Below are 110,145 nucleotides of genomic sequence, written 5' to 3'. Positions count from 1 at the left end.
ATGTCAGGGGTAAGTTTTTCACACAGAGTGTTCGGTGTGTGGAATGCACTGCCGGCAGCAGTAGTGGAAGCAGATCCAACAGGGTCTTTTAAGAGACTCTTAGATAGGTACATGGAGCTTAGAAAAATAGAGGGCAATAGAGGGTAATTCTAGGCATTTCCTAGAGTTGGTTACATGTAAGGCATAACACTATGGGCCAAAAGGTCTGTGATGTGCTGCAGATTTCTATGTTCTAAGTTTTAATACAGCTTGTCTTCTGCTAAATGAACACTGGTGGGCAGCACCAACTCCAACATGGATGCCACAATAAACTGCTTCTGACACTCTGGTGGAGAAACCAATTTCAAGTAATTTTCTTTCTATAACAATATGTTAACCTTTGAATTACAGGGAAATTATTTTTCTTAGTCCTGAAAGGAAGGACAACTGTAAGGCCAAACCTTGCTACAGCAAGGCAACTCATGGTATATGTTATGTGTTTCAGCTTTCTGAACTCTTTCTGAAATCCTTGTGGCAAAGCTGTTGGTGAGTTGAAGACAACAAAAAATTTGGGGTTAGTTAGAACCTTCAGATACTAAAAAAAGAGAAAAACTAGATTGAGAGAAATAGAGAAGGAAGTGTCAAAAAGGAAACTGCGTGAAAATGTTACACAAATTAGTGAACAATATTGCTTTGATGGAAAGCAATTGTCAAGGTAATTACTCTGTGCAGAACTGCTGGATAGGAGAAGAATGCAATGTTGACAATGAAACTCCACTATGTTGCTGTTGGCTCAGGTAAACTGATGATGTTTCAGTGATGTGAGAAAAAAGGATAACGGACTGAAACTACATATCATGCCAATGTGGTGTAACTGTTAAAAAGCCAAAAGATTCAGACTACCAGTAGATCAACAATGGCCTTGGTAATCATAGATCAATTCGATCTATTAAAAGCTAAGACTTCCCTAGTAGTTGGCTATATTGCCCTTCAGTTGGAGGAGCACACATTGCTTTTTAGAGTCAATTTAGCTCTCTAATTGAATTATGCTCATGATAGAAGCAGTAAAATCAGAACAAGTATAGACTGTGTGGCTAGGAATAGCTCAAATACCATCTATAAATTTGCTGATGATACAACCATTGTTGGTAGAATCTCAGATGGTGACGAGAGGGTGTACAGGAGTGAGATATGCCAACTAGTGGAGTGGTGCTGCAGCAACAACCTGGCACTCAATGTCAATAAGACAAAAGAGCTGATTGTGGACTTCAGGAAGGGTAAGATGAAGGAAAACATACCAATCCTCATAGAGAGATCAGAAGTGGAGAGAGTGAGCAGCTTCAAGCTCCTGGGTGTCAAGAGCTCTGAAGATCTAACCTGATCCCAACATACCTCTTCATTAGGAGTTTGAAGAGATTGGCATGTCAACAAATACACTCAAAAACTTCTATGGATGTATCATGGAGAGTATTTTGGGAGGCTGCACCACTGTCTAGTATGGAGGGGCTACTGCACAAGACCGGAAGAAGCTGCAGAAGGTTGTAAATTTAGTCGGCTCCATCTCGGGTACGAGCCTACAAAGTATCTAGGACATCTTCAAGGAGTGGTGTCTATTATTAAGGACCTCCAGCATGCAGGACATACCCTTTTCTCACTGTTACCATCAGGCAGGAGGTACAGAAGCCTGAAGGCACACACTCAGCGATTCAGGAACAGCTTCTTCCCCTCTGCAATCCAATTCCTAAATGGACATTTAACCCTTCAACACTACCTCACCTTTTTAATATATATTATTTCTGTATTTTTTGACTGTCAATACAGGAGCCCCTCAGGGCTGCATACTGAGTCCCCTCCTTTACTCCCTGTTTACCCATGACAGTATCGCCACCCACAACTCCAATCTGCTAATTAGATTTACCAACAACTCTGCATTGATTGGCATAATCTCAAACAATAACAAGGTGGCCTACAGGGAAGAAGTCATCTCTCTGACACAGTGGTATCAAGAAAACAACCTCTCCCTCAATGTCACAAAAACAAAGGCTGGTTGTGGACTATAGGAGGAATGGAGATAGCCTAACCCCTATTGACATTAATGAATCTGGGTTTGAGAAAGTAAACAGCTTCAAGTTCCACAGCATCCACTTCACCAAAGACCTCACGTGTTCTGTACACAACAGCTGTATGATGAAAAAGACACAATAGCACTTCTTTCACCTCAGACGGTTGAGGAAGTTTGTTATGGGCCCCCAGATCCTAAGGACTTTCTACAGGGGCACAAATGAGATCATCCTGACTGGCTGCATCACTGCCTGGTATGGGAACTGTACTTCCCTTAATCGCAGGACTCTGCAGAGAGTGGTGCGGACAGCTCAGTGAATCTGTAGTTGTGAACTTCTCATGATTCAGGAAATTTACAGGGACGGGTATGTAAAAAGGGCCTGTAGGATCATGGGGACCCAAGCCATCCCAACCACAATCTATTGCAGCTACTACCATCCAGGAAGCAGTACCGCAGCATAAAACCAGGACCAAAAGGCTCTGGGACAGCTTCTTCCACCAGGCCATCAGACTGATGAATTCATGCTGACTTGAGTGTACTCTATATTACATTGACTGTTCTATTAATTATAAATTACTATAAATTACTATGATTGCACATTGCACATTCAGATGGAGATATAACGTAAAGATTTTTATTGCTCATGTGTGTGAAGGTTGTAAGAAACAAAGTCAATTCAATTCAATGACAATATATGTATACTGTAATTGAGTTACTTATTTATTATTATTTTTTCTTCTCCTAAATTACGTATTGCATTGAACTGCAGATGCTAAGTTAACAAATTTCATGACACATGCCGGTGATAATAACCCTGATTCTGATTCCATTCAATCCTTTGATCCTATTTCTCCATTCAAAATGATGACAGCTGATCATTTCAAAGATCTTTTATACTCCTAAACACTCATGAGCCACATTCGGTCTCTCCTCATGTAACAGTCTTATTAGCTGAGGAATGAGTATGTTGAACCTTCTCTGCATTTGCTCTGTTTTTGTAAGGAGACCAAAGTTGTGCACATTGTTGTAGGTGAGATCTCCCTGTACAATTTAACAAATGACACTGACAAATATTCTTCTTCATTTGCCACATGAAACTAATCCTTTATTTTCAGTACATTAAACTTGTATATAAAAGGTGAGTATTTTCCTGGAAGCAAGAATACAATCTTGATGGCACCAAATGTCCATCATTTCACAATCCAACCAGCCTCACTTGGAACAATGTCAATAAGGTAAAGAGATCCTAGAATTATTGTAAAAAAAAAGAAAACAGTGAAATAATTGCTTTGCTATTTTCTGGATTATCGAACATTTATTGCATGACTAAGCAAGTACACACAACATTTACTGTGCATTGGCTGCAAGCTAATGCTAATACTTGGCAGAATAATCATGTTACACAGTGATACACTACAGCTCCAAATTAATATTGCTTTGAGCCAGAAAAAGGACTATCCATCCTAAGTGACAGAACTGAGAGTTAATCAGCTCAGAGGCAATGATTTTTTTTTGCATTTGGCACACCAATTGCGAAGGAGTAAGCCAAGATCTACTGCTGTTGTTGTCTTGGCACTTCTTGATTTCCCAAAAGAAAACTTGTCAGAGTATTCAGAATTAATATTGGTATCAGACTAGGCACAGCTTGCAGACTGCGTATCTTAAAAATTTTATTTAATAGTATCAATTTCTCAATTTATTTCCATGAACCATGATCCATTATCTTGCAAATGATACCTGGATTACCATCCTTATGAGCTTCCTGACGGAGGAACTAACTTTTAGTTGACACAGGAATGAACTTCTGTCAGTAGAGGAGGGCAAATGGTATGAATATCTTTTGAAATGAATTTGCTCTTTCATTTGGTCTCAGGTAAGAAAGAAGAACAGGGAATTAGAGGGTTATAGTGAATTAGAAGCTCTGCTGTGTGCAGGCAAACACTGACTGCTCTCCAAGAATCAATTTCGAAGTGCCTGATGATGGTGCTAGAGTGCCAACTATCCCTCCATGAATTATAATGATATTTGACAACAACAGAAAGCATTTTCTACATGTGATCTGAGCTCAGGTTAAAAGAAAAGTCAGCCATAGGAAATTGCAGAGATACAAGAAGTGATCAAACTATTGGGAAACTATCACTAGACATGTAGAAAGCCTCTTAATTAACTTTGAGACTACAGAGTGTTTTACAGGTTCCTTGAGAAATCTGTTATAATTGATGTCTTTATTGTTTGCCCCCTCCCTCCACACAGCTGTGACGTTGTGACATGTGGTTGTGGATGCTAATGCAGTGACATTCTGCCATGGTCTTGCTTGTCCCTTTGCTTCTGATGCTCGTTGAGCAGCACTGCATGGGACGGGCTCTGGGTCTGCATGAAGCTCTGCCTCAGGCTTCAGATTCTGATCTCCTGGAGCAGGGACTCCCAACCTTGGTCCACAGACTCGTTGGTTAATGGCAGATGTCCATGACATCAAAGAGTTTGGGAGCTGCTGTCCTAGTGCGTCATGCAGTCTCCACAGCTGGAGCATGTACTACAAGGCACTCTGCGACGATGCAGCCACCAGAACCTCATTCACATTCGAGGTTCAGTCTTAGTTAGCACATGCACATCAAAAACGTACAGAGAAATGCATCATTTGCATTAACATTCAACACGCCTGAGGCTGCGCTGGGGGTAGCGCAACAGTGTCGCCCTACATTTTGGTGCCAACATCACATGCCCACAGAACAACCCAGAACACAACAACAAGTGATAAAGCAATAGCAAAATAAGCCCCATTCCTCCCTACCACCCAACCATCCATTCACACACATACACAGTCCTTCAACCCCAGTACAGGCCACCTCCAGCCTTCAGCATCTACCGGACTCATGGATTCGCAGACATCCAGAAGTTGCAGGCTTACAGAAGTGAGCAGAGCTGGGGGCTCCGGCTATCTGGCCTTCTGATTGACATTCAGGTTTGATCATGACTCCTGACTGACCTTTCGGCTTTGATCTTCGGGGGTTGACTCAGGACTTGTTGATGATGATGAATGAAGACCTTGGAGGAGGACCTAAGCTCCAGACTCAATGATGATGAAAGCCCTTACACAAGCTGGTGCAGATCCGACATCCGACCATGTTCACATTGCTGGCCTTCAAACGCGGAGTGGAGGCTTAGACTCTGGCCTGTCCTCTAATTCCCCCTCATCTCTATCCCTCAAACCTAACTTGACCCTTAACTCCCCTCCCCATCTCCAAAACCCATGGCTTTTAATTCTGCTACTTGTGAGACTTCTGTTGCTTTGGCTGTGGTTGGTGGTCACATAGGCGTGAGCAGCACAGAAATGCAAGTCCTCTTTGCCCCTATGCCCAAAATTCATCCTTCTCGGTAGAGTGAGGACTACTGACCACAGAAAATAATTGGCATGAACTTCCTAAAGAATGAAAGCCTCATGTATGCTCCCTGGATAAATTCTTCTTTCAATTAACAATGATCGGCGTATAGAAATGTGGAAGTCTTTCCACTTACAAAAAGGTCTGGGATATTGACACCAGTCACCACAGGCACACAATGCCATCAAAGGCTGCCTGTGCATTCATGATAAGCAGGTTTCAGTATCTCAAATGTCATCCATTCTTCATCGAAATTAAAGCAAATGAAATCATTTTTCTATGAAAAGGCACCTGACCTCCCTAATTTTGTGGTGAACAGGAAACTGGGGGACATGGAGGGACCTGCTTGACCCACTTGTGGTGAGGCAGTTGAAATTCAATGTATCTTTCACCTCCATAGAGAGAGCAACTTAGGAACGAGACCCTCTTCCCTCAGTTACAATCTTGGAGGCACCTGAATCTGCAAATATATTTTGCTTCCGAACAGTTCATAGTTGACTCAGGAATCTCTCTGGGAGTAGCTCCCTTGCCAACTGACATATCTCTGCCTTCTGCCCCTGGTTATATTGCAGTCTAAATGGCTAGTCATTACCATAACATTACCTCAAGTAATAATATATTGCTTCTGAAGCAACCATTCCCTGAATATCTCAGTAGCTCAATGCTGGAGTAATCTCCCTGTTAGGTTAAGCGCGTTTGCAGCCTTCTGAATCTCTCTGAGTCAAAAGCAGGTTCTTTGGCCCCACTGGTCCATGCAGACAAAGATTCCTATCTGAGCTGGTCCCATTTGACTAATATCCCTGTAAACCTTCCCCATCCATGTACTGAACCCATCCAAGTACTTTTTAAATATTGCTAATGTACCTGGTTCAACCATTTCCTCCAGCATTTCACTCCATATACTGATTACTCTATGGGTAAAAATGTTGCCCAAATCTCTCCTCTCTCTCCGTAAATTGATGCCCTCTAGTTCTTGTTACCCCAGTCCTGGGAAAATGACCGTGTACATTCACCCTATCTATGCCCCTCATAATTCCTTACACCTCTATAAGATCACCCCTCTTTTTCATACCCTCCAGCCGTCGTTCCAACGTGCTTCAAGACCGCTACCATCGTCCCCGTGCTGAGGACGTTTTCAGTGTCCTGCCCCACTGACTACTGTCCCATTGCACTTACATCCATCATCATGAAGTGTTTCGAGAAGCTCGTCATGAGGCACATCAAGACTCTGCTGCCCCCCTCACTGGACCCCCTGCAAGTCATGTACTGTCCCAACCGTTCAACAGATGACGCCATCGCCATCACCCTCCACCTGGCCCTTACCCACCTGGACAAAAAAAACACGTACGTGCGAATGCCGCTCATGGACTTCAGTTCAGCATTCAACACAATCATTCCTCAGAAACTGATTGGAAAGCTGAGCCTACTGGGCCTGAACACCTCCCTCTGCAACTGGATCCTAGACTTCCTGACTGGGAGATCTCAGTCAGTCTGGATCAGGAGCAGCATCTCCAACACCACCACACTCAGCACGGGGGCCCCCAGGGCTGTGTGTTCAGGCTACGTCCACACTACATCAGATAAATCTGTAACCGAAGCTTTTTCTCTTCATTTTTACTCTCCGTCCACACTAAAACAGTGTTTTCCTCCCCAAAACCAGAGCTTTTCAGAAACACTCTCTAGGGTGTGTAATTTTGAAAATGCTGCTTGGCCAGAGCAGTGTGGACGGGGTAACCAGAGAAATCTAAAAACGCTGTCATGACGTGCCGGAACAGATGGTGCTGGCAGCGCGCCATTTCATTGTTTTCTTGAACATATCCTAAAAATTTCAGAACAGACGGCAACAAAACTGAAGCCAGAACAGTTAGAAATGTACTCACCAAATATTTTGACCCATAACTTACTGATTAATTAACTATACTCACATTGCCCTGCTTTCTGTCCTTGCTCATATGAAGGTGATTTACCTATTTATGCAAGTACTTCTCTGACAATAGATGTGTAACAGCCTAATGTAACGTTGTGTGGAAATACAAGATAACACTGATGCAGTCATGTTTTATACATTTAACAAGGTGCTTTATTAATGCAACGATGTTAGTCAGTTTTTCAATGTTCGACGTTAGCTGGGTCATACTGTCCATGAATTCCCTGTCTGTTGCCTCCATACGCTCCAGTGTTTGTTTTTTTTTAGTTTTAAGTCCTCCTGCACAAGAGCCAACAGCCGTCTGTCGTTTAAGTTTTTCTAGTCTGTAACTACACAAATGTGCACTTTCACGGAGATATTCAACACAAAACTTATTTTTGGTATTTTTGGTAGATGTGTCCTGCGCATGCACAGTAGGAGGAGATTCGCCGAAATATCCGTTTTAATGTGGATGGAGATACTTTTAAAAATGGCTAGTGTGGACACCTATCGTTTTTACACAAAATCAGCATTTTCAAAATTATCTGGTCTAGTGCAGACATAGCCTCAGTCCACTGCTGTTCACTCTGCTGACCCACGACTGTGCTGCAACACACAGCTCGAACCATATCATCAAGTTCGCCGATGACACGACCGTGGTGGGTCTCATCAGCAAGAACGACGAGTCAGCTTACAGAGAGGAGGTGCAGCGGCTAATGGACTGGTGCAGAGCCGACAACTTGTCTCTGAATGTAAACAAAACAAAAGAGATGGTTGTTGACTTCAGCAGGGCACGAAGTGACCACACCCCACTGAACACTGATGGCTCCTCGGTAAAGGTCATTAAGAGCACCAAATTTCTTGGTGTTCACTTGGCGGAGAATCTCACCTGGCCCCTGAACACTAGCTCCATAGCAAAGAAAGCCCAGCAGCATCTCTGCTTTCTGCGAAGGCTGAGTAAAGTCCATCTCCCACTCCTCATCCTCATCACATTCTACAGAGGTTTTATTGAGAGCTTCCCGACCAGCTGCATCATTGCCTGGTTCAGAAATTACACCATCTCGGATCGCAAGACCCTGCAGCGGATAGTGAGAGCAGCTGAGAAGATCATCAGGGTCTCTCTACTGGCCATTACAGACACGTACACCACATGCTGTATCTGCAAAGCATTGTGAAGGACCCCAGGGACCCCTCATACAAATTCTTCTCCCTCCTGCCATCTGGGAAAAGACACTGAAGCATTCGTGCTCTCACAACCAGACTTTGTAACACTTTCTTCCCCCAAACCATCAGACTCCTCAATACCCAGAGTCTGGGCTGACACCAACTTACTGCTCTCTACTGTGCCTATTGTCTTGTTTATTATTTATTGTAATGTCTGCACTGTTTTGTGCACTTTATGTAGTCCTGGGTAGGTCTGTAGTCTAGTGTAGTTTTTGTGTTGTTTTACGTAGTTCAGTGTAGTTTTGGTATTGTTTTATGTAGCATCATGGTCCTGAAAAACGTTGTCTCATTTTTATTGTGTACTGTACCAGCAGTTATGGTCGAAATGACAACAAAAAGTGACTTGACTTGACTTGAAAAATGTCTCAAACTGCTCAAATCTCTCCATAACTCAGTCCTTCAAATCCCAGCCAAATTGTCTTAAATTTTCTTTGCACTCCTACCAGTTAATGGCATCCTTCTTCTAGCAGAACAACCAAAACTGAACACAATATCCCAAATGCAGCTTCATCAATGTTATGTACAATTACAACAAAACATATCAAATTCTATACTCAGACTGATGAAGGCCAGCATCCAAACATCTTCTTTATCTGCCTGTTTACTTGTCACAACATTGTCAGGGAATGCATTTAAATAGCTTGTAGTCATTTCTGAAGCTGTCCAGTCAGTTCCACTGATGTATGATAATTGTGAATATAAATGGTGAAAAAAACTAACAAAATAGAGCCAAGTACTGTATTGATTCTCTGAGAATTCCAATTTACTGAAACTGGGTGTACTGGAATCTGAATGAAGTTCTGGTGATTGGTTCATTGTTGGGACAACATCAGATGTGCAAGCACAGATCACACATCTAATACTGTTCCTCGGGTGATCTGGAAATTAGTCCTATTGTGACCTGCTCCTGATACAGTATCTTTTCCTGTATTAGCCCACGGGGGGGGGGGGGGGGGCATGATGGTGTATAACGCATCACTTTACAGTCCTAGCTCTAAGATCTGGGTCCATTAGGCGTCGGGACGTTCTCTCCGTGACCTTGTGGATTTCCTCCAGGTGCTTTTGTCTCCTCCCACGTTCCAAAGACATATGGTTAGGGTTAGCAAATTGTGGGAATGCTAGGTTGGCGTCTGAAGTGCAGCAATACTTGCTGGCTGCCCATCACAACCCTCACTGATTTGGCTTGATGCAAATGATGCATTTCACTGTATGTTTTGATGTACATGTGACAAATACAGCTAATAAGACTAAGGCAGATCAAGTTTCAGTTGATCCAAAGCTGATGTTCAGCTGCTATAAAGTAATGATGCCATCTTGTGGACAGAAATTACATGGCTCCATTAAACAGCTGCTGTGTTGGAGACACACTCATAGAAGAATTCAGCACAGAAACTGGCTTGCCCTTTGGCCCATCATGACCAGACTGACCTTATATCCCATCTACAACAATCCCAATTGGTCACATATCCTTTTATATTTTCCCATTTAATTGTTTCTCTAACAGCCAAAGATTGTGAATCAGAACTGAGTATTGAATTTGACAACTATGAAAAAGTGCATGAGGATCATATAGTCTAATTAATGCAAATAGACATCATCATCTTCAGCTAACTGTGTTATTCCTTGGCTGAGTGCCATGGTGGAAGCCCGGCAAACAGAAAATAAATGTATTGTTCCACTAAAATACAACCATGTTTAAAGCAGAATGCTACTTATTAAAGGGGAGATAGTTTTTTTCCTGCAAGAAATAAGACTATAGCACCATAAGGCACAGGAAAGGAATTAAGCCATTCAGCCCATTGAAACTTCTCTAGCTTTCAATTATGGCTGATTTCCTTCTCCATCCTATTCTCCTTCATTCTCCCCATAACCTTTGACATCCTTACTAATCAAGAACCTTTAAACGTGCCCAATGACTTGGCCTCCACAGCTATCCGCAGCAATGAATTCCACAGATACACCAGAAATAACTTTGAATCTCAGTTGTAAAATAAGTCCTTCTATTCTGAGGCTGCTCCGCCTGGTCCTAAACTCTCCAACTATTGAAAGCATCCTCTGTTGGTCCAGTCTATCCAGGCCTTTCTATATTCGGTAGGTTTCAACAGATTACAGAACTTGCTGTCTCCTTGTGAACATCCTAGCAGTCTTGAAACCTGGCTTTTCATTATGCATAGCCTTATTCTTGAACAGAACTTATCTACTGACCAGGTGTATCTCCTATCCTGCTTACAGATCAGCTACTGGCAGTTCTCAAAACTTAAGAAGAAGGTTCATTCTTTAAGCTAACATCTAAATTATCCACAGTGGCTAGGATCATCAGAGACCTATTGAGTTTTCATCTTTAGTCCTTTCTTGCTACTTTAACATCATAAAGCCAGGTTGGCTATTTGAAAGGTGAAAAATCAGAAGTGGAAAGTTGTTGTCAGAGGAGGGCAAGGTAGGTGGTGGAGTAGTCAGGGTACATGTTTGCATCAGAATCAGAATAGCTATGGAAAGGTGGTGGATGGTCGTATGAGCAGCTGATGCCTATTACAAGTCCTGGTTATGCTACAGCTGACATCAGGCAGACAATCTCTGAAGAGTATTGATAATGGTTGGGGTCACTCGTCCTGTAAAGACACTGCCCAGAAGAAGGCAACGGCAAACCACTTCTGCAGAAGAATTTGCCAAAAACAATCTTGGTCATGGAAAGACCATGATCGGCCATGTCATATGACGTGACACATCACAAACGAATGATGGATAGGGAAAAGATATGACAAGGAGGATCTCTGCAAGAATACTCACAATTATTCTGGTTTAAGCATCTCCACTGCCCATGATTACAGTAATGACTCTCTAACTATAATCAACACTGTTTCCTCTGTAGGCTTAGGTACCACATTCAGGCCTGTTTCCTTTTGCTTTCTGCAACAATATGCCATCAGGCACTGCAGAAACAGACAGGTCATTTTGTGAATATTGCACATGTGAATGTGTCTTTCATCCTTCATTAGCTATCAAACCGATTCATGTATTTATGGACTGTGAACCATGACAGAGCATGAGGTACACAAAATAAATATTGGCTGTGAGCAGTGATTGTTAGAGATGGATGGTAGGTGAATAATGTACAGCGCCTGAGGCTGGTGATGTAACTTGTGATACATTCACTGACATCATCCCCTCATTGAGTCATTTGGTTTTGTACAGTGCTGTATCCAGCTCCTGGGAGTTTAAATCCTGGCGTTGAGTACTACTGCTGCATCCTCTGATTACAAGAAGAAGAATTCTATTTTTCTAATTGTCCCCAAGTTTCTAATACAGCATATGTGCATGGTAGGGTTGTCTCACTACTATGATATAATTGGCCATCTGTCACATCACTCACTCATATGGAATGCCTATATGATCTGACCACAGCCATCTCACTAATGGCCTTGGTGATACACTTCTGGTAACGAAGATGCTGTCTGAAGTCAGAGTTGACCATATTCCTCGTCCAAGATCACATGAAACCTCTGACATTCACAATAAGGTGATATGACAGGGGAAGCAACACGTACAGGCAAAGGCACATAAAAGACTGGCTTCAAGGAAATTCACAATGAGTAATTGAGATTGATAGGTTCTTTATCCTGCTTTGATTGTAAATATGGTTTTATTTTGTGCTGACATTTTATTTGTATTGTATCTGATGAATCAGGGTGTAGAATTGTTATTTTTCTTGAAGTTTAACTTCCTTGTACATGTAATTTTTCAGTGAATATTCCAACATTTATGCTACAGTTGCTTCTCTATTTTTCTGGAAGCTTCTTAAGTTTTCTGCAGATGTCATGCCACTTGAATCTGGCCTGTTTTATACATTTATTGTCATTACTGGATTTTTTTTGGTACTTCAAGTCTAGGTAGATGACCACAACTATCTTTCCTTTGTATTTTTCATGTTCTCTCAGCTCACTCACTCATTTTTTTGTTCTTGTACTGAAATGACCATAAGCAACAAATTTTGTGCTTCATTGTTGACTTCCAAAGAACCTTTGGATGACAAAGGCATTGAGCTCCAACATTCTAGGTAGAGACTACGATAGTCATTAACTGATACAAGTGAAATTGTTGGTGAATATGGAGTTCGAGTTATTTATTTATTTATTTTTCTTTTTGTATTTGGACATTGTGTTGTCTTTTGCACACTGGTTGTCCTGTTGGTGAGATCTTCAATTGATTCTACTATGATTATTGGATTTATTGAGTATACTTGCAAGAAAATGAATCTCAAGGTTGTATATTGTGACATATATGTACTTAGATAATAAATTTACTTTTAACTTTTAAGAGTTGTCCAAGGACAATATACCCATAAAAAATGTTTAGTCTAATTCCTCGTTCCACTTCCCAATAAGCTGTTGGATAAAATCTCTTATTTCCATATATGCAATAGAAGTAAAATGTTTACTTTCGTTACCAAAGACTGTGTAGGAATTTATCCTTCAGCTTTTGTGCTAAACGAAAAATATACAGCAATAGTTGAGCATTGGAGTTCACCTGTGAAATTCATGATCATCAATGCCCATCAGTTTCAGAGCTGCAGCTATATTGCACATTTACCCCAAGGGCAAATTTCTCTCTTTAGACACAAGATATTCTGCAGATGCTGCAAATCCACACTAACCAACACAAAATGCTGGAGGAACTCAAAGTCAGGCAGCATCACTGAAAAGGAATAAGGAGGCAACACTTAGAGCCAAGAGCCTTTATCAGGACTGGAAAGGAAGGGAGAAGGAGCCCAAATCAATCAGAACTGCATGTGTAGCCTAACCAACATTTTATAAGACATAGGAGCAGAATTAGGCCGCTTGACGCATCAGACCTGCTCCTCCATTCCTGATTTATTTTCCATTTCCACCCCATTCTCCGGTCTTCTCCATGGAACTACTGATGTCCTTAGTAATGAAGAACCTATCAACCTCTTGTTTAAATATAACCAATGACTTGGCTTCCATGGCCATCTGTGGCAATGAATTCAACAGATTCACCACCCACTGGCTTAAAAACCCTCCTTATCTCTATTCCAAAGGGTGTCGTATTCAGAGTCTGGGTTCTCTGGTTCTAAACTCTTCAACTACAGAAAACATCCTTTCCATGTCCACTCTATTTACACATTTCAATATTTGATTAGTCTCAATGAGAAACCCCTCAATCTTCTAAACTCCAACATGTACATCACCAGAGTTATAAACTGCTCCCCTTATGGTCACCTTTTCACTCTCAGCAACATTCTCATGAAAGTCCTCTGGACCTTCTTCAATACCGCAAAGTTTTATATGGCTCTGACAACCTGAAACATTAACTCTTTTCTCTTCCCACAGACACAATTTGATGTACTGAGTGTTCCTGGTATTTCATGTTTTTGTTTTAGAAATCCAAAATTTTTCAATTTTTCTTTGTTTTCTTGAAAATGTGCACTCCCGTGTGGGTGAGAGTATAACGGAATGAGCTTCAAGGTGAGGTTGGACAAATTTGAGTTGCTTCTTTCCAGAGGGGAAGACAAGATTGATATAAGTTTATATAATTATGACATTCTACACACACGCACTAGTTGTTCAAATATGTGGGAATCATTTAAAACAACAACAGACAGTTAAGTACTTTTCAAAAATGCCAAACCTGTTTACCATTCACCAGCAAGTTTGGGTTAAAATTGGTGAGTGAAGAAGAAATGGGTCTATCCCAAAATTGGGCATAACAACACTGAGGCAGTTGTTAAAATAATACTTTTATTTGCAATATTCAGCATACGCAGCAAAAATTGTTCAAAAATTAAACAGTTTACCAAGGCACACAGATTTCACCAGTTACAGTGTCATAACTTTTTCAGTTTCATCTATTAAACAAAACTGGATATTCTGTTCACAGCAGAATGTGGTCAGAGCTTATTTTGTTGCTATTATTATAACTTCATATTTTTTATGCAGACGTCACAAGCAGCAGTAAAACTCACTTACATTATATGACTAGTGGGAGCAGAATTCCACCATGATCCACACTGAGATTCCAGTAAACAAGCCCGTAGCTGGTCTATTTTCCCTGTGCCAATCTTCACAGATTTCCAATTCTCTGGCAGGTACAGCAGGCCTCATTAAAATGTACGGGAGAAATGGCTTAAGGGTAGGCAGACAGCTATCTCAGTAGACAGAAGATCTGCCCACTTTTTGTGGGGATCAGTGAAGTTCAAACAACCACAGCGCTTGTTCCATTCTCCTTGGTCAACTTTACTTAGGCCCTGACATGTTACTGACCTACAAGAGTTGTACGTTCTACAGGAAGACCCGTAGTCCACTGTGCAGGCCAGCTTGTCTCCAAGTTGTAAGGTAGAATTCAGTGACAAGTTGGAGAACATCCCACTTCTCAATCTTTCAATATAGTCATCTGGTCCCTCAGCTTTATGCCAGAGCAGCACACACAAGATGCTGGAGGAACTCAGCAAGTTAGGTAGTACCCATGGAAGGGAATAGCCAAAGTTTTGGGCGGAGACTCTTAAACAGAACTTAGGCTCTCAGCCCAAAATGCCCCTTTCAAAAATACTATTTTTGAAAAGTATCTAAATAATTAAAAAACATTCCTGATCAAAAGAGTTGCAAAAGCATTTCAAAGTAATGAACAGTAGAGTGCAGTCTGGAGGGAGGAGGCATTCTGTTCCCAGACTGTTCCACCTTTGGGATTACTACAGTTACAAGATTCTATGACAATCCTACAGGCAGAAAGCATACTATTAGAGGAATACAAAATGTATTAAATTCAGAAATGGGCCAGATAGAGTATGATCCAGTCTGGCCTACTGAATATCTTCTTTAATTTATTTTGGAGTTACAGCATTTACAGTATTATTCTGTTTTTTACTAATGTGGTCAAATAAAAACACATAATTATTTTCTTCTCTAAACCACAAATGCAATTAGCCTATTGACATTCACCATTTATGTGAAGCATTAGGATCAGGTGAAACTGCATCGAACAAAATACAGACAATGTACCTCCACAAGCTATTTTCATCAGTGCTCCTTTTGGACTTCCAACATTAGTCCTACATCTAATGTCTTGAGTGGCACAACACATTATTTCTCCCTTTCTAACCCAAAGAGTCACTGATTACCAGTGCAAATTTGTTCCCTTATTCTGATTTGTTGTACTTTATTAGCTAATTCTCCCTTCATGCAATATATTACTCTTTCTTAATAATGTACAATCATATCATTCACAGAAACAGATATGTGGCACCTTAATAATGCCTTTTCCTAAATAAACAACAGGGATGATTTCTTAGGTAACTTCATGTTCGGCACAGCTTTCTGGGCTGAAGGGCCTGTATTGTGTTGGTTTTCTATGATACCCGACTAAGCAAACATCTTTCTACAATAAAAAATAATAGTGGTACCCTTCAATAAATGTAAGGCAATTCAGCTTTTGAAAAACTAATTTTCTTACAGAATCAAGTGGTCAAAATTAAATCTTAAAGATCTGCTTTTCAAACAAAAGCCAAAGTATTGAGAGTGGTTTTGGGCCCTTATCTAAGATAAAATGAGCTGGCATTGGAGAGGGTTCAGAGAAGTTTCGTGAGAATGATTCTAGGAATGAAAGGGTTAATGTATGAGGAGCTTTTGATGGCTCTGAGCCTGTACTCACTGGAGTTTAGAAGAATGAGGATGGATCACATGAAACCTATAAAATATTAAAAGACCTAGATGGAATGGACATGGAGAGGATGTTTCCTTATAGTGAAAAAGTCTAGGCTTGGAGGCATAGCCTCAGATTTAAAGGACATTCCATTAGAACAGAGATGAGCAATTCCTTCAACCAGTTGAGCCTATGGAATTCATTGCCACTGATGTGGTTGACATAGGAAGTATGATTAGAAATTAAGTTTGATTGAGTCAGAATCACTCAGGCCTTGCTGTGGAAGATGAATCTGAGTTCAAATCAGTATAATGCAGTTTTGGTCCACTTCACCATATTGTTTGAGAACCCTGGATGGTTCTAGGGCTATGCCTAGCACGTTTGGAGAAATTCAGTTTCTCGGCATGAGTCCCAATAACACAGGGGCTCATGACCTATTTTGTGCCATGAACCAATGCCATTAAGCAAGGGGTCCATGAACCTCAGGTTGGGAAGCCCTGCTCTAATATAAAGGTTTTGCAATCAAAATGGTCAAGAACAGTTGTTTGGCCAGCGAGCTGCACCTTTTTGGTCTCGACTCTCTGGCTGCAGGTCTCGGAAGAAGTGACACAACAAATCTTTAATATTGTAAATCAGTGAGTTGTTTGTTACGTCCCCCATCTCGCTTTGAAACAGGACACCTCTTTTTCCCTTATTAGGGAGAGAGATCCTACGGTATGTTGAATTACTGGGTGAACGAGTAGTTTTTGGAGTACTGCAAGTCCGTGTCTTTATTGATGCTTTGCTGCACACTTGTGTGCTCGGTGGAGGGTGCTGATGCTTTTTTTTTTACAGGTGGGGTAGGGTCGCTGCCTTGCTGCCGTTTGTGCATGGGAGGGGGAGTTGTGGGGGGCTTTGGGGTTCTAACTGTCATTCATTCCTTGGGGCACTTCTGTGTTTTTGTGGATTTCTGCGAAGAAAAGGAATTTCACGATGTATATTATATACATTTCTCTAACATTAAATGTACTTATTGAAAAGATTGGCCTCCACCTTATTGAACCCATGTGAACTCTTCAGAACAGCACCCTGGTTAGGGATTTTGTTTTAAACTTTCGATCAGTAGGAACATTTTACAGAGCAGCTGAAAAATATCACAAATTCAACCCTTAGCTTTTGTTTGAAAACCAGAATATCTCCTCCCCCGCACCCCCCCCCCCCCCCAGATTTAATCTGGACTAGTTGATTCTTAGAGAGAATAATAGATATTCAAAAGTAAAATAACCCTCATAGTTATTGAAAAATGCAACAAATACAACAATCATATTTATTCAAAAATGTGTTCTTTGGTAAGATATGATATCCACTGTTTATTAAGGAATCCAGCAATTATTTGCAGAAATTGAAACTTAAATATTTATTAGAGGACACCATGGGCTAGTAAGGAAATAGAGTTGCCTCTTTGTTGCTAAGAGGCATGGCAACATTGTCATTACTGGAAGCCAGTCATGTGTTCATTATTGAACACAAGACCTAGTAATTACCTAGCGATAAAGGCTGTCGTAACCCAGTACTGAGTGAACAATATTTGCTTGCAGTATCAATGGGTATCAACAAAATCAAAGGATAAAATTACAGTTTAAAAAAAAAGGTATGACAAGATTGAGGTGCTGCATGGTTTGGTTATAAGATTGTAGAGGAACATCCTGGATACGATTATGGAGGAGAACCCAAGTATTATAGAGAATATACTATATGGTAACCATCTAAGGGAACTGCAGCCAAGGGATTATTTTGTAAGCCTTAAGGTAGATCTAAAAGCACCACAAAGATTAAGTAGCTCATGATGTCTCTGATGTTTCTGGACAGTTAAATTATGGCTTAAGATAAAATGAATGATTAATCTAGCTTGAGAAAAACAGTAAACCTATGAAGAAATATCAGATATTGCTTTTATAATACTTGTTAAAGTTAATTTGATTCTGCATGAGCAAGGCTCATGAACAAATGGTTATCTAGGCTAGCTAAAAGTTAGGGTCACTTCTGGTAACAATCCCGGATCAATACCAGCAGAAGCACAGATAATGTTTTTCCTTTGCTTGTCCTTCTGTTCCAGAACAATCACACTTAGGGACCGACCCCTATTCAGTATTCAAACGTTGGGTTAGCATTACAGACCATTACTGATTTTTGGCCAACAAACGCAAGATTACTTGAACGATTTATAGCCAAAAATTTGCACTGATCAAATACAAAGCAAAATACAATGCTGGAAATATCGCTGAGGTCATGCAATGTCTGTGGAAAGGGATAATGTTTCAAGTTGATTAATATTCATTGGCAATTATTGACCTGAAGTATTAATGTGTCTTACAATAGATCCTGTCTGATCTGTTGTGTACTTCCAGCAACTCCTGGTTTTAAAACAACAGTCCAATGTATTGGTGATGTGAACTGCAGTATTGCTACTTCCACATCAAGGTTTTTGATATGCTTTCATTTGACTTCCATCTAATACATTCACTGTCATTCTTTCAGACACCTGGCAGCTTCAAATTAAACTAAACAATTATCATACAGTAGGTAGAGAGGATGTTTAAGAATTGTATCATTACAGTTCTTATGAATGGATTCATAAGACTTATATGGATACGAGGTTTAACTTGGCAAAGGAATTCTCTTTCTAATAGGGATGAAGAGAATGCAACACAAATATTCCTCAAACATATTGATGCTTCTTTTGAGCCATAATGATGCATAGCAAAATAAAGATGCTCCCACACTTCCGGGCGTTCATATTTTCTGCAATAGAGAAAATAAAGAATATTAAATATTATTTCTAACTTGTAAGTGCCTAAATTGCATACACAGGAAATTACATATAGGAACAATATATACAGATCAATTGCAAATTTAAAATAAAAAATCAGTTGGTTACCAATATTGTAGGAGATCTGGTGATTTTCAGACGCTGGTATTAACTTTCACTATGCTTTTATTGAGTCAATGGGTCAGTGCTAAAAGCATTTAACAATTTAGAAGGGGATCAGTGAAAACAGGCAAACCTCACTGGCTACTCAGTCTTCTTAAATAATGGAACCAAGACCATCTACATGCATGACATATCCAGTGCAGAGCTGAAGTAAAAATAATAGCTCAGAAGTAATCGGTTAGGTCACACAGCTTCCATTTTAAAGCTTCAAAACAGATATCAAAATGACAAACTGCCAGGTCCTATTTGCTACATTCTTCACTTCTTCCCATTTTAGAGAGCTTTTCAAGGGTTTCAAAAGCACATGTCTAAAACAAGGTTAGATTCTTTCTAAATGCATTTTCTCAAGCATTTTCTGGTATGTCTTAAAGCATTTCTAAAGGTCAGGAATTAAAAGTCAACAATGGAAAGAAAACGTAGCTTTCTTTAGGAACTAATTTAGCAAACAAGCCACTAGTTAGGGAATTCAATAAATAGAGAACAAAATGGACTTTAGACCAGGCTGTTAGTACGTGCTATGTAGCTTTGAAATAGCCACATTTCTAATTTAGGCTATGTCCACACTAGAGCGGATAATTTTGAAAATGCTGGTTTTGCATAAAAATGATACATGTCCAAACTAGGTGTTTTAAAAAAATCTCTGTCCACATTAAAACAGATATTTCAGCGAATCTCCTCCTACTGTGCATGTGCAGAGCACATCTACTAAAAACAAACGACAAGATTGGGGTCGAATCTCGCCATGAAAGTGCACATTTGTGTAGTTACAGACTAGAAAAACTTAAACGACGGACAGCTGTTGGCTCTTGTGCAGGAGGACTTAAAACTAAAAAAAAACAAACACTGGAGCGTACGGAGGCAACAGACAGGGAATTCATGGACAGATTGACCCAGCTGACAATGAACATTGAAAAACTGACCAACTCTGTTGCATTAATAAAGCATCTTGTTAAATGTATAAAACATGTCTGCATCAGTGTTATCTTGTATTTCCATACAATATTACATTAGGCTGTTACACATCTATTGTCAGAGAAGTATTTGCAAAAATAGGTAAATCACCTTCATAAGAGCAAGGACAGAAAACAGGGCAAAGTGAGTAGTGTATACTTATTTATTCAGTAAGTTATGGGTCAAAGTATTTAGTGAGTACATCTGTAACTCTTCTGGTTTCAGTCTCATTGCCGTCTGTTCTGAAATTGTTACGTTACGTTCAAGAAAACAATGAAATGGCGTGCTGCCAGCACCATCTGTTCCGGCACGTCATGACAGCGTTTTTAGATTTCTCTGGTTACCCGGTCCACACTGCTCCAGTCAATCCGGCGTTTTCAAAATTACTCTGGAGAGCGTTTCTGAAAAGCTCCATTTTCAGGGGAGGAAAACGCCGTTTTAGTGTGGACTGAGGGTAAAAATGAAGAGAAAAAGCTTTGGTTACAGATTTTTCTGGTGTAGTGTGGACATAGCCTTAATCTCATCACACTTTGTTTGTAATGAGCCAGACTAATTCTTAATTGAAGTTTGATACATTTTTGACAAGAACAAGGAGTTTCACGGGGTTTCTTTCCAATGTTATTACCTTCATTCTCCAAGGTGAAAAAAGTTCAAGGGATATCCTCCACCTCTCACCACAAGTTTGGCAGAGCACTGGCTTTGCCTTGTACGATGTTTAAGCTCCTAATTTATATGAATCTTTTCACTCACTTGCAAGGAAATATGTTAAGTCTTTCTATGCCGGGCTCCATTTCCGGTGGATTCAAGCAGCTCTTCCATGGTGCTAGAAAGTATTGACAGTTAATTAGAACAGAAAGAATTTCAAATCCAACTTGGTAATGAAATTTCAGGAAGTAAAATGCTTACTGGTTGCTTGAAGGGTTTTTATCTTCTATATTGATATCCATTTGCCAGAAAGTTTACATGAAAGAGAAAATGATAAAATGGAGTTACATATTGCAAACATCCTTGTAAATGACCAGAGGCTCAATGCTTTTTCCTTATACAGCTACCCAAGTGCCACCACAATTTCATTGACTGGCTGAATAATCTCCATGAACAACTTTTCTTTTAAGTCCACTCAATTCCTCCAAATCAACGGTGTAGCCTTGGGAATCCACATGATTGATACACCTGACTTTTTACGGAATACAATCTTATTCTGGTCTCATCCCTCATTTCTTTGCCCAGGTGCATTAATGATTCCATTGGTGCTACTTGCAGTCCGTAAGAAAGCCAACAGAATGTGAAAATTCATTGAAAACAAAAGTAGGAAGCCATACCTCTGTCATACTGAGCCCTGCCACATCTAAAGGTCTGTGCACACCAACACCATCTCACTCTCATATTCACACGCTCTATCTTTATCTTTTCCCATCCCTTACTCGATCTCCAGATATAGGTTGGCAACCCATATGCACTATACACTCATAGCTGTATTGATTACACTTTCCCCTGACTTGCTTCTGATAAGAAATCCATTGCATTCTTTGATTTTCTCTATCTCTGAAATAGTTCTTATGGCAATCTTTTCCACATCATTGCTACAAAAAACAAAGCGCTCCTTTACCATATCAAGCAATTGTAAATCAAGGCAACTAGATTTGCTGTGTTGTCTAGAAGCTACTTTGCCTCTCATCCAAGCAGCTTCTTTAGTTCTGATTCATGGAGAGTAGTTTTCTGGCTTATAAACTCTGAGCCGTATAAAAGTATAGCAATCACATGAGGGTTGCTAAGAGTCGTAGAGGTAATGAGAGGGTCATTAGTTTTTGCATGAGATGCAATGTGCATATTTTGGAAAGGGAGGAGAGGTGGTTTGAACGAGGGGTTAAAGAAGCCATCTTTGTCAAACTGGAAAACCCACCCCTGAACAGAGGGATGGGGTTTGACACCAGCTACCGGCTACTTACAATGCAGCACAAACATCTCTACCCCACCATCTCCACAACAGTTCACACTTCTATTCATGCAACAATAAGACTAATGACCTTATCATTACCTCTATGACTCTTAATGACCCTCATTTGATTGCTTGTACCTTTAAACAACCCACAGAGCTTAGAAGCCCCAAAACAACGCACCATGGCTCAGAACTGAAGAAGCCTCTCAGATGAGTGGTGACATGTCTTCTGGACAACAGAACAAGTCAGTTGCCTTGATTTACTACTGTTTGATATACAATGACCTGGATGACTGAGAACCTTCACGGGTGTTCCTTTACCCCGAACTTATGGCGCTTTCTCAGCACCACAGTTCCACATGGCTCTCGATGTATCTGCTCCATGACTGCCTTCACATCCTCTCTTCCCACCTCGAGCCAGGACAATATCACCTGCAGCATTTTATTTCACAATTCCAACATCAGCAGTTCATTTTTTTGCTTTTTGCTAATCACACAGTTTTCGCTCAGTGTTCAGGGAATCATTTACCCACATTTTTATTTTTATTGAGAGGTTGACAGATCAGTAGATAGAGTTGAGAGTTTTCTTTCCCCTTGTGTAACAAGGTTGTGAGTTCAAATTCCACAGGAGAGACAAAATCCCAGCTGGCCAGACATGTCAGTGGGGCGGAGGGACTGGTGATATTTCTTCAGGTGGAATGTGAAACTGAGACCTCTTCTCTTTTCCCAGATAGATTCAATACCACCACGTAAAACACAAAGTACACTGCAGATGCTGGGGCCAAAGCAACACGTACACCGTGCTGGAGGAACTCAGCGGGTCGGGCAACATCCGTGGAAACAAGCAGTCAAGGTTTTGGGCTGAGTCCTGACGAAGGGTCTCGGCCCAAAATGTTGACTGCTCCTTTCCAGCGTGTTCCAGCGTGAGTTCCTCCAGCGTGTTGTACGTGTTCCTTCAATACGACCACTATTTTTAAGATCAGAAGAGTTATTTCCCAAGGTCCTGGCTAATATTTTCCCCAAGTCAATATCTCGCAAGGAAGCAGTTTATCCTGAAGTTATCACATTACAGTTTATGGGAGTTCGTTACTCGTAATTTGGTTATCGTGCTTACTACATTACAATAGTGAATACATTTAAATACTTTGGATGTTCTCAAAACATCATGAGAACTGATAAGTAAATGCAAGTCCTTCATATTTCACAGAATATAGAAATTACAACATTAAAAACTGAATGGTTCAGTTTTAAATAAAAGATAAAATGCTAAAAGCAAAAAGCTAAATTCTTACCAGCAGGTTCTTCTTCCTTCTTCTTCATCCTTCTTTCACAAGCAAGTATGACGATAACTAACACAATAACCTCAGCAACGATACACAGAAATGGGATAAGTGCAGCAGTGAGGTCGTGAACCTTCAGGTAGATCTTCAATGTACTGACCCCCACGGTGTAGACAGCTTCACAGTGGTAGTACGTAGAATTATCCACCATGACATTTTTTATTGCAAGTATTGATTTATTGCCATTACTGTGGATATCATATCCATCTGTCTCATTCATCAGCTTCTGCATAGATAGAAGATAAAACTGTTTTGAAACACTGCATGCATGCTGGAAAATTTACAGCAGACTGGCAAATGCACACGGAGTAATTCCTTGGTCACACTCTATTACAAGAAATGAACCTCTTATCAGTGAACCTTTTAATTCATATATATGATACAAGACCATAAGCCATAGGAGCAGAATTAGGTCACCAAGTCCGCTCTGCCATTGCATCATGGCTGATTTATTATCCCCCTCAACCCATTGTTTTTATTGTTGGCAAAGCTACAATTAAAAGCCACCTGATTGCCTTTAGAAAGGATGCTGTAGCACTTCATTGAATGGAGTGAGAGAAACTAAAGTACTGAATTGAACAAAATACTTCAATTATTTTCCGCATAAATTCTGTGAATAATTGATATGCTTGCCCAAAGAAAATAATAGTTTTACCAGTTCTTCTGCAGCATGTTGATCTTTAAATTAGTATCTCAGAAATAGTTATCTGTGTTCATAATTTCTCAACTTCCCTTTAGATTCAGCATTCCTCTCCTGAGGTGCTGGCTCTCATTGAAATACTGCATGACCACCGGTCTAACTATCATACCTTTCTGCAGGTTTATGTTCACAAAACTCAGCCAAACGCAATCCAGCTGTGACCTGTAATCTCAAGATTATAGGAGCAGAGACCAGACCATTCTCACAAGCCCGCACTCGCATTCAGAAGAGTGCTGAAGCCATCTGCACTGTCCTGCCCAACCTCAACTACTTATTTTACTTAGGTCGAAATGTCTATCAATCTCATTTTAAATGTAATCACATACTAAGCATCCACAGCTCTTTCCATCAATCTCCCTTAAAGCCAGGAAGAGGCTGTATCAATACAGATCTGATTCCAGTCAAGATATGTGTAATTTTGTTCTCTTAGACAATCACATCATTCTATCTTTGTCAGCTATATATTCTTATATATTCATTTCTGCCTCAGAAGACAAAACTCAAGATTGGTGCTGAAAAACGTACGAATAAATAAAAGTTACATTTCAAAATGAGACCTTGCAGAAGGATCAGAAAATAACCTGAAATATAATTGGGCTGTGGAAGGCAGTGGCTTACTCTGAACTTAAATAAATAATTCTCTTCATTTGTCACGGGTTTGGGGATCAAGCTTTGTGATTTAACACCGACTGCTGGATGCTGATTTTCAGATGTGGGTCTTCTGGGAATTACAGTAACAATGACAACCATTTAAATCAGTGACTGAGACAGGTGTGGACGAAGAACCTCATTTTCCACAATAGGACAACCCAGTGGCCTACATATGATGAAAGTCCTCATGTGTCATGGCCCAGTTCAGTAATGATGTACTGTGAGTCCTCTGCCACAGTTTTCAGAATCATAACTTCATGAAGAATACAAGAAACCAAAGACTAGTGGAGAGTGAGATGTTGGTAATGAGTAGAAGCGGGGTTGGGGGACAAGCAGGTTGACAGTCAGCAGCCTCAAATGTCTGGAAGCAAATCAATTTGACACCTTCACCTGGAGTTTCATTACTTAAACTTGCTTGTTCTAGGTGTCACAAATGCTAAGCATTTTTCAGAATGCCATGTACTATTTTTTCCATCCTATACTCTAAAGGGTGTGTTCTGTGTGGAAACGCATGTATTGATGTGCATCGAATGCATATATTGCAGAAGTATAAATTGTGACTGGCCAAATATCCAGAACAACAGAATTTAACTAGAAATGCTTCAAATTAGATAGATAGATAGATAGATAGATAGATACTTTATTCATCCCAAAGGAAACTTACAAATGCACAGGTATACAAATATTAGAAGTAAGAAAGAATAAAAATAAGTTATCTTAGAAATAAGATGTACAAAATTTACAAGTCAAAGATTGCGATCGCTTCCCCAGCTGTAGGTTGAGTCATTATAGAGCCTAATGGCCGAGGGTAGGAATAACCTTATATAGCCCTCTTTGGAGCAATACATTCCCTACATTATTACCTTTCATTCCAGAAAAATCACTGATTTTCAGACATGAAACACTTAGATTTTCCTTATTATGCTTGCTATGTGTACAAAAATGTCATTAAAAAACTTTGTGTATTATGCAGGCAGCTCATGCTATACAAACACTAATAAACAGCATAATCTGTCAAATATATCTACACTAAATGTGATGTAACATATATTCGATTCTACATGTTAAAATTCTGTAAAATTTTTAAATGATTCAGTAGAAATACCGAAAAAAAAATTTCAACGCTGTAACTTCAGTAATAGTTTGCAGAAAAGAAGGGTTTGTCTAACGTTGTGGTCATTTTACAAATTCAACAAGATAATACCCACACCTAATAAAGCCAGTGCCTCACAGCACCAGCACCACAGTTTCAATTCTGACTGCTTGTATGCGTGGACCATGCATACTCCCTCAAGACTGTGTTGTTTCCAATTTACTCCCACCGCCTGACAATAGTAGGTTGCCAGGTTAACTGACCACTAAAATATGTTCCTAGAGTGCAAGTGAGTGGGAGGAGTGAGAAACTTGATGATACCGTGAGGGTAATTTAAAACATGAGATTAACAAAGACGAACAGTTCATGGTCTCCAAGAGATTTTCTCGCAGTTTTAGAGGTAATGATCCCCGCCCTCAGATCTGGCCATTTTAGTATATTAATATCAATTAATAATCTATTAATAATCAATTGAGATCTTCCCTACCTGTGTGCCGTCCTGGATGCCCTTCCTCCAAATCCATCTGAGTGGAGTATATTGACCACTTTCACAAGTTAAATTAACTGGATTGTGCTTTGACAAAGCCACACGTTCTGTTTTGGTCCAGATAGGGGGAACTGGGAATAAACAGATAAACAAGATTAATTTTGGTCCTAAACCAAAATTGAACAGAATTAATTGCTCTTTAGATGTTTTGCCATCAGTTGATTAGGTGTAAACTTCTGTAATTGAGCTTACCGTAACAGCAAGTGCATCAGCATCTCTGGGAGCAAATGGATACTCGGCATTTTGGGCTGAAACTTTGCCAGGGACTGGTGATGTCACCTGACCCACTGCGTTTCTCCAGCATTTTGTGTGTTGCTGCAGTCAACAAGTACTTTTGTTTTATTAAACACAATCACTGTGGTAATGTAGGTATTCCACATATAATCTGTGCTCAACAAACCATAAACAATCATGTGCTAAAGGGCAGATATTCTGTTTTCACTCATGTTGAGTGAGGGAAAGAATTTTGCCCAGAACACCAGAGCAAACTCTACTCTGGCATAAAAAAGGCATTTATGCAGAGTTCCCTTTGCCCTACTGAAATTAATGGAGTGGCATAAGAATACACTACATTCTGATTTAAATACAATTGAGCCACAACACATTGTCTGATAGGATAGCTGGACGGATAATTACCCAATAACACCTTGAACCATTTTTAAAACCAAACGTGTCAATAGTTTTTCAAACTAATCCCCTAACTAGACAGGTTTTAAATACTAGAGCTCAAATTTAATAGAATAAGGTCAGTATTTTTCAGAACACCTGGAAAACTTTATTTTCCCCAAACCCCATTATTCTTTCACATTTATTCCTGAACCAACAGGCCAGTTATCATGTTCCTTATCCCAAAGGATATATACCTTGATAGTCATTGTCCTATGGTCATGGGCTGGCCACTTGAAATTATCTTTCCTGCTCTACATGTTACTGAACTGCAGTCTTCCTTCATGCTGTAGTTTTCAAATATGACCAAGGCTTGAAATACCACTTGTGTAGCAAATAAATTGAATGGTAAATATTACTCCATTTTTTCATTATTAATTATTCCTAATAGCTCTCAGGTGTCCCATCAGCAGTATTGGACATCAGTAGCTCAGGAAAATCATCCCATTAAGTTTATTGTTGCTGACTTTTTACCACAAACTCTGCAACTCTCCACGCTGACTTGCATTATTTAAAATATATCACTGGTGTTGTGGCGGCCCACTTTCTGAGCAGGCGAACCGGCTCACAAATAGCCAGCACTTTGGTAATGCACCTCTGATGTCATTTCCGCCCAGAGAGGGCGGGTGCGAGGGATTAAATGCCAGCGCCGAAGTTTGAATAAACTAGTCTCGAAACGACTTACCGACTGTGTGTCGTTATTTCAGTGCTGTGTGTAGCACATCGCTACACTGGTGACCCCGACGGTCCAAAAGGGATTTGGACCAAAGATGACCGACTCTTCATCTGTTCACGCAGCTTCGCTAAAACTGCCGACTTTCTGGACGCTGCGACCACACGTGTGGTTTAGCCAAGCAGAAGCCCAGTTCCAGATTCGGCAGATATCCTCTGATTCCACGCGTTACTACCACGTGGTGAGTGCCCTTGACCAGGAGACGACCGCCCAGGTTGCGGATTTCATACAGTCGCCCCCGGAAGAAGGCAAATATGAAGCATTCAAAGGGCTGCTCATTGGGACCTTTAGCCTCTCACGGTGTGAGTGGGGTGCCCACCTGCTTCACCCGGACGGTTTGGGAGACAGACTGCCGTCAGCATTGATGAATGAGATGCTGGCCCTGGCTGACAGACACAAGCCCTGCCTCATGTTCGAGCAAGCGTTCCTAGAGCAGCTGCCCGAGGATATACATCTGCTGCTGGCAAACACAGATTTCAGTGACCCCCGGAAGGTGGCGGCCTGGGCAGACGTGCTGTGGAAAGCCAAGAGGGAGAGCGTGGTGTCCGTCAGTCAGGTTACCAGGCCACGCGCCCAACAGCGGACCAGACAAGGCCCAGCAGGGGGGCGCAGACAACACAGAGGCAGGAGTGAGGAGGCCAGTGACCAGTGGTGTTTCTACCACCAGCAGTGGGGCACAAAAGCCTGCCATTGTCGCCCGCCCTGCAAGGGCCAGAGCCAGGGCCAGCTGCCGCTAATGACTATGGTGACTGGCCACCAGGACAGCCTCTTGTACGTCTGGGACAAACAGTCAGGACGCCACTTCTTGGTCGACACCGGAGCAGAGATCAGCTTCTTGCCCCCGATGGGGTATGACACCCACAACAGGAAGCCAGGACCCACCCTGAGGGCTGCAAACAGCAGCACGATACAGACCTACGGCACCTGCACAGTGCAGCTGCAGTTTGGCACCAGCCGGTTCACGTGGGACTTCACACTGGCCGCGGTGGCCCAACCACTCTTGGGGGCAGACTTCTTGTGAGCTCACAGCCTGCTGGTCGACTTGCAAGGGAAAAGACTGGTACATGCTGAGACTTTCCAGACAATCTCCCTGGGTGAAGCCAAGTTGCTGGCCCCACACCTGGACTCCATCACACTGTCGGACAACGAATTCACCAGAATCCTGGCGGATTTTCCATTGATTCTGGCACCGCAGTTCGTGGCAGCCATGCCCAGACACAGGGTTCAGCACTACACCCCGACCCAGGGACCGCCCCTCCACGCCTGCGCACGAAGGCTCCCCCCGGAAAAGCTCCGCCTGGCGAAGGAGGAGTTCAAGAGGATGGAGGAATTGGGGATCGTACGGAGGTCTGACAGCCCATAGGCCTCCCCCCTGCACATGGTGCCCATCCCGAAAACAGCACTTATCACCCCGTTCGGCCTGTTCGAGTTCCTCCGAATGCCGTTTGGTTGGCCTGAGGAATGCCGCACAGATGTTCCAGCGGCTAATGGATGCGGTGGGACGCGACCTGGACTTTGCGTTTATCTATTTGGATGACATCCTTATAGCCAGCAGTAGTCACCAGGAGCATCTGTCCCACCTCTGCCAGCTCTACTCCCGCCTGAGTGATTTCGGCCTCACGATCAACCCGGCCAAATGCCAGTTCGGTCCCGATACCATCGACTTCCTGGGCCACAGGATTACCAAAGACGGGGCAACACCCCTGCCCGCCAAGGTAGACTCGATCCGTCACTTTGCCCGGCCTAACACTGTCAAAGGCCTACAGGAGTTCGTTGGTATGGTGAACTTCTACCACCGTTTCCTCCCCTCATGCCCGTATCATGCGCCCTTTGTACACCCTGATGGCGGGTAAAGGCAAGGACATTACTTGGGACGAGGAGGCCGCTGCCGCTTTCGTTAAAGCCAAGGAAGCCTTGGCAGATGCCGCGATGCTGGTGCACCCCAGAACGGACATTCCGACCGCACTCACAGTGGACGCATCTGACACAGTAGTCGGTGGGGTGCTGATGCAGCTCAACGAGGGGCGCTGGCAACCCCTGGCATGCTTCAGCAAGCATCTATGACCAAAGTACAGTGCTTTCGACCGGGAGCTGTTGGCTCTGTATCTGGCAATCCGGCATTTCAGGTACTTCTTAGAAGGCAGGCCGTTCACCGTGTTCACCGACCACAAACCATTGACCTTCGTGTTCACGAAGGTGTCCGATCCCTGGTCGGCCCGACAGCAGCGACATCTGTCCTACATCTCCAAGTACACGACGGACATCCAGCATGTTTCGGGAAAGGACAACGTCGTGGTGGACACACACTCCAGACCAGCGTTCAGGCCCTGTCCCTGGGGGTGGACTATGCAGCACTGGCGGAGGCGCAGCAGGCAGACAACGAGATGCCCAGCTACAGGACCGCAGTCTCGGGTTTGCAGCTGCAAGACTTTCTCGTAGGCCCAGGTGAGAGGACCCTCTTGTGTGACGTGGCTACCGGCCAAACTCGCCCCATCGTCCCGGCAGCCTGGAGGCGGCGAGTTTTCGACTCCATACACGGTTTGGCCCACCCATCTATCAGGACAACTGTCCGGCTGGTCTCCAGCAAGTTCATGTGGCATGGACTTCGCAAGCAGGTCAGTGAATGGGCCAGAACGTGCGCGCAGTGCCAAACAGCCAAGGTGCAGCGGCACACTAAAGCCCCGCCGCAGCAGTTCGAACCCACCCACCGGAGGTTTGACCACATTCATGTGGATATCGTGGGCCCCCTACCAGTGTCCCGAGGAGAGCGGTACCTCCTAAGTATGGTAGGTGGACTATGCAGCACTGGCGGAGGCGCAGCAGGCAGACGACGAGATGCCCAGCTACAGGACCGCAGTCTCGGGTTTGCAGCTGCAAGACTTTCTCGTAGACCCTCCTGTGCGACGTGGCTACCGGCCAACCTCACCTCATCGTCCCAGTAGGTTCACGGGGTGGCCAGAGGCAGTCCCGCTCACCGACACATCTGCCGATTCCTGTCCCCGAGCACTTATTGCAACCTGGGTAGCACGCTTTGGGGTACTGGCCCACATTACCTCCGACAGAGCCGCCCAGTTCACCTCCAGCTTGTGGTCGGCTGTGGCCAGCCTGTTGGGAACACAGCTACACCACACTACTGCCTACCACCCACAGTCGAACGGACTAGTGGAACGCTTCCACCGTCACTTGAAGTTGGCTCTCGTGGCCCACCTGAGAGGACCTAACTGGGTGGATGAGCTTCCCTGGGTCCAGCTTGTAACTCACACAGCGCCCACAGAGGATCTGCACGCCTCGTCGGCCGAGTTGGTGTATGGCGCACCCCTGGCCGTCCCGGGAGAGTTCATACCAGCCCCAAGGGGGCACGAGGAAGAACCCGCAGCAGTCCTGGACAGATTACGCAAGAGGCTTGGCAACCTGGCCCCCGTACAGACTTCACAGCACGGACGGACCCCGACCCATGTACCCAAAGACCTGCAGAACTGTAAGTTTGTGTTTGTACAAAGGGGCGAACACTGGGCGTCGCTACAGTGGCCGTACGAGGGGCCGTTCAAGGTGATTAACAACAACGGGTCGAAGTACGTTCTGGACATTGGGGGGAGAGAGGAGGTTTTCATGGTGGACCGACTCAAACCAGCCCATGTGGACTTGGCGCAGCCGGTTGAGGTTCAGGCACCGCGGCGCGGAGGCAGACCTCCCAAACAGAGGCTGATCCAGACAGTGGACATTGGGGGCTGTATTGCCAGTTCTGGGGGGGGGGGTTATGTGGCGACCCACTTTCTGCGCAGGTGAACCGGCTCACAAATATACAGCGCGTGGGGGGAGACTTTGGTAATGCACCTCTGACGTCATTTCCCCCCGGAGAGGGTGGGCACTAGGGATTAAATGCCAGTGCCACAAAGTTTGAATAAACTAGTCTCCAAACGACTTACCGACTGCATGTCATTATTTCAGCGCTGTGTGTAGCACATCGCTACATTGTGAGAATTTTAAAACCCATTATCTGGTTTTCAACTTATAACACATGGAAATTTATCAAAATATTCACTTATACCAAAAAAAATACACATGGATAGAGCCAGTAAATCAAAAGATTGGTTACCCAACCTAAGATATGACAGCAAGCATTGGTAAATACTGGGAAGCTTTCTGTTATCACAGAGAACAAACTCACTTTGTACTTCAAACCTGCCTTCCGAGTTGGGGTCTGTGTCAAAGATACAAGAATAGTTCCCAGCATCACTTTCATTCCAAAAATCAAACCTGCAATCACAAATCATGACAATTACTGATGTTAAAGCCCCTACTCATTTAATTATTCTTAAGCACATGACATTTCCCCTACTCTTAATTCATAATAAATAATGTATGAGCAAGGAAGGATTACAAGGATATGTTTGTGGTGTGAAATATAAGTAAATTGCAAAGAAGTTTTATGTGAGCGTAGGTTGTTGAGACAAATTATCTATTTCTATTCTATGCCATAATATATTTTAAAAGCCTTGAAGGTAAGTGTACAATTTATTAACAGATATCCAGTTTGGATACTATTAACTGTATAGAACATTGAACATAAAAAATACAGCACAATACAGGCCCTTCAGCCCACAATGCTGTGCCAACTCTTAAACTTTGCCTCCCAAGTAACCCTCCACCTTAAATTCCTCCATATACCTGTCTAGTAGTCTCTTAAATTTTACTAGAGTATCTGCCTCCACCACTGACTCAGGCACCAACCATTCTCTGAGTAAAAAACCTTCCTCTAATATCCCCCTTGAACTTCCCTCCCCTTACCTTAAAGCCATGTCCTCTTGCATTGAGCAGTGGTGCCCTGGGGAAGAGGTGCTGGCTGTCCACTCTGTCTATTCCTCTTAATATCTTGTATACCTCTATCATTTCTCCTCTCATCCTCCTTCTCTCCAAAGAGTAAAGTCCTAGCTCCCTTAATCTCTGATCATAATGCATACTCTCTAAACCAGGCAGCATCCTGGTAAATCTCCTCTGTACCCTTTCCAATGCTTCCACATCCTTCCTATAGTGAGGCGACCAGAACTGGACACAGTACTCCAAGTGTGGCCTAACTAGAGTTTTATAGAGCTGCATCATTACATCGCGTCTCTTAAACTCTATCCTTCGACTTATGAAAGCTAACACCCCATAAAGTTTCTTAACTACCATATCTACCTGTGAGGCAACTTTCAGGGATCTGTGGACACGTACCCCTAGATCCCTCTGCTCCTCCACACTACCAAGTATCCCGCCATTTACTTTGTACTCTGCCTTGGAGTTTGTCCTTCCAAAGTGTACCACCTCACACTTCTCCGGGTTGAACTCCACCTGCCACTTCTCAGCCCACTTCTGTATCCTATCAATGTCTTTCTGCAATCTTTGACAATCCTCTACACTATCTACAACACTACCAAACCTTTGTGTCGTCTGCAAACTTGCCATCCCACCCTTCTACCCCCACATCTAGGTCGTTAATAAAAATCACGAAAAGTAGAGGTCCTAGAACCGATCCTTGTGGGACACCACTAGTCACAACCCTCCAATCTGAAAATACTCCCTCCACCACGACCCTCTGCTTTCCGCAGGCAAGCCAATTCTGAATCCACCTGGCCAAACTTCCTTGGATCCCATGCCTTCTGACTTTCTAAATAAGCCTATCATGTGGAACCTTGTCAAATGCCTTACTAAAATCCATGTAGATCACATCCACTGCACTATCATCATCTATACGCCTGGTCACCTTCTCAAAGAAATCTACTAGGCTTGTTAGACACGATCTGCCCTTCACAAAGCCATGCTGACTGTCCCTGATCAGATCATGATTCTCAAAATGCCCATAGATTCTGTCTCTAAGAATCTTTTCCAACAGCTTTCCCATCACAGACGTAAGGCTCACTGGTCTATAATTACCCGGAATATCCCTACTACCTTTTTTGAGCAAGGGAACAACATTCACCTCCCTCCAATCCTCCAGTACCACTCCCGTGGACAACGAGGACATAAAGATCCTAGCCAGAGGCTCAGCAATCTCTTCCCTCGCCTCGTGGAGCAACCAGGGGAATATTCTGTCAGGCCCTGGGGACTTATCTGTCCTAATGTATTTTAACAACTCCAACACCTCTTCTGCCTTAATATCAACATGCTCACTCATATTGTCCTCACCGTCATCGAGTTCCCTCTCAGTGGTGAATACTGAAGAGAAGTATTCTTTGAGGACCTCATTCACTTCCACAGCCTCCAGGCACATCTTCCCACTTTTATCTCTAATCGGTCCTATCTTCAATCCTGTCATCCTTTTGTTCTTCACATAATTGAAGATTGCCTTGGGGTTTTCCTTTACCCTACTCGCCAAGGCCTTCTCATGCCCCCTTCTTGCTCTCCTCAGCCCCTTCCTAAGCTCCTTTCTTGCTACCCTATATTACTCAATAGACGTATCTGATCCTTGCTCCCTAAACCTCGCGTATGCTGCCTTCTTCCATCTGACTAGGTTCTCCACCTCACTTGTTACCCATGGTTCCTTCATCCTACCCTCACTGGGACAAATCTATCCCTAACATCCTGCAAGACATCCCTAAAAATCGACCACATGTCCATAGTACATTTCCCTGCAAAAACGTCATCCCAATTCATACCAGCAAGTTGTAGCCTTATAGCCTCATAATTTGACCTTCCCCAATTAAAAATTTTCCTGTCCTCTCTGATTTTATCCTTTTCCATGATAATGTTAAAGGCCAGGGAGCGGTGGTCACTGTCCCCCAGACGCTCACCCACTGAGAGATCTGTGACCTGAACCAGTTTGTTACCTAATACTAGATCTAGTATGGCGTTCCCCCAGTCAGCCTGTCAACATACTGTGACAGGAATCCATCCTAGACACACTTAACAAACTCTGCCCCGTCTAAACCATTGGAACTAATCAGGTGCCAATCAATATCAGGGAAGTTAAAGTCACCCATGATAACAACCCTATTATTTTAGCACCTTTCCAAAATCTGCCTCCCAATCTGCTCCTCGGTATCTCTGCTGCTACCAGGGGGCCTATAGAATACTCCCAATAGAGTAACTGCTCCCTTCCTGTTCCTGACTTCTACCCATACTGACTCAAAAGACGATCCTGCTACATTACCCACCCTTTCCTAGTTGTAATAGTATCCCTGACCAGTAACACCAACCCTCCTCCCCTTCCCCCCCCCACCCTATTCCTTTTAAAGCACTGAACTCTATGAATATTGAGAATCCATTCCTGCCCTAGTGCCAGCCAAATGGTGGACAATTATTCACTTTTGGATAAATATTGCCTTTTTTGCATCAATTGATTATATTTTTATATAAAAAAATAATTTCCAAACTGCATATTAATCCTTATTTGCTTTCTGTCATTAAATCAGATTATTTAAAATATGAACATTCTAAATCTATGAACAATTTTAACTTCAAAAGTGAAGCCCTTTTCAGTTCTTAAGCTGTCCCACATGGCCAAGGACATGGGCTTTAAAGGTTTTGCCACAAGTAGAGCAGGAGGTGCTTGATGGGTTGATGGTAGCTGCAATATTGCACAAAGTAATATGTCAAAAATATATACAAATGAATCTTAAATTAACAACATCAAGCAAAATAGGGCTGATATCTTTTTTTTACAATACTGTGGCATTACATGGTCAAATAAGTCCATTGAAACTTTTTTGTTCACACTTCGAGCACTCCTCAAGTATAACAAAGTTGCTAGTGCCAGCTAGTTTTATTGGTGTCTTCAGGGCTAAAGATTTTAAAATAATATTATCAAATCCTAATGATATTATGATCCTGCTGTTAATGGGTTATAACTTATTGGTACTTAGAGCTAATTGTGCAATGCAGAACAATTAAGATTTCACTCTGATTGATTATTATCAATGAATTAGCCAAAGGATATGAGTTGGGAAAATTGGTCTAAGCATGGTATCAAGGACCTCTGGTAAAACTTAAGAACAAAGATTGGTATCATCACTTTTATAAAGTGATTATAAAACCCTAAACACAACACTTCACACGAAAATGGACTTTTTCTTAGTCTGTGTTAGCTCTTACAAAAAAAAAACTGTTAATGTGCATTTATTTATTTAGATTTACAGCATGGAACAGGCCCTTTCACTGTCCATAGACCCACCTACTTAGCACTGGCCTAATCAGAGGACAATTTACAATGACCAATTAACCCACTAACAGGTGCATCTTTGGGCTGTGGGAGGAAACTGGAGCACCCGGAGGAAATCAATGCCAACACAGGGAGAATCTAAAAACTCATTACAGACTGCTCTGGAATTGGACTCTGACGCGCTGAGATATAGCTTCGCATTAACCTCTACGCTACTCATTAATTTAGGTTTTTCTTGTAAATGCTGTTTATGTAACACTAAGTGCCTGTGACACTACTGCAAGTAAGTTTTTTTTTCATTGCACTTGAGCATACATGTAGTTTTGCAAATTACAGTAATTTTGACTTTGGATAGTGTTAGCTATGAAAGAAATAACTGCATGTGAAGTGCATGCAATAGCGCCACCATGTGGATCAGGTAGGAAAAGATAATTAAAGGAAATTATTTGTCTTGGGCAGTTGTATAATGAATGGTAAGTTGAAAATAATAGACTGATTTTGCAAAATATAAGAAGCTTCAGCTGTTTCCACATCGAGTTATTTTCAGTCACCAAATTTGAACAGCTTTGTGCTTGTAAAAGGTTCCAATATACTTTACAGTTGATTTTTCTATGACTGAAGTTTAAACAATTTTTCATATTCTGCATCAATGCTAAGTTTTGGTCTTTTGTCTGGAGTGTGTGCCTTCCTAAAATCTAGAAAAAAATGAAGGTGGAAAATTGCAAAAGATTTTATGAATATTACACATTCTTAAACCACTTAGCTATCTCAAACCAGAACAGTTCTTGCCAATTTTAAACAGAAATGCAGTTTAAAGCTCTTGAACAACATTTAGAAACAATCTCAGGAAATTCTATTTCACATTATATACTCCTTGATAAAGCAATGAAATCTTAGGAACTACAAGGAGTGTTGAGATGTTAATTGAAAAAGATTTCAGAAATGACAAAGACAGATCACTTCAAGGCAGATGAATCAAGAATAATGACCATCATATGTATACTGATCCTCTATTCTTAGATAGAATAAAATAAATAACACATGTGGCAATTATGTTTTCCTTTACAGATACATTGAGATCAATTTCATGGGTGCAGGAGCATGAATGTTTGACTTCCAATCAATTATTCAAAGGCCCATAATTCATTGAGATTGTTCAAATAACACCTCCTAAGCTGGATATGTTTAAATTCAATTTATCAAATAAATCTGGAATTAAAAAGCAATTATCATAATTACTGACCATGAAATTACTAACTTGTCACTATAAAAACGTTTACTTCACAAATGTCCTTCAGGAAGGAAATCTGCTAATATACACTGATTCTAAGTCCAACATAAATTCAAAGTTCAAAGCAAACTTATTATCAAAGTACATATATGTCACCATATACAACCCTCAGAATTATTTTCTGGCAGACATACTCAATAAATCTCATAACCATAACAGAATCAATGAAAGACTGCACCAACTCGGGCATTCAACCAGTGTGCAAAAGAAAAGGTGCAAATACAAAAAGAAAGACATAATAATACTAAATAAATATGCAATAAATATCAAGAACATGAAATGAAGAGTTCTTGAAAGTGAGCCCATGGAACACTTCAGTGATGGGGCAAGTGAAGTTCAGGGAAGCTATCTGCTTTGGTTCAAGAGTCTGATGGTTGATACCTATACCTGAACCCGGTGATGTGAGCCCTCAGGCTCCTGTACCAGTGGGAAGAGAGCATATTCTGATTGAGGAGAGCGGCAGTCCCTGATGATGGATGCTGCTTTCCTGAGACAACGCATTGTGTGGATGTGCTCAGTGGTGGGGAGGGCTTTAACCATGGTGGACTGGACTGCACTTGTGAGTTTTTGTAGGACTTGCCATTCAAGGGCATTGGTGTTTCTATACCAGGCGATGAAACAGCCAGTCAATATACTCTCCATTACACATCTAAAGAGGTTTGTCAAAGTTTTACATATTAGATAATTTTAGAATCTACACTAACTCCTCAGGAAGTAGAGGGACTGCCTTACCCAGGACACCATGGAATTTAAAGTTGCTGACCCTGTTTACCTCAGATCCTCCAAGGAGGACTGGCTCATGAATCCCTGGTGTTCTCCTCCTGAAGTCAATAGTTTGCTCCTTGAGCAGACTACTGACATTGAGTGAGAGGTTATTGCTGTGGCACTACTCAGCCAGGTTTTCATTCCCCCTCCCATCTGCTGAATCATCACCACTTTTGATTCAGCCTATGACAGTGATGTTGTCAGTAAACTTATGTGTGGCATTAGAGCTGTGCTTAGCCTCACAGTCATAAGTGTAGACTGTGGGCTAGGCACAATCTTGGGTTGCACCTTTGCTGACAGAGATTGTGAAGGAGATGTTGATGCCAATCCGAACTGACCAGGGTCTGCAAGTGAAGAAATGGAGGAACCAACTGCATAAGGAGGTATTGAAGCCAAGGTCTTGAAGCTTATTGATTAGTGTTGAGGGGATGATAGTATTGAATGCTTAGCCATAGTTGATAAAAAGCATTCTGATGTATGCATCTTTGTTGTCTAGATGTTCCAAGGTTGAGTGAAAAGCCAACAAGATGGCATCTGCTGTAGACCTGTTGCATATTGGAGAAAACCCAAGTCATTTCTCAGACAGGAGTTGATGTGTTTCATCACCAACCTTTCAGAACACTTCATCACTGTGGATGTAAGTGCTACTGGATGATAGTCATTGAGGCTGATTACCTGGGCACCAGTATAATTGAAGCCTGATTGAAGCAGGTGGGTACCTCAGACTGCCAAACCTAGAGGTTAAAGATCTCAGTGAATACGCCAGCCAGTTGGTCAACACAGGTCTTTAGCGCCTGGCCATGCACCCCATCTGGTCTGGATGCTTTATGTGGGTTCACCCTTCTGAAGGCTGCTCTGATGTCAGTCACCCTCAAAGACTGAAACCACATGATCACCGGGGACTGTTGGAGTTCACGACGCATGCTTCATGTTTTGATCGATAAAGCAAATACGGAAGGCATTGAGCACATCTGGAAGCAAAGCCCTGATGTCACTTGATTTACTTTCTCAGGTGATAGCATTCAAGCCCTGTCACGACTGTCGAGCATCCTTCGTTGATTCAATTTAGCCCTGAATTGCTATTTCGTCGATGAGATGGCCTTCTCGAGATTGTACCTGGACTTCTTGTAACTTCCTTGGTCACCAGACTTGAACACCTCTGATTTGCTCTTCAGCAGGTTGCAGATCTCATGGTTCATCCAGGGCTTCTGGTTGGGGAAGACTCTGAATGATTCTGTGGGGACACACTCGTCTACAACTGTTTTAATATTATGACAACCATGGAGTATTCATTCAGATCCACAGATGAGTCCTTGAACACGGCCCAGTCCACCATCTTGAAGCAAACCCATAGCAGCTCATCTGCTCTTGCAACCACCTCTGTGTTGTCCTAATCTCTGGAGCTTTGGTCTTTAGCCTCTGTCTGTACGCAGGTATAGGACAAGGGCAACCAAGTGATCATAATTACCAAGATGAGGTCTGGGCATGTTAGGCATTCCTGATCTTAGTATAACAGTGGTCTAGTGTGTTGGGTGCACTGGTGATACAGGTTGTATGCTGATTATAATTGGGAAGGGTTTTCTTAAAACAAGCCTAGTGAAATCCTTGACTCCGATTTGAAACGCTTCAGGATGGACTGTTTCTTGTTTGGAGATGGCACCATGCAATATCTCAAACACTTGGTTACAGTCGGTGGCTGGTGTTATGTAAACTGGGGTTAGCTGTTCAAGATCTGGTGAATATGAGTTCAACAGAACATCAGAGCACCACCTATCATGAAACACAAGTCTCCACCTTTTGCCTTTTCTACACCTTTGTAAATCATTAGTTCAGTCCATCCTGTGAATCTAGAAGCCCATGGGTCTGATTGTCATATCTGGCTGTGCTGGGAGTAAGCCATGTATCACTCAAACATAGGACACAACAATCTCTCATTATCCCCGGAAACAGCAATTTTTGTCCTCAGCTCCTCAGTTTTCTTCTCCATCGATTGTACATCTGCTAACAACATGCTGGAGGTCTCATCCCTTTGTATTTTACCCTGGCTTAGAGATGCCCCCCACCTCCTCCCTTGCCATACTGGCTTTGACAGATGAGTCCTTCAGAAAATCATAAAATCTAGTTGGTTCCCAACTGCTCTCTGAACTAACCCTGAATACCCCTCAAATCATGGGGCAGCTACAGAGAGAAATAGATGGGGGACTTGGGAGTGCATGTACATAGTTCATTGAAGATGTCACAGGTAGTCAGGCTGATGAATAAGGTGCTGGAATGCTTGCATTTGTCAGTCACCCTGCTATAGGAAGGGTATCATTAAACTGAAGAGGGTGCACAAAAGGTTCACTAGGATTTTACTGGCAGAGGAGGCTTGAGTTACAAGGAGATGATAGATAGTTTAGGACTCTCTTTCCCTCGACTATAGGAAACTAAAGGGTAAATTAATAAATTAAATTGGTAAATTGGTCTATTATTGTCACAGGTGCCAAGTTGCAGTGAGAAATATACAGATCAGTTCATTGGAATATGCAAGGGGAACAGAAGGCCAAATAAAGTGTTATAGTTACAGTAGAAGTGCAATACAGGCAGGCAGAGGTTTATTAAATGACAGTCACAGAGCAGTATAGCACAGAAATAGGCCCTTCAGCTAATCTAGTCAATGCCGAGCTGTTATTCTGCCTTGAGCCATTGGACTTAACCTGGACCACAGCCCTCCACACCCACTCCATCTATGTACTTATGGAAACTTCTCTTAAATATTGCAATCAAACCTAAATCCACTACTTCCGCTGACAGCTTGTTCCACATTCACACTACCTTCTGAGTAAAGAAACTTCCCCTTAAATATTTTGTCTGTCAACTTTAACTAAGACCTCTGCATCTTAGTCTCACCCGACCTAAGTGGAAAAAGCCTGCTTGCCTTAGCCCTATCTATACCCCACATAATTTTGATGACCCCTATAAATGTCCCCTCATTCTCCTACTCTCCAGGGAATAAAGCCTTAATCTGATCTGATCTGATCAACCTTCCCCTGTAATTCGGGTACTCAAGTCCAAACAACATCCTTGTAAATTTTCTCTGTACTTTTTTTTTGTAATTTATTTTTTTTATTGAAGTTCCTCATCAAACAAACATTTCCATAAGATGTATTTCAGACATTGTACATAATGCTTTCCTGTTGGTAGATTTCCAGAACTGCATGCAGTGCTTCAAATTAGGCTTCACCAATATCCTATACATACAACTTTACCACAACATCCCAACTTCTGCACTCAATACTTTGATTTATGAAGGACAATGTGTCAAAATCTTTCTTAATGACTGTTTCTACTTGTGACACCACTTTCAAGATATTTCAGATCCCTTTGTTCTACCATACTCCTCAGTGCCCTATGTACACTGTGTATATCCTATGCTTGTTTGTCCTCACTGAGTGCAACACCTCACACTTGTCTCCATTGAATTCCATCTGCCATCTTTCTGCCTATTTTTCCAACTGGTCCAAATCCTGCTCATAGCCTTCCTTGTTGCCTCCAATCTTGCTATCATCCACACATCTGCTGATCCAAGTCATTAACGTAGATGACAAACAATAACAGACCCAGCATCAAGGGGCTTAGATAAGATGAATAGCCAAAGATTTTTCCCAGAGGGTAAGGGAATCCAAAACTTGAGAGCAGAGGTTTGAAGTGCGAGGGGAAAGATTCCAGTCCTTGTACACCTCCATCCCCCATCACGAAGGCCTCAAAGCCCTCCACGTCTTTCTCGACAGCAGACTCAACCAGTTCTCCTTCACCACCATTCTCCCCTGTCTAGCAGAACGGACCTTTAGTCTCACTAATTTCTACTTTGGCTCCTCCCACTTCCTTCAAACCAAAGGTGTAGCCATTGGCACTCACATGGGTCCCAGCTATGACTGCCTTTTTCTCGGCTATGTGGAACAGTCTATGTTCCAAGTCTACACCGGCATCACTCCCCAGCTTTTCCTTCGCTACATCAACAACTGCAATGGCGCTCCTTCTTGCACCCGGCGACCTCATCAACTTTGCTTCTAACTTCCAGCCTGTCCTCAAATTTACCCGATCCATTTCCAAAATCTCCCGCCCCTTTCTTAATCAAACTGTCTCTATCTCTTGAGACGGTTTATCCACTGATATCTTTTACAAACCAGTTGATTCTCACAGCTCCCTGGACTATATCCCTTCCCACGCTGCTACTTGTAAGAATGCCACCTCCTTCTCTCAATTTCTCCGTCTTCGCCACATCTGCTCTAAGGTTGATGCTTTTCATCCAGAACCTCCTTCTTCAAAAAAGGGGCTTCCCTTCCACCAGCATCAATGCCACCCTCACCTGCATCCCTTCCATTTAATGCACATCTGCCCTCACCCCATCCACCCACCACCCCACCAAGGATAGGGTTCCTCTTGTCCTCAACTACCACCCCACTGTCTCCATAACTTCTGCCACCTCCAGTGGGATCCCACTACCAAGCACATATTTACCTCCCCTCCCACTTCCCACAGGGATAGCTTCCTACGTGTATCCTCTGTCCCTTCATCCCTCCCTATTCATCGCCCTCCTTGTATTTATTTTTGCAAGCAGAACAAGAGCCACACCCATCCCTCACCACCATCCAGGGCCCCAGTCTTTCCAGGTGAGACGGCACTTCACCTGTGAGTCCTTTGGGGGTCATCTACTATATTCAGTGCTCTCAGTGTGGTCTCCTGTACATTAGTGAGACCCAATGTATACTGAGAGACCGCTTCGCCAAACACTTAGGCTCTCTTTGCCAGAGGAAGTGGGATTTCCCAGTGGCCATTTCAATTCAACCTTCCGTTCCCATTCCGACGTGTCAGTCCATGGCCTACTCTAATGCCACGATGAAGCCACGCTCAGGAAGGTGGTGAAGCACCTTATATTCTATTTGGATAGCCTCCAGACTGATGGTATGAACATCGATTTCTCAAACTTCCGGTAATTGAACCCCCTTTCTCCTTCACCATTCCCCATTCACATTTCCCTCTCTCACCTTACCTCCTTACCTGCCCATCACCTCCCTCTGGTGCTCCTTCCCTTTCTTACATGGTCTTCTGTCCTCTCCTATCAGATTCCCCCTTCTCCAACTCTTTATCTCTTTCATCTATCAGCTTCTCAGCTCTTTACTTCACCCCTCCCCCTCCCAGTTTCACCTATCACCTACCACCTTGTACTTCTTCCTCTTCTTCCCTCACCTTCTTACTCTGACTCCTCATCTCTCTTATCCAGTTCTGATGAAGGGTCTCGGGCCAAAATGGTGACTGTTTTACTCTTCTCCATAGATGCTGCCTGGCCTGCCGAGTTCCTCCAGAATTTTGCGCATGTTACTTTGATTTCCAGTATCGGCAGATTTTCTCCTTTGGGGTAAGATTCATTGTTTTCCCATGTACTACCTCAACACACTGTTGTAATGAATTGATCCGCAGGAACAGTATGCAGTACAAGTTTTCCACTGTACTTCAGTACATGTGACAATAACAAACTCATCTACCAGTTTTAAAGTTATCTGAGGGGCAACTCCTTCATACAGAGCAGGTAGAGCATATGGGATGAATTGCCAGTGGAAATGGTAGCAGCAGGTATCATAACATACAACATTTAAAATGCACTTGGACAGGCTCATAGTTAGGAAAGGTTCAGAAAGAAATGGACTAAGTGCAGGCAATTGGGATGAGCCCTGCTAGGTAGCTTTTCACTGGGCCAATGAGCTAAATGCTGCCCTTGCCAGTGATATCTACATCCAATGAATGAATAAATTACAAAAGAAATTCACTGGAGAAAAGCACAATAAGAATTTGCAGAAAAGTTTAGTGCAACACAGATTGGCATCCTACAAGTGTATATAACTGGATGGCCACATCTGCGCCAGGTTTGTCGAGCTGCAGCTCCTTCGGGACCGTGTTAGGGAACTGGAGATGCAGCTCGATGACCTTCGTCTGGTCAGGGAGAGAGGGGTTGATAGAGAGGAGTTATAGGCAAGTAGTCACACCAGGGCCTCGGAAGACAGATAAGTGGGTAACAGTCAGGAGAGGAAAGGGCAAGAGTCAGATACTAGAGAGTACCCCTGTGGCTGTACCCCTTAACAATAAGTACTCCTGTTTGAGTACTGTTAGGGGCAATGACCTACCTGGGGGAAGTAACAGTGGCTGCACCTCTGGCACAGAGGCTCGGAAGGGTAGGGAAAGAAAGAAGGCAGCAGTAGTAGGAGAGTCTATAGTTAGGGGGTCAGGCAGTTCTGTGGACGCAGGAAAGAAACACGGATGGTAGTTTGCCTCCCAGGTGTCAGTGTGCGAGATGTTTCTGATTGCATCCAGGATATCCTGTAGTGGGAAGGTGAACAGCCAAAGGTTGTGGTACATATTGGTACCAACAACATAGGTAGGAAAACAGACTACAGGGAGTTAGGAAGGAAGATGAGAAGCAAGTCCTCAAAGGTAGTGATCTCAGGATTACTGCCTGTGCTATGCAACAGTGAGTATAGGAATAGAGTGAGATAAAGGATAAATGTGTGGCTGAGGGAATGGAGCAGGGGGCAGGGAATCAGATTTCTGGATCATTGGGACCTCTTTTGGGGCAGGAGTGATCTGTATAAAAAGTATAGTTTGTACTTAAGTCCTAGGGGGACCAATATCCTGGCTGGGAAGCTTGCTAAGGCTATTGGGGAGAGCTTAAACTAGAATTGCTGGGGGTGGGAACTGAACGGAAGAGATGGAGGAAGGGGCGGTTAGCTCACAAATAGTGAAAGCTTGTAGACAGTGCCAGAGGGAGGACAGGGAGGATAGAGAAGGGATGTGCTTAGACTGAAGGTTTGAGATGTGTCTAATTTAATGCAAGAAGCATCATGAACAAAGCAGATGAGCTTAGAGCGTGGATCAGCACTTGGAGCTATGATGTTGTGGCCATTACAGACACATGGATGGCTCAGGAGCAGGAATGGCTACATAGAATGACAGGCATTAGATGTTTCAGAATGGACAGGGAGGGAGGCAAAAGAGGTGGGGGCGTGGTACTCTTGATTAGAAATAGTGCCATGGCTGCAGGAAAGCAGGAAGTCATGAAGGGATTGTCTACTGAGTCTCTGTGGGTGGAAGTTAGAAACGGGAAGGGGTCAATAACTCTACTGGCGGTTTTTTTATAGACCACTCAATAGTGACAGGGACATTGAGGAGCAGATAGGGAGACAGATTCTGGAAAGGTGTAATGATGGAAGAATTTAACTTCCCCAATATTGATTGACATCACCCTAGAGCAAGGGGTTTAGATGGGGTAGAGTTTGTTAGGTGTGTTCAGGAAGATTTCCTGAAACAATATGCAGATAAGAGGAGAAGCTGTACTTGATCTGGCATTGGGAAATGAACCTGGTCAGGTGTCAGGACTCTCAGTGGGAGAACATTTTGGAGATTGTGATCGAAATTCTATCTCCTTTACCATAGCATTGGAGAGGGATAGGAACAGGTAAGTTAATAAAGTGTTTAATTGGAGTAAGGGGAAATATGAAGCTATCAGGCAGGAACTTGGAAGCAGAAATTGGGAACAGATGTTCTCAGGGAAATGTACTGCAGAAATGTGGCAAATGTTCAAGGGATATTTGCATAGGTACATTCCAGTGAGACGGGCAAAGGATGATAGGGTACAGAAACCATGGTGTACAAAGGCTGTTGAAAATCTAGTCAAGAAGAAAAGAAAAGCTTACGAAAGGTTCAAAAAACTAGGTAATGATAGAGATCAAGAAGATCGTAAGGCTAACAGGAAAGAGTTTAAGAATGAAATTAGGAGAGCCAGAAGAAGTCATGAGAATGCCTTGGCGAGCAGGATTAAGGAAAACCACAAGGCATTCTACAAGTATGTGGAGAGCAAGAGGATGATGAAAATTACATTATGGTTTTGGTAGTAGGCATTATTATTCTTTTTTTATTTATATTTACAGTTTTGTGGGGATGGACACTCCGATTAATTTGTTTTTACATATTATAATGGTTGGCCTGGAGTTTCATAGTGGGAGGGAGGGGAGGATACTAGCTTTATATGAGTTTATTCTGGGTGCTGTTTCCTTATTGTTATGAATTACATAATTGAAATGTTTATTTTGCACTGTATTAATCTTCACTTTGTTGTTGGGTTTTTTGTTTGTAGTTGGTTTGTAGAAATGCATTAAAAAATTAATAAAAAAGAGGAAGAGCAAGAGGATAAGTCTGAGAGAATAGGACCAATCAAGTGTGACAGTGGTAAAGTGTGTATGGAACTGGAGGAGATAGCAGAGATAGTAATGAATATTTTACTTCATTACTCACTACGGAAAAGGATCTTTGCGATTGTAGGGATGACTTACAGTAGATTGAAAAGCTTGAGCATATAGATATTAAGAAAGAGAATGTCCTGGAGCTTTTCGAAAGCATCAAGGACCGGATGAGATGAAACCCAGGCTACTGTGGGAAGCGAGGGAGGAGATTGCCGAGCCTCTGGCAATGATCTTTACATCATCAGTAGGGGCAGGAGTGGTTCCGGAGGATTGGAGGGTTGCAGATGTTGTTCCCTTTTTCAAGAAAGGGAGTGAAGATAGCCCAGGAAATTATAGACCAGTGAGTCTTACTTCAGTGGTTGGTAAGTTGATGGAAAAGATCCTGAGATGCAGGATATGTGAACATTTGGAGAGGCATAATATGATTAGGAATAGTCAGCATGGCTTTGTCAAAGGCAGATCCTGCCTTACAAGCCTGATTGAATTTTCTGAGGATGTGTCTGAACACATTGATGAAGGTAGAGCAGTAGATGTAGTGTATATGGATTTCAGCAAGGCCTTTGATAAGGTACCCCATGCAAGGCTTATTGAGAAATGAAGGAGGCACAGGATCCAAGGGGACATTGCTTTGTAGATCCAGAATTGACTTGCCCACAGAAGGCAAAGAGTGGTTGTAGACGGGTCATATTCTGCATAGAGGTCGGTCACCAGTGGTGTGCCTCAGGGATCTGCTCTGGAACCCCTTCTCTTCATGATTTTTATAAATGACCTGGATGAGGCAGCAGAGGGATGGGTTGGTAAATTAGCTGATGACAAAAAGTTTGGGGGTGTTGTGGATAATGTGGAGGGCTGTCAGAGGTTACAGCCGGACATCTATAGGATGCAAAACCGGGCTGAGAAATGGCAGATGGAGTTCAACCTAGATAAATGTGAGGTGGTTCATTTTGCTAGGTCAAATATGATGGCAGAATATTTTGGCAATATTAATGGCAAGACTCTTAGTAGTGTGGAGGATCAGAGGGATCTTGGGTTCCAAGTCCATAGGACACTTAAAGCTGCTGCACAGGTTGACTCTGTAGTTAAGAAGGCATACGGTGCATTGGCCTTCATCATCCGTGGGATTGAGTTTAAGAGCTGAGAGGTAATGTTAAAGATATATAGGACCCCGGTCAGACACCACGTGGAGTACTGTGCTCAGTTCTTGTCACCTCACTACAGGAAGGATGTGGAAACTATAGAAAGGTTACAGAGGAGATTTACAAGGGTGTTGCCTGGATTGGGAAGCATGCATTATGAGAATAGGTCGAGTGAACTCGGCCTTCTCTCCTTGGAGCAGCAGACAATAAGAGGTGACCTGATAGAGTGTATATGTTTAGAGGCATTGATAGTGTGGGTAGTCAGAGGCTTTTTCCTAGGGCTGAAATGGCTAACACAAGAGGGCACAGTTTTAAGGTGCTTGGAAGTAGGTACAAAGTAGATGTCAGGGGTAAATATTTTAAGCAGAGAGTGGTGAGTGCGTGGAATGGGCTGCCAGTGACGGTGGTGGAGGCGGATATGATAGGGTCTTTTAAAAGACTCCTGGATAGGTACATGGAGCTTAGAAAAATAGAGGACTATGGGTAACCAGAGGTAATTTCTAAAGTAAGTACATGTTCGGCACAGCATTGTGGGCCGAAGGGCCTCTACTGTGCTGTAGGTTTTCTATGTTTCTACAATTACTACTTATCAAGTCTTACTACCTTAAGGATTGCTTGTGATAAACGGTTCCATTAATGCTATGGAACAACTTGGAACTTCATTGCAGTATTTCAACTTGTATTTCTTTCATGTGTCTTTTAATGTTGTGTCATTCTGCAATTTTTGAAAGTAGTCATTCTAACACTAATATAACTGTCATTTAATTTTTTCAATAAACTGCAGTGGATGTATTCATGTGGAGCTGAAGGTAAAAACTAATGATATTGCTGCCAAAATACTTAACATGGCACCTCATGCCCCAGAGCTTCTGGCCTTAATGACAATAACATTTTCAAAATTTACTGTTTTCACTCTGCACCATGGAAGCACCATCACTTTTCCAGTGGTTTACATTGCAATATTTCCAAATATAATAAACATATAATAAATGATTAGATTTGGGCCAATGGAACATCAAAATTATTGCTCAAAAAACTTAATCACCCCCAGAAATATAGTTTTTTGGCTGTTGATCGTGACTCCTTTGAAAAATACTTTAAAACTGCCTGTATTTTTAAAATTGAAATATTTAATATTTACATTTGGTATATTTCAGCTTCTCCTTCAATCCTATTCATTTCTATTTTTTACTTTTTTTGTACAGTGAGTAAACTGAATTAAATTTCATGCTTTGCTCTCTACAAGAATTTCTCAGTCTGAAATGCATTTAATTTAGCTTTCAACTGCTATTTGTTGGGTGCCAATTATCCCCTATAAATGACAACAGTGAGAGTGGAAATCATTGCTCTGGAATATACAAAACTATTGTCCAGCAGATAAAACATCTCTTCAGGAGAAAGGCAACAGTTCAACTACTATCAACTGAGGTGTTAACCATTTAAAATACAAACTTTGTTATTAAACTGGTAGAATAACGTCAGTTGTTCTTCCCCTCTGGATAGAAAGAAAGATTTTAATTTAGTTAAAATGCTTGCTGGCATTTGCTTCATTTGTCTACTTACTCATGAGATATCGAAAAAGCTTTCTGGTCGGACTCAATTTCCTTTTTATTGATCTCATTGCCATCTTTTTTCCAATGGCCAGTTGTTGGAGATTTCTGTGCAGCTTGAACTGTCAAATTGCAGGTCAGCCTAATCTTTGTGGCCATTGTTATGTTCAACTTTTCAATGTTATTTTGTCCTGAATATGTAAAATAAAAAAAATAAATAAAATCTCCATTCGAAAACTTAAATATCCGACAACTATTTATCCATTTAATCAACAAGTAACCTTAAGAGTACTGAAGTACTAGGATTTGAAGACAAAGTTACTACTAATGAATATTAAAGTGTATACAAACCCAGAAATTAGCAGTAATGAATACATGAACCACCACAGAAATTTTTAAATTTTTATTCTTGTAACTCGGTTAAATGGTAGTTTATTGAAATACCATTAAAAATCTAAAGCTAGTGAAAATTCTGCTAATTTGCTCTGTTTTTAGGCCACAGAAAAATAACAGCAGGTTAACACACTGTGGCCACTTTATTTGGTATCCCCTGTACCTAATAAAGTGGCCACTAAGTGTATGTTTGTGGTCATCCATTTTAACATTTGACAATGTGGTGGGTTCAGAGATGCTCTTCTGCACAGGCTGGTGATTCTCCTCTGAACTCTTTCATTAGCAAGGCATTTCCGCCCCAAAGCACTGCTGCACATTGGATGCTTTTTATTGTTTATCTCACCGATCTCCGTAAACTCTAGATACTATCGTTTGTCAAAATCCCAACCACCAACAATCATTCCACGGTTCAAGTCACTTAGGTCACATTTCTTTCCCATTCTGATGACTGGTTAGAAAAACAACTGAACCTCTTGACCATATCTGCACACCTTTATACAATGAACTGCTGTCACCTGATTAGCTGATTAGATATTTGCATTTACAAGCAGATATACAGGTGTGGCTAATAAAGTGGCCACTGAGTGTATATACCTTCCAATCGACATAAGACTTAAATACTGATTTAAAAGAAGCACGGGTTTCCTGGCTTATTTTGCACTTTTTGAGCTGGGATACTAACAGATTAAATGTGCCCCTGATTCGATATCTAATCGATATCATGCCAACGCACTCAGTGGTTACTTTATTAGGTACAACTGGTTCTTCTGCTGATTAATGTGAGTATCTTGAAAAAAATGCAGACTAGTGACATTTGTCCACCATCTTGTTCATGCAAATAAACTCAGTGGCCACTTTATTAGGTACACCTGCTCGTCCATGTGAATAGCTAATCAGCCAATCACATGGTAGCAATTCAATGCATAATAAAAGTATGCAGACATGGTCAGGAGGTTCCGTTATTTAGACTAACATCAGAATGGAGATGAGATTTGATCTAAGTGACTTTGATTGTTTGTACCAGAGTAAATGCTTGAGTAAATGCTTGAGCTTTGTTTGAGTAAATGCTGTTCTCCCTGGTTTTTAGGGTTTGCAAAGTATGGTGAAAAAAGACTAAAGATATCAAATCAGCAACAGTTCTGAGGGCAAAAATGCCTTATTAATGAGAGATTAGAGAAAAATGGCTAGACTAATTCAAGCTGATAGGAAGGCAACCGTAACTCAAATAACCATGTGATAGAGCATTGGTGTGCAGAAGAGCTTCTCTGAATGCACAACACACCAAACCTTGAAGTCGATGGGCTACAACAGCATAAGACCCCAAATATACACACAGTGGCCTCTTTACTTGGTACAAGAAGTACTAATAAAATGGCCACTGAATGTAATTTGACAACAGTTGCTACATCTTACTATTAGTCCGTTTGGTTTCTGTCTCCACCTACTGCAGTAACCAGAAGATTAATAATTAAACCAGTTATAATCCAATACTAGATTAATAATTAAACTGGTTCTCGTCCAATACCAGATTAAGTAGTTCTGCACCGTGTGTGACAAAGGATGAATGTACACATCATTTAAAACAAATTGAATTGATTGACAATATTGGGAAACTAAATTAATATAAATGTACAAGGTTACTCCAATATATAACAAACAGCTTACTGGAGCTTTCAAATGTCGTTTGTTGATCTGTTCACTGAACCGTACCCTAAAGATGCACAATGAATGATGCCAAGCCTGACATCTTGTGGCCTAATAGCAGAATGCTATGTTGATCCATTGGGAGTTTAATTTGCAATGTTCAAACCCTGAAGTTCACTCAGTTGTTTGGTGTCTCAAAACAACGCTATGTTTAGAACTATCAGTTCATCTGTTTCCCCACAGAAGGTAATGAAAGTGGATGAAAGGACAGAATAAAATCATCAAGGTAGAAACACGGGGTAAACCAGGACCTAGACAGAAGCCGACAGGATCTCCCAATTAAACACATTTTCCAGCATTTTGCCACAGACAGATAACAGAAGGTCACCATTGGCTGCTACAAAGCATCTTCTGAGGGAAGATAGTTTGCAGGAGAGAGGGACAAGAGCTCCACATTTCACCCTGCACTATCCAGGACATTTATAATTCATGAGGGGAAACTGCACCAATATAAATGTTACTATTTAATTATTACAATAATTCATACAGAAACACAGACAGACAAATATATTCTACACACAATACCTATGCACATCACACAAAGATAATAATCCTGCAAAAATGGTATCCAACATCACAATCTGATCTCATCCCTTCACTGACATCTGACTCTCCATCACCACATAATTTACGACCTCAATGTCTTTCATTTTGACCAAAACCACAAGACCAGAGGAGTAGATTTAGGCCATTCTGCTTAAGTCTGCGCCGCCATTCAATAATAGCTGATTTATTATCTCTTTCAGCCCCATCCTCCTGTTGTCTCACATAACCTTTGCTACTGTTACTACCAGCAATAATAGACAAGCCATTCATACTGAAAATGATGCCCCTCAGATATACCAGCACAGAAATACAGTAGCTTTCCTCCAATGACTGAGGTGTAGAAGAGTCACTAGACTCCAAACCCCTCCATTGTAAATGCAATCTACAACTTCCAGCTCCATTCACTTACAAGTTTCATTCTGTCCTCTACATCGCTTTTGATTTGATCCTTCAATTTACTCTTCACAATCAGGAATGCTGGAAAATGCCTGAGATTCCACTTGTGGAAGAAGAACCACACATCTGGAGCAACCGTGAGGAGCTGGGTGTTCATCTCTCTTTCCTTTGAGAGGTTTCCAGGCTCCAGAGGAATGTTAATATTTTCATTCTTATAAGCTCTTGCTGAGAACTGTCACAAACCTTCCTCAGCCTGCTGTGAACCCTAACATCAGTGGAACTAAATTGCTAATCCCAACAATGATTTTTCTGCTGACTAAATCTTCTACCCAAAATTCTTTCTCTTTCAGCCACCATCCAGAATGGGGGAAGGACTGCATTTACATTGCCTGGTTCCTTTCCAAGAACAATAGACAATAGACAATAGGTACAGGAGTAGGCCATTCGGCCCTTCGAGCCAGCACCGCTATTCAATGTGATCATGGCTGATCATCTACAATCAGTACCCCGTTCCTGCCTTCTCCGCATATCCCTGGACTCCGCTATCTTTAAGAGCTCTATCTAACTCTTTCTTGAAAGCATTCAGAGAATTGGCCTCCACTGCATTCCACAGATCCACAACTCTCTGGGTGAAAAAGTTTTTCCTCAACTCTATTCTATTCTGGTTCTTGACTCCCCCAACATTGGGAACATTTTTCCTGCCTCTAGCATTTCCAATCCCTTAATGATCTTATATGTTTCAATCAGATCCCCTCTCATCCTTCTAAATTCCAGTGTATACAAGCCCAGTCGCTCCAATCTTTCAACATATGACAGTCCCGCCATCCCAGGAATTAACCTCGTGAACCTATGCTGCACTCCCTCCATAGCAAGAATGTCCTTCCTCAAATTTGGAGACCAAAACTGAACACAATACTCCAGGTGTGGTCTCACCAGGGCGCTGTACAACTGCAGAAGGACCTCTTTGCTCCAATACTCAACTCCCCTTGTTATGAAGGCCAACATGCCATTAGCTTTCTTCACTGCCTGCTGTACCTGCATGCTTACTTTCAGTGACTGATGCACAAGGACACCTAGATCTCGTTGTACTTCCTTTTTTCCTAACTTGACACCATTTTTGGGGACAACAAAATCGGGGACATTTTGGTGGCTTCAGTACTGTGCTGTTTTATCCTGAAGTAGATGGGAAAATGAATCGGCCAATTTTGTGTATCCATTCTCTGTACTGTGTATAGGTGTTCTGGCTGAACACCTGGAGTGCTGTGTCACAGAGTGACCTTTTCAGATATGCTGAGTGCGAGAAAATTTTAATTTATACTATACATTCTATAACTGCATCCTGACTGAAAAATGAATTTGATAGGCAAGAGCTTAGGAGCATGATGATGCAAGTGCTTGGGATTAGTTGCCTGATATTAATGATGCAGATGATGGAATTTGACATTTAAAGATAAATGTATTGACCGTGACCTCTGTGAGACAATACATCCAAATTTCTGGCCAATGTTTACAACAGAATCTACAGATTCAATAATGGGACCCATAACTTGCAATTTAAAAACTCTAAGCTTCCAGTAAATCCTACATGAATTAAGAGTAAAAAAAAATCAGCCAGATCTTGCAAATGTTGAACTCTAGTGGGAAATATATTAAATATAGGAAAATGCATTCAATGTAGAAGCAGAAGTGCATAATTACTCAAAATCTATACATCTAAAATGGCTTCCTTTCAGATATTAAACATACGCACCTACCATTAGCCAATGTAATTTGACATTAGTAGAAATGGTACTACAGTTAGTGATCACTCAATTGTAGCAGCATCAACTAGATGTGTGATCTGCTGCACTGCTCATACATCTCTGTATTGAGATGTCCAGAAGATTCACCAGATCAATTCTAAACCATTAAGTTATTTTGCAGGGCATGGCTGATCTATTCTGTTTTGTTCCCACAGCAACTTGGATTGCTTACTGGAATCTAGATTATGATGACATTTATAGTTATTGCTAGTTATTGATGCCCTAGTTAAAAATTGTAGGAAAGAGCAGGTTAAAAATACATTGCATCAAATCCTTACTGAATATAAGATGATAAAACAATAAGATAGGAGAATTTTAGACCATTGGCCCATTGAGTCTGCTCACTATTTGATTATGGTTGATTTACTTTGTCTCATCCTCCACTTTAAATATACCTAATGATTTGGCCTCCAAAGCCAACTATAGTTATAAATTCCACAAATTCTCCACCCTCTAGCTAAAGAAATTTATCATCTATTATAAAAGGATGAGGCCCTCTGGTCCTAGACTCTCCCACTGCTGGAAACATTCTCTCTATGTCCACTCTATCTAGGCATTTCAAAATACTTCAAAGCAAGTTTAAAAGAATTCATTAAAAAAAAACTCAGGATCTTGTTAAATGCTATAACACTTTGTCGAATTCTAGAAGGTACATTTAATAAATATCTTCAAGACATTTGGAAAAAATAACATTATTCAGCTGAAGGACATCATGTTCATTGTGATGACAATCCATGCATAACAAACTGCACTTAAGTAACTTATGCTTACACGGGTAATTATGACATTTAATGAAGGAAATATCACATTGAATTTACCTAAAAGAAGAAACAGCTCCTCGAAAGGTAATTTATCTCCATTGGCATGAAGTACTGGTGCCGGAGTTGCAACTGAATAACCTGGAAATTTAAAATATTTAAATGTTAGTAAATTGCTCCACATATTGTGATTTTGACAAAAGATGTAAAGTGACTTATCCAATTAATCACCAACTTTCTTTATAATTAGATGTATTTTCCTACTTCATTCATTATAATCTTCTACTCATCAAATCCAAGGGTTCTCCAAACTTTCTTCAAACTTAGACCCTGCTGCTCTATTTAACTTACATTCATAGGATTCCAAGGAGATTTTTTATCAAAGTATATATGTAGTATGCAGTATACAACCCTGAGATTTCTCTCCTCACAGACAGCCACGAAACAAAGGAAGCAATGGAACCTGTTCAAAGAAAAACACAACCCCTCCCCCTCCACCCACAAGAAACTAAACATGCAAACAAAACAAAAAGAATAAGTGAAAACTCAGAATTGAATACACAAAGTAAGAGTCCATATTCAGTTCAGCTCAGTGTTCATCATCTGCAGGACTCCCCAATTCAGCCCCTAAAAACACATCATGGTGTTGTCAACCTGTAACTGTTACCTGCTCAGTTGAGGAAAAACACCAGAGACACAAAATTACCTCTGAAACGGGTTTTAATTCACAGGAGTTCGCAGCCCCATGCACTTCGGGCGTAAGGTAGCCAACTCCCAATTTGTTGGTTTACAAAGGTCATACTTATACCCAAAAACAGGGTACTACATTCGCAAATATGGTTACCGATTCAAATTCATCAATTGATTGGCTATTGCATAGCTAAGCATGCAAACTACTCAGAATTTAGCAAAGGTTAAAGTGTAATACCTAGAATTAATACTGACGTACTTCAGGACACTTGAAATAGGTATCCTTAAAATATTTTGCCAAGCACATTGTCTTGAGGTTGTAGGTTCCCTTTTCCTTGTGGTCTCCACGTCTGGCCTGGCACCTTACTTTAGCTACCTCTCCTTACTTCCCCAATGACGTACCTCTCTCTTGTCCTGTCTACATATTTTGTTACACTTACCCCTCGCCCACCCCCTCTACACGTACCCCTTACCCTCTTCACATTCTCAGTGTGAACTACAGTCCAAAGCACAGAACAAATTGATTAAGCTTTGCTCCAGTACCATTCTCCAACAGCATCGTCAGAGAGGGAAACCGTCACATGTAGACACCTACTCTGGCAGCAGTAAGCTAGAGACTGGTAGATGGCTCTGAACACTCGCTTGCTTTCCGCACTCACCTCCAGCTTTCAATCTCCTCTGATGCTTTAATAGGCGAGATAGTTGAGAAATGGAGTTGATCATGGGCTTGCACACCATCTCCAAACTTCTTGGCCTTAAGGAGGCCACTCACCTCCTGGCACCCTCTCAGGGATAGCAAAGAGCCAGGTCACTCAATTAGCCCGAAAATACACCATCAATCTGTATATCATAGGATTCAAAAGGACCAGAACCATATTTAAAAGAAAAAGGAGATGCAAAAGACGTGAAAGAAGCAGTTTCATGGACGATCTTGAGGATGTCACCTGTGGTAGCCTTGTTTGCAGGCACCACCTGCTTTGCATGATTAGATAAAATTGTGCAAACACCACAGAGTATCAAAAGCACAATGTAGTACTTTACTTGATTAGATTCTAATCATTTTGCTACCCTGTTCAATATCTTGGCTTTCTGGAATACTACTTAGAATTGTTCATGTATATATTCATCACCTGCTACTGTCTGTCCCAACTAGCTCTTGGGACATACAGTAACTCCCACATTTAACGTTTTGGGTGGCAGTTACTTGTAAGGTACAGTAAAATGGTTGGTTAACCACAAATATGATAAATGTAAGTCACTCTTTGCAAGCACCTGTTTTTACTGGAAGTTAATTGTTAATTGTTAAACTGCGAGCAATGTAATCAGACTAGTGATATGAAAATCTAAACTAGGTGGTAAAAACAGAAAAAAGCAGATGCAGAGAATCTGAAACAAAAGCAGGAAGTAATTGAAATATGCACCACCCCAGACTACTGTATATATGTGGAAAGAAAAACAGGGTTAGTATTGCAGATTGACAACTCTTTCTTAGTTAGTTTTCAGTGCCATAGAAGATGGAGTAATGGAAAAAAGGTCAAAGGGAATATTGGTGATAGGGTAAGACCAAATATGTAACTATAAGGACATAAGGAATAGGAGCTGGAGTCAGCCATCTGACCATCAAGCCTGCTCCACCATTCAATAAGGTCATGGCTGATCAGGCCATGGACTCATCTCCACTTACCTGCTCATTACCCTTAATTCCCCTACTATGCAAAAATGTATCCAACCTTGTCTTAAGTATATTTACTGAGGTAGCATCCACTGCTTCATTGGGCAGAGAATTCCACAGATTCACCACTCTCTGGGAAAAGCATCTCCTCATCTCTGTCCTAAATCTACTTCCCCAAATCTTGAGGCTATGTCCCCTAGTTCTAGACTCACCTATCAGTGGAAACCATTTTCTTGCCTCTATCTTATCTATCCCTTTCATTCTGTTATATGTTTCTACAAGATCTTTTCTCATTCTTCTGAATTCCAGTGAGTACAGTCCCAGGCGACTCAATCTCTCCTCATAGTTTAATCCCCTCTTCTCTGGAATCAACCTGGTGAACGTCTGCACTGCCTCCAAAGCCAGTATATCCTTCAAGTAAGGAGACCAGAACTGCACGCAGTACTTGAGGTGTGGCCTCACCGCTACTCTGTACAATTCCAGCAAAACCTCCCTGCTCTTAAATTCAATCCCTCTAGCAAAGAAGGCCAACATTCCATTTGCCTTCTTGATAGCCAGCTGCAGCTGCAAACCAACCTTTTATGATTCATGCACAAGCACTCCCAAGTCCCTCAGTACAGCAGCATGGTGTAATTTTTACCATTTAAATATTAATCTCTTTCATTTTTCCTTCCAAAGTGAATAACCTCACATTTACCAACATTGTACTCTGTCTGCCAGACCCTTGCCCACTCACTTAGCCTATCTATATCTCTCTGCAAACTTTATTTTTCTACTCAATTTAGTATCATCAGTAAACTTAGATACACTACACTCAGTCCCCTCTTCCAGATCATTAATGTATATAGTGAGCAGTTGCAGGCTCAACACCAAAGCCTGCACACACCACTCATCACTGATTGGCAACCAGGATAACACCCATGTATCCCAACCCTGTTTTCTATTAGTTAACCAATCCTCTATCCATGCTAATACATCACCCCCAACTCTTACGCATCTTTATCTTATAGATAAGTCTTTTATGCAGCACCTTATCAAATGCCTTCTGGAATTCAATGTAAATAACATCCATCTGTTCCCCTCTATCCACTGCACTCATTATATCCTCAAAGAACTCCAGAAAGTTTGTCAAACAGCACCTGCCTTTGCTAAATCCATGCTGCATCTGCCTGATGCATCCATTTCTTTCCAGATGCCTCATTATTTCTTCTTTAATGATAACTTCAAGCATTTTCCCAACTACTCATGTTAAACTAACTGGCCTATAGTTACCTGCCTTTTGCCTACATCCTTTTTTGAATAGCGGCATGACAATCGCTGTTTTTCAATCTACCAGGACCTGCCCAAAGTCCAGAGAATTCTGGTAAGTTATCACCAAAGCCTGTACTATAACCTCTGCCATTTCTTTCAGTACCCTGGGATGTATTCCATCAGGAGCAGGGGACTTATCTATTTTCACTCCCACAGGTTTGCTCAGCACTGCCTCTTTAGTGATAACTATTGTGTCAAGGTACTCACCTCCCATTGCATCCATAACATCTCTCTTTGGCATGTTAGATGTGTCCTACACCGTGAAGACCATCACAAAATAGTCAAAATAGCTCTGCCATTTTCTCATTACTCAACTTCAATTCCCCCTTCTCGTCCTCCAAGGGACCTGCATTCACTTCAGCCATCCTTTTCCACTTTATATAATTATAAAAACGTTTACCTTGTTTTTATATTTTTTGCTAGTTTATTTTCATAATCTATCTTCCCTTTCTTTATTGCTTGCTTACTGGTTCTTTGTTGCTTTTTAAAATCTTCCCAATCTTCCAGTTTCCCGCTACTTTTGTCCAATTTGTATCTATGAACTTTTAGTTTGATGTCTTCTTTTATTTCCTTAGTTATCAAAGGTTAGTTCTCCCCACACTTACTGTCATTGCTGTTAACTGGAATATATTTCGTTGAGCGCCATGAAAAATCTCTTTGAAATTCTTCCACTGTTCCTCAACCGTCCCACCATATAGCCTGTGTTCCCTGTCTACACTAGCCAAATCCTCCCTCATCACATTGTAGTCTCCATTGTTTGGGCATAACACACGGGTTTTAGATTGAACAAATGCACCCTTCATTTGTATGAAAAATTCAGTCATACTGTGATCATCATTCCACAAGGATCCCTAACTACAGGATCACTAATTTTACTTGTCTCATTGCACAAAACCAGATCTAAGATAGCATGTTCCCCTGTAGGTATAGTAACATGCTGACTCAATCAGAAACAGGTTTATTATTACTGGCATATGTTGTAAAATTTGTTCTTTTGCAGAAAAAAAGTCAATAAATAGTGCAAAGTATGAATAGTAGCATAGTTCTCATGGGTTCATGAAGCATTCAAAATCTGATGGCACAGCACAACAGGCCATTCCCAAATTATTGAGTGTGCGCTTCAGGCTCCTGCACCTTTTCCCCAAGCTGGTAACATGAAGAGAGCATGTCCCAGATGAGGAGGGTCCTTCTTGATAATGCTGCCCCCTTGAGCCATCCTCTCTAAATATGTCCTCAATTCTGAGGAAGGTTTTGCTGGCTGAGTCTACATTTCTCTGAAGACTCTTGTGATCCTGTGTCCATATGGAGCCTCCATAATGGCTGTGATGTCAGAATGCTCTTCACGTTGTAATCAACACACAGCAGCCTGACATATGTCTTGCCAATGTCTAGGTGCTCCAAAGGTGAGTGGAGAGGCTGCTAGATTGTGTCCACTGTAAAACTGGTGTAGTGATAACCAGTCTGCAGTGGGTCAAGGTCTTTGCTTAGGCAGGGATTAATTCTGGTCATTACCAAACTCTCCAAACACTTCATCATGAATTGAATTGATAAGAATTGCCTTTTAGGTTGCACTTGGATTACATTCAGGGTTCTGGACAGCTGCTCTTGAACACCACAGATCTACTCCTCAGCAGACTGAGAATCTCTTGCTCATTCAGAGCTTCTACTAGTCCACAGTTCACAGCAGATTAGACTTCACTATCTGTGTAATAAAACTCTTCATATTTTTAACTGCAGTTTAAACTCATTAACATAATTTAAAATGTGATCCGCTATACCTCCAGAAAAGCAATACTCAAAATGCCTGCATGTAGAAAAAGACAAAGGACTCAGAGGCAAATTTGTATGTTAATGTTACAATGCAAAATAGGCAGCACAATAAGATACATCTTTCCTGATTTATTTTTTTCTTTTCTGGATGCAGAATAAACAGGGTACATAAGGAAGAGAAATACAAGAAAGACTTACAGAGAAAGGGGTAAGCAAAGATTCCACTAAAAGATTGTTAAGCTGAGTTTTAACGTGATGCAATGTGCATAAAGCATCCCCAATTATTTAAACAGCTTGGATAGAGGAGATGAGTGAGGGATAGGTAGAAAATGACTTTCAACATGTAACATCAGTGTTGTTCATGGATCAACAATATTAATAAGTTTCATCAGCAATTTCATTACGATGGCTCGAAAGAGCCACACTTTAAAAGCCTCCCATGTGATACAAGGAAAATTTTAGAGGGCCATAAGACCATAGGAGCAGAATTAGGTCATTTGGCCATCAACTCTGCTCTGCCCTTTCAATATGGCTGATCCAATTTTCCTCTCAGCCACAATCTCCTGGCTTCTCCCCGTATCCGTTCGTGCCCTGAACAGTCAAGGATCTATCAATCTCTGCCTTAAATAAGCATAAAGACTTGGCCTTCACAGCTGCCTGTGATGAAGAATTCCACAGATTCACCACTCTCTGGCTAAAGACATTCCCCCTCATCTCCATTCTGAAAGGATGCCCCTCTAGTCTGAGAAGGAAGAAAGATTTAAAAAATTAAGTGCAAAGGAGGATAGAGTTCCTTCACATGATATGGACAACCAGGGACATTTACTCAGTGTGGAAATGGCTAGTATAAGGTGTAAAGGGCTAGATTAATCAGACACCAACTACTTAAATGTCTAGATGTGGTAATAAATGTACAAGCATAACAAAGTAACAAGCCTGAATTATTAACCTAAAATAGAAACACAAATAAACCACACAAAATACTACACAGCAAGTCACAAAGATTTCTGCAGGGCACAAAGATTTTATGGCTCATGATTCTCAGTCACCACTTAATTGTCGCTGTTCTTGGTGGAACTCCGAAGTTGGACTCACTCATGAAACCACCCCTGGGTTTTAAGCACTGATCATGATCTCCAGTCCCAGTTGCAGTCCAACGAAGTTGGAAAAATCAGCGCCATAAATGCAAGTTACACAAGTGCAGAGACAAACTCTTTGATCTATTGTCTCAATACAGCCTGTTTTTTTTTCAAATACATTCAGTGTCCATTAACACATTCTTCATAAATCAATCAGACATTTCCACATTCACTCATGTTTAGGCACACAACATTCCCTAGGACTTACAATAGGGTTTATATATAAGCCCAAATCCAAAAAGAATCCATCAAGCCAACCAACAAACCACTTGACAGACATTTGCATTTTAATGCTGCCTGAATTTAAGAAAGAATTCAGCTGCTATCAACAAATATTTTTCAAACATTGGTGGTGTTTACTCACCAACAAGCATTACTCACTAACCGACATACAGACCCCACATGCTAAGGCTATGTCCACACTAGACCGGATAATTTTGAAAACACCAGATGCATGTAAAAACGATAGATGTTCACACCAAGTGTTTTTGAAAATATCTCTGTCCACATTAAAATGGGTATTTGAGCAAATCTCCTCCCACTGGGCATGTGCAGGACACATCTACAGAAAACAAGCGACATGTTTGGTGACGAATCTCGCTGTGAAAGTCCACATTTGTCCAGTTATAGACGAGAAAAACTTAAAAGGAAATTGCCAATCGATGGACAACTGTTGGCTCTCACGCAGGAAGACTTAAAACTACAAAAAAATAAATACTGGAGCATATAGAGGCAACCAACAGTGAGTTCACGGACAGTATGACCTGGCTGATGACGAACATTGAAAAACTGACTAACTGTTGCATTAATAAAGCACCTTGTTAAGTGTGTAAAACATGTCTGCATCAGTGTTATCTTGTATTTCCATACAATGTTACATTAGGCTGTTACACATCTATTGTCAGAGAAGTACTTGCATAAATAGGTAAACCACCTTCATACAAGCAAGGACAGAAAACAGGGCAAAGTGAGAATACTTATTTATTCCTGACAAAGGGTCTCGGCCCAAAACGTCGACAGAGCTTCTCCCTATAGATGCTGCCTGGCCTGCTGTGTTCCACCAGCATTTTGTGTGTGTTGTTGTTTGAATTTCCAGCATCTGCAGATTTCCTCGTTTACTTATTTATTCAGTAAGTTATGGGTCAAAGTATTTGGTAAGTACATTTCTAACTCTTCTGGCTTCAGTCTCGTTGCCGTCTGTTCTGAAATTGTTAGGTTGTGTGGGGGGGTTGCAGTCAAGAAAACTATGAAATGCCGCCATCTGCTCCGGCACTTCAAGACAGCGTTTCTAGAAATCTCCGGTTACCCCATCCACACTACTCTTGCCAGAGCAGCTTTTTCAAATTTACACACTCCGGAGGGCATTTTAGAAAGCTCCGTTTTTGGGGGAGGAAAATGCTGTTTCAGTGACAACTGAGGGTCAAAACAAAGACAATAAGCTTTGGTTATGGATTTATCTGGTCCCGTGTGGATGCAGCCTCAGAAAGAAAAAGTGCTAAGTTGTCATTTTGACCTTCCAGACATTCATCTAAAGTTTTACAAAATCCAATATGACACACAAGGGAGCATAATTTTATGGTGATAGGAGGAAAGTACAGGTGTATATCAGAGTTAAGTTTTTTACTCAGATAGTAGTAGGAGTGTGCTGCCGGCGTAGTGGTAGAGGCTGGCACATTAGAGGCATTTAAGATGTTCTTGGACTGACACATGGATGATGGAAAATTTGAGGGTTATGTGGGTGGGAAGGGTTAGGTTGATTTTAGAATAGTTTAAAAGTTTGGCACAACATCCTGGGATGAAAGGCCCTGTACTGTGCTGTAACGTTCTATGACTTTTTTTTTGGATGAAACCTGACTGAACAATTTGTAACTACAGAGGAGTTACAGTTTTTTGTCATATAGTTAAATAAATTCTTGCTACATTGATATGCAACTGATGAATTCTTGTCAGCGTGATAGCAATGACCACATTCTCCATTCATGAGCCAGTGGGAACATAAAATATTTACTATAAATTTAACCCATAAAATGCAGGAGTTTTACAAGTCAGATTTGTGATTGACGTGGGTGAGAGGATTACATGGCATGTAAAATGTCAAGGCTTCTGGTTTCAGCTTCCTTTGATTAAAAATTCAACAACAGATCAAACATCAGGCTGGATCATCTACTGCAATTCAAACTAGGGAGCTCAACACATGGTGTTTGAATAGTAGCCTTTCCCAGCAACTGAATTCTGTGATGGTAATGGGTCTGCTGACTGTAAAGTACTAAACTTAAATGAAGACCTTAAATACTATCTGATATAAATAGCCACAAGTACTCTTGCCAAAGGGAGATAATACTGTAGCTATCTAATCTCCCCTGTTTACTTCTCCGTTTATTTTTGACAGTGAATTGAAGCTGCCAATACCCACTACTTGAGCAGTGGGTCCCTTCTCTTCGCCAAGGAGAAGAAACTTCCAGTTAACAAAGCAGTTTAAAACATAATTAATTTGTTTTCAGTGAAACATGTTTAAATCCACACACTCTTAATACACATGTAAAGCTCTCAGAAGAATTCTATATTAAATATTTTCAAATGACAAATCATTTGCAAAACACAGTTACAATTCCTATTAACTAAAAAGACATGCCCATGATACAGGTGATTAAGTCATATGTTGCAGAATCCAAAACCAGAGGAATTGATTATAGATCACCCTATGTTTGTTCCACATTTCATGATGGTCTTTACCCACTTCTGACAAGCCTGAATGGTTCCCTACATTTAAACTGTTTCTCTATCACTCAGCTGACTTCACACATATATGATATTTTCTCCAAATACCCTTTTAACACAAACAGCCTAAAAGCAGCTTGGAGACATAAATCTCAGCAGATGCTTTGAAGCTAACTTCTCTGAGAACATAAGCCTTCCAAAATTAATAGATCTGTTATTTGATATGCAAATGATATTATCCCTCCGCTTTGCAAGCTTCCCTGAACTAAGCAACTTAAGAGTCAGCTTGTCTGTTTTGAAAAAAGCCAAATTAAACAACCTATTGTGTATAACACTGCATCTTGAGCAGCAAGAAAATGGGTGTAGTGAGCTAGCATCCTAATTCCCACAGATAAATCTTGTTCTATACCGAGCTTGTTCTCTAGTTAGTACCTGCTTTAACTTCAAGCAGATCACTGCTTTCTAGTTACATTTTAAAGACTGAATCCTGTTTCTGACCAATAACTAAACAAGCAAGTGTCTTGGCCGAAAACATTGACTGTTCATTTCCCTCCATGGATGCTGCCTGATTTGTTGAATTCCTCCAGCACTTTTTATGTTTTTGCTCAAGGTTTCCAGCATCTACAGAATCTCTTGTATTTATGATTTCCATATTGTTCTCCACAGCCTTGTGATTTTTTTTTTACCTCAACATACATTCTATACAGCGATGCTTCACTATGAGATGAGCTCAATGCCTTTTATACCCACTTTGAAAGGGAGAATGTAACTGCAGCTGTGAAGATCCCTGCTGCACCCAGTAGCCCTGTGATCTCCGTCTTAGAGTTAGGCTGCCTCTAAAGAGGGTGAACCCTCACCAAGTAGAAGGTCCTGATGGGGTACCTGGTAAGGCTCTGAAAACCTGTGCCAACCAACTGGCGTGAGTATTCAAGGACACTTCCAACCTCTCACTGCTGCAGTTGGAAGTTCCCGCTTGCTTCAAAAAGGCAACAATTACACCAGTCCCTAAGAATAATGTGGGGACTTCCGTTTAAGATGGCGATGGTTTAGTTGCTAAATCTATCGTCCCATTTTATTTATCTCCGCACTCCTTCTCTCCCTTTCTTTCACTCCAAACTGTTAAACTTTTTATCCTCCCATCTGCCTGCGAATATGCCTGTTTTACGATGGCTTCAAAGACCATCAAATTGGGGAAGAAAGAAGTTCCCGCTGTTGGCTCCTCAGGCGAGAACATTATCTCGATTTTGGAGTAGCACAGACAGGAGATAATAGCAGAATTTAAGTCTTCTATTAGTTTGATGAATTCAAAATTGTATCAAATTCAGTCCACAGTGGAGTATCATGCCCAACACTCATCACATCTCGAGTCAGCTATGGATATGTTAGACCGCCATTTCAAAGAGCTGGAAAGCGTTTGTTCCGACTTAAGAGATCTTAACAGCAAGTTATTATCCAAAGTTACTGATATAGAAAGTCGGAGACGTCAAAATCTGCGTATTTTCGGCTTGCCAGGGCTTATCGAACATGGATCTCCCATTGAATTTTTCTCTATTCTGCTATGTGAGACTATTTCGACCCCGCCCGAGATAGACAGAGTTCACTGCACTTCAGGGCCTATCCTGGACCCAGGGCACAGGCCACATCCAGTAATTATCTGTTTTCATCGCTACCAGACAAAATATCTCCTCATTAAAGAAACTCGTCAGAGAGGAAAGCTGGAATATAAGGGTCAACCAATTTGTGTTGTCGAGGACTATGTTGCTGAAGCTCTGAGTCTGCGAGCCAAGTTTAAAGGAGTCATGAAAGAACTATATAATCGCGGATTCAGTACTTCCCTTCAATTTCCAGCTCACCTCTGAATAATTCTTACTAGTGGAGACAAAAAGTGGTTTAACTCGGCTTCATATGCTTAGAAATTTATCGATGACCTCCCTGTGGCTTTGACTCCCTCTGGTTTGGTCTGATTACTTATATTAACCATATAACCATATAACAATTACAGCACAGAAACAGGTCATCTCAGCCCTTCTAGTCCGTGCCAAACACTTACTCTCACCTAGTCCCATCGACCTGCACTCAGCCCATATACCTTTCCTGTCCATATACCTATCCAATTTTACTTTAAATGACAATATCAAACTTGCCTCTATATTGTGCCTCACGAGCCTGATTGAGTTTTTTGAAGAGGTAACAAAAGAAATTGATGACGGTAGGGCAGTGGATGTGGTCTACATGGACTTTAGCAAGGCATTTGACAAGGTCCCTCATGAGAGACTCATCCAGTAAGTCATGAGGCATGGGATAAGTGGAAACTTGGCTGTTTGGACAAAAATTGGCTTAAAGGAAGAAAGCAGAGGGTAGTTGTGGAAGGAAAGTATTCTGCCTGGAGTTTGGTGACTAGTGGAGTGCTGCAGGTATCTTTCCCGGGACCCCTGCTATTTGTGATTTTTATAAATGACCTGGATGTAGAGGCGGAATGATGGGTGAGTAAGTTTGCAGATGACATGAAGATTGGAGGAGTTGTGGATGGAGCTGCAGATTGCCAAAGGTTACAAGAGGATATAGACAGGCTGCAGAGTTGGGCAGAAAAATGGTAGCAGGAATTCAATCCGGTTAAGTGTGAGGTGATGCATTTTGGAAGGACAAACCAGAAGACTGAGTACAGGATTAATGGTCAGTTACTTAAGAGTGTGGATGAACAAAGGGACCTTGGGGTTCAAATCCATACATCCCTCAAGGTCGCTGCACTGGTTGATAGGGTAGTTAAGAAGGCCTATGGGATGCTAGGCTTCATTAACGTGGGACTGAGTTCAAGAGTAGAGAGGTCATGTTGCAACCCTACAAATCTCTGGTGAGACCGCACTTAGAGTATTGTGTTCAGTTCTGGTCACCTCATTATAGGAAGGATGTGGAAGCTATGGAGAGGGTGCAGAGGAGATTTACCAGGATGTTGCCTGGTTTGGAGAACAAGTCATATAAAGCATATGAAACTTTTCTCTTTGGAGCGTAGAAGAATGACAGGTGACTTGATAGAGGTCTACAAGATTATGAGAGACATAGATAGGGTGGATAGTCAGTACCTGTTTCCCAGGGCACCAATAGCAAACACCAGAGGGTATATGTACAAAATTAAGGGAGGGAAGTTTAGGGGAGACATCAGGGGTAAGTTTTTTTACAAAGAGGGTTGTGAGTGCCTGGAATGACTTGCCAGGGATGGTGGTGGAGGCTAAAGCATTAGGGGTATTTAAGAACCTCTTGGACAGGCACATGGATAAAAGAAAAAGAGAATTATGGGGTAGTGGGAGTTTAGTACTTTTTTAAGGATTATATGGGTCGGCACAACATGGAGGGCTGAAGGGCCTGTACTGTGCTGTAATGTTCTATTGTTCTATGGTAAGTTCATCTGCCACTTCTTTGACCCCCATTACAACCTAACCAGCATTATTTTCCAGAGGTCCAATATCAAATCTCATCTCCCTTTTACTCTTTATATAACTGAAAAAAACTTTTGGTATCCTGCTTTATATTATTAGCTAGTTGCCCTCATTGTTTGCCATCTAGTTTGCCATCTTTTCCCTTCCCATAGCTTTTTTTCTGCCTTTTGTTGGATCTCAATAGCTTCCCAATTATCCAACTTCCCACTCATCTTGACTTATTTTATATGCCCTTTCCTTAGCTTTTATGCAGTCCTTAACTTATTTTGTCAGCCACAGTTGCCTACCCCTGCCCTTTGAGAACTTCTTCCCCTGTGGGACACATCTATCCTGTGCCTTATGAACTATTTCCAGAAACTTCAGCCATCTCGGCTGTGCCGTCATCCCAGGCAGTATCCTCCTTCAATCCACCTCGATAAGCTCCTCTCTCACGCCTCTGTAATTCCCTTTATTCCATTGTGATACTGATACATGTGAGTTGTGCTTCTCCTTAAATTGCAATATGAATTCGCTCATATTATGATCACTGCCTCCTAAAGGTTCCTTTATGTTAAACTCCCTAACAAGATCTGGGTTATTACACAACACCCAATCCCCAAATAAGCTCAAGCTCAAGCTACTCTTAAAAAACATCTCATTTGCATTCAACAAGTTCCCTCTCTTGTGATCCGACACCAACCTGATTTTCCCAATCCCCTTGCATATTGAAATCCCTCATTACAATTGTATTATTACCTTTATTACATGCCTTTTCCAGATCCCTTTGCAATAATAGGGGTTTTTTTGCCCTTGCAATTTCTTACTCCACCCACAAAAATTCAACATTCTGACCTCTCTCTAAAGAGTAGGCTGCTTAAGTTTTTCAGCATGGTCAAGATGGACCGAAGGGCCTATTTCTGTGCTGTAATTTTCTATAACTATAATTATTAAACTTGTCAGACCTCAATTCCTCTAAGAGCTTTCCCATGACTTGAGGTAAAGTTCAGTGTCTGACTTCTGGGGCTTACAAGGAAAAAACACAGACTTATCCAGACAGCACAGAAAGATTCTGGCCAGTGATCACCTTGCTTTGGATACAACAGGATGAATCATATCCTCTGCTGGTCTAATTATTTTTAAGTTCACCCAACTTTTCCAATACATCAATGAATGTTTAATCATCTATTGTCTCAGCTTTCTCCTAATTCACTAATACTTCGGAAACACCCAATTCTGTAGCAAAATACACTTTGTTATCTTTTCATTGCTCACAGCAGCCAAGTGCGAGTTCCTGTTTTTGTCCCAAAGGCTTCACTCCTCCATGCACTACCCTCTTAAACCATTCATTCCTTTGGAAAACTTGGAATGCCACTTCTTTTCTACTCTAGTTTTAGTGACCGTCTTCACATTCTTTTGTAAGTATCCTGTTCTCGCCGGTATTTACAACCTGAGACGTTTCAAAGTTTCTAAGTACATTTATTATCAAAGAACGTATAAATTACACAACCTTGAGATGTGTTTGCTGACAGGTGGTCATAAAGCATGAAACGCGAATGAACCCGATTTTTAAAAAAAAATCAAAAGCAGGCTATTTTTATTTTGCTTTATCTTCCGACATTTCCCCACAGCTCGACGCCTGCTTAACGCGGAAGGCTGCGGTCATCAGCAGCCGAGACTGCGGCAAAATAATCGCACGCAGAGGAGAAGGGACACAGCACCTGCACTCTGGTAGCGCAGCCTCTGCAATGAGCGAGAACCCCGCTAAACAAGCTGGTCTCTGCAGTCGTGGACATTCCCATTTCGCGAGGGATCCGCAGAACAAGGGCGCTCAAGGTCCTGCGAGCGTCTCTCCATGTGACACTAGTTTCATTAGCGCCCGCGTGTATCAGTGAAAGGAGCGATCTGCCCCCATCCCATTAACGGGGCACTTACTTGTTTCGACCTTCCCCTGAAAGGAGATAATCAGCAGGAGCGCGGAGAGGGTCCGCTTTCCCAGTGGCCCCAACATCTCGGTCAAAGTAATGCTGGCCTGGCGATGTGCGTCCCTCTGGGGAGTTCAGCTACAGTGTGTCTGCTTCCTCCTTCCGCTGGGTGCTGCAGCTTCTTGCTATAGGATGCCACCCCCCTTTTCTAATCTCTTTCCTCCTCCCTCACCTTGTGCGGCGTGAAGGTTAAAGAGCGCGTATCTCCCCCATCTACGGCTCCGCCGCTACAAACTTCCAGCCTTTAATAAACAGATCCAGCGCATACAATAATATGTTTTTTCAATTAAAAAGGTTAAACGCACAAAATGTTTAAACAAAGTAAATTATTTAGATTTGCCGAACTGGAACACAGCAAAGTCAGCCCTTCTTGCACACGTGTGAAAACCGGCTTCTCGGTTGGGGAAACCTGCCTGCAAACCAACAGCTTATGATCTAGTGATAAAGCTTTGCCATCACGTCCTCAGAGTACATCCGGCACTACCTGCAGTAATAAGTCACACAGTCATAGAGCACTACAGTACAGAAACAGACCCTTCAGCCCATCCAGTCCGTGCTGCCCTGTTTAATTTCTGCCTAGTCCTGTCTACCACACCTATATAGACCTCCCATCCAAACTTCTCTTAAATGGTTCAGTTGAACCAGCACCCACTCCCTCTGCTGGCAGCTCTCTCCACGCTTTCACCACGCTCTGATTGTTTTGGGGTAATTGTGAACTTGGTGTTGTGAGTCCCGGGGCTCCTGTACTTTGTTCCTGGAGGCAGCAATGAGAAGAGAGGATGATGCGGATGGTGAAGGTCTTGATAACGGACACTGCTTTCCTGCAACCTGTGCAAGAGGCCTAGGCTAGAATGGCAAGGACACAAGTGCTGGAGTATCAAAGACTAGAAGCAAGACACAGTTTCAACACTAAGACAAGAACAGGGTCACCAGACGCTGTAGGGATTCCAAAAGTTTAATTTTATCCTCCCTTTCAAAGCATACATTAAAAGGCACTGAGTTTATCTGGAAGTGAAGCATCACCACCATTCGTGATACTGGGCTTTGCCTTGTAGGAGTAAAGGCATGCAAACCCTGCCAGAGCTGACATGCATCCAATTCCATCCCTAACTTCAACTGGAATTCTTTATTCCCTCTTAAAATAGCCTTCTGAAGGCATGCCTGGACTTCTTGTGTAGTTCTGGATCACTAGTCTTGAATGCCACAGATCTACCCTCTTCAGTCCTTGAACCGCTTGGTCCATCCATGGCTTGTAAGTTTGGATATGTTCTTGATATTTATTGCTTGTTTATTTATATTTATTATTGCTATCTTGCTTTTTTTCTTATTTTGTCTTTGAAAAGTTGGTATCTTTTGCATGTTGATTGTTGTCCACCCTGTTGAGGGCAGGCCATCATAGATACTAACATTTTTCTTGTATTTTCTGTGAATGCCTGCAAGAAATGAATCTCAGGTTTGTATCCATTATTTTCTCAAAGGCATGTTCTCATCCAGACAGGTCTTGATGAAGTTGATGACAACTGTGGCATATTCATTCAGATATGAAGATGAATCTTGGAATATTGTCCAGTCCATAAAATTAAAACAGTCCTGTAAGCTCTCCTCTACCTCCTTTGAACAGACCTTCCTACTCCTCAACACTCGTGCTGAGATATTTAGTCCATGCCAACATACTGGGAGTGGAAGAACAGCCAGAATACTGGTGGGGTGGCACGGTAAGCTTTTTGGTGGTGGTGTATCAATGATTAAAGGTGTTGGCTCCTCTGGTTCCACAGGTGATGTGTTGGTCATAGATGCTCAGAGACTTCTTCAAGTTGAAATCCCCCACAATGATAGGGAGAGCATTAGGGTGCTGCTGATCACCGTGCTAAATTCCTCCAGTGCCTGCCTGACGTTGGCCTGAGGTGGAATGTAGACCGCTACCAGGATGACGGTAGAAAGCTCCCTTGGCAAATAAAATGGACAAAACTTGACTGCTAGATGTTCCATGTTGGGTGAGCAGGACTGAGGCAGAATGCCACATCTGTGTACCATGATGAGTTAATCATGAAGCATCCTCCCCCTACCCTACCATTAAAATATTCAACTGACCTGTCTTCGTGGAGAATGGGGAAACCATCGAGCTGCAGCACTGCACCTGAGATGGCAAGGGTCAGCTATGCTTTTGAGAGACAAAGTGCACAGCCAGCACCTTCCAGACCATTTACAACCCTCCACACAGGCCATGCTCTCTTCCCACTGCTGCCATCAGGAAAAAAGGTACAGGAACTTCAGGACCAGTACTACCAAGTTATTACCCATCATCCATCAGGCTCTTGAACCAGAGGGGATAACTTCACTCAATGCTTGTCCCATCACTGAATGGTTCCCACAACCTACTCACTCGCCTATGGGGTCTCTCCATAGAATAATAGAGAAGCACTGCACAGAAACAGGCCCTTCAGCCCATCTAGTACATGCCAAACCCAGTTAAACCCATTTAAGTTAGATTGGTCCCATTGACCTGCACCTGGGCCACAGCCCTCCATATCCCTCTCATGACTCTCTGAGTGAATAGGTTTCCACTCATGTTCCCCTTAAACATTTCACCTTTCACCCCTAACCCATGATCTCTGATTGCAGTCCTAAACCAACCTCAATGGAATAAGGCTGCTTATATTAACCATATCTATACCCCTCTTAATTTTGAATACCTTTATTAAATCTCCTTATAATCTTCTACTTCTTAAGGAATAGAATCCTTACATTCAATCTTTCATCATAGCTCAGGTCCTACATTCCTGACATCATCCATGTATTCAACCTTATCACGTCAAGTCACTTTTTATTGTCATTTTGACCATAACTGCTGGTACAGTACATAGTAAAAACAAGACAACATTTTTCAGGACCATGGTGTTACATGAAACAGTGCAAAAACTAGACTGAACTATGTAAAAAAACAACACAGAGAAAAACTACACTGGACTACAGACCTACCCAGGACTGCATAAAGTGCACAAAACAGTGCAGGCATTACAATAGGGCAGTAAGGTGTCAGTCCAGGCTCTGGGTATTGAGGAGTCTGATAATTTTGGGGGAGGAACTGTTACATAGTGTGGTCGTGAGAGCCCGAATGCTACTGTGCCTCTTCCCAGATGGCAGGAGGGAGAAGAGTTTGTATGAGGGGTGTGTGGGGTCCTTCATAATGCTGTTTGCTTTGCAGATGCAGCGTGTAGTGTAAATGTTTGTAATGGTGGGAAGAGAGACCCTGATAATCTTCTCAGCTGACCACACTATCCGCTGCAGGCTCTTCTGATCCAAGACGGTGCAATTTCCGAATTAGGCAGTGATGCAGCTTCTCAGGATGCCCTCAATAAACCCCCTGTAGAATGTAATGAGGATGGGGGGGTGGGAGGTGGACTTCCCTCAGACTTCACAGAAAGTAGAGAAGCTGCTGCGCTTTCTTTGCTATGGAGCTGGTGCTGAGGGTCCAGGTGAGATTCTCCACCAGGTGAACACGAAGAAACTTGGTGCTCTTCACATTCTCTATTGAGGAGACATCGATGTTCAGCGGGGAGTGGTCGCTCCGTACCCTCCTGAAGTCAACAATCATCTCTTTTGTTCTGTTCACATTCAGAGACAGGTTGTTGGCTCTGCACCAGTCCATTAGCCACTGCACCTCCTCTCTGTAAGCTGACTCATCGTTCTTGCTGATGAGACCCACCACGGTCATGTCATCAGTGAACTTGATGATGTGGTGATGTGGTTCGAGCTTATTTAAATCTTTAGTTAGGTAACTAAAACTATAAAAAATACTCCAAATTAGGCCTCAACATCTTATACAACTTCAACATGACATCCTATCTCCTATATTCAATACATTGATCAATGAAAGCCAATGTGCCAAAAGCTTTCTTTACAATCCTACCTACTGTGACACCACTTTCAATGACTTATGGACTTGTATTCCCAGATCCCTTTGTTCTACCACACTCCTCAGTGCCCTACTGTGCACTATGTAAGGCCTACCTTGATTGGTCCTGCTGAAGTGAAACATCTCACACTTGTTTGCATTAAATTACATCTGCCGTTTTTCAGCCAACTTTCCCAGCTGATACAGATCCCTCTGTAAGCCATGATAGCCTCGCTTGTTGTCCATTACATCCCCAATCTTGGTGTCATCTGCAAACTTGTTGATCCATTTGACCACATTATCATCCAGATCATTGACACAGATCACACACAACAAAGGAACCAGTGCAGATCACTGTGGCAGATGACTAGTCGCAGGCCTCCATTCAGAGAGGCAACAATCTACTGTTACGTCCGTAGCCCCATCCTTTGTGAGAATCTCCAGATCACTGTTGGGCTGAGTCAAAAGGGGGGCCAAAGACATGAGGGGGAGAAGTGAGGGTTCCCAGGTGTTTGTGCTCGAAGGTGTGTTCAACGTTAATGCAGAGTTTAAGAATGGGGAAATAAGAATTATCATTGAAGGAAACAGGAAATCTGTAGTTCCCAAATCGAATGAAGAAATTTTAAGCCCTGCAGCTCGCTTACAGATTAAGCCGGAATATGACAGGGCCCCCCACGCTATTGTTATTCCAGCGTGTGGTGTGAAAGGGCAGAATTTGAAATGCTGCTTAAGCAAGGAAGTCGAACTGAAACCACATAGTCTGAAGGGGCCTGACGAGAGGGTTAGCCAGCTGTGTACAATTACAGAAGTGGGTGGAAATTCAGAAGATGGACTAAGTTTGGGACACGGTGTTGATAAAATAATTCCTATGGAACAGGCGGGCGAGGGTTTACCTCGCCACCTTACGCAAATTCCCCGGAAAAGAGGCGACGGTTAAGGGGAACGCCATTTTTAAATAGCAAAGCCGGTTGTACGGGATTTCGACAAAGCCTTTGAATAATAAAGACAACCCCCTTGGAAGCCTGCCTGTTCAGTTTGAAAATGACCGAAAGACTAGTATTGACATAAACTTATGTAGATGCACGTAAGCTAAGAGCACACCTCTTTAGTTTTGTTGCTGAAAAAAAATAATAAAATAGGTGGTTATTAAATTGAAGTCTGATGCTACAAGACGTTAGTACGGTACAAAATGTTAAGATATTAAAGAAAGTGACACTGAAATCGTTAACTGTTTAGATACTGAATTGAATGTATAACTGTATTACTCTGTAGAAAAAAAAACTTTGGTGTTGTGTTGGATTCTAACCCCCTATAAGACTCGGTATTATTTCGTTTTTTTTCCCGATGGTAAAAAACACGTTGAAGAAAGGGGGTGTTACGTCCGTAGCCCCCTCCTTTGTGAGAATCGCCAGATCACTATTGGGTTGAGTCAAAAGGGGGGGTCCAAGACATGAGGGGGAGACGTGCAGGATGTCTCGTTTCTCCCCCCCCCCCCATAGCGATGTAAAGCTACGGGACATGGCCATTGTCTCTTGTAGACAGATTTGTGGATTGAGATGCTCTGCTACGTGAATGCCCTCGGGCAAAGTGGGCTGGTTGAGGGAGAGATTGCATCACCCCCAACCTGATTGGCATCTATGACCCTGCGAATCAGAATAAAAGAGGGGCTGTAGGAACAGCCCCTCAGACGCACCAGAAGAAATGTTAAGCGACCACGTAACAGCAGACGGTCATTGGAAACCAAGCCACATGCGTTCAATTCCATGGCTGGAACTGGTGGCTGAAACCAGAGAAAACGGCTTTTTAGCTAACAACGGGGAAACCCGCTCCCCTGACTCAACGGATTGGCATCATAAAAGACTTGGGCAAGTTTAAATGCCTCCCTCTCTTAAACCCAAAATGCTGCAGCCTGAACGAGCTAATGACTTTTATATTTCCATCAGACAATACATTATCCCCTAGACAACGATAGAGTTAAATTTTATTGGTTATGATCATACCTGCGCTTTAGATTTAGTATTGATGACGTATATTATCTGTATGTTTGCATTAATCTTATTTTTGTGCCCCTTTATCAATAAATACTTTTAAAAATAGTACCATCAGATTTTAATGGACCTCTCTATCTTTGCTGGTAAGTGATCCAGTTATGGGAATACGTAACACTACTACCGCTCTGTGGATTCTCTCACAAAGCCAATTTTTAATCCAACTTACTACCTCATCTTTAATGTGTGCAACTGAACATTTTTGCCCTTTAACTTAGCCCGGAAATCCTTATGTAAAACCTCATTATTCGTCCTACCCATGTCATTGGTACCTACATAGATTTTGACCCCTGGCTGTTAACTCTCCCACTTGAGGATTCAGTCTGAGATGTTCCAGACCCTGATACCTGGGAGGCAACATACCGTACATGAATCTCATCCTTGCCCACAGAACCTCCGCTCTGTTCCTTTAATTTTCAAATCCCCTCTCACTACAGCACACCCTTCTTCCCCCATCCCTTCTGAGTCATGGAGACAGACTCACTGCCAGACTCACTGACAGACTCACTGACAGACTCACTGACTCACTGTGACTTCCCTCTGCTAAGTCATCTCCCAATCCCAGAGTATCCAAAGTACGATATTTTTTGTTGAGGGGATGGCCACAGGGGTACCCTACTCTGGTTCCTTAACCCCTTTCCCTTCCTGACTGTCACCCAGTTTCCTGTGTCCTGCACCTTGGGTGTAACTACCTCTCTGTATGTCCTGTTTATCACACCTTCAGGATCCTGAATGATCCAGAGTTCATCTAGTTCCAGCTCCAATTCCTTAATGCAGATTGTTAGAAGCTGCAGCTTGATGTACCTCACATTTGTAGTCATCAGGGATGCTGGAGGTCTCCCAGTCTTCCCATAACCCGCAAGAGGAGCATTCACCAATCCTGCCTGGCATCTCTACTGTCCTAGCTGAACAAATGTAAAAATGGAGGGAAAAAAAAATCTACTTTCAGCTTTTCTTATTTGCTTTCCCTGACTAAAGCTTCTCCTCACTGAAGCCTTGAAGAGGTGAAGTGTCAAAATCCACCCACTCCTATGATGACTACTGCACTTGCCCCTTGCCTTCCTCTAATTTGTTCCTGCTAATCAATCCCAAATGCTGATTGCTCATTGGTCAGAGCTCCAAAAATAAAATCTGCCACCAGTTGCAACCTTTTCTGCTCCTTTAGTGAGCTTGAGTGAAATTCCCTCCTCTCAAGCCTCTGATTTCCCCAATTGGTCACGTCAAAGTCCAAGAACATCCTATGTGTTAAATATTTACTACTCTTTTTTTATTTTTTCTTCCCTTTTTGTATTGTACAGCTTGTTGTTTTTTTTCCAGACTGGTCAGACCGGTTTTGTGTTTACTGTGATTGTCCACAAGAAAGTGAATCTCAGGGTTGTGTACAGTAATAAACGTACTTTGAATTTTGAACAGCAATCCCTGATGCCCCTCTAGACTGCAATCTTGCTCTGAGGTCTTCTGCTTTAATTTTCCAAAGACTGTGCATTCATCAGCAAGATAGACATGAATGGGGGGGGGGGGGGGGTGAGAAGTCTAAGGCTTTACGTTTCGATTGTACCTAATTTTGAGGATTGATAATTTTTTAAAAACATCTTAAAATCGTGCTGCTTACTGAAGTTCCCATGGCTGTGTATTTCAGCTGTAGTAGTCCTGAACAGGAATATTTCATGTTTACCTGTAATTCTACAGGTGAACAGCAGACAACACCTCGACAAGCTGCATCACTGCATGGTATGGAAACTGTACTGCAGCAGACTGGAAGCTCTACAAGTACTCAAAACTCCCCAGTGCATCATTGGCACTAGGCTACCCTCTATCAAGGACATACGCACAGAAAGGTGCTGGAAAAGGACCAGTAAGATCATGAAGGATGCCACCCAACCTACTCATAGACAGTTTGTCCCACTGTCATCAGGGAGGAGGCTATGTAACATCCACACCAAGACCATCAAACTTAAAAAGAGTTACTTTCCCCAAGCAGTAAAGCTGATCAACATCTCCACCTGCTTGGTTGAAGCTCAAGTTCACATTCAAACGGAATTGTCATTTGACCATCCATGAATACAAAACAGAAAAATGTCTCCTTACAGACAGTCATAAGCAAAGAAACCCAATAGAAATTAAAAAAAAGGCTGTCAAACACACAATGTACAGAAAGAAAACAAATCATGCAAACAATAAAAGTAAGTAAATAGTATTCAGAACTGAAGTTCATGTGAGTGAGTCCACAGCCACAAAGCCAGTCATCACTCCAGCCAACACAGGAGCCAATTAGTTGCAGGCTTAGGCCTAATTTTAGTGTAGAGATGACTAAACATCATGGAGCAGCAAGCTGAACCACCCATTCCTTGCCTCCGGCTCCGACACCTGACCTTTTCAATCTGGTCTAGAGCTTAAACTGGCCAAACTTCAGGTGTTCCTCGTATCCGTACGAGGGCCCTGTCACCTAGGTTCTGCCCGTGCACTCCACCTTACAACCATCTTGCAGCTTCGAGACTTCGGATCACACCGCAGAAGTATCAGGTCACGTAGGCAGTTCAACACCTCAAGTCTGAAAGGGAAGTTACACTCTATTAATTTCAGTGATCGTATCTGAGAAAAAGTGTGATTGATACAGTAATTTATATTTTTTTTTGCTATCAGCTAATTGTTGCTGTGCTTCACCAGTTCCATCTTAAACTGGAGGTTTAAGACAGTACCAACAGTCATACACAGCACAATTTATATATAGCGCTTATAAGATAGCAGTAAAAATACAGACACAAGAAAAAATATGTCCCTCATGTCTATGAACGTTGTTGCAGTCTGCAATCAAACACCATATGGCATGTCTTCTGTCGAGCAAACAATGGGGGGCGAGCAGCACCAACTCTAGCAAGGATGCTGTGTCACACTACCTCCAGCATGCTGATGTCTCTAGCTCTCCTGGTGACCATAAACATGAGATACCTCATCTCGAGGCCCAGTCCTTACTACAACTGAGACCACACTGCTCTCCCCCCACATGGCAATAAACCAGTGAGTCTATCTTGCGGCATTCCAGATTAACAATACGGTCTGGTGATCACAAGAGAAGTGACTAAGATGATCGCTCGCTGTCAGACTGCACACGACCTTTGCACACTGATTCCTCCAACGGCACACTGATGCAGACAGTAGCATGATCCTCTCCAAGTCCAGCTCTTTCAGTTTCTCCACCAATGAGCAACTCGCTGATGGGGTCAACCTGCAATACTTCAAGTTCTTAACATGCAGCAGGGTCTTGCATTCATAAAAAATGTGTTTACAAAAGACAATAACATCTTTGATTGGCCTTGTTATAGCTGCTGCATCTGAGTGACACACTCTGAAGCAGCAGCTTATTGCTTTATCAGAAGGCTAACCCACCCCTCCACAACCCAATGACCACTACTTTATCATTTCCTGTCATTAATCTAATGTGCAGACACTCCTGGGCCTAGTGTCACTTAATGGACATACAATCTATGTATATAAGCTATCTTATGTACTTATATTTACTTTGCTTTATTTTTAATTTTTGTGTTCTTTAACAGTGTGTTTGTTTGTGCTGGCTCAGATTTAGAGTAACAATAATTTTGTTCTTTTTCACACTCGTGTACTGGAAATTACATAGAAACATAGAAACATGGGAAACAGCACAATACAGGCCCCTCAGCCCACAAAGTTGTGCCGAACATGTCCCTACCTTAGAAATTACTAGGCTTATCCATAGCCCTCTATTTTTGTAAGCTCCATGTACCTATCCAAAAGTCTCTTAAAAGACCCTATCAAATCTACCTCCACCACCATTGCCGGCAGTCCATTCCACGTACTCACCACCCTCTGCATAAAAAACTTACCTCTGACATCTCCTTTGTACCTGCTCTCCAGCACCTTAAGCCTATGTCCTCTTGTGGCAACCATTTCAGTTTTGGGAAAAAGCCTCTGACCACCCACACTATCAATGCCTCATCAAATAATCTTGAATCTTATCACTTCTGTGCCTAGTTTCCCATTCAAAAATACATTATGATGAACAAATGAAGGCAGGAGAGCCATGGCAAATCAAAGAACAGATCCCTGTCCAAACCAGAAAATATTCTGGGAGAATCATTCGATTTCATTAAATGTTTGAACTGCCAACACACTAATTGTTGCTGAAACATCCTCACAATGCAATAATCAATATTACTCTTGATTCAAATGAACACTGTGGATTCCATTCTTTGTTCTGCTAAGACTTAATTACTCATTAAAATAAATTGCCTGGACACTTTTTTAAACAAACTTGGCTAATAAGAAAGTTTACCTCATATTAAAGTGCTTGTCATCCTATTATGGCAAAGAACGAGACGTGCACAAACTTCAAGTGCTTCCCAATTGGCAAGAAGCAAAGTTGGGATTGGTTAGATATGGGCAAGTAAAATGAATACGCTATAATGTGATCCACTTTGAATGTGTTGTAGTTTGTTTCTGTACATTACAAGATCTAGCAGAATGGTTCACAACAGAAGTTGGAGGTGCCACCGAGATTCGCTTGTCTGGGTGTAACAGTGACATGGGAAATTCCGAAGACAGAACTGCGTAAGGGGAGCTCTTTGTGAGTAGCACAGCTGGAAGGAAAAATACATTTCTTTCACTTCTGTGGATTTTTTTACCCTTTGCTTTTTGACTTTGGTTTTGTCTCAGACTGCAATCAATGCTATAGTCTTGTGTGGATCAATTTCCTTCATCATGATTCCGACACATTTGGCATGATGACAGAAACTTTGAGTAAGAAAAAAAGGCAAACACTTCAGATTCACCTAGCATCTGTGACATCTGAAAGAGATGTGCACAGAAGTATTGGATGGCTTTAGTGTTGGCTAGGTTCACCCTGCATCAGGGACACATGAGGTAATATGAGAATGGAAATTAGTAAACTATCCAACAATGAAAAGGTGTCAGGGACACCAGGTGCTGGAACTAAATACTGAAATTTATTAAACCCTTCAGTGAAAACTGGCAAGCTGATAGAATATTGATAAACATAAATAGATCAAAATAAGGATAACATAAGGGATGGGCAGGGCACATCTTCCCCTGATTCAGAAAGAGAAGTCAGCACATGAAAAGAAAAAAGTAACACGAGAAATCATACAAGTGTTTAAAGCCCATACAAAAGCTGCAGAGCCAACCTGCTGCACAGAGAGGAATAATATGTGCTTTTCAATCTGAAAGAGGGGAAAAAGATGAATATGGAAATATGGATTGGAATAATCCAATTATTCCAATACGACCTTAGAGAGTTATTCCAAATAGTTAGCCACCAGAGAGCAATACACAGTCCAATTGATAAACGAGGAAAGGAAACTGATTGCATCTGTTTGATTGGAATAATACATGGTAAATGGTAGGGCATTGAGGAATGCAGTAGAACAGAGTGACCTAGGAATAATGGTGCATAGTTCCCTGAAGGTGGAATCTCATGTGGATAGGGTGGTGAAGAAAGCTTTTGGTATGCTGGCCTTTGTAAGTTAGAGCATTGAGATTAGGAGTTGGGATGTAATATTAAAATTGTACAAGGCATTGGTGAGGCCAAATTTGGGGTATTGTGTACAGTCCTGGTCACGGAATTATAGGAAAGATGTCAACAAAATAGAGAGAGTACAGAGGAGATTTATTAAAATGTTACCTGGGTTTCAGCACCTAAGTTACAGGGAAAGGTTGAACATTAGGTCTTTATTCTTTGGAGTGTAGAAGGTTGAGGGGGGACTTGAGAGAGGTATTTAAAATTATGAGGGGGATAGATAGACTTGACATGAATAGGCTTATTCCATTGAGAGTAGGGGAGATTCAAACAAGAAGACATGAGTTGAGAGTTAAGGGGCAAAAGTTTAGGGGTATCACGAGGGGGAACTTGCTTACTCAGAGAATTGTAGCTTTGTGGAACGAGCTTCCAGTAAAAGTGTAGAGGCAAGTTTGATATTGTCATTTAAAAAAATATTGGATAGGTATATGGACAGGAAAGGAATGGAGGGTTATGGGCTGAGTGCAGGTAGGTGGGACTAGGTGAGAGTAAGCATTCGGCACTGACTAGAAGGGCCAAGATGGCCTGTTTCTGTGTTGTAATTGTTATATGGTTATATGGTTAATGTAACTGATAAGGTGATCAGATATGGTTATGATGAGAATCCCTCTAACAACATACAAATAGAGCTACAGGCTGCACAATTGCCTCCCATAGTTACTATCAGTGAGGGAGGTGGCTAGGCAGGAAATCAAAACTGAAGTATAACATATACTACACTGTTCAGGCTACAGGGGCTGAGGGACATTGCTAAGGATATCAGGACATATGTGTCCAGGGACGACCTTAGAGAATTATTCCAAACAGTTAGTCACCAGAAAGCAATACACAGTCCAGGTGATAAACGAGGAAAGGAGATTGATTGCATGAGCATACATTCCACTTTCTCAGAAGCATGGCAAGAATTATATCAAGAATATATCAAGAATTAAGGAATGTGATATATAAGAAATAAAAGAAATTGGAGCAAGAGTAGGCATCTGGCCTGTCGAACCTGCTCTGTCATTCAATAAGATCATGGCTGATCTGGCCATGGACTCATTGCCACCTACCTGCCTTTTCCCCATAACCCTTAATTCCCCTACCAAGCAAAGATCTATCCAACCTTGTCTTAAATATATTTACTGAGGTAGCCCCCACTGCTTCATTGGGCAGAGAATTCCACAGATTCACCACTCTCTGGGAAAAGCAGTTCCTCCTCATCTCCATCCTAAATCTACTCTTCAGGCTATTTCCCCTAATTTAGTCTCACCTACCAGTAGAAAAACTTTCTTACCTCAATCTTATCTATCCCTTTCATAATTTTATATGTTTCTATAAGATCTCTTCTCATTCTTCTTAATTCCAGCAAGTACAGTCCCAGGCTATTCAATCTCTCCTCATAGTCTAACCCCCTCATCTCTGGAATCAACCTGGTGAACCTCCTCTGCACCGCCTCCAAAGCCAGTGTATCCTTCCTCAAGTAAGGAGATCAGAACTGCAAGTATCACCGTGTCTGCATGCTTTAATGCATTCAGTTGCTGCCACATCTTTGGCTGATTTGATATTTGAATTAATGAGCTGGTGTACAGCTGTAACTAATAATGTCACAAACACGAGAAAATCTGCTGATGCTGGAAATCCAAAGCAACAAACACAAAATACTGTTGGAACTGCCTCCAAAGCCAGAATATCCTTCATCAAGTAAAAAGACCAGAAATACGCACAGTACTCAAGGTGCCGCCTCATCAGTACCCTGTACAGTTGCAACATGGCCTCCCCGCTCTTAAGTTCAATTCCTCTGGCAGTGAAGGCCAACATCTAATTTGCCTTCTTGATAGCCTGCTGCACCTGCAAACCAACATTTCGTGATTCATGCAGAAGCACTCCCAAGTCTGTTTGCTCAGCAGCATGCTGCAAACATTTTTATGATTTAAATACTAATCTGCTCTTCCAATTTTCCTTCCAAAGTCGATGACCTTGCAATTACCAACATTGTATTCCATCTGCCAGACCCTTGCCCACTCACTTAACCTATCTATATCTCTCTGCAGACTCTCCCTATCTTTCACATGGTTTGCTTTTCCATTCAATTTAGTATCATCAACAAACTTAGATACACTACATTCAGCCCTCTCTTCCAGTTCATTAATTTAAATCATGAACATTTGTGGGCCCAGCACCGACCCTGTGGCTCACCGATCATCACTGATTGCCAATCAGAATACCACCCATGTATCCCAACTCTTTGTTTTCTATTCATTAACCAACCCTCTATTCGTGCTAATACATCACCCCTAACTCTGTGCATCCTTATCTTATGGATAAGTCTTTTATGCAGCACCTTATCGAACACCTTGTGGAAATCTAAGCAAATAATGCCCATCTGTACCCCTCTATCCACTGTGCTCATTATATCCTTAAATAACTCCAGTGACTTTATCAAACAGGACTTGCCTTTGTTGAATCTATGCTGCATCTGCCTGATGGATGAATTTCTTTATCACCAAAGCTTCTACTATAACTTCTGCCATTTCTTTCAGTACCCTGGGATGCATTCCATCAGGACCATGGGACTTATCTATCTCCAGACCCACAAATTTACTCAGCACTACCTCTTTAGTGATATCTATTGTATTAAGGTCTTCACTTCCCATCGCATCTATAACATCTCTCTTTGGCATGTTAAATGTGCTCCACCATGAAGACCAACACAAAATAGTCTTTCAAAGCCTCTGCCATTTCATCATTACCTAATATCAATTCCCCCTTCTCGTCCTCCAAGGGACCTACATTCACATTAGCCATGCTTTTCTGCTTTATATAATTATAAAAACTTTTACTATCCATTTTTATATTTTGTGCTAGTTTATTTTCAAAATCTATCTTCCCTTTCTTTATTACTCTTTTAGTGACCTTTTGTTGCTTTTTAAGGTTTTCCCAATCTTCCAGTTTCTCACTACTCTTAGCGACTTTGTATACACGAGCTTTTAGTTTGATGCCTTCTTGTATTTCCTTAGTTATCTAAGGCTGGCTCTTCCCACCCTTACTGTCCTTGCCTTGAACTGGAATATACGAGGGATGATCGATAAGTTTGTGGCCTAAGGTAGGAGTCAATTTCAGAAAACCTAGCACATTTATTTTTCAACATAGTCCCCTCCTACATTTACACACTTAGTCCAGCGGTCGTGGAGCATACGGATCTTGGACCTCCAGAAAGTGTCCAACAGCAGGGCTGATTGATAAGTTTGTGGCCTAAGGTAGAAGAAGATGAGTTATACATCTCACGTTACATGCACTTGCAGTTCAATTCTTTGAGTGGTTATGCAGAAAGCTTGAAGTTAATAACTCATCGAGGTGATTGATGTTCGTGGCTGAAGGTAGATGGAGCTTAATATCCAAGGATACACAGAGTATTGAAATGACAGGCAGGAAGGCAGAGGTGGTGATGTGTCTCTGTTGGTAAAAATGATTTTACCAATCATTAGAAAGAGGTTACATGGGGTCTGAAGGTGTTGATTCATTGTGATAAAACTAAGGAACTGGAAGGGTAAAAAGACCTCAATGGGAGTTGTATACAGACCCCCAAACTGTAGTAAGATATGGTTTCTACAAATTATAACAGGAGATAGACAATGCACGCCAAAAGGGCAATGTTACAATTGTCTTGGTGATTTCAATATGCAGGTTGATTGGTAAAATCAGGTTGGCACTGGATTCCTGGAGGGAGATTTTCAAGAGTGTCTACAAAATGTCTTTTTAGAGCAGCTTGTGCTTGAGCTCACTAGGGGATCAGCTATTCTGGACTGGGGTTTGTGCAATGAACCAGAATTGATTAGGGAGCTTAAGGTAAAAGAAACCTTATGAGAAAGTTATCATAATATGATTGAATTCACCCTGAAATTTGAAAAGGAGAAGCTAAAGTCATTTGCATCAGTATTACAGTGGAGTAATGGGAACCACAGGGACATGAGAAAGGAGTTGGTCAGAATTGATTGGAAAAGGACACTGGCATGGATGATGTCGGAGCAGCAATGGCTGGAATTTCTGGAAGCAATTTGGAAGGCACAGGATATATACATCCCTGAGGGGTGGAGTTTCAAGATGGCGACGTAAACATCTGCCTTTTAGGCGCTCTTTACTTTTCTAACTATAATCACCCTTTAATCAAATCTTTTCGAATTTAATCAAATGAGTTGATATTCTCGATTGACTTTTTTTTCTCTAAAAGTATATTTGATCTAACTTTGCCAAACTTAAAATGGCTACAAGTAAGAAATCGTCTAAGGAGCCTTTATCTATCGATGCAATTTCTAATCTTCTGGACACTAAACTTACAAGTTTGGAAAGCAAGATGGAAAGTAAAATGGCAAGTTTGGAAAGTAAAATTGCAAGTTGGGAAAACAAGCTCACCACGAAAATGTCTGAACTTGAAGGAGCTGTTAGATCGCTTGATACTAAGCTTCAGTCGCAGGCAACGGATATTCAGCGGCATGAAGATGAGTTGGAGACTCTTGAAAAATTAATTGTTGAAAAAGCACGTACACTTGAGATGTTGGATAAGAAGGTACAATCAACTCTTAAAGCTGTAGATCAGTATAAGTTTAAAATTACTGATCTCGAAAATCGATCTCGCAGACTGAATTTGTGAATTATCGGGTTTTCCGAAAGAGTTGAGTCCGGTGATTTAACTGAATTTTTCTCTAAATTACTGTGGGAAATTTTCGGTGATGAAGGTTTGCAAACTAAACCTGTTATTGACCGTGCTCACAGAGTTGCGAGGTTTTCGTCTATGACTGATAAACCACGAGCGGTGATTGTTCGCCTTCATTATCCTCGTGAGAAAGAGCTTTTAATTCGATTAGCTCATAAAAAAGGTATGATTTCTTACAATAACTTCAAATTTCGAATTGTTGAGGATTATTCTTATGAGGTTATGAGAGCCAGAATCGCTTTTAAACCAGTGATGGCAGAGATTTTTTCGATTGGACTTAAACAAGCTTTAATGTATCCAGCGAAGCTTAGAATTACGCTGAACGACAACAGTCAGCAAATTTTTAACACTCCGGAAGAAGCGAAGAAATTTGTTGAAGAATTTCGATCTTCTACTGCAACTTGAACTATGTGTTATGTGGAAGATTTTTCGGAGAGAGGATATCTTTCAATTTTAAGTTTTAACCTATGAAGCTGGGTTATAACTTCTTATTTTGATCTATGGGTCTGGTTTTTTTTACTATCATCATTGTTTATAGACGTTCCTTTTAATTTTTCTTTCTGTTTTGGTTATATACGTTTATATTTTGCAATAATGATTTACTTTTTTTTAAGATGTCGTTTCTTTTTCCCGTAAGATTCTGTTTTTTGTAAGCATTTATTTGTTTGCCTGTACTCAGAAATGGGACGAATGTTTTGGATTTTTGGTCTTTTTTTATATATATATTGCACTGTTTATTACATCCCTTTTTTTAATCTTATTTTGTCTTTTAACAGATTGCTGAACTCACATTTGTATTTAGTAATATGGCTTTTTCAAAATGGCGTTTCTTCTTCCCATAAGTCTTTGCTTTTGAAACGTCATCTTGTATTTGTACATGGGATTTTTTTTTTAAAGGTATATTACACTTTTAAATTTTGATGTTTATACTTTTTTCATTAATGATTGTTTGTTTTATTATATTAGTTTTTTTTATTCTGATTGATATATATTTTCTTTTTGCAACTCTATATCTTAATCTGGGTGTTATATAGTTTTCTTTTAATCTTTTTATAGAGCTGCCATCTTGAAATGGGGGTAATGTTAGTATTAGATTATGCGCTTGCCGCTTGGCTTTTTTTCGAAGGGTGGGGGGAGGGGGGAGGGATCTTTTTTCACGCTTTTGCTCTTTATTTTTTTGCTTTTAGTTTATGGGCCGACTTTAAATTATTAATATTGTTGAGGTGTCATGTTCTCCGGTTGCTCCTGAATCAATTTTCCTCCTTCCTGAATTGTGGGTTATGTGTCTTTTTAACCTTTTATGATACACACAACTAATATTTGTATGATGGATAAATCTGTTAACTTTATCTCCTGGAATACTAATGGTTTAAATCATCTGATTAAACGTAAAAAAAATTTTAAAGTATTCCATAGACTGAATGCTAATATTATCTTTGCACAGGAGACCCATATCAGGAGGGAGGATAATCAACGTTTTTTTAGGTTCTGGAGGGTCAACAATTTCACTCAAATTGTACCGCTAAAATTAGGGGTGTGTCTATTTTTATAGACCCCTCAATTTCGTTTACACATCATGAAATTATTTCTGACCCACAGGGTAGATTTTTGTTGATAACTGGCTTACTTTTTAATCGGAAAGTTGTTCTAGTTAATATTTATGCTCCAAACTTTGACTGCCCTGAATTTTTTAAATGTTTATTTACTTCCCTTCCTAATCTAAATGAATATATGTTGATAATGGGTGGAGATTTTAATTGTTGTTTGAATCCTTCGATGGATAGATCTAAACCTATTCGTACTCTTCCGAACAGATCAGCCCTACTTATTAATTTGTTTATGGTTGATTCGGGAATTACAGAAATATGGCGGTTTTTTAACCCTAAAGATAAAGAATTTTCATTTTTTTCACATGTATATCATAGCTATTCTAGAATTGACTATTTTCTTATTGATCATCGGTTATTAACGGATGTTATTGATTGTAAATATGATTCTATTACTATTTTGGATCATGCACCTTTGAAGTTATCTATTAAGATTTCGGACTATTCCAATAATATCAGATCTTGGAGGCTTAACGCTACTTTGCTTCAAGACCCAGAATTTATCACCTACATAAAACAGCAAATTGACTTGTTTTTCTCAATAAACTGTACTGAAGAAATCGACAGAGGAATACTTTGGGACTCTTTTAAGGCTTTTATCCATGGACAAATTATTTCATATTCTGTTGGTAAAAGAAAACAAAGATATTTAGATATTGCTTTATTAGTGGATAAAATCAAGGAAATTGATAAGATTTATTCCGTGACTCCTACCAAAGAACTTTATAAGAAGAGAGTTGAGCTTCAAATGGAACATAGTTTACTATTATCTTCTTCAATTGAAAATCAATTAATTAGGACCAGGGCTCAATTCTATATTCACAGTGATCGAACTGGCAAACTGTTAGCTAATCAATTAAAAGCTATTTCGACTAAGCGACAAATTATTAAAATTCGCAAACAAGACGGTAATTTAACTACTGATCATAAAGAAATTAATAATACTTTTCAAGATTTTTATAAATCTTTATATCAATCAGAATTTGATGGTGACCAGTCCATGATAGATAATTTTTTTAACAATTTGAATATTCCTAAACTGATTGATGAAGATCATAGCCTGTTAGATGCTCCTATCTCTATGATGGAAATAGGAGAGGCTATCTCATCAATGAATTCAGGGAAAGCTCCTGGTCCTGATGGTTATATAGTAGAATTTTTAAAAACTTTTTCTTCTTTGCTCTCTCCTTGGTTATGTGAAATTTTTAATGATGTGTTTGCTAAGAAGAGATTACCTCAATCTTTTTATGAAGCTAATATCTCTCTAATTCTTAAAAAAGATAAGGATCCTACTTTATCTACATCTTATCGCCCTATATCACTATTAAATGTAGGTTCTAAGATTCTTACAAAAATTTTAGCTATTAGATTAGAAAAAGTACTATCACAGTTTATTTCAGAAGATCAAACTGGTTTTATGAGGAATCGGTATTCCTTTTTTAATGTTAGAAAATTGATTAATATAATTCATACTTCACCACCCACAATCCCAGAATGTGTTATTTCATTAGATGCTGAAAAAGCTTTTGATAGAGTTGAATTGATATATTTATTTAATACATTGAGAAATTTTAATTTTAGTCCTAACTTTATATCATGGATTAAATTAATATATCATAAACCTGTTGCTTCTGTTCTTACAAATAACTATAGATCCTCTTTTTTTTCAATTATCTCGTGGTACGAGACAAGGCTGTCCCTTAAGTCCTTTATTATTTAATATTGCATTAGAACCTTTAGCTATTGCTATTCGTGAATCTCCTAATATCTTTGGTATTACCCGTAATGAGAAGTTATACAAATTATCACTTTATGCTGATGATTTGCTGTTATATATTTCTGACCCTGATAGGTCTATTCCCACTATTTTATCCTTGTTGGTTCAATTTGGTACTTTTTCTGGTTATAAATTAAATTTAGATAAGAGTGAATTATTTCCTTTAAATGCACAAACTTTATTGAGTGATAGAATACCATTTAAAGTTGTTACTGATAACTTTACCTATTTAGGTATAAAAATTACCAAGAAATATAAAGATTTATTTAGACTGAATTTTTTACCTATGCTTCATCAAATTCATCAACTTACTACAAGATGGTCTCCTTTATTTTTATCATTAATTGGTCGGATTAATGCTATTAAAATGATGATTTTACCGAAATTTTTATACTTATTTCAAGCCTTACCAATTTTTATTTCTAAATCTTTTTTTGATAACATTGATTCAAAAATTTCCTCATTTGTGTGGCAAAATAAAAATCCTAGGTTAAGTAAAAAGCAATTACAAAAATCTAAAAAAGATGGTGGTTTAGCTTTACCTAACTTCAGATTTTATTATTGGGCAAATAATATTCGTAATTTAATGTATTGGAAACTAGATTTGGATTCACCATTGTGCCCACAGTGGGTAAATTTGGAATGTAATGAGGTAAAGGGATATTCTCTATTTTCTGTTCTCGGTTCTTGTCTTCCTGCTGATTTAGTTAAATTTAATAAACAAATATCTAATCCTGTTATTAAACATACATTACGAATTTGGTTTCAATTTCGTAAGTTTTTTACTTTGAAAAACTTTGTTCTTGATAGCCCTATCTTACTTAATTTCTTTTTCAAACCCTCTTGGACAGATCAAGCTTTTAACATATGGAAAAGGAAAGGTATAAAATGTTTTCGTGATCTTTTCCTTGAAGATACTTTGATGTCATTTGACCAACTTTCCAACAAATTTGAATTACCTAAATCTAATTTTTTCAGATATTTACAAATTAGAAATTTCTTACATAAAGTTTTACCATCTTTTCCTAATTCAACTTTGGTGGATTTTACAGATTTGATTTTTACCTTAAACCCTTGTCAGAAGGGATTAGTAGCTTTTATTTATAATATGATTATGAAGATACAACCAGAAATATCAGTTAGAATTAAACAAGAATGGGAAAAAGAACTTCGATATAATATATCAACAGATAAATGGGAAAAAAATTTGCAAATGGTTAATTCCTCTTCTATATGTGCTAAACATGCTTTAATACAATTTAAAATTGTACATAGAGCTCATATGTCTAAAGATAAACTTGCTCGATTCTATTCTCATATTAACCCTCAATGTGACAGATGTCATTCAGAAGTGGCCTCATTGACCCATATGTTTTGGTCATGTCCCACTTTACATAATTACTGGAAGGACATATTTACTACTATTTCCTCAATTTGGAATATAGATTTACAACCTCATTTTATTACTGCAATTTTTGGCATACCAAATGAAGATGGTAATCAGTTTTCCCTTTCAATCAGACGAATGATTGCTTTTGTAACATTAATGGCCAGAAGGTCTATATTACAAAATTGGAAAGAAGTAAATCCTCCTACCACGTTTCAGTGGCTTTCTCAAACTATTTCTTATCTGAGTCTGGAAAAAATTAGAAGCACTATTTTTGACTCATCAATTAAATTTGAAGAAACTTGGAGACCGTTTATTCGACATTTTCATATGAATTAATTTGGCCTTTTCCAGACCTTCTTTCTGCTTATTCTTGTTCAGGTATGGAGTTCCGGAGTTTTTTGACACTATCATATACTTGTAAACTATTATTATTGCCCATGTTAGTTTAGTTTAGTGTTTTATTTTTCTTAATATATACTTTTTTCACATATTTTCAAATTTTTTCTTCTTTTAATGGTTATTTTTGTTTTTTTTCATATATAATCATATGGACTTGATTGATTAAGGTATTTTTTTTCTGCTGATGTTTAATAGGATATTGTTATCTTATTATCAACGTGACTTCAAGTCTATTGTATTCATAATTTACTCATTATTATTTTATGTTTTTTTATATGTATATATGAAAATCAATTAAAAAAATTGAAAAAGAAAGAAAGGATATATACATCCCTAAGTGGGAAGAAGTATTCTAAAGGCAAGATGGTGCAACTGTGGTTAACAAGTGAAGTGAAAGCCCGCATAAAAGCCAAAGAGAGGACATAAATTAGTGGGAAGCTAGAGGATTGAGAAGCTTTTAAAAACCAACAGAAGACAACTAAAAAAGTCATTAAGAAGGTAAAGATGGAATACAAAAGTCAGGTAGTCAGTAATATTAAAGAGAATACCAAAAGTTCCTTCAGATACATAGTGTAAAAGAGAGGCAAGAGTGGATATCAGACTGCTGGAAAAAATAACTGGAGAGATAGTATTAGAGGGACAAGCAAATGGCTTCACTTGCATCACTTTGCATCAGACATCACTGTGGATGACACTAGGTATGGTGGAACTTCCTGGTGTCAGGGGTCATGAAGTGTGTGAAGTTACCATTACTAGAGAGAATGTTCATGGGAAACTGAAAGGTCTGAAGGTAGACAAGTTACCTGGAGCAGATGGTGTACACCACCGAGTTCTGAAAGAGGCTGCTGAAGAGATTATTGAGACATTAGTAAAGATCTTTCAAGAATCAGTAGATTCGGGAATAGTTCCGGAAGACTGGAAAATTGCAAATATCAACTCTACTCTTCAAGAAGGAAGAGGGGCAGAAGAAGGGAGACTATATGGCAGTTAGTCTACCTCAGTGGTTGAGAAGATGTTGCAGTTGATTATTAAGGATAAAATCTCAGGGTGCTGGGAGACACATAACAAACCAGGCCATATTCATCATGTTTTCCTCAAGGGAATATACTCCTTGACAAATCTGTTGGAACTCTTTGAAGAATAACAACCAGGAGAGAAAGGGGAATGGGTTAATGTTGTGTACTTGGAATTTGACAAGATGCCACATGAGGCTGCTTAACAAGTTAAGAGCCAATAGTATTACAAGAAAGATACTAACATGGATAAAGCAGCGGATGATTGGCAGGAGGCCAAGTGTTGGAATAAAGGGAGCCTTTTCTGTTTGGCTGACAGTGACCAGTGGTGTTCCACAGAGGTCTCTGTTGGGACTGCTTCTTTTTACATTATAGGTTGATGATTTGGATGACAGAACTGATGGCATTGTTGCAAAGTTTGCTGATGAAATGAAGATAAGTGGAGGGGCAGGTAGTTTTGAGGAAGTAGTGAGGCTACAGATGGACAGATAGATTAGGAGAATGGGCAAGAAAATAGCAGATGGAATATAGTGTTCGGAATTTGTTGCACCTTGTGCAGATTCCCTAAAGATAAATTTACTGTTTGATTCTGTGGTGGGGAAGGCAAAAGTAATGTTATCATTTGTTTCAAGAGGACTAGGATATAAAAGCAAGGATGTAATGTTAAGTCTTTATAAAGCACTGGTGAGGCCTCACTTGCAGTATTGTGAGTAGTTTTGGACCCCTTATCTTAGAAAGGACGTGCTGAAACTGGAGAAGGTCCAAAGGAGGTTCACAAAAATGATTCCAGGATTGAATAGCTTGTCACATGAAGAGCGTTTGATGACTCTGGGCCTGTATTTACTGGAATTCAGAAGAATGAGGGTGACGTCATTGAAACCTATCAAATGGTGAAAGAGCTTGATAGAGAGGATGTGAAGTGGCTGTTTCCTATGATGGAAGAGTCTAAGACCAGAGGACACAGCCTCAGGATAGAGGGGTATCCTTTTAGAATGGAGATGAGGCGAATTTATTTAGCCAGAGTGTGGTGAATCTGTGGAATTCTTTGCCACAGGCAGCTGTAGAGTCCATGTCTTTATGCATATTTAAGGCATAGGTTGATAGATTCTTGGTTGGTCAGGGCATGAAGGGGTATGAGGAGAAGGCAGGAGATTGGAACAGAGAGGAACATTGTATCAGCCGTAATGAAATGGCAGAGCAGATTCGATGGGCCGAATGGCCTAGTTCTGCTCCTATATCTTATGGACTTCTGGTCTTTTACTGCATGTACTATTTACTCTGAGTTTCATGTGAGTAGGAGGTTTGTTATACACTGGTGAATATGACAAGATAGTAATCAGGATCTGGTTTTCTGATCTGCTGTTGATGTCACAGGACATACTTTACATAAATGATCTGATTAAGTTCTTTGCAATGTTGACACATAATATACTCATGGTGATATTTCTACTGTGATATCACAGTAGTGTCAGAAGGATATGGATTTGGATAGCTTCTATTGGGAATGGTCATTTCCTGGCTTTTGTTTTTGCCCAATGACCAGAACACCAAGATCCTCCTACATTAACAAACACTGCGCTTAGTTGCCACAATGACATTTCTACACCTCAAACTTCCTTTGTTTATATACTTAACATCAAATTTGGTTCATCTTTCCGCAGGCTGCTGTTACATACAGTAAAAAGACCTTTGCAAAGGTTTTCACACCACACAAAAAAATAGTGCCTTTGTGTTTTCTGGCATTGGTCTTTAATCCTTTTCTATTAGTCTTAATCATACCCAATTTAAATGTTATTTGCCTAGAATGTTTTCTTCCTGGGAGCACTTTGCTTGATCTACCCATCATCTGTCAGAACTCCAAATTATGAATATAAAGGAAAATGGAGCACAGCCTAAGTAGAAAATGATAATCTGTGGACATCCTGATGAAGGAATGGATCTTAAATCTGGGAAAAAAACAATATGAAAGAACTTTAAAAAACCAGAAGGAGGCAATATTTTGGATAGGGGCAGTGCAGTTAAAGTCACAGATAGGAGCACGAATAGTACTTTACTAGGATTGGCTATGATTTATCCACGATTGTCTTTTATTGCCCTTTCGTTCAGAATTAATGGTGTCTTTCCACATTTCATTTCAACATTGTAAACCCTGGCTATCACTGAGAAGTCTTTCAGACATTTACAAATAATCTTGTGATGCACACAGATGACATTTCTACTGTTTTGTGTTACTTGGCAAGTCAGTACATCTCAACGTAATTAAAGAATTTAAGGCCTGGTGACAGATTTCTTTTGAACAGTTGTCTTCTTCAAGCTGTTAGACAGATGTGAATAAGACAGAAGCATAGTCAGAGAAAAGAACAGCACAGAAGCTGGTTCCTCTGCTCATCTAGTCTATGCCAAGTCTTTTAAACAGCCTACTCCCATTGACCTGAATTAGAACCATAGCCATCCATATCCCTACTATCCACCGACCTATCCAAACTTCTATTAAATGGTGAAATCGTGCGGGCAGCTCATTCCACACTCTCATAACCCTCTAGTGAAGAACATTCCCCTCACATTTCCCTGAAACCTTTACCTTTTATCCTTAACTCATGGCCCTGAGTTGTAATTCCACCCAACCTCGGTGAAATGAGCATTTATCATATTGGTACTCCTCATAATTTTGTATACATCTATCTAATCTCTTATCAATCTTCTACATTCCAAGGAATAAAGTCCTAACCAAGTCAATCTTTCCATAGGCCTCAGGTCCTTCTGAGCTCTGACCAGCAACAATTAGAAGCTTAAGAGGAGATTTCATTCAGGTCCATAACCTGAATAACAAATGGAATTTTGGGACATGGCAGCTTAATTGAGCTTTGATCAGCAACAAACCGGACACTGAAAGTTTGAGAGGAGGGATGTTTCACTCAGGTCTACTGCCTGAGTAGCAAAGGGAGCAACGGGTCACAGCAGAACAATAGAACTCTGACCAGTGACCAATCCATGTATGAGACTGATTAGCAAAAACAAATTAAAGGAAGGCAGGGGCAAATGCAGTGGCTGTCTCCTGGAAGCTTCAGTGAAGAGGCTTCAGTCAGAGAAAGCAAAGGAAAAAAAAGCTCTAGGTTAAGTTTTTTTTCCCCACCTATCCCCTCTTTATATTTGCTTAGTCAGGGCAATGGAATTGCCCTTCAGGATGTGCAGTGTTCCTCTTGCAGGATGTGGGAAGACAGGGAGACCTCCAGTGTCCCCAACAACTACATCTGTGAAAAGTGCATCCTGCTGCAGCTTCTAGCAATCCACATTAAGGAGTCGGAGCTGGAAGTGGATGCACTCTGGATCATTTGGAAGGTTGAAGAGGCGATAGCTAGGACCTATAGAGAGGTAGTTACACCCAAGGTGCAGGACACAGGAAACTGGGTGACAGCGAGGATAACGCGGTTAAGGAGCCAATGCAGAGTACCCTTGTGGCTGTCCCCCTCAGCAAAAGCTACATCACTTTGGATACCACTGGAGTGGAGAAGGAATGACCTAACAGAGGAAAGTCACCGTGGCTGGGTCTGTGGCACTGTATCTGACTTTGTAACTCAGAAGGTAAGTGGGAAGAAGAGGAACACAGTAATGATAGGGGATTTGTTAGTTAGGGGAACAGACAGGAGGTTCAGTGGGTGAGAATGAGATTCCCGGAAGGTATACACAAAGTATACTGCAGATGCTTTGGTCAAATCAAGCCATACAAAAAAGCTGGATGAACTCAGCAGGCCATGCAGCTTCCATTGAAATGAGCAGTCAACGCTTCGGGTCGAGACCCTTCGTCAGAGGCCCTTCCTGGAAGGTATGTTGCCCCCTGGGTGCGAGGGCCCAAGATATCTCAGATTGAGTCCTTAGCATTCTTAAGCAGGATAGAGGTCATGGTCTATGTGGACACCAACAACATGGGTAGGATGAGTGATGAGGTGCTGCATAGGAAGTTCAGGCAGTTAGGTGCTAAGATAAGGGTAGGACCTCATGGGTTGTGATCTCAGAATTGCTACCCATACCACATGCTAGACAGGCCAGAACTAGAAAGGTTATATAATTTCAAACAAGATGAAGATGTTTGAAATCAAAGCCACACACACAAAATGCTGGAGGAACTCAGCAAGCCAGGCAGTACCGAGGGAGAAAAGTACAGTCGATGATTCAGGCCAAGACCTTCAGCAGGACTAGAGAAAAAAGGTCAGGAGTAGATTTCAAAAATTATACAATTTAATGCTTGGCTAAGGAGTTGGTGTAGGAGGGAGGGCATCAGATTTTTGTAGAGACAGCTGTTAGTAAGACCTCAGACAAAGTCAGGAATCAAAAGATTGAGCAGGGTGCGACTAGTGTCCTGAGCTGTGTATATTTCAATGCCAGAAGTATCATAGGAAAGGTGGATGAGCTCAGGGCCTGGATCAACACATGGAATTATGCTGTTGTAGCCATTAGTGATACTTGGTTGCAGGAGAGGCAGGACTGGCAGCTCAATATTCCAGGGTTCTGTGATTTGGAAGTAACAAAACAGAAAGGATTAAAAGAGGAGGGGTGGCTTAAATAATCAGGAAAAATGTCACAGCAGTGCTCCACCAGGACAGACTGGAGAACTCGACTAGTGAGGTGTTATGGGTGGAAGTGAGAAATAAGAAAGGTATGACCAGATTAATGGGGCTATATTACAGACCACTCAATAGTAAACACTCAAGGATATAGGTCTGGTGCACGGATTGAGTTTCTAAATAGAAGAAAGCATAAATGCAAGCAGGCTTTTTCTATTTAAGTTGGGTAGGGCTTCAACCAGATGTCATGGTTTAAGAGTGAAAGGTGAGAAATTTAAAGGGAACATGAGGTGAAACTTCTTCACTCAGAAGGTGATAAGAGTGTGGAATGAGCTGTCAGCAGAAGTTTCTGTGTGAGATTGATTTCAAGAGAAGTTTAGATGGGTAAATGGATAGTAGAAGTACAGAGGGCTATGGTCCCAATGCAGGTCATTGGATGTAGGTAGTTTAAATGGTTTTCAGCATGGACTAGATGAGCTGAAAGGCCTGTTTCTATGCTGTACTTTTTAACTCTATGACTCTAGATCCAGCAACATCCTTGTAAATTTGCTTAAACAGCAGAACAACATTAGCTAGGGCCCCGACAGTTTCTGCACCTCTCCCACAGGGTCTAAGTGAATACCTTGTTAGGCCCTGGGGATTTATCCACCCTAATTTGCCTCAAAACATCAAACAGCAACTCCTCTAATCTGTATTGTGTCCATGAAGTTGGTACCATTTTGCTTCTTTAGATTCTGGAGATTTTGGCTCCACACATGGATTAATATTTTGATCTTCCCCAGGTCCAATTTTATCCCTTGCAATCCTTTCTCTCTAAAGATATCTGTAGAATCCTTTAGGATTATCTTTTACCTTGTCTTCTTTGGCCTTCTTTTAGCACTCCCGATTTCTTTCTTAAGTGTTCACTTGTATTTCTTATACTCCATATGCACCTCATTTGTTCCTACCTGCCAATACATCTTTTTTTCTTAATCATGGCTTCAATATGTCTTGAAAGCCAAGGTTCTCTACACCTGTTATCCTTATCTTTATTTTGACAGGCACATACAAGCTTTGTACTCTCAAAATTCCAATTTTGAAGGCCTCCCACTTACCAAGTCCACCTTTGCCAGAAAACAGCCTGTCCCAGTCCACACTTGCCAGATCCTTTCTGATACCGTTTAGAATCTCAACCCACAGTCCAGAGCTATTTCTATGCATATTCACTTTGAAACTACTTGGCATTGTGATCATTAGATGCCAAGTGTTCTCCCACACAAACTTTTGTCACCTGCCTTAACTCATTACCTAATAGCAGATCAAATATCACCTTATCAATTAAGGACTTCTTTCTACTGATTAAGAAAACTTACCTGAACACTCTTGGCAAACTCTATCCCATCTTGTCCTTTTACAGATGGAAGTCCCAGTCAATATGTGAAAAGTTAAAAAACACTTACTATAACAATATTATGTTTCTTGCAACAGTCTTCAAACTCTCTCCAAATTTGTTCCTCTAAATCCCTTAGACTGTTGAGTGGTCTGTAATATAATCCCATTGACATGGTCATACTATTTTTATTACACAGTTTCACCCATAATGCCTCACTAGACGAGCTCTCCAGTCATTCTGGCTGAGCACTGCTGTGACATTCTCCCTGACTAGTAATGCCACACCTCTTCATTTAATCCATTCCTCGCTGTCACATCTGAAACAACAAACCCTGTTATATCAATCTGCCGGTCCAGTCCCGCCTGCAACAAAGTCTCACTAACAGCTACAATATCAAATTCCAGATGTTATTCCATGACGAGCTCACCTACGAAACTTCTTGCATTGAAATATATGGAGCTCAACCATTTGATTCCTGACTTTCACTAGCAAGCCTTCCTGCTAGGATATTAGCCCTTCTCCTAGTTCAGGAGCAAACAATCTCTTCTATACGGGTCCTATCTTCCCTGGAAGAGGGTCCAATAATTCAAAAATCTGATGCACTCCCACCAAACTAACTCGTTAGCCACATGTTAAACTGTATAATCTTCCTATTTCTGGCCTCACTAGCACTTGGCACAGGTAGCAATCCTGAGATCACAACCCTGGAGGACCTGCCCTTTAACTTAGCACTTAACTCCCTGAACTGACTTTGCAGAACCTCATCACTCTTCTTTCCTATGCCATTGATACCAACATGGACCACAACCTCTGGCTGTACACCCTTCTATTTAAGAATGCTAAATCCAAGAGATCCCAGATTCTGTCACCCAGGAGGCAACATACCATCCAGGAATCTCATTTTCATCTACAGAACTTCCTTTCTATCCTCTTAAATAATGAATCCCCCATCACCACAGCTCGCCTCCCCTACCCTATTCCCTTCTGAGTCACAGAGCTAAACTCAGTGCCAGAGACCTGATGGCTGTAACTTTCCTCTGCTAGGTCATCTCCCTCTCAACAGTAACTAAAGTTGTATACCTGTTGTTGAGACGGATGGCCTCAGGGGTACTCAGCACTGACTGCTTAACCACTTTCCCATTCTTGACTATCATTCAATTTCCCCTGTGTGTAACTACCTCTCTTTATGTCCTATCTATCACCCCTCAGCCTCCCAGATAATCCAGAGTTTATCCAGTTCCAGCTCCAACTCCTCAAAGTGGAGTGTTAGAACCTGCAGTTGGAGACACATCTCGCAGCTGTAGTCATTAGCACACGAGAGGTCACCCTGCCTTCCCACATCCCACAGGTGGAGTGTTCCATGCTCCTACCTGTCACCTGTACTGTTCTAAATTGAGCAACTATGAAGAACGACAAATAATAAACTATGGGGAGAAAAAAAACTCCATCTACAACTTTTTTGTCTTAGGCTTCTGCGAAGAGAGCAAGCCAAAGCCTGTAAATCTCATTTCTAACTCTGACCATTCCAACAATGGCCACTCCAAAAATGGCCATTCTGCTTGTCCCTACCTTACTACAATTTGTTCTTGTCAATCAATCCTGTACATTGATTGGCCACTGCTCAAATCTCCAAATGGCTGTGAGTCACTGTCTTTTCCATTCAGTCAGAGAGCCTGAGTGAATGACATCTTCTCAGACTTCTGATCTTACTGATTAGACGCTGTTGAAAGCTCCAAACTGCCTTTTCAACTCGATCGGCAAACGTAAGTGAACCAGGCTTCTCAGGATTTCAATCTCTTCAATCAGCCACTGCTCAATGAGTACACTGATCTTGGAACTGCTGTGTAAAACACATATTACAGTGGAAAGTTCATAAAAGAAACTATACTCAAATGTTTACAAGGTGTTTTCTGAATGTGCATGAGAATGGCAAGCAACGTTCCGGTAGATTTACCCAAGATAGGGCCTAAGTCACCAAATTTCTGGGTGGTTTTAACTCATTCCCCTTCAATACCAGTGACCAGAGAAGCCACAACAGATTCTTCAAGAGCAGAAGCAGTCTCAACTTCGTCAGATCAAAAAAGGGTACATAACAGAAGAAACAACAGACTAAAGAGCTAGCAACAAGAACTTCCATCTTTCCTCCCATATTTGACCTCATGAGATAGCCCTTGTATTCTCAATGTCTACTGTACCAGGCGCCTCCAGTATCTAATAAAAATGGCCCACGGAGTTCTTTGCAAGTTTTTTGAAGCAGCTATTCCCTGATTTATTGCTGTTCATGACTAAGCTGGACCATGCCCATCAATCTCTGCTCCCTAAACCAAAGGCAGGAGTGCGTCCCAGGTCAGTCATTTTATGTTTTAATGAATTTCACACTAAGGAGCTTTTAATCCATTATACCCGTCAAGTTGAAACGATTGATTACATTAGGAAGATGATTAGATTCGTGGAAGATTATGCACCGGAGGTTATGGCTGAATGTGTCAAGTATAAAGAGGTCATGTTGCTGCTAAATAAGAAAGGGTTTAAGCCCTCTTTTTGTTTTCCCGCATGTCTTAGAATCATTTTGAAAAATGGTGAGAGGAAATGGCTGGGATCAGTTGAAATTGCACAGAAGTTTTTGGAAGCAGAAGATTAATTGTGATATATTTCTTACAAGAGCAATTATCTTTTAAATGTTGGACAGAATAAGCTTATAATAAACTTACATTTTGACCATTTATATATCTTGTTCTTTGATATTTCCTTTGATATTTTTCACTATTTTATCCTTGGTGAGGTTTTTTTTATATATATTTCTTTTGAAATTGTTAAAATGAACCCTCTTATGTTTTGGATTTTTGATATAAGTTTTTTCTATGGTTTGTCTGGGTAGGAACATAATATCCTTGCATAATTTTGGAGTTTTACCCCAGGATTCCATGGGGAGGGTTTTCTGTAGAGTTAGCATGCCGGTTGTCCTTTGGCTAGCTTTTTTTGGCTTTGGGAGGAAGAGGGGTGGGGTTTCTCTTTTCTTTTTTTCTGGAAGCTAGGTTGGGATACCATCCAAATTTTCTGTTTGAGTACCTTATTTTATGGTCTGTCCTTTGGATTTAAGGATTTATGTTCGGACCTCTTAACTCTTCTTTTAATTAGAATTTAAAATGGAGCAAAATATTAACCTACTTAGTTTTAATGTGAAAGGGTTAAATCATCCAGTGAAATGGAATAAGATCTTTGCTTATATTAAAAAGTTAAGGGCCCCCATTATTTTTCTACAAGAAACATATGTACATAGCTGTGATAATGCAGGCCTTTTTAATAGGTGGAGGGGTCTACAATTTCATTCTTCATTCAGTGCAAAATCTCGAGGAGTCTCGATTTTTATAGATAATACAATTTGTTTTCTTCAACATAAAGTTGTCTCTGACCCTAATGGGCAATTTGTCATAGTGTCAGGGAAACTAGATAATAAATTAATTGTGTTTGCTAATGTCAACGCTCTCAATGTGGATGACCCAGGATTTTTTGAGTGCCTCTAACTCATTCTTGCCAGATTTGAGTTTTTATTCTTTAGTGATGGGAGGAGATTTTAATTGTTGTCTAGACCCAGTAGTAGATCATTCTTCTCTTAAATTAGCCACACCTAATAAATCAGCTTTATTTATTCAATCCTATCTAATGAAATGTGATATTGTTGATGTCTGGTGTTTTCTTCACCCAGTAGAAAGGGAGTATTCATTATTCTCTCATGTTCATCATTCCTCTACTAGGATTGATTATTTTTTATTGATAGTCAAATAATTCCATTAGTTTGATCCATTGAATATAAAAAAATAGCTGTGTCTGACCACTCTCCTGTATTTCTATCTTTAAATCTTCCTGGTTTCACTCATATGAACAGATCCTGACATTTTAATTGAACTCTATTATCTGATAAGGACTTCTTAAAATTTCTGAAGAGTCAAATTATTCTTTTTTTTGAAGAAAATGCGTTGGAAGAGACTTCTAGTCTTATTATTTGGGACACCTTTAAGGCATATATCAGAGGACAAATTATCTCTTATACTGCATATATTATGAAAAAAGCTAACAAAAGAGAACTGATTTAGTTAATCAATTAAAACAATTAGACCAGAAATACGCTTTGGCAACAGACCCTGAGTTATACAAAAGACGTATTGAAATTAAAACTAAATATGATCTTCTTATAACATATCCAATTGAAAGCCAACTTTTAAAAGACAGAAGCCAATTCTATATACGTGGAGAAAAAAACTGGTAAACTATGGCTAATAAATTGAAGACCTTTACAGCTAAATAGCAAATTAAAAAAATTTGTAAAACCAATGGTTATATGACAATTGACCATATTGAAATAAATAAATAGATAGATTAGGCATTAAACAATTTCAGGATCTGTTTGTTGGAGGGAATATTCCTTCTTTTGAACAGCTTTCAGTGAAATATAACCTATCAAATATCCACTTTTTTCAATATTCAAGTCAAGTCACTTTTTATTGTCATTTCGACCATAACTGCTGGTACAGTACACAGTGAAAAGGAGACAACATTTTCGGGACCATGGTGCTACATGAAAAATACTAAAACTACACTGAACTACATAAACCAACACAAAAACTACACTAAACTACAATAAATAATAAACAAGACAATAGGCACAGCTACAGATTAGAGATTTTTAAGATCTAAACTACATACATTTCCTACTAGCCCAGATAAGAACATAATAGATGTAATTCTTAATTTGAAACCTTTTGATAATGGCTCAATATCATATATTTATGGTCTGTTGTTGGGATTGAGAACAGCTCCTTTAGATAAAATTAAAAAAGATTGGGAAAAAGATCTACAGACTTCATTATCTGTGAGACCTGGAGGGTTATTTTCAAAATGGTTAATTCTTCATCATTCTGTGCTTGTCATTCCCTTCTACAATTTAAAGTAGCACATACGGCTCATATGTCTAAAGACAAGCTCTCTCGTTATATTGCAGATATATAGGGTGGCAAGAAAGGAGCTTAAGAAGGGGCTGAGAAGAGCGAGAAAGGGGCATGAGAAGGCCTTGGCGAGTAGGGTAAAGGAAAACACCAAGGCATTCTTCAATTATGTGAAGAACAAAAGGATGACAGGATTGAGATAAAAGTGGAAAGATGTGCCTGGAGGCTGTGGAAGTGAGCGAGGTCCTCAATGAATACTACTCTTCGGTATTCACCACTGAGAGGGAACTTGATGAAGGTGAGGACAATATGAGTGAGGTTGATGTTCTGGAGCATGTTGATATTAAGGGAGAGGAGGAGTTGGAATTGTTAAAATACATTAGGATGGATAAGTCCCAGGGGCCTGACGGAATATTCCCCAGGCTGCTCCACTAGGCAAGGGAAGAGATTGCTGAACCTCTGGCTAGGATCTTTATGTCCTTGTTGTCCGCGGGAATGGTACCGGAGGATTGGAGGGAGGCGAATGTTGTCCCCTTGTTCAAAAAAGGTAGTAGGGATATTCCGGGTAATTATAGACCAGAGAGCCTTACGCCTGTGGTGGGAAAGCTGTTGGAAAAGATTCTTAGAGATGGGATCTATGGGCATTTAGAGAATCATGGTCTGATCAGGAACAGTCAGCATGGCTTTGTGAAGGGCAGATCGTGTCTAACAAGCCTAGTAGATTTCTTTGAGAAGGTGACCAGGCGTATAGATGATGATAGTGCAGTGGATGTGATCTACATGGATTTTAGTAAGGCTTTTGGCAAGGTTCCACATGGTAGGCTTATTCAGAAAGTCAGAAGGCATGGGATCCAGGGAAGTTTGGCCAGGTGGATTCAGAATTGGCTTGCCTGCGGAAGGTAGGGGGTCGTGGTGGAGGGAGTACATTCAGATTGGAGGGTTGTGACTAGTGGTGTCCCACAAGAATCTGTTCTGGGACCTCTACTTTTTGTGATTTTTATTAACGTCCTGGATGTGGGGGAAGAAGGGTGGGTTGGCAAGTTTGCAGACAACACAAAGATTGGTGGTATTGTGGATAGTGTAGAGGATTGTCGAAGATTGCAGAGAGACATTGATAAGATGCAGAAGTGGGCTGAGAAGTGGCAGATGGAGTTCAACCCGGAGAAGTGTGAGGTGGTACACTTTGGAAGGACAAACTCTAAGGCAGAGTACAAAGTAAATGGCAGGATACTTGGTAGTGTGGGGGAACAGAGGGATCTGGGGGTACATGTCCACAGATCCCTGAAAGTTGCCTCATAGGTAGATAGAGTAGTTAAGAAAGCTTATGGAGTGTTAGCTTTCATAAGTCAAGGGATAAAGTTTAAGAGACGCGATGTAATGATGCAGCTCTATAAAACTCTAGTTAGGCCACACTTGGAGTACTGTGTCCAGTTCTGGTCGCCTCTCTATAGGAAGGATGTTCAAGCATTGGAAAGGGTACAGAGGAGACTTACCAGGATGCTGCCTGGTTTAGAGAGTCTGGATTATGATCAGAGATTAAGGGAGCTAGGTTTTTACTCTTTGGAGAGAAGAAGGATGAGAGGAGGCATGATAGAGCTGTACAAGATATTAAGAGGAATAGACAGAGTGGACAGCCAGCGCCTCTTCCCCAGGACACCACTGCTCAGTAGAAGAGTACATGGCTTTAAGGTAAGGGGAGGGAAGTTCAAGGGGGATATTAGAGGAAGGTTTTTCACTCAGAGAGTGGTTGGTGCGTGGAATGCACTGCCTGAGTCAGTGGTGGAGGCAGATACACTAATGAAATTTAAGAGACTACTAGACAGATATATGGAGGAATTTAAGGTGGGGGGTTATATGGAAGGCAGGATTTGAGGGTCAGCACAACATTGTGGGCCGAAGGGCCTGTAATGTGCTGCACTATTCTATATTCTATGTTCTATATATCTCCTTACTGTGACAGATGTAATAAGGGAGAGGCTTCATTAATTCATGTGTTTTGGTCATGTTTGAGCCTTGAAAAATATTGGAAAGATGTATTCCAAACTTTTTCTGTACTTTTTAAAGTTAGTTTTAAGCCCAATCCTTTGATTGCCTTTTTGGTATTGTTGAGGAAAGAGTTATGATTTTGGAGCCTTCTCATTCACGGGTACTGGCTTTTATTTCTCTTATGGCTAGGAGGGCGATCTTGCTTAAATGGAAGGAAGTTGCCCCCTCACCACGCATGCTCAATGGTTATGTGATGTTATGTCATGTTTAAATTTAGAGAAGATTCGTTGTTTGATTTCTGATTCTACAAAGATTTTCAAACGTTATGGGGACCCTTTCTGAACTATTTTAAAAATCTTTGAATTTAAATTATTATCACTTAAAATAAATGAACTATTTTGTTAGCTGTAGGTCTTTCCTTCTTGCAAGGGAGGGGGGAATTACCCAGCACTCAAATAGTTGGTGTTGGCAGTTAAGCTTACCATGGAGTATAAAGAGGGAAGTGATTTAGCCTTTGAAGAGTAGCTGGCTACAGCATAACCTTCCTTTAGAGAGTGTACCCATAGCTATCTATACCGGATAGGGCTTAGGATCTTCATTTGAGTTTAGAATTTCATGGACAGCAAACCCAATATCATCACAATGTATGTCCCCAAATCACTGAAGGCAAAAGTACCATGATTACATGTAAGATGGCTGAAAGAATGTATGGGGATACTTGTATTAATTATCCTGGCATAGAGAAATTGTAAGATTAAAATACAATCATGTCAGTCATTAGTTATGCCATAGTTGGAATACTAAATGCTGTTCCTGTCACCACATTTGAGAAAGGATGTGAATACACTGGAGAGAGTGCAGAGGAAAATTGTCAGGATATTGTCAGTAATGAAGCATTTCAGCGACGAGGACAGATTAGATAGGCTGAGTTTGTTTTACTTTGAAGCAGAGAAGGTTGAAGGTGACCAGATAGGGGTGTATAAAGGGATAGATTGTAAGAAAACTTCCACTTTTACAGATGTATCATGACATCATGATTGGAGGGCATGGAGGGCATTAAGGTAAGACTACAAGATTCAGAAGAGTTTCAAGGAAGAATCCTTTTTCACCAAAAGGTGGATGAAATCTGGAATCCACTGCTTGAGGAGATGGTCTAGACAGACAGACTTAAAGTAGTGAAGAAATGTTTAGATGAGCTCTTGAAACTTAATGCAATAGAATGCTGGGATATGAGAAGAGCAGAGATGGTTCTCGATAAGCAGCATGGATAGAGTGAGCTGAAAGTCCTGCTTTTGTGCTGCATGAATGAATCTACTCAACTGGAAGTGATTCTACATTTCAGTCATGGGAATGATGTGGTAGAATCATCAAAAGAAAGCAAAGAAACTTTCATAGCACTTTGGAAGGACAGTGTTTGCAGGATACTACTTCCTTATACAAAGTCAGGAGGCTGCCAGAGAAGGAAGTGTGCGTAAGGCACAATAACCATCATAAATGACTGCCATTTTGAGAGTCCTGAAATGCAGAAAATGCCCCTTCTAGTGATTAAGGGTGAAGGAGGAAAAGTTTAAAGGGAACATTAGGGGGTATTCTTCATGCAGAGAGTGATGGGGAGTGTAGAATGAGCTGCCAGATGAAGTGGTGAATGTGGGCTCACTTTTGACAGTTAAGGAAAACTTAGACAAGTATATGGATGAGAGGGGTTTGGAGGGATATGGCCCAGGTGCAGGTCAGTGGGACTAGGCAGAAAAATGGTTTGGCACAGCCAAGAAGGGCCAAAAGGCCTGTTTCTGTGCTGTGATGTTCTATCTATGAGTGTAAAGGCTGAATTTATGACAACTGAAAGGTTTTACACTTGCCCCTTTAGGTTGCTTTTGACTCATGCAGTCCAGCCATGAATAGTAAAGCATCATGTGTAATAATAATAATAATGATAACATTTATTAATAATAACAATATCTTATTTATAGAACACTTTCATGTAAACAATTTAGTACAAAGTGCAATTATATGTGGTAATATATCAAGCTAATGCCCAAAGGTGTCCTGCAGCAGAGGTTTTGAGAGTGTGATTGACACCAATTTAGACTGTGTGACTTGTGAACACCTTTGTGTGAGACTGTTCTTGTGGCATCCTTTTGATATTCAACACAAAACAAACATCATTCCTTTGTCATCCTGTCTGCAGTGTTAGTTCTAAACTAAAACAAATATTAGGCTAGACATCGGTTCTGTATATTTGAAATTTTGAACTGCATAATAAAAAGGTACTGTATAAAATTACCATTGTTCAATGCTCAATGCAGTCTTGCCATGTTCCTTAGGTTACTTTGAGGAATATTAACCATCAATCATTTATATGGTAATAATTGTAGCCTGTGAATTGTAGCTTCAGTTTATCCCTCAAAATTTGTAAGAAAGAACTTGGTAATAATTCTCTCTTGAGTTCTTGCAATTCAACATTTTGTCACTAATTTCAAATGAATGTTGGAAATTTATTCTTTCTCTTTAACGTTTCTTGAATCACAGGCTATTTCCTCCCTTTTACTTAATCTCCAGGACTTTTTGATCTTTTCTTTTAACTTTTTCTGATTTACCATATCTTTCAAGTCTGCAAGAATGCCATTTTCAGTGTTGGAGTTTATGGCAACCCAAATTGAGATACTGACAATTTTTTGAAAAAGTTGTATGGCAAGCACAAAGAATCATATTTTACACATAAACAGTAATGAGGAATTTGACCATGTGATTTGGGATATTGTGGACCAGTAAAAGGCTGAGTTCCTCATTCTTCTATAAAAAATTGTATATGAGATTATTTTCTATCACCTAAACATGCAATGATCTTAAAGTCTGGCATAACGATTTGAAAATCTCACAGACTGCCTCCAAAAGGAACTTGTATTGATGTGTGACAATTCCTGGCTATGAGGAAAATTTCTGAAGATGCAGCTGACATCAACTCTGTTTCTCCTTCCTGAGTTGCTACCTGATCTACTGAGCTGATCCAGCTTTTGTTTTGAATTTCTTGCACTTTTTCTGATTTTCGGTGTTTGGATTTCAGATTGCAGCAACATATATTCATCTCAACTCACATCAATTATGGAAAGCACGTGTAATGTCAGGGCTCTTCTAATATTGAGCTTTTGCTAAGGTGCCTATGAGCTGCAGTAAAACAAAACGCACGCACACTCATAATTAAAAGAGGAGTTGAGTAATATCTGAGAAACTCAATGAAATCACAGCCTCTTATGGCTGGAGAAATTAGTTGCTGATCTAAGCACATGTTAATCAGCAACCCAACCAATTTGGGCTGAAGGACTTGCTTCCATGTTGTATAATTCTGGAAAATATCATAATTTGCTGAGAAAGATAGAAACACAAACATGTACACAATGGCTGACAAATTTAGTAAACTCTGAACAGTATTTCCTTTCACTTCAAAGCAGGACATAGTTAGACTCTGCAGCTTCTGCTCCGATGAGGGATTATCACTCTTTGAACTTAGAATCAATTCAGTTAATTACAGAAGGTCATGCAAAAGGATACTGCAGTTGTGTTAGTCCTATTTTTTAGCCATTCTGACACTTGTGTTCAGAACATAGCATGATAACTCACTTATCTTATGAATAATATCTTGTTGGTTCTATTATAGCACCAACTTAATCCTGTATCTTGTAGGTGTTTCTGTGGAATTTTTGGCATTAGGAATGGCTTCTGCAAATTAATTTTTCTTAACTGAAGCCTTGCCAACTGCTTAGCAGATGCAACAGTCAATGCCTGTATGCAACAAGCCAGATAGCATTCAGACATGATAAGTAATAAGTAACAAACGATGACTGACCATCAAGAGAGAATTTAAGGATTATGGACTTCATGGATGCTTGAGAAGAAAAAGAATTTCAGGACGTATATGTTTTATTGTACCAGTTATACACTGAAATGTACAGATAGGCTATGATCTTGTTAATGTCTTAACTATCACTATATTTCTTTGGAGCTCTGGAATTCATATATTTCTTTCATCTTGGTTTGGTGCTTGATGTTATAAGAAGCCCTATTGATATATATATATTTATATGTCACACCCAATTTGTGTACCTGCTCATTCCATGAATGGGGTAAGGAAGTTGCTCAGTACATGAAATGAACAGGTACACAAATTGGGTGTGACATATATATAGAGAAGATGTAGGAAATGGCAAGCATTTTGTCAGCTCTGGCACCTAAAAAATTAGCACTGCACCCCTGCTTTGGAGTATCTCTGCCAGTAAAAGGGAGACTTTCAACTTGTATTAGGAAGAATATATCAAGAGGAATATCCTCATTTATAAATTTTTCAAACATTTCCTTTTCCAAGTATAAACGGGACAATCCAACAGCATTTCCATGATTAGTAGTCCTCTTCAATTTGATCTTATAATTGTGATCTCCAAGAAGCAGAGCCTATCTCTGCATTTGTACTGCTGCTGTTGGTGGAACGCCCTTCTGTGGATTGAAAGTCGACAGGAGCGGTTGATGATCAGTAATAAGGGTAAATTTTCACTCTTATACAAGTACTGGTTGAAATGTTTTACACCAAACCAGACTGATGGTCTCTCTGTCAATCTGTGCAAAATTTATCACTGCTGCAGTAAGGGAGCATGATGTAAAGGCTATGGGGTGTTTAATTCCATCATTTATAACATGTGACATGACTGCAAGGCATCACATAGAATTTCCGCTGAACAATATGGATCATAATGTGTGAGTACAGTGTCTGCTGTTAGCATTTCCTTTGCTTTTGAAAAGCCACTTCACACTGCTTTGTCCATTACCATTTCTTCCCGATCAGTATTAATGAGTTCAAGGGGTGGAGCTCAGTAGCCAGGTTTGGCAGGAATGTGTTATACAAATTGGAAAATCCTAAAAGAACCACAACTGTGACAAGTCCATTGGCCTTGTGGCATCCACCACTGCTTGCATTTTCTCAGCACACCTGTGTAACGCTTGTGCGTCAATGGTGTGACCACAGTAAGTGATACATGGTTTAAAGAACTCACAATTGTTATGTTGTGCTCTGAGCCCATAACCTTCTAATCTTTTTAACACTCTTTTGAGATTTAGGAGATGTCCTTGACATCCTCACCAGTAACAATGATGTCATCCAGGCTACACTGAATGTCTGGCCATCCTGCAGTACCTAGTCCATAGTTTTCTGCCAGAGTCTAGAGTGCAGACACTACTCCAAAAAGTAAGCCTATTATAGTGATAAAGTCCTTTCTGAGTGTTTGTGGTGGGAAACACTTTGGACTCTTCTGCCAGGTAGGCCTCGGCTAAGTCCAATTTGCTGAAGTGTTTCCCTCCAAAAAAGTTAGTGATGATACCCTCTATTCTGGATGGAGGGTATTGATCTCCTTTCTGTATTGGGTTAATGGTGACTTTACAATCAGCACAGGTCCTGCAGACACATCCCTCTAGTCTGCAGGGACCCATGGGTTCCATTCAAGCTTGGAAAGAATTCATTCAGCCTCCATGTGATATAGCTCACTGGCTACTTTACCATGATGGTATAAGGAATCAGACAGCTTTTGTAAAACTTCAGTGTGGCATTTCCATTTAACACTATTTTGCCCTTGATAAGTTAGAGTTTTCCAGTGCCATACTTGAA

General features: G+C 40.8%; 1 protein-coding gene across 1 annotated transcript; it reads right to left on the bottom strand.

The window, feature by feature from the left end:
• Window positions 1-14,285: 14,285 nt before the first annotated feature.
• On the bottom strand, window positions 14,286-69,368 carry LOC132404878 (embigin-like). The gene is made up of 9 exons (XM_059989440.1): window positions 69,192-69,368; window positions 54,607-54,687; window positions 48,961-49,138; window positions 31,964-32,052; window positions 26,337-26,467; window positions 23,358-23,631; window positions 21,033-21,057; window positions 20,877-20,949; window positions 14,286-18,985 (listed from the first exon to the last, which is right to left on the bottom strand). Exons 1-8 carry the CDS (start codon window positions 69,265-69,267, stop codon window positions 20,892-20,894), a joined length of 912 nt encoding a protein of 303 aa, XP_059845423.1. The 5' UTR covers window positions 69,268-69,368; the 3' UTR covers window positions 14,286-18,985; window positions 20,877-20,891.
• Window positions 69,369-110,145: the final 40,777 nt, after the last annotated feature.

This window comes from Hypanus sabinus, chromosome 14 (assembly GCF_030144855.1).
Source record: "Hypanus sabinus isolate sHypSab1 chromosome 14, sHypSab1.hap1, whole genome shotgun sequence".
Classification (NCBI taxonomy): domain Eukaryota; kingdom Metazoa; phylum Chordata; class Chondrichthyes; order Myliobatiformes; family Dasyatidae; genus Hypanus; species Hypanus sabinus.
The sequence above is the reverse complement of the archived record's forward strand: the minus strand, read 5'-3'. Positions and strand labels throughout refer to the sequence as shown.

Bases quoted from the DNA above. Each gene is read 5' to 3' on its own strand.
- LOC132404878 (XM_059989440.1), bottom strand. From the start codon at position 69,267: ATGTTGGGGCCACTGGGAAAGCGGACCCTCTCCGCGCTCCTGCTGATT. The intron at 54,688-69,191 runs GTAAGTGCCCCG...TTAAATTTCCAG, and splicing joins TCAGGGGAAGGTCGAAACAA to GTTATTCAGTTGCAACTCCG. The intron at 49,139-54,606 runs GTAAATTCAATG...TTACATATTCAG, and splicing joins GGAGCTGTTTCTTCTTTTAG to GACAAAATAACATTGAAAAG.